This window comes from Adiantum capillus-veneris, chromosome 19 (genome assembly GCF_014529385.1).
Source record: "Adiantum capillus-veneris isolate H3 chromosome 19, ASM1452938v2, whole genome shotgun sequence".
In the NCBI taxonomy this organism is placed as follows: domain Eukaryota; kingdom Viridiplantae; phylum Streptophyta; class Polypodiopsida; order Polypodiales; family Pteridaceae; genus Adiantum; species Adiantum capillus-veneris.
This window is the reverse complement of record NC_140949.1, coordinates 140,200,227-140,344,405: the sequence shown is the minus strand read 5'-3', so window position 1 is coordinate 140,344,405 and position 144,179 is coordinate 140,200,227. Positions and strand designations below refer to the sequence as shown.

At 42.7% G+C, this 144,179-nt stretch overlaps 1 protein-coding gene and 1 pseudogene across 1 annotated transcript; one reads left to right on the top strand and one right to left on the bottom strand.

Annotated features, from left to right (window-relative positions):
• Nucleotides 1–61,998: 61,998 nt before the first annotated feature.
• LOC147434968 (GTP-binding protein BRASSINAZOLE INSENSITIVE PALE GREEN 2, chloroplastic-like) lies at nucleotides 61,999–133,960 on the bottom strand. The gene is made up of 3 exons (XM_086491338.1): nucleotides 132,259–133,960; nucleotides 63,178–63,345; nucleotides 61,999–63,101 (listed from the first exon to the last, which is right to left on the bottom strand). The coding sequence occupies exons 1-3, from the start codon at nucleotides 133,819–133,821 to the stop codon at nucleotides 62,805–62,807; spliced, it is 2,028 nt and encodes a 675-aa protein (XP_086347464.1). The 5' UTR covers nucleotides 133,822–133,960; the 3' UTR covers nucleotides 61,999–62,804.
• On the top strand, nucleotides 107,488–112,711 carry LOC147434969 (secreted RxLR effector protein 161 pseudogene; annotated as a pseudogene).
• Nucleotides 133,961–144,179: the final 10,219 nt, after the last annotated feature.

Below are 144,179 nucleotides of genomic sequence, written 5' to 3'. Positions count from 1 at the left end.
AAGGGCGGCTACACATGGCTGCCTCTCATGAGAGAGGGCAACCCTTTTGGCCTTTAAAAGGAGGCCATTTCTACACACATTTCAGAGTGTAAAGTTGATGCAACAAGGTGGGTGTGAGGTGGTGAGAGTGAAGCAAGGCGGGAGCTCTATTAAGGGTATAATCCCTTTGTCAACTACTTCTTGTTTTGAAGTACTAAAGCCATTGAGTGGCTGCTTTCCCGTGGACGTAGCCCACATTGGGTGAACCACGTATATCGTGTGTACTCTCTCTCTCTACTCTATAATCTCTTGTGTGTCAAATCTATCTCTCTCCATTAAGTAATCTACTCAAATATCTATTTAGCTATGTCATATTTCCTAACAAATGGTATCGGAGCAAGGTTTGCTCGTAGCTAAATTATCTCAAGGAAAGGATTCCTTGAATTGAGTGAGAGTTATGGCGGAGGAAAAGAAGCTCAAGATTGAGAAGTTCAACGGCAAAAACTACCAACATTGGAAGATGCACATTGAAGACTATCTCTACCAAGAGGACCTCTATTTGCCACTAGGCAGTCTTGCGAAGAAGCCCGCAACAATGGCAGATGAAGCATGGATCGTCCTTGATCGAAAGGCACTAGGAACAATTCGGTTAAGCTTAGCGTCAACAGTGGCCTTCAATGTTTCGGAGACGAAGACCATAGAGGACTTGATGAAGTCACTTGACGACTTCTACGAGAAATCATCGGCATCCAATAAGGTATTTCTTATGAAGCGCTTGTTCAATCTAAAGATGGCAGAGAATGGTTCAGTTTTGCAGAACATCTAAATGACTTTAACACAAACATAAGTCAACTTCGATCGGTGAAAATCAATTTTGATGACGAAGTGCGAGCTCTCCTTATACTATCATCTCTACCGGATAGTTGGGACAGCCTTGTGATGGCTGTAAGTAATTCTATTTCTGGCACAAATACTCTTAAGTTTAATGATGTTGTGGGTGTTCTCGTAAGCGAGGAAATACAAAGGAGAAGCACAGGAGAATCATCAAGTGTTGCATTGTCAGTGGAAACAAGAGGAAGGCCTAAGGAGAGGTTCAAAAACCAAAAGGGTCGTGATCACTCAAAACGGAGCAAGTCATGTACAAAGTCAGTTCTTGAATGTTGGAACTGCGGCAACAAGGGCCATGTCAAGAAGGATTGCTGGTCCAAGAAGAAGAAGGAGATAGAGTCTCAAGACAACAAGCCAACATCGGAGGCCAATGTGGCAGGTAAAGTAGAGCAAGATGCTCTAATTCTCTCATTAGACAATGTGTCCAGGAATTAAACAATGTGTCTAATTCCTGGATAATATATTCTGGGGCTTCATTCCATGCGACACCATACAAGACACATTTTCAAGATTACACCAAAGGTAATTTTGGATATGTATACTTGGGAGATGATGAAGCTTGTGAGATTGTCGGCAAAGGTACAGTTTCTGTCAAAACAGCTAACGGAAATGAATGGAAGCTTAAAGATGTTAGGCATGCTCCTTCTCTTCGCAAAAAATTGATCTCTATAGGACAAGGATGATGAAGGTCACAACATTGCATTCGGAAACAAACGGTGGAAGATCTCAAAGGGATCTTTGGTGGTTGCCAAGGGAGAAAAGGTCGGTACACTTTACTTGTGTACTGTTAGCATGCAACCTTCAGCTTGCGCAGCAACTACAGAAGTTGACAGTGCGGTGTGGCACTACCGGCTTGGGCATATGAGTGCCAAAGGAATGCAAATCCTTCAAACAAAGAAGCTTCTACTAGGTTTGAAAGAAGTGGACTTAGAGTTCTATGAAGATTGTGTTTACGGTAAACAAAAGAGGGTAAAATTTCAGAAATCAGAAAATGAAAGAAAAAATAAAAAACTTGAGTTGGTTCATTATGATGTTTGGGGTCCTGCAAGTACACCATCACTTGGTGGCTCATTGTACTATGTAACATTCATAGATGATGCGACTAGATAAACATGGGTTTATGTCATGAAGAATAAGTCTTATGTATTTTCCATATTTCAAATGTGGAAAGCCTTTGTGGAGAATGAAACATGTACCAAGGTTAAATGCCTCAGATCTGACAATGGAGGCAAATGAAAGCTTTTGTGCTAGTAATGGCATTCGGAGGCAAAGGGCAACCCCAAGGACACCTCAACAAAATGGGATTTCGGAAAGGATGAACACGACAATCATGGAGCAAGCACGAAGCATGCGGCTACATGCAGGCCTACCGCTTGAGCTTTGGGCGGAAGCTGTAAGTACTTCTGTGTACTTAATCAAGCGGTCACCCTCAAGGGCATTGGATGGGGGAGTTCCAGAAGAGGCATGGACAGGTAAACCGGTGAATTATGCATTTCTCAAAGTGTTTGGGTGTGAGGCTTTCATGCACATAGATAGAAACCTAAGATCAAAGCTAGATGCAAAGTCCAAAAAGTGTTTCTTCATTGGCTATGGAGAAGGTGACTTTGGGTATCGCCTATGGAATCCTAAAGATGGTAAAATCTTAAGGAGTAGGGATGTAATTTTTAACGAACACAATATGTACAAATATTACTTGGAAAGAAACAAACAAAAGAAACAGGTGATGAGTACATGGAGCTTGAGGACGATGAACACTCAAGGACTGCAAACGGTGACAATGTGCAACAACGTCAACCAAATCAGGAGCCTCAATCTATTCCACGAAGGTCTATAAGAGCAAGTAGATCTCCAGAAAGGTTTGTTCCTTCCTTCAACCATCTCTTGATCTCAGATTCTGGAGAGCCGGAATCATAAGAATAAGTTATGCAACACAAATCCGAAGAAGAATGGACGAAGAGCATGCAAGTGGAAATGGACTCACTACATCGCAACTAAACATGGGAGTTGGTTGAGTTGCCTAAAGGTAAGCGGGCACTTCAAAACAAATGGGTATACAAGCTGAAGGAAGAAGAAGGTGGGAAGAAAAGGTACAAGTCTAGACTTTTGGTAAAAGGGTTTTCTCAAAAGAAAGGTATTGATTTCAATGAAATATTTTCTCCTGTTGTAAAAATGAGTTCAATTAGGCTTGTTTTAAGCATTGTGGCTATTCATGATCTAAATCTTGAGCAAATGGATGTAAATATGCCATTCCCTCGCGCTGACTTAGAGAAGGAAATCTACATGCTTCAACCAAAGGGGTATGAAGTAAAAGGTAAGGAGAAAATGGTTTGCAGATTAAAGAAGAGCTTGTATGGTTTAAAGCAAGCATCAAGACAATGATACTTGAAGTTTGATCGATGAATGTTGGATCATGGATTCACAAGATGCAACTCGGATCACTGCGTCTACACGAAGAATTTGGGAGATGGGAAATTCATCATCCTAATGTTGTATGTTGATGACATGTTGATTGCAAGTGCTAACATGCAGGACATCAAAGACCTAAAAGAGGAGCTGGCTAAATCTTTTTCAATGAAAGATTTAGGTGCTACAAAGAGGAAACTTGGTATGAAAATATCAAGGGACAGGACGAAGAAGACAATAAAGCTATCTCAAGAGGATTACATCAAGAAGGTACTAGCAAGGTTTGCAATGCAAAATGCAAAACCAGTTTCTACACCTTTGGCTGGTCACTTTAAACGGGCTTTAAACTAACCAAGGATATGTGTCCAAAGACACAAGAGGAGATAGCCTATATGTCTAAAGTACCATATGCTACAGCGGTAGGTTCTCTAATGTATACTATGGTCTGGACAAGGCCAGACATTGCACATGCAGTGGGAGTTGTGAGTAGGTTCATGGGCAACCCAGTTAAAGAGCATTGGCAAGCTGTGAAGTGGATACTTAGGTATCTAAAATGGACAACAACAAATGCTTTGTATTTTGGAGGAACTGATATTTTTCTCAAGCGTATGTTGATGCAGATATGGTAGGTGATAAAGATACGCGAAGGAGCACTACTGGCTATGTCTTCACGGGTTGGAGGCACAGCAGTAAGCTGGGCTTGAAAGCTACAGAAAGTGGTTTCACTTTCTACCACGGAAGCAGAGTATGTAGCAATGACGGAGGCAAGCAAAGAAATTCTGTGGCTTCATAGATTTTTAGAAGAGCTTGAATTCAAACAAGGCAATTGTGTCTTGTACAGTGATAGCCAAAGCTCTATCCATCTTACGAAGAACTCAGCTTTTCATTCAAGGACAAAGCACATTGAGGTGAGATATCACTTCATACGCACTCTTTTGGAAGAGAAATAGCTAAAGCTAGGAAAGGTGCATACAAGTGAAAATCTTGCAGACATGTTTACAAAGGTGGTCAACAAGGAGAAGTTGAGCTTTTGCTCATCTTCAATCGGAATTCAAGGATAAGAAGCTAGGATGGAAAGCAGTCATAGGTTTGGTTTGGAGATCAGTCTCCAAGTGGGAGATTGTTAAGTATGGAGCCTGATTTACCCCTTGTAATTTTTTGTGGTAAAAATGCACATTTGTAAGGCCCCCATTATGAGGAAAAGCCATCGTGCGTGAAGGAAAATTACTCACCGGAAACCAAAATTTTCACGGCTAGCCAGAATATTATGGCCAGACGGCGGCCGAAAAGTGATCAGAAAAGGATTGGCCGGTTGGCCGGTTGGCCGGTAGTCAATGGCCAGTGGCTGGTGGTCGAAAGCGACTTCAATGGCCGGTGTGGCCAGTGGCCGAATTCAAAAGTGGACTTGTCTTCTCAAGGGCGGCCACATATGGGCGGATTGGAGGGTTCGATTTGGACTTATCTACACAAGGGTGGCTACACATGGCTGCCTCTCATGAGAGAGGGCAACCCTTTTGGCCTATAAAAGGAGGCCATTTCTACACACATTTCAGAGTGTGAAGTTGATGCAACAAGGTGGGTGTGAGGTGGTGAGAGTGAAGCAAGGCGGGAGCTCTATTAAGGGTATAATCCCTTTGTCAACTACTTCTTGTTTTGAAGTACTAAAGCCATTGAGTGGTTGCTTTCCCGTGGACGTAGCCCACATTGGGTGAACCACGTATATCGTGTGTACTCTCTCTCTCTCTCTCTCTCTCTCTCTCTCTCTCTCTCTCTCTCTCTCTCTCTCTCTCTCTCTCTCTATAATCTCTTGCGTGTGAAATCTATCTCTCTCCATCAAGTAATCTACTCAAATATCTATTTAGCTACATCATATTTCCTAACAGCCCATAGAAGGAATGACCATGCGAGCAAGAGACAGGAAAACCGCAAGCACATCTACCAAAGAGAATGATCAATTTAATAGGAGAAAGTCATTTGGGTTGGTTAGATATTAGATTTTATGACAAGTGACTCGGATGGGGCACAGACACTTTGAGGGTGTCAACCTCAAGAAGTGAACCTAACAAGAAACATATTAAGCCAACAAGCTAACCACTACTCTCTGATTGAAAAATATGCCTATGTCCTCTCTCACCGTTCTAGGTCATCGGCACAAACTTAGATTGTTGCAAAACTTTAAGGGAAGCTATATTTGGTCTAAGGACACTTGTCTACCAAGTATGGTGGTCATCCAACAAGGTACCAAAATCATGATCCATCATGTATCAAGTCATGATAACTATAATAAAACAATATGAACAGGATGCCCTAAGGTCTAATATCACTCTCCTATGGTCAAAATAGAAAAGAATAGTAATTTAAGTACTCAAATATGAAGATAAGACTCACAAACACGTAGTTTCAAACCACAACAAAACTTGAAATGATTATACTTAATTGAAAGAGCAAGAGACAAGGAACACAATGCAATTCTTGAAATCAAATTTGGATTACCAAATCAAGAGAAAGTGAGCTACAAGTTGTAGCTGAGTAGCCGCTTACAATTGTACAACAAAGCTCTTCAAAAAACTCAAAGATAAGGTCTCCCTTTCAAACTAATTCTTTTTTAATATATACCTAGGGCTATTCAAATGGCTAATGGTTGGCTCACACGAATTTGGGCTCATGACAAAATAATACAACTCAGATTGTACAACTTTTGGATCAAAATTACATTGACTCAATTACAAGGCTACTAAAAAGAAAGGATAAAGTACATAAAAAATGGGCTTGGACAAGGTGTGGAGGACTAGGAGGGCTACCATCATCTTCTTTGGTCAAACACCCCCCCCCCTTCCTAGCCATCACACGTCCTTATGCAAGTCGTGGAAGCTTTTAGTAGTCAAATTGCCATTTTTCTAATGTCTTTGCGGTCATGTTAAACTTTGCTGCTCGCGCTATGATGTCGGCTTTAATGGATAGATCTCTGAATGGGTTGTTGAGCAATGTAGTAAGATATGCTACATGCCTTGCCTTTAGATCTTTAGTGAGTGGGATGAAGATGGTAGAGGCCATCTCAAAATCATGTTATGAAGGCTTCTTCAAAAGTTTGCATATAGTGTGAAGTTAGGAACAACAGTCTTGCATACATCCCCATAATGATATTCTTTGAGGGGGATTTTGTCTCCATGTTCCAGTTGATGCCGTCCGTTCCTTCTAGGTTCCCCTCCCAAGGGTGTTTGGCCTTGTCGATGTCCTCGAATGCTTCGATACATGTGAGGATTATCTTAGCAAATTTTGTAGGTCATTTGGCATGTTAGGTCTGGCACATCTCGCATGAAAGTGATTACAACCTTGAGAGTGTGTACCATGTATGCCTCTGTAGCTTTATGTTTATGAGCAGGCTTTGCAATCACTGGATAGTTGAGCATAAATGGCCTCTTGCTCTTCCATGTGTTTAGTACATCTCCCAGGATTTCCTTCTTGGTATCAAGCAATATGTTAGGTCGATCCTTAAATGTTGGGGAGAATTCTTGTATGTTGTCTCATCTTGGGGCCTTTTTTCAAACCATTTTTTCCACTCTAGGATGAGAAACGCCTACTCTAGCGTCAATGGAGCATCTACATAATCTTCTTTGGCATTTGTCTCTAGAGTTGGTAGTAGCTTCTTTTTCCAGAAAGTGAGTGCACACATGTGGTGTGTGTGCGGAGACAGACAAGGAGAGAGAGAGAACATAGGATGTGGCTAGAGCATCTCAACACAATGTGTGTGTGAGAGAGCCCCTTATTCTTCTATCTAGTGAAGAATAAGGTGTGTACAAGTAATGGGTGGTTGGACGTCTCTAGCATGTCCAACTGGGGTAAGAGGCACACCGCCTTTTCTTCAACAATCTCCCACTTAAAGGTGAATGTGTCGATAAGTGGTACTACTATAGGACCTACTAGTATGTACAATAGGTATAGGGAGGAATCTCATCTCAACCAATGACTTCTGACTCTCTCAAAGTGGATGCATGCCACCATGTAGGCTCTAGCGGTGTGCATAAGTGTATATCCCTTTTAAAATCACCATGCATAACGTACAAGTATCCTATAATTACTTGCACTGGTCCATGATACATCATGCTAGTGTCAATCATCACACGACTAACAACCCCAACTACAAACGCTCCCACTATAGCTGTTATATTAGTGTACGCTTTGCCACATGTGTCGGAGGCTGGGAACTAACAACCCCAACTACAAACGCTCCTACTATAGTTGTTATATTAGTGTACGCTTTGCCACATGTGTCGGAGGCTCGGAACTTGAGAAAACACCATGTGCAAGCCACAAATGGCTGCAAGCACACAACTTGATAGTCCTAGCAAGCTCAAAGGGACAATAGCATGTCACTCATCACTCAATGCTTCCGTCGTGAAGGATCTTGTTGAAGAAGAAGGAGCCACCGTTGCCGTAGCACTCAACCACCTCGCTGCCATCGATGCCACCACAATGCTCTCTCTCTCTCTCTCTCTCTCTCTCTCTCTCTCTCTCTCTCTCTCTCTCTCTCTCTCTCTCTCTCTCTCTCTCTCTCTCTCTCTCTCAAGCACACACACACACACATGAGCACACGAAGAAGGAGAAGGCAGAGGTAGAGCAAGAGAACTTCTTAGCTTGCACGTCAAAGAATGAGGATTTTAGATCAAAATAGACCTTTTATAACAATCTGATCCATTCACACATGGGCACCTACAGTGGCCAGTCATAGTACTGAAAATCATGTAAAAATGGAATAAGTGGTGCACCTCTCATCAGCAATCACCTATACACCTATTGGACTGATATGCCCAATCCATGACTCAATCAAATAACGATAAGGCATCCGTCAAAGGTGATATGGTGTCCATAGGTTTAACATGCCCCCCTTTCTGATGTAGATTCCATCCTCAGAAGCTATTGAGATGAAGCCCATTTGTCGAGGTGGAAGAACATCTGAGATTGAATGTCCTTATACTTCTTCAATCACTGCAAAATCAACCAAAATTGGCACAATAAGTGCATTCTCATATATGCAGTGAATAGGCACACAGATTGATTGGTAATAGAATATTAAACAATTTGTCAATAGTAAACATTAAATATAATCAAACGCATAAGCAGTTGTAAAGTTCAAAAAATAAACAAGTCTAGGTTGCTAATTAATGGTCGAGAGGCACTAGAGGTCAACTATTAATACCATGGGCAAGCTTCTCAATTCTCTCTGGTTAATTAAGCTATTTAATCATGAGAGCAAAGTATTTCATGTTCGAGGGCTAACTAGAGGCTATACCTAAAAGATTGTCTAGTTAAGCTATGATAAAAGGAATTACTTATGAAATTATCACACGAATTATTCCCTTTGTTTGACCCCCCAAAGTTTTTCACACTGATTCAATTTTTGATGTGAGTGTTTATTTTGTATGCCTTAGGGTTTTTCAAGGAAAAGCGTCAGCATTGGGAACCTCTAGGGATCTAGTATTATTGGCAATACATGTGAGTGAAGTACCAAATTAAGATTTTACATTCTTGGCACTTTTGTTTATTTTTCATTGCCTTTCAATTTTGTAACTTTGGGGGGTCATATTGACATTGTTACCCTCCCCAGGCTCATCACAATAGTAAACTCCGGTTATAATAGTTAAACTAAAGGTCAAGAGGGATTAAGCCCACTAGAAAGCACTAGTACATTGCACTCAATGCTGTCTAAGGCAGATTAAGAACCTAAAGTAACCATTGACAATTAGGAAGGCATTCCCCATGGAAGAGAAGATCTCTAATGTCTATCTGGGTCAAACTAGCTTAGACAGACTGTTTGATTCTTAAACCTAGACGAGAGATTATGACATAAAATTATATTGACTCTAATGTTTTATACTAACCAAATGTGCTGAATATTATGCTACCAATCATTGTTAAAGCAGACAAACATGGATGCTAAAGAGTAACAAGAGGCAATGATAATGGACAAGAAACACTTGTTCGGGTTAATGATCGCGCTCGATTCGAAGAGTGACTAGACAAAGATTCAAAATCTCAACAACTACAATGCATTCTTGTACACACTAAAAAAACACAAGGAATACCTTTAGGAGGCACATAAGTGGGAAGAGGCACCAACCTTTATTGAACACAATCAAAACAACATAAAGAACCCTAACCTAATCAATTGCACCCCCCTAGAGGGTCAAGGGAACAAGGTATTGAAGAGATGGGAGGGTGGCCCTAAGTTTAAACCCCTATCCTCGTCATCATCAAGAAAAACAAAGTCATAATCCGTGAGACCATACGTGCCATCCGTGTAATCATGTAAAGCTTCCTCATCATTAGAGACACAAATGTTCACTACTACGAATGTCACTAGACGTCTATAGTCACCTTGGTCAAAAGGGTAAGTTTATGCAATCGGAGAGACGTTCTCTACCAAGTAGGGATCATTTATGGTCAAGAGACGTATCAACCATTCTAATTTCTTGAAATTCTTCTCACACACTAGCATTTGTACCAAATATCATTCATAGGCAAGCACCGGGTAGACTATGTGAAACACTTGTGAAAAGTAAAGAGGGTACCTCTCACCCAAGGTAGGAGTGGATGACTCTAGAGTACTAGCCATATCTATACACACATATTGATGATGGTTAGTGTGCAAATATTATAAGGGTCATGTCAAAATGTCGTGTCCTTTTGTGCATAATGTGTTATTATGATTTTTGGGTCCTTTACTAGAACTTGTAGGTTCCCACATTTTTGTTTGGTGGCTTTTGCTCTTTTACTTTTTTATTTTTGTTTTCTTGAGTATAGGGCTATATATATATGTACCCTAAGATTGGGAGACTGAGAGGTTAGGGAGAAAGGTTAAGAGGGGAGCAAGTGAATGATGGATGTCAGCAAACACTCCCCCCTTCCTTGGGTAGATCATACCTTTTGGAACGATGTCGTCACCTTTTGAAACCAATTGTTCCAAGTTGTTATGGGTGAAGACTTTGACCAATAGTTTTTGACCACCTAGCTGCAAGGGTGGTAAGGTACTTTGCCATGATTTTATTTGCAATGTTGTTGTAGGTGATGAACTTACAACAACGTGAGGGGCACATTCTTTCTTGTTTGTATGGATATTTACAATGGTAGGTGGAGGTTGTGTAGAAACTTGTGTTTATGTTGAACAACTACATAAAGAGCAAGAAGCTTCATTTATATTTTCTATAATTGAGCCGAGCAAAACAAGTCGTTCTCGCTTGGGTATCCAAACTAGCTCCCAATGAGGTGTGTAGTGTCATGTGATCTTTCCCTTCCCATGTTGTTTAGGAATCCAACACAATGTTTTCTTACATTTCTTGGAGCGAGTAGGGCGTCTCTTACAAGGATCCTAATGTTTAGCATTAGAAATGGTCATCAAAGAAGCTTTAGGGACCCATTTTTATGTTATCTTTGTTATATTACACTGAGTCATGTGTGTCTCATGTTTTGTTTTAGCAACAGAAGTTGAAGCTCTAGAGGGTTGGGCTATAGTTACATATGGTTCAACCTCTTGGACATGGACTATTTTGGGTTGTATTTTCTTGAGATGTGATATATCACAGACTATCGCTTGAGGCGCAAGGCTAAGAGTTGGTTTCTATGTCGTGACACTCTCAGTCTCCCAATCAATAGTGCATTTGGTTGCTATCATCCATGTGCATCCTAGGTTTATATTACCTTCCATAGTTCCAGCAGGCAGGACCAAAAACTCTTGAGCTACAATCCCATTGTCATAATTGACCGAAGCGTGTCAAGTCTCAAAAACAGTAGTTTTTTTCTTGTTGATACCCTTGACTTGGATGGCTTTTCTAATTGACACCACACTCCATATGATAGAAGGTTATATTTAGTACCCGTGTCCAATAAGGCGTTATATAGCACTTTTTCATAGCCACTTAAATTCAATAGGGTATCATAGAGGTGTGTCAAAGTCCAACAAATCATCCTCTATTTCAATGTGAAATGCGCGTGTAACTCCAAGGTTGGCCTCTCATTGGCGTCTTATACGTTATTGTCGCTCCTTATCCTCAGCTTGAGCTTGTATCGTTTTTTAATTCTGCTTGTGCCTTGGCTGCCTTTTTTTGATGGATGGTACATAGCTCTTTCTGGCTTAAAGGATCCTAGTATCTTTTAAATTTACTCCTATTGAGGAATCCAATGGTTTCAACTCCATCAAGAGTTTCCACACAAATTGTATACCTTGTGGGGTGATTTTGCATACTCTATATGGTCCTTTTCTTGTATATTTCAACTTTTTCTTTTCGAATCGTACCTTGTGTGGTGATTTCACATACTCTATATAGTCATTTTCTTGCATATTTCAACCTTTTCTTTTCGTTCCGTACTCCATACATAAGGACTTTATCCCCAACCTTGATATCTTTGTTCTTTAGATGATGGTCAAACCATTTCTTTCTCCTATCTTTCTCCATAAGTGCATTCTGCACAACCAATTGCCTCTCTTTGTCTAACCTCTCAAGGACATATAAGTGCTCAACTAAAGGGTTACCATCTTAACCTTCTTGTGAAGCTATCCGCAAACTAGGAATTAAAAAAGGCTCCCATGGCATAACTACTTCTTGTCCATATACCATTTTGAATGGTGTACAATAAATGGCCACTTTGTAAGCAAACTTTAGCTTCAAATCTCAATCTGTGCGATGAGCTTCCACTGTTTTGGTCAAGATAGAAATTAAGGTCTTATTAGTGCTCTCAGCTTGGCCATTTTCTTGTGGATAATAAGGCGTGAACTTATGGTGGGCTATCATGAAGTTTATCGTGAGTTCCTTTATCATTCCATTTATAAAATGAGTACCATTGTCACTCACAATTTCAAAGGGACAACCAAATCTTGTAATAATGTTCTCAAAGAGAAAATTAGCAGTTGACCTTGCATCAACCTTGCGTGTCACCTTGGCTTTCGCTCAACTTTGTCACATAACAATAATATATTGAGATTGAGTGTTACAAGCTGCCATACTAGGAGGCATCTTATCCTTTCGTTGTGTGATCACACCCTTTTGCAAAAAGTGATGCATCCTTGAATAAGGTAGGCCACCAATAGCCTGATTGCAACACCTTTCTAGCAGTTAGTTCCCCTAAGAAATGTCCTCCGGCTATATCATTTGGACTTCTTGCAGTATGTATAAATACTCATCCTCACGAGCATAACATCTAAGAATATTGTCCTTCCATAGCTTGTAGAGAGTTCCCGCAATTAGAGAATAAGGTTCACATTCCTTTAACAATTTTTGAGCTATATCCTTACGAATCTCTTTGGGTGGAAAATCATTAAATAAAAATTTCACAATCTTCTCACTCCATTCAGGCACGGTCTTGACTAGGAACATGGATGTATCGGGCATCATCATTGATTCCAGTAGGGGCTTCACCATTGGGTAATCGAGACAAATGATCCGCCATTACATGTCTTTTATCGGGTCTCATCACAACGGTAAAGTCAAACTCAAGAAGAATTAACAACCATCGTGTAATTCTTCTTGTATAAAAAGGTTTATTTACTAGATACAACAATGCTTGATGATCCACATAGAAAACAAATTTGTTGGCAAGAAGGTAGTAGCGAAATTTCTTTATTGCATAAATTATAGTTAAACCTTTCCGCTCTGTAGTGGTTGGGGTAGTCCAATTTATGTTCTCCTGGTTGAGCTAGAACACACCCAATAGCAATGTTCGATGCATCAATATGCACATGGAATTGGACACTCGTATAATTATTAAGGTCTTTTTTAATAACTCATAAGCATGGTCACACTTCACAGTCCAGTGGAACTAGCCCATGAACCTTTAAACTCTTTATAGTTTATAAGCGGTGGAAAATTGGAAATGGCTTTAAGTTTTCTCTCATCGGTGGAAATTCCATTTTTGTACACTTTATGCCCTAAAATGACTCCATGTTTAACCCAATATTGGCATTTGAAAGGGTTTAATGAGATGTGATACAATCTGCACTTTTCAAACACTTTTTGTAAACACGATATATGTTCTTTCCAAGAGGAATAAACACAAAGGTCATCTAAGAAAGCTTCACAAAACTCCCTCAAATATTCCCTAAAAGCAGTGTTTATTAATCTTTGGAAGGCAGTAGGGGCATTGGTTAAGCCAAAATCCATAACACAAAAAGCGAACACTCCAAATTCGGTTATAAAAGCCGTTTTGGCTTGGTCCTCTAGTGCAATTGTGATTTGATTCTAGCCAGAGTACCCATCTAAAAAGCTATAAGGTTCCTTTCCTGCAACTCTTTCAAGAACATGTTTTGAATATGGCAAGGGGTGATGATCTCTCCTAGAGGTGGCATTGACATTCTTGAGATCCACACACACACACACACACAGAGTTTTTCATTCTTTTTTGACACATTAACTATTGGAGACACCCATTTTGAGTGCTCAATAGGGTATATGAATCCGCATTTGACAAGATTTTTAATCTCTCCTTGAACAACTTTGCATACTTAGGATTTATTGGGTAGGGTCCTTGCTGGACGTTTAGCCATGCTATTCATGGGGATTGTGTGTTGCACCATGGAATTTGGAACACCTTTCATATCATGATATGTCCAAGAAAATATATCCTTAAATTCTTTGAGAAGCTCCTTAAGTACATATTCCTTAGTCTTTGTCAGATCTTGGGCAATGAAAACAGGTTTGGACTCTTCTCTTGGGTCTGCTAACTCTATTTCCTTAACTATCACGGGAACATCATAAACTCTAATAATTCCATTGATTGATGTTCTTTGGGCCTTTGTATACACAACCTTACGCTCCTCCGTGGTGTAGGATTTGAAATGCTCAAGTGCAGGATGTAAGTCTGTGGGGTCTTGTTGTTCTATGGACTGTGATTTCTCTTCTGCTCCTTTTTTTTGTTGAGCTTGCTCTCGATTTTGTTGTCTCCTCACAATACGGCTCAACTTTGGCTTCTCTATAGCCTCTAACTGTGCAATGTCAATGGGTTGTGGAATGCACTACATGACGCTTTGAAGGTATTCTCCCCAATTATCTACCAGCTTTTGATGAGCATCACATGTCCACACATAATAAAGCCATTCTGCGATAGATTTCTTTTCATTTATTCTAGCACACATATTTTCTTGATACCATTGCTTCTTATATCTCTTACTCTTCTTGTCCAATTTTTTATTATGGCCGGACTCCAGTGAAGAGTCACTAGATGAATCATTACTCGTGTCTTCTTCTCTCCCGGATAGATTGTCATCTCAGGCACCATTGGGCCCTGAATGGTTTGTCCCCACATTTGCACCAAGATTTAACTCAGATTATTTGTCTCAGAGTCAATTTCAATTGATGATTTTGACTCCGAATTGTGTGGGCTATAGCCTTTTGAGACGCTACTGGTTTCAATGTCAGTCAAGCCGCCATCTTGTAGGTCATAAAAAGCTATGTGTATTGCTCCTATCATATTTAAAGGTACGAGTGGTGGCATTTCATCCCCCTCACATGTTACCCAGGTTGTCCCCCTATTTCCCCAAGTGTCTATGGTTGCTACTAGGTGGACCCAATCCACATTGTCAGACTCAGTCATCCCAGGTAGAACATCCATATAAGGGGAATCTTACCCCACATCAGTGTCCATTTTATACATGTAAAAATATTGCAATGGGGCCGAGTGAATTGTGGTGTCAGATCTATGATCATTTATAAATTTGTTTCCTAGAGGATGTGCCTAACCAGTACAAGATCAACTTGAATGACAGAAACTTGGAACTACAAGTAGACATGGTTTTTAGACCAGTCATGCACCATTTTTTCTTCCCTCATGAAAGGACGTCATTAGATAATCTCAGATGACATAGTGTGCTTGGAAAAATCCATAACAATGAAGGTATTCCTTATTTTGTGTCCAAAGACCTTGATCTTGAGATCCTGTAGCATTACAATAGGTTTAACAATAGTCCCAATGGGCATCTTTACCACTATGTTTGTAGTCCCAAGGTGAGGTCTTTCCATAATTTCCCAGCAATTCTTAGTTACAATGCTAACCCCAACGCCACCATCAAGGATTCCCTTCACAGTTAATCCCTTGGTAGTGATTGGTATGATCACATTGGATTCATCACCTTCAAAGTATTTTCGCAACTTGTTAACAGATATTTCAGCAGCAGAGTTCTTATCTAGGTTGGGTTGTGGATCTAAGTGTTCCTCCTCTATTGGCACCTTCCTAGCTCCATCCATCTGTGAACATTATGGTAGCCCGACTTTCATTTCTCCATTGGGGAAAGCTCGAAGAGCTAAGAATAGCTCGGGGTCTCTATATAGTTTGGACATGATGGTGGTTCTAACTTCTGAAGCCATGAAATCCATCAATTTGGCAATATTTAACGGCACTTTTTGGGCTTTAGTCCCTTGACATGGGGAAGATGGGATCTCCATTTCTTTGACAAGGTCAGGTAATCCCTCTGTAAACATTCTCTCCAACAAGAAGGGAGTACGTCCACTTTCCCATAACTTAAAATCACTTTCTTCTTGGATGGCACTTGGTATGGCTAGAGTTCTATGGAATTTGTGAGCGGTGGATGCATGAATAGGTGGCCCGGTTTTAACCGGTTGAAAGTTTCTTTTGGAGGCTTAAAATTTAGGGGGTATGAAACTGGTGTTATGGGCAAGAATTATTTGAATTAAATATTCGTGTGGAGGATAAAAAATCTTAAAAATCATGTGGAGAATTCAAAAACACGTGTGGAGCCCACGTCAGAATGAATGTTCAGTCGAATGTTTTCATGACTGTGACTTCTCTGTATCTTTGTGCCTTTCTCCTTCTGCACCTTTCTCAACTCGCTCTACAGTCCCCTATGCACGTTGCTTATCCTTCGCTATGGATAGCAACCTAAGAAAGAGCCCAAGGAATGCAGCCCGACAGGTATCCCCCACAAAGACCCGACATTCTCCCACGAAGGTATGTCACCTCTCTCTGTCTCTCTTTGTGTTGTGTACAGCGGACCTGTGTGTAGTAGAGTACTGAGGTGTGGATACATTGAGTAATGAGTATGGATTTATTCCTTTCAGAGACAGAAGTTACAGCCTCCTCCCAAAATCAGCCGCTTTGTTCACCCCAAGGATGTGGAGGTGCCATTAAAGGCATTCTGCATGACAAAGGAGGATTTTCATAGGGAATATGGGTTAAGTCTTGAGGGGAAAGATGTTAGGAAGTTAACAGATGCAGATGTGACCATATCCGACTGGATGAAAGTTTTCACGTGTCTTCCAGTGAAGGAGAAAAAAGTGCCGATAAAAACAGCAAGGCTGGATCACTACAAGGCACTCTACCATCTCTACAAGCAGGTGTACCAATCCAAACCACCAAACTATCTGTCGGGAGTCAACTTTGCACGCGGATATGTTTATTTCGTATGCACAGGTCCGGTAAAGTGGGCTGAGTTTGCATCTGAGGTGGTGAAGAATGTGACCAATGAAGGTCACTTAGATAGGAAAAGAGAACAATGGAAGTTAGAGACTTCCCAAGTATCCACATGTACCCCAAGTGGTTCTGCCATCTTCTTAGTAAATACCCCATCCGGAAGTACACCAGTCGGAAGTGGACTTTTTGCGACCACTCAGTCTGCCTTTAGTGTTGAAGTATCCACTTCCTTGCAAGAACTTCTTGTTGAGGTTAGAAAATCTCATGACAATGTATCAGTCGAGTGTCAGAAGGCTAAGGATTCAGTGGTCAAATCTGTTGCTGATGTGTACCGTTGCGAGGGTTCCCTTGACACCATCGGAATGCACTTCCCTGATGATGCCAATGTACCAACAGGCTTGCTTGACAGCCTCCAAGAAAAATTTGACCAAGCAAAATCCACCCTACAGCAGACACAGGTATGCTTTTAACTCCATCTGATTGTAGTATAATACATGCAAAGTACCATACGGTATGATTTTTCATACGGGTAGGATTATATCATATTCGGTAAGGATAGATGACAATACCGGTAGGATGTTATCATACCGGTAGGATTATACCCTACCGGTATGATTATATCCTACCGGTAGGATGTTATCTTACCGGTAGGATTTAGGAGATAATCCTACCAATATGATAACATCCTACTGGTATGGTTATATCCGACCGGTATGGTTAGATCCAACCAGTATGATAAAATCCAACCGTTTTGATGTTATGCTTTCGGTATACTGTTATCCTATCGGTATGATGTTACCGGATGTTATCCTACCGGTATGATGTTATACTATCCAGTATAATAACATTACCGGTGGGATAACATCATACCAGCAGGATGTAATCATACCCGTATGATAACATCATTATACCGATTTTCAAGCATTCATACCAATTTTATACCTGTTTGACATTGTCTGATAACAGAGGTCTCTTGCCTACAGGAAGAATTATCCAAATGCTTGGACCATGAGGAAACCTTTGGTCTCTGTGTCACGTTTGTGACAGGCATGATTAGTCAACCAATGCTACCTGAAACCATAGTCTTTCCTGCACGAGTAGCAGCTCCTGGACATAGTGTTGTTCTCATTGATGTGTGCAATGCTTGTGGTGTAAGAATTCATGATCACAATCGCTCAAGCCATGTTGTTCTATTGCCTTGTTCACATGCATACCATGCATTCTGCTATGCTCACTTGGCTGAGAAAGGAAAGTGCATGCTTAAGGATTGCCTCGGAGTTATTTCTGCAGAAGACCAATCCCTTCTAAAGAAGAAGCCAGTTGAACCATGCCCAAAAACAGGTGAGAAAATTGTCTCAATGGGTAATCAAGTGGTTGATTTTTGTCTTCTCTGATGTTTTTTCAGGTGGTTGATTTTTGTCTTCTCTGATGTTTTTTCAGAGTCAAGCTACTTCAGAACTACTACCGGTAAAGACACAGGGAACGATGTGGTGACGCCTGCATACAAGACACCTGTGGAGGTATTGCTTGATGAAAATGTCCTTGGTAATGCTGAGAAAACTGTTTCGGAAACAACAGAAGAAGAACAAAACTTTGAGGTAAAGGAGCAGAGTACGATTGGTGCTGAAGAGAAAACCCAGAATGAGGAAGACGATGTGTTGCTAGACAGCGTGCGGGTGACAAGATCAAAGACCCCGAGAAAACGAGGCCAACGTGGCAAGAGTAAGTTTTTTCATTGATGATGGCTCTAATAAGTGATCTCTTGCTGCACAGCTTTCTAAAGTTGATGGTCGTGTAGATGTCAAGCTGGAGGGAAGTCCCGAGGAGACCCTTGCTCAGCATATAAGAAAGGCAAAAAGAAAAAAAATCGAGAAGACTGGAGATGAGAATCCTGAAATGGAGCAAAAAATCAAGGAAGAGGAAGAGACCCAGGGGCAGCCAGAAGAGGAGATGGACATAGAAGACACTAAGGAGATGCAGAATACCGGCACAAGTTCTGACCCTAAACCCAGAGCCTACAAAAGATTATAGTTTGCCCCCCCATGTTTCTTTTTATGTAACCACTTCTGAAATTAATATAACTTTCTTTCCCATTCGACGTCTCTTTCATCTTGTGCCTAATTTTTGAACATTGTGTGTTTTTATTGTATGATTTCAATCTATAGATATGTCCTAATTGCATATTTAAATTTGAGTCTTGTGTAATTTTGCATCTGCAGATATGTTTTCAGTTGAAGAATGGCGCCTTGCAGATAGGTTCAGGGCTGACAAGCAGAATGGCAGGGCTGACATTCGTGCAATATGGAATTGCGTGTTGTCTCCTGCAGTGCTCGTGTTTCCTCTATGGTATAGACTAATTAAAAGAATCCCACTGATATGGCCAAGGCCACCACCTCCGTTGAGCGTCCAGCGTAGGGTTCTCATTTTGGACCTTAATGGATTACTGCTCAAGAAATTTGATGAAAAATATGGTGAAGAATTGCCCCACTGGCTAGAAATGTCGTATGTTGTTGAAGGGGATACACAGTTTTGGGTAAGGCCTGATGCAGAAGTGTTTCTGAATTTTTGTTTCAGATGGTTCGAAGTGTGGATATGGAGCTGCTGCGAGTTTGAGAAGCTCAAACGCACGCTAGCGACAGTGTTCCCTGACCACCACAAAAGATTCAATAGAGTGGTAAGTCAGGCGCAGTGCACAAGGGCCCCTTTTAAATTGGGCGCGACAGATAAACCGGTGTTCCACAAGAATCTCAAAAATTTTCTGACCTACCACCTGACACACTTATCTTTGATGATTCTAGATATAAGCTAATGTTTAATCCATTGGGGTCATTTCTTGGTTGTACTCTAAGGACAAAATTGAGTATACAAAGAGGACTGTAATTTGTGCAGACGAACAGCCTGACGACACCTATGTGCGTCGTTTTTATTGGAAATGGCGGATTGAATTTTTCAAGAAAAAAGGAACAGATTTTTTATATAAAAAGAAAGCTTCATAAAGTCTGTGAAGTGGGCGACTTTTGTCGATGGATGTAAATGGAGAATTACTCACCCAAAAGGCTCAATCAATGTAACAGAATTCATGTATAATACATTTACAATCAAGTTGCACGGAAATACGTTGTATTCTATATTTGAAGTATATTGCAAATAAAAGGAGACAGTGAGAGAGTGTCTGATAACAGTATTATACTGGGCATGATTGGTATGATACTGAGAAGTGAGTGAGAGAGAGAGAGAGAGAGAGAGAGAGAGAGAGACTCGGATACAAAGAAGTGACATGTATGATACCGGTATGATTCTTTCAAGTGACTGGTATGATACAGGTATGATACTAAGAAGTGACCGGTATGATATTGAGAAGTGACACGAGAGAGAGAGAGAGAGAGAGAGAGAGAGAGAGAGAGAGAGAGAGAGAGAGAGAGAGTCTTATACTGAGAAGTGACTGGTATGATACTGTGAAGTGACTAATATGATACATGTATGATACTGAGGAGTGACCGGTATGATACTTAGCAGTGACAGAGAGAGGGAGAGGGACTGGTATGATACCGGTATGATACTGTGGAGTGACCGGTATGATACTGAGACGTTACACACACACACACACAGAGAGAGAAAGACAGAGGAACTTGTATAATACCGGTAGCATACCAGTCACTCCTCAGTATCATACCGGTATGATACTGAGAAATGACTGGTATGATGTTTAGAAATGAGAGAGAGAGAGAGAGAGAGAGAGAGAGAGAGAGAGAGAGAGAGAGAGAGAGAGAGAGAGAGAGAGAGAGAGAGAATGTATGATATGGGTATGATACTGGGAAATGACTGGTATGATATTGTATCATACCGGTATGATACTGGGAATTGACTGGTATGATACCAGTATGATACTGAGAAATGACTGGTATGATACAGAAATGATACTGAGAAGTGACAAAGAGAGAGAGAGAGAGAGAGAGAGAGAGAGAGAGAGAGAGAGAGAGAGAGGGAGAGAGGGAGAGGGAGACAGTTCAGTTTACAGTAATAGGCAGATATACACAAAATTATGCATTATGCATTTCTTAAGATGGTTACAGCTCAAAATGCATACTATTGTAGATAGACTCATTGACATCAAGTGATATTGTATATAGTTTTGAGTTGCTGGGATGGGGTATCATGGGGATTTTGATTGCCCGAACAAGATGTGAATATATGAACACCTCTGGCTTTTTGTCCAAAAGCTCGTAGGTCTGCTCATTTATCATACGATAGTAAAACCCTTTGATAGCATAGGATCCTTGCCCAATGATATTGCCCCAGTCATCTTCAGCGTCTCAATGAAACTCTTGAATAGCTGCAGTGCATTTCACTATATAGAAATCCACGTTTTCTTCATTGTCGTTTGGTGCGGGAACAACAAAATTATCACCAACAATAAGACCTTGACTGAGGGTGTCATAGTGTCCTTCATATGTTGCATCCTCATTAATTTCGTCGTCATCGTCTTCCCCTTCTTCTGTAGGCTCCAAAATAAGGTATGTCCAGAAAGGAACGTGTGACTTGCTCACACATCTCCTCCACTTTTCCTGTTTACATGCACTACAGAAACAAGACAGTGAACGTGTTCTCAAAGCAGTTGTATCATGCTCTGAATATGCAGAAACAGAGTGCATTGAGCAGGTATTTTTTACAGCCTTCACATCCCAAATTTTTCCCCTTTCGACATCTCCCAAATCAATCACCCAAAAAATCCTGCTTACATAACAGGCATGGGATGCATAGGTGGCTGTAGCACCATCTGACAAGGTCCGTCTCAATAATGCCACAACATCTGTAGCACAGTCTATCTTTGGGCAGTTTGGCTGCAATTGGTATTGAGTTAAAGACCTTTTTATCACTGCTCCCGCACCGTCGTGTTCTCCCTTACCATGTCCGGATCCAAAAAAGTTACAAGACATTTTCCATCCCGTAAAAACATTGTATCTGCAATTTATTCAATGGATAGAAGAAGATTAATATACTCTTGGCAAGATAAAATTACCAAAAAAAACACGTATTATAATATTACTGATGCTAGACAAGCATTTTATTACAACTTTAATGCCACTATGATAGGTCTCTATATTAAAACCACCTTCAGATAATGTTTGTTAGAACATGGTATACCTGGCAAGGAAATAGAATGGTCTTCTTGCTTTGTATTGTGAAGCTGCTCCATCAGACCATACCCAATGATGTTTTATATTTAGACCAAATTGCTTTAGCCATTCCGCATGTTTCAGAAAACAGTGTTGAACAAAATGTGTGTCACGTTGCTTGTCATCTGAAATGAAGAAGTGAATTGTCTTGTGGATGTCACCTGCATAATATAAAAATCAAAAATTATTGAAGGCTTAATACAAATGAAATAATATTGATCTAGGGTGATGTCGTTACCTGCAATTCGAAAATATGTTATGTGCACAAAAATAGTTACTTGATCTGAGTACCAGTGCATGGACTGAATCTCATTTTGTTCTTTGAAACTATAATTTTCAACAAAGTCAACAACTAACACAACAACATCTTCTGGAAAGATTTGTATACATTCCTTATATTGTTCTGCTTGCCATCTATACACAAAATTATGCATTATGTATTTCTTAAGATGGTCTTTGAACATGACTGAGAGATCCTAGGATGATATTTCCTTATGCGACAAGACTTTCCTTTTCTTCTTCAGACCGTCACGCGCAGTTCCTACTTCTAGGTCCTCAAAAATCTTCACCACAATCTTTTTAGCAATAAATGCAGCCTCTGCAGCACAAAAGTCTAACTTATCCAGGCCACACCTTTTACATTGACCACTCAAGCACGCAAGGGCATGGAAGGTGGATGTATCTGATTCAGGACACAGTATAGAGTCCAATAAGGCTGTTACACTCTTGATGTGCCTTGCATCCACCATTGTCTTTGCATATGTTGCATTGACAATGGCAAGCTTTTCCATGCAGACCGAATACAGAACTTCGCATGTGATTTATGGCATCCTTTAGGAAGGACATTTGAACATGTGAAATGCAGCAGCAAGTATATCGGTCTCTCAATTTCCGCACAAAATATGGCTTCATGTACTCAAACACCCGCTGCCTTATTACAATTTCAGGGTATTGTTCTTTGAAGTTGAGAAAGAGCTCCACCTACAATGAAAGACATATATGGTTAAAGAACATTGAAGAAAACTGCAGGTTTTGAGGAAAACTGTTACATTACTATAAACCAGTATTTTTATTTCAAACCACTATGTTTTTTCACTTAATTGGTTAGGTAAACCAGTATATATGAACACATGTCCTTGGTACGTACCAGTGGTATATAAGTGTCAACCAGTGCAAATGTTCTTATTGCTGATGTAAACCAGTCTTTTCATTTATAACCGGTATGTTATTTACCTAACCAGTACAAGTGAGCACTTAACCACGATGTATACCAGTGATAAATAAGTGTTAAAAAGAATTAACACATGCCCTTGGTACGTACCAGTGGTATATAAGTGTCAACCAGTTCAAATGTTCTTACTGCTGATGTAAACCAGTTTTTTCATTTAAAACCGGTATGTTATTTACATAACCAGTACATGTGAGCACTTACCCATGATGTGTACCAGTGAAAAATAATGGTTTAAAAAATGAACACATGTCCTTGGTACGTACCAGTGGTATATAAGTGTCAACCAATTCAAATGTTCTGACTGCTGATGTAAACCAGTCTTTTCATTTAAAACCGGTATGTTATTTAACTAACCAGTACATGTGAGCACTTAACCACGATGTATACCAGTGAGAAATAAGTGTTAAAGAAAATGAACACATGTCCTTGGTACGTACCAGTGGTATATAAGTGTCAACCAGTGCAAATGTTCTTACTGCTGATGTAACCCAGTCTTTTCATTTAAAACCGGTATGTTATTTACCTAACCAGTACATGTGAGCACTTACCCATGATGTGTACCAGTGAAAAATAAGGGTTAAAAAAATGAACACATGTCCTTGGTACGTTCCAGTGGTATATAAGTGTCAACCAATGCAAATGTTCTTATTGCTGATGTAAACCAGTCTTTTCATTTAAAACCGGTATGTTATTTACATAACCAGTACATGTGAGCACTTACCCATGATGTGTACCAGTGAAAAATAATGGTTTAAAAAATGAACACATGTCCTTGGTACGTACCAGTGGTATATAAGTGTCAACCAGTTCAAATGTTCTGACTGCTAATGTAAACCAGTCTTTTCATTTAAAACCGGTATGTTATTTAACTAACCAGTACATGTGAGCACTTAACCACGATGTATACCAGTGAGAAATAACTGTTAAAGAAAATGAACACATGTCATTGGTACGTACCAGTGGTATATAAGTGTCAACCAGTGCAAATGTTCTTACTGCTGATGTAACCCAGTCTTTTCATTTAAAACCGGTATGTTATTTACCTAACCAGTACATGTGAGCACTTACCCATGATGTGTACCAGTGAAAAATAAGGGTTAAAAAAATTTACAGGATATGTAAACCACTATTTTCCTTTCAAACAGATATGTTTTTTACCTATCTGACATGACAAACAGTACATGTGAACACTTGACGAGTACATGTGAACACTTAACCACTATGTATACCAGTGAGAAATGGGTGTTAAAAGATTTTTACTAGTTATGTAAACCAGTTTTTTACCTAACCAGTTTAAACATATCATACGCGTGTGAAAGTATGCGTCTGCAAACGTATGTTTCAACAAACATACGCGTATGATAAAAACTATGTTTCCATTTATATTCTCCTTCACATCCAATATTTATCTACTCTTAGTCTAGGACCAAATACAGATTCCCCTTATTTCCATTTGTAACTTCCTTCATATCCGATTTCATATCTACTCTTATCAACCCATTTGTAGAGAATATAGGTCATGAATGCAAATATTAGAAAACAAAAATGGATATAGTGAAGCAAGTTATTACCTGAGATTGTTCAAGAAGATACAGGATGTTTGACATATGAATTTCTTTCAATACGCTTTCTGCACACATCCTTCTTATTGGGTGAAACACGAGTGTTAGACATCCAAAAAGAGAAGATCAACTCTTTCTCATCAGGTGTTATGAAGCCACGATCCATGGGCTGTCGAGCACACAAAGAGATTGGCAAATTGCCATCACCTGCTGCCCTCAACCGATTCTTTGCAGCTATGAAGTTCCTCTTGTGCAAATTTAGCAACTTAGATGCAGCTGAAACATTCACTTTTGAGGTAGATGTACACTCAACATTCATAAGCATTGTGGTGATGAACCTTTTAAGAAAGAGCTCCTGTCCACTCTTGGGTAATTTGATTGCATCTATTGTGTTGCGTATGGCTTCAACGAAGGTTGTTTGTGCCCTGGGCATTTCAAGGTCTCCAAGAGAAGGATGATTGACAAACTTGCACAAAATATCTGAGCGTGATGCAACATCGAGGGCCTTTGTACACCGATTGAAGAGCATAACAAGGTCATTGCAAAGTCTTTGACGCTTTGCATCATCAGCACCATTTTGATCATTATCTTCCTCGCGTGCTACCTGCTCAAGCTTGTTCTTAGCACGCTGCTCCCTCTTTCTCCTAGCATGATATTCCTTGACCGCATCAACAGCATACCTAGCACACAGTTCACAGTGAGGCTGAGAGCAGTCACATACAGTGTGAGATTCTTGCTCCATGCTAAGAGGGAGAGATTGAGCGAGGTGATAGGCCTACAGAGAGCAAGAGCAGTATATGACAACAATAGATGTGTGATAGGCCTACAAAGTAAAACAGCAATCTGTGCTCCTACACAGAGAGTTAGAGAGAGACAGGAAAACGAGAGAGCGGGAAGACAAAGAGCTAGCTGACGTGCATAGTTAAGAGCTACAGAGCCGTCTTCTATAGTTGAAAAAGAGACGTGGAAATAGTAATGGTGTAAAGAGGTGGCTGACGTGCATAGTTAAGAGGTACAGAGCCGTCTTCTATATTTAACAAAAAGCTGTGGAAATTCTATATTTAATTAAAAATCTGTTCAAAAGAATATATCGAATTGAACTAATAGAGATGGTTTTATGTACCGGCTATACAACCTCTGTGCGGGACAAGGTTTTTGGCCCACCTATTCATGCATCCACCTTGAGGTTCCTTTTGCATAGGGAACACTGTGTCCGTAATCTGGATGTGCCTAGGTGCTTGCTCTAGATCCCCTTGGGTCTCTTCTACCAAACTCATTAATTGCTTGACTCGCTTGATCTCCTCTGTAGGGTTTGTGTTAGTTCCTATCTTTTTCTTGGGTCCTGGCCATTGTGGCTCATGACAATCTTTCTGGTTTGTTTCTTTCCTAGTGGTTGTTTTAGTCTCCACGGTTTCACCTGAATCAGAATCCTCTTCAGCGTCGTTCATATATAAAGGGTCATCACCAGTCCCTATGTTTGTCTTTGAATTGGGGTCTGACTTCGTTGCTTTTTGCGATCTCTTTGTTCGTGTTTTCTTCTTCTTCTGAGATTGGGAAATTGATGATGTGTCTCTTTCTTCAAGAATATAATTTTGGTTTTGGAGCATCGATCGTGTGAGTACATGTGCTTGTACCACAAGTGTACTTTGTGAAGGCTCCTCGATAACCTCAATTAAATTGAATGGTGTGATCTTTGGCACATTTGGATTATTAGGACATTGGGAAATCAAATGATCTATGCCACATCGGTTATACATGAGTATCGGCATTGTAGATGTGCTTGCTTGATTGGTTTGCATCGGTGTGGCAATCTTTTGTAATCTAATAGGACACTTGATGTGGACCCTCACACTCTTAGCATTGAAGAGGTGGTCTATTGGCAGTGAAATTGATATTTTGGCCTCTTGCTGCAAGAGCAACTACTTGATAGATAGGTTTGACTTGTCCCCAATAGTCCTCCATGTAGTATTGTGGACTTTCTTCAAGTGCATAAATTCCATAGGCAATATTAGGGTCTATATCTTCCTCAAAGCCTTCCAAACCAACAATAGCTGACTCACAACCCACTTGATTCGCATAAGTGATTCTCGGATGTGGTTGTGGTCCTAGCACTAAAGGTGGTAAGGGTATTTTTTGAACAACATTCTGGGCCCTAGGGACCATGTGTTGTGACGCTTTTTTGAGAGGTGGGGCCGGCATCAATGCAGGCACTCAAGGTGTGTCCGTCCATGCTAAGATTGGTCTATTGGCCATTGCACATTTAAATACTATGCAACCCTTGGCTTGATGACCATACCTCCCACATGCATTGAAATTCCCATTAAATTCTACTCTAAACGTAGGGCATTCACTGGTACTATGTGGACCATAGAAAACTGAGCACCATTATTGCTCCCTTCATGGATACATATGGTTGTTTTGTGGAGCACGATTGTATCTAATACTTTCTTGAATGGCCTTGAAGAGATTTGCTAAAGTCATCTCAGATATCTTTGGCTCTTTAGCAATGGTATTTATGGTCATTGGCTCATGCCTCGATGCTTGCTAGCTAGTAGATTTAGGCTCAACAGACACTCTTTCTGCTTGAATCAATAAGTTCTCCTCCAATTGGATCGCATTGGTGGTGACTGCTTCCCAAGTGGTGATTCCTCTAATGACTAGGCCATTGTAAATATCCTTATGTCAAAATTCCCTAATGAATCTATCGAGCAATTGGTTATTATTGAAGCGCTCATTTGGATTACAATGAGAATTCAATTGCTTCAAGTGACTAATAAAGTCTCTCACAGATTCTACTTTCTCTTGTTGGGCTTTTTGGAGTTGAGATGCTACACCCCAAAGCACTCCCTCTTGTATGTACTCTTTCAAGAACAGTCTCCTAAGAGTAGGGTAAATCATTTTGTCTTCCATCCTTAGGATTCTATACCAATCCCCAGCCTTTCCACTCAAGGTCAAGCTTAAAGTATTACTCTTATGCAGGTCATTGTGTTCTCCTAGGTAATCACATATTTGTTCAAAAAATTTGATATGCTTTCTCACGTCCCCGTCTCCACTAATTTTTTGTGTGAGCTTGGCTATTGTACTGCCTTACTTCTAGGCTCTCTATCAGACGTGTTACGCATATTTTCAGCAATAGATCGATCGATAGCTTGAGAAAATGTTGCCAAGTCACCTAAGTGAGCAAGTATAATGGGGACATGCGCTCTCGAGACTGCATGTGGAATGGGGGTTGGCATTGGGTTTGGCGTATATGCAACCCATGGGTTCCAAGTTCAGTACGATGTTGTGCCATGTGGTGGCCCAAAGTTCATATGTGTGGCCCTAGGCATAGCAGACATCGGATTTACATGCTAATGCTAGATGGTATGGTCCCATTAAAATAAGAGCTTGGATGTTGTGGTTGTGAGCATAAGTTGTTGAAACAATGGGAGAGGTAGGAGCTATATGAGTACGAGGACCTATAGGTGCATATGATTGATACACACTTGTAGGTACCGTTTGCAGACATTGAGCCACCATGTAGCGGTGCTTTACTAATAAATGAGGTCCATGGCGTGTTTTTTGTCATGCCTATCACTGGGGTAGGAATGGTAGCTGTGGTGTCATCAAGAGAAAGATGAGCTAAACTTGGAAAGGTAAAGCTATCACTTGTGGGCTCAGATTGTATTGAGACCCCTTGCAAAACAACATCATCGGGCTTACCGAGGGAGTCTCCTTTTGTGATAAAGTTGGTTGCTTAGCCTTCCCTGTATCCAAGAATCTCATGAGACCCGTTGAAGGCATGTGGATCCCTTTGTTCTGTCTCTCTAGCTCAATAACCCTATCGATGACATCACAAAATCTTTGTTTTTGCTCCTTTACGCTAGTAGAACCCGATGTGGATTATAGGACATCTAACCAACCCACGTGATAGGTGTGACCTGTGTATAGGTAGGTTAAAGTCTCTGTTTGTAGTTCATACTTTCAGTTTTCATTTAGAAATGCTCCATCTAGGATTGAAGTGCTAGGGGTGTCCTTTGAACTAGATGCAATGTGGCTCTCTATGGGTTAACCCTTAGTGGTGCTAATTCAGGAGCACTCGATTGCTCGCCTAACATGGATGTTGACATAGGGGACTTCACCTTTAAATATCTTAGTTGCTCTAGCTTGCGTAGGCTCTTGATTTTATTTTCCCTAGCTGCAATGATGTATTGCTCAACCACTTGCACTTCGGCAAGGCTTCTACCCTCAGGTAATATAACCTCAGAGGGAAATAGCTCTGAAGAGTCAGGGGGTGCAGTGAATGGAGTATTCACATGCACATTCTCTAGGAGCATGGGGTCTACATTGGTCATGAATGGTGAATTTACTTCCCCAACCCCTTCATTCACATCGTTAGCTCCATATTCGGAGTGTGTGGCTGTACTAAAAGTCTCCTTCAAGCAGCTAAGCACGCTCGGCCCTCGGACGTGGGTCCATGGCATGCATGTCTTGGTTTGAACTATCGGGATTGGGCATCGGGTAAGCTTCCATGACATCGTAGTTAGAGGAAGAGTCACTAGATGCAATATTTGGGTCCTGAGTGGTACTACCTTGGGTTCCCGCTGAGAGCTTAGAGCCTAATGTGGAGGAATAATGAGTGCCCGCGTAAACGGAGACACTCTCTATGTGATTGTCCTCTAGCACACAACCAAATCATAGGTGTATGTGACCTCAACACTCTAGAAGTGTTGGTGAGTGTCCGTGAAGGCCACTCACCTATAGGGCATGGAGGCAATCTCTGGGTTGTCAACCCTGAGTTAGACACAAACAACACTCTACAGTCACTAATCCTACCACAACACTACCATAAAGCAAAGAAACAGACAACGCATCCTACGAAACACTATAAGCTCGAAACAGTCTCAAATCATATCAAAATGACTCGAAATCGAAGGGTAAGACTCACAAGGACATATCCTATATGGCCAAACACCTAAACCTTGAAAACCATAACTGTAAGACCTCTAATCGCTGTCGCGATGGACTCAAAACAGTAATTTCCAAAGTGCCCGAAATTGATCTACAAAGACATCAACACGAAGAGCTTCTCGCCCTGATTCTAACGACTACTCGATCATTCAGAACGGATGTCGTTTGAGGTACTTACGACCAAATATAGCTCGTAGCAGGCGGGCTCGCGATGTGGTCCTCGGCTTGCATTGCTTGCGTCGACGCGGAGAGCTCTTTGATGCTAACACGCTCCTACTCTCATATCTGCAATGTGATTAGTGTGCATAGGAGAGAGTTATTAGACTTAGAGTGACCTGTTTGGGTTGTTCTGTTGCAATCTCTATGACTTGGGTCATGATGGATTGTGATCCATGTACCTTGTCAAAATGCTACTAGACTTTTAGACTTGTCTCTTTAGGCCTAGTGAAGCTTCCCCTAAAGTTTCGTGACAATTTGAGTCCGTTTAGTTGACAAAATGGTGTGATGACCGAGAGTGGTGAGAAACAACATACCCAGATTTCCTAATTGTTGAGTGGTGATTTTCTTGTTGAGTTGATGTGTTTGCTTGTTAGGTTCACTTCTTGAGGAGTGACAACCTCAAAGAATCTTCGTGCCCCATTCAAGTCACTTCCTTGAGTATTGACATTATGTTAATGCTAGATAGCTCTGCTACTGACATCCATCACGGCAATCCGGTAACAGTAGCATTTGTGCATTGGAAAATCATCATGATTGGAATGTATCAATTAGACATAAAGACTACATTTGTGAATGGTGATTTTCACGAGGAAGTTTTTGTTTCATAGCCTTGTGGTTTTGTTCAAAAAGGCCAGGAAAAGAAGGTATGCTAGCTTAAGAAGGCATTGTATGGTTTAAAGTAAGCTTCATGTGCTTCATATGAGAAAATTCATGCTTATTTGGCTACACATGGTTTTTAGAATAGGCCATCTAAGAGAGCTTTTTAAGTCAAGTGTGCTACCATATTAAATGTTCTCTTGGATTTGGATTACGATGGTTTCTATGACACATAAGTATCCATTAGGGGTTTGATTTCATGCTTGGTAGCTCATGCATAATTCAACTCAGCAAGAATTAGCCTATAGTGGGAACTTTTTGTTGTGTGGTTGAGTAGAGGATAGCTTTCATAGCTATGGTTAAGTGTGTTTGGCTTAGATGCCTTTTGACTGGGTGTGGTGTTGGACAAAAAACTATGACCACAATCAACATTGACAATCAAAGAGATTTTATAGTTATAAGGAACTCAGTGTTCCATGGTTGTACAAAGCACATTAAGGTGCATTATCATTATGTTAGGGAGAGACTCTCTGCAGCAGAGATCAGCTTGGATTATGTGCCTACACAAGAGAACTTTGTTGATTTTTTCACAAAGGCTTTGCCTTGTAAGAAGTTTGAATATTTTTGTAAAGCTTTGGGCTTACTCCCCTTTGTGTACTAATCAAATAGGTTCTAACACATCCCAATATATGAGGACCACCAACCCATGTTCATTGCATCACTCCTAGGAGGGATTTGTTACCATAATATGGTAGCGATGTGTGTGAACGTACTTAGGACCGCCAAGACACTATTTTTTCTCTTTAGGAGGTTTTTCTCCACGGCTTATATACAAATCAAAGATTAGCCGGCTTTTATATATAAACCTAGGGTTCACCTTATCTTTGTATTTTCATGCTCAACAAAACAACTTCGTGTGGTGTGTGCACTTGAGCTTCTTATTCATCTTCTCCATCTGCATGTGCATGCTTGCAGTCACATTTCCAACATGAAAGAGGATTCAAAATTAAATATTTTTGTGATAAGAATGCTAATATGTTTGTAGATGTTATCCCAAGGGAATTAACCTCTAAAAGAGTGGACGATGATCTTAGAATAGAGCTTCTACCTGATAACTCTCCTTTGAATATACCTCCCGATCATGTCTCTCTAGCTCAACAAGAGGAAGTCATTTCCCAAGTTAATGAGTTTGTAGATTGCTCAAACAATAATCCAATTAAGTATCCATGGACTGCAAGGGATAGAGAAACTTTCTTTTTATGCAAAAAGAAAACTCACATCTCGATAAGTTCTAGTGTTGCCTAACCTCCTAAATCCATTTGAGGCTCATACATCATGTTAGCAACGTCCCATGGATTGACAACTATGTACTTGATTCTTCCTATATCTATAATAAGGTAGAGTGAGGCTTGGCAACCCACTCGACATTTAACACCATTGTTGGGGACAAAATGACATAAACTAGGGAAAACCTCAGAGCTTGGATATCATTGTCCATCACTTCCTCTAGGTTCACATGGATAAAAACATCATTTTTTTAGAAATCGTATAGTTGACGAGTGTCATCTTCAGCTATGTAGAGGTGCGTTCGGAGTAGTTAGCCTGGCTATGTGCTGACCATAGGGCTCCAAACAAGTGGCTACCTCAACCGCTCCTCATTGCATGTGAGTTGGTGTTGCTCAAGGTCCCCTTGCAGCACATTTGCCTCATTCAAATTGACATTCAAATTTCCACCGCTAAAAAGAGGCAATAAATTGTCATAAATGTCATGTGAGCTTACATTATTGTCTCAAGTAAATGACAACAAGGACTGAACAGAATCTTCCATAAACACAACATCTCGTGAGACCAAGATGCGCTTTTTTTGTAGATGGTACAACACGTAACCTTTTCTTTTAGTACTATAACCAAGAAAAATGCATTTAATAGCTTATCATCCATTCTTTTTCATTGCATTTGTGGCACCATAGCATAAGCTAAACAACCAAAAACGTGCATGTGATCAATAGAAGGATTTCTATCATTCCATGCTTCATATGGATTCATATACTACAAAGCTTTTGTAGGACACCTTTTGAGTACATAAGTAGCATACATGATGGCATCAAGCCAAAAAAAATGTGGTAAACCTTGACTCTTAACCATACATCGTGCCAGCTCTATAAGTGACCTATTTGTTCTTTCAGCAACACCATTTTTTTGAGGTGTGTGTGGACTGTAGATTGTTGTTTTATCCCACGACTAGCCAGAAATGCATTAAACTCATGAGATGTATACTCCCTCGGGGGGTTCACTATGTGTAAAACTACCATATCATGTGCATTCAAGACATGTTTGTAAAACCCCTTATCTGTGAATTTTGTTAAGAATATACTGTACCCTTTTCTTTTAAAATCTGTAAGTTTTTTTCAAATTCGAAAAAATAATGCCCTTCTGTATATATATTTATGTAAATTTCAAGAACTTTAAATACCCTTCCGTTGAACTCACGTGATAGGTTACATTTTTATTAGGTGACCTACCCGGGTATACTCCCCCCCTCAATATGAATGAAGGGTGCCCATAGTATATTTAGAGATGGTTTCAGCCATAGCCAAAAATTTCTTGAAGTACATAAACACGTTGGACTTAGCTTTAAGTGGATACACCCATGCATGCCTATTGTAAATCATCAATCAAAGTCACAAAGTAACGATAACTTCCCAAGGAAGGGAGTTTGCTTAGACCCACAAACATAACTATGCACAAGCTTCGACCTGCATGTAGCCCTTACTAAATCATTATTTGGAAACTTTGAACATTGTATCTTACCCAGGATATAGCCTTCACAAATATGCTTCACAGGTGCTTCGAGAGGTGGCAAAGAAGCAACAATATCATATTTCTACAAACATAGCAAACTGGCAAAATTCAGATGCCCAAAACGTGCATACCAAAGTTTTGCATCTGAAGCAGCCTTTGAATCCACAACTGCATTTGAAAAAATTTTCCCAACTTGTCATACAAAGTGAGGTTATATAGCCCACGGTACAAAATGCCAGATGCAACACTTTCATCACCAAAAACTAAGATCATGAATTGTACATCTGTCATCCACAAATTTCAAAACAAGGCCAAGTCTAGCAAGTACAGATACAGAAAAAATATTCTTCTTGATCTTGTGTACATAAAGTGCATCAACAAGTGTGAAAGAACTGTCATTCTCAGCAATCAAGACAATCCTTCCAACTCCTTGTACCGGATAAGAGGCATTGCTAGAACAAGTGATTGTATTCCCATGAGGGACAAGTCACGATGTGATGTAATGTGCTTTGTAGCACCACAATCAAAGTACCACACATGTGATGTGATGAGCTTCTTGGCCCTGCCAAAGTTGGTGGGCATATACTACAATCATTGCATTCCAAGAGACGACATCTTGAACAGGAAGCTCCTAAACAACTTTTTGTGCTTTATGAAGTGCACCACATCTGGCATACATGTCAACCAATTCAATGCCAAACACAATATTTTCTTTCAATAACCCCTAAATTATTTTGCCCATATCAACACCTTGGGTAATGCCACATGCCTTCAAGGTGCAATTGTACATCATTGCATTTGGAGAGATGCCCCCTATCCACATCTCCTAAAAATAGCCTAGAGCTTCCTAAACGCAACCCTTGCCTTCAAGATGCAATCATATGTGACTGCATCTAGAGAGACACCCTCACTTTGCATCTGTCAAAAACAGTCAAGAGCTTCTTGGCCCACATTTGGCATACATGTCGACCAAGGCGATGCCATGCATGACGTTCTCTTTCAACAACCCCTTAATTCTTTTGCGCATATTATCATCTTGTGTAACGCCACATGTGTTCAAGGTGAAAGTGTATGTGATTGCATTTGGAGAGATGCCCTCTCTTTGCATCTGTTGAAAATAGCCCAAAGCTTCCTGAACTCGACCCTTGCCTTCAAGATACAAGCGTATGTGATTGCATCTAGAGATACACCCTCACTTTGCATCCACCAAAAATAGTCCAGAGATTCTTGGCCCTACCTAAGTTGGGAATATCTTGCAATCGGTGCATTCCAAGAGATGATGACATCTCGAAAAGGAAGCTCTTGAAGAACTTTTTGTGATTTATGAAGTGCGCTACATTTGGCATACATGTCGATCAAGGTAGTGACATACATGCATCATGGATGAAAGGATCATAAGAGCGCTCTACACCAAATGCCCACTTTGCATCTACATCACCATCACAATCTCCTTTCACAAAAGATTCCACAATAATTGCACTTGTAGTAGAACTTGTTTCTTTCTTCTTGGCCTCTTTTGCCTTCAATTTAGGACACTTCTTGATCAAGTGATCCCTTAGCTTTGCAATAATGGCAATGCATCTTCTTTTTCCCTTTTTTCCTTTTTTCTTGAATTCCCAGATGAGGTGTTTCCAATAGAATCATTAGGAACACGTGATTTTTCACTCGCTAAAGGACCATGAGAAGTGGCTGCATTGCGATTACCACCTTTTCTTTGAGCACCAATAAAATCATGTTCAACTGCACGCTGTTTAGCCATGTTTTTTCTTGAAAGTGACTCTTGAAACAACAATGTGCATAATGCATCTAGCTTGAAAACATCAGGATTTCCTTGGGTCATAAGTCTCCAAGTACTAGCGAAAGTCTAGTAGGAATCTTGTATACAATGCACAGAGGGGGGAAACCTCCTAAAGTGGAAAAAATACCCCAAAAATCCTAAGTGTGTTCACACACATCACTACCACATCTATATGGTAACAATAAGGACTAAGCAATGCATGTACAACATGTCAATAACGATGGATTGAATTAGAATCACAATGAGGCAAATAAAATGCTTTATGATGCAGATAAAAAGTAGTACCACAAGCTCACTCCCTATGAGGTTGAAATGCTAACCAAGCAAAAGGATCAATTGGAGCTAGAATCTATCTATAGATTGATCATGAAAAATAATGCAGTTTCCCAACCTTCCCGTGGTGGCCAAAAAAAACAAGAACAAGTCAACAAAGTTATCAACGACCATCTCTATTTTCTCAGAAGCCACTTGATGCAATTTAGAGACCTGCAGTGAAGAAGGCACTAGATAAGAGGAAGGGCAAACAAAAAAGATAAAGCCCTCACATTTGAAATTTTTGTTATGATGCAATTCAAGATAGCCAAGGAGGAATATAGAAAGTGGGAACCATCCCTTAGAGAGATGCCTCACATTGCCCTACCTAAAAACTACAGGTTGAGGCCTTCCAAAGTTACCATTAGCAGTGGGTGCCATGTGCAGGCGCAAAGGAATAGCTCCATACAAATGACTCTACATAGTAGTCAAAACCTAGTGTTGACACCTATAAATAGGACCCACTAATCCCATTTTAACTCTCTTGAATTTCTTGAATCCCTTGAGTCACTTTTAGATCTCTTGTTAGTACTTTAGTGCTGAACATTTTGTAATCCATCTGATTTCAGGTCTTCAATCAATGTTGTTCACAGGCTTGTACCAATTCATCTAAACATAATTTTGAATCTAAATCATACTTTGAGTTGCTTTCATTCAGTGTCTAATAATGTGAGTTGGCTATTTCATTTCAATCCAGTCGTTTATCTAACTTCCAAAGTCAAGTTATCTAAACTTTGAGTCTATCATCTAAAAGTCATCTGAATTTTGAGTCTTGGATCTGGTCATCTAAACATATTCAGTTACTTTGCGCCTAGCTCTGGAATAATCTTCAAGGGATATATCACAATCCGTTAATCATTTGAACAAGACGACTCCCTTTATTGCTTCCATAGAGATTTTGGAAGCTCCACAAATTGCAATTTGTTTATTCAAAGTATTTTTAAACTCCATGGATTATCTCAATCTATAATTTCTCACAGAGATCAAATGTCTACATAACATTTTTGGCACCAAGTGTTCGCTAAGTTGAATGTCAATTTTAGTATGAGTAGTAGTGATCATCATGAGATAGATAGTCAGAGCTTAAGGGGAAATGAAGTTTAAAAGATATGTTAAGAGCCTATGTCTCTAACAAACAAACGGACTGGGATACATATCTTCTCTTTGTAAAATTATCTTATAATAGTCATGTACATTGGGATACAGGATTTACACCATTTGAAATGAATTGTGATATGACCCCTCTAGCTCCAAAAAATTTTGATTTTCATATTATCTGCCCTATTGTAGAAAGCTTCCTTACCAAGATATAGCTTAGACATGCTAGCTTTAGCCAAGAAACAGATTCAACAAGCAATTGATAGAGCTAAAATATAAAGAGATATGTTCGGTCTTTTGAAGGAGACAAAAAGTTTCTTCAAGTTCCATCAAAGTCAACTTCTTTCTAGGAAGGTGTCACAAGATTTCTCCAAGGTGTTGCGGTCTTTAGAAGATTATTAAAAAACTTAGTGGTGTAGCCTATTGACTAGATTTATGTCCACAGTGTTGAGTTCATCCAATGTTTCATGTTAGTTATTGAAAGATTCTAAAGGTGATAATATAAGTGAAGGAATTTTTCTTTTATAGGAATCCACAGAGTATGAACATATTTGACATAATATAGTAAATAGGAGAGAGAAAAGGTTGAGAAATGTTATCCTCCAAGAAGTTATATCTGCTTGGAAAGGTCTCCCACTTATGGATGCTACTTGGGAACCCAAGGACTTCATTCATACATATATTCCCACATTGACCATTGAGAACAATGATCTTGATTAAGGGGCCAAGTTTGTTAGGAGACTTCTTATCTGCTTTATGATGCAGATAAAAAGTAGTACCACAAGATCACTCCCTATGAGGTTGAAATGCTAACCAAGAGAAAGAATCAATTGGAGCAAGAAACTATCTACACATTGATCATGAAGGATAATGCAGTTTACCAACCTTCATAGAATCACGTGGTGGCCAGAAACACAAGATTTAGTTAGTAAAGTTATCGACAACCATCTCTATTTTCTCATAAGCCACTTGCTGCAATTTATAGACCTGTAGTGAAGAAGGCACTAGATAAGAGGAAGGACAAACAAAAAAGATAAATCCCTCACATTTGAAATTTTTGTTATGACACAATTCAAGATAGCCAAGGAAGAATGTACAAGGTGGGAACCATCCCTTAGAGAGATGCCTCACATTGGACTCTACATGGTAGTCAAAACCTAGTGTTGACACCTATGAATAGGACCCACTAATCCCATTTTAGCTCTCTTGAATTTCTTGATTCCCTTGAGTCACTTTTAGATCTCTTGTTAGTACTTAGTGTTGAACATTTGTACTCCATCTAATTTCAGGTCTTCAACCACTATTGTTCACAGGCTTGTACCTAAATTGCTTTCATTCAGTGTCTCATAATGTGAATTGTCTATTTCATTTCAATCGAGACGTTTATATGACGTCCAATGTCAAGTTATTTAAACTCTGAGTCTATCATCTAAAGTCATCTAAATTTTGAGTCTTTGATCTGGTCATCTTAACATATTCAGTTACTTTGAGCCTAACTCTAGAATAATTATCAAGCGATATAGCTCATTTTATTAATCATTTGAACAAGACGACTCACTTTATTTCTTCCGTAGAGATTTTGGTAGCTCCACAAATTGCAATTTGTTTATTCAAAGTATTTTTAGACTCCATGGATTATCTCGATCTATAATTTCTCACAGAAATCAAAAATTTATATGACATTTTTGGCACCAAGTGTTCGCTAAGTTGAATGTCAATTTTAGTATGAGTAGTAGTGATCATCATGAGATAGATAGTTAGATAGAAAGGGTGAATCAAGTTTAAAGATACATTAAAAGCCTATGTCTCTAACAGACAAACGGACTGGGATACATATCTTCCCTTTGTAAAATTATCTTATAATAGTCATGCACATTGGGCTATGGGATTTACACCATTTGAAATGAATTATGTTATGACCCCTCTAACTCCAAAAAAATTTGAATTTTCATGCTAGTTGCCCTATTGTAGAAAGCTTTCCTACCAGGATACAGCTTAGACATGCTAAGTTTAGCCGAGAAACAAATTCAACAAGCAATTGATTGAGTTAAAATAAATACATATCAAAAGAGATATGTTCGGTATTTTCAAGGAGACATAAATTTTCTTCAAGTTCCTTCAAAGTTGACTTCTTTCTGGCAAGGTGTCACAAGATTTCTCCAAGGTATTGCAGTCTTTGGAAGATTATTAAAAAACTTAGTGGTTTAGCGTATTGACTAGATTTACCTCCACAGTGTTGAGTTCATCCAATGTTTCATATTAGTTAATTGAAAAGATTCTAAAGGTGATAATATAATTGAAAGAATTTTTCTGTTATAGGAATCCACAGAGTATGACCATATTCGACATAATATACTAAATAGGAGAGAGAAAAGGTTCAGAAATTGTATCCTCCAAGAAGTTATATCCGCTTGGAAAGGTCTCCCACTTATGGATGCTACTTGGGAACCCAAGGACTTCATTCATACACATATTCCCACATTGACCATTGAGGACAATGATCTTGATTAAGGGGGCAAGATTGTTAGATGACGGAGGAGACTGGTAAGTCAAATGCTTTATGATGTAGATAAAAAGAAGTATCACAAGCCCAATCCCTATGAGGTTGAAATGATAACCAAGAGAAAGGATTAATTGGACCAAGAAGCTATTTACAGATTGATCATGAAGGATAATGCAGTTTCCCAACCTTCCCAGAATCATGTGGTAGCCAGAAAAACAAGAACAAGTTAGCAAAGTTATTGATGAACATCTCTATTTTCTCAGAAGGCACCTGATGTAGTTTAAAGATTTGGAGTGAAGAAGGCACTAAATAACAAGAAGGGCAAACAAAAAAGATAAAGCCCTCACAATTGAAACTTTTGTTATGACACTATTCAAGATAGGCAAGAAGGAATATAGATGGTGGGAACATCCCTTAGAGAGATGGCTCACATTGGCCCTACCTAAAGACTACAGGTTGAGGCCTTCCAAAGTTACCATTAGCAGTGGGTGCCATGTGGAGGCGCAACGGAATAGCTCCATACAAATGACTCTACATGGAAGTCAAAACCTAGTGTTGACACCTATAAATAGGACCCACTAATCCAATTTTAGCTCGAGTCTTGAATTTCTTGAATCCCTTGAGTCACTTTTAGATCTCTTGTTAGTACTTTAGTGTTGAACATTTTGTAATCCATCTGATTTCAGGTCTTCAATCAATGTTGTTCATAGGCTTGTACCAATTCATCTAAATATAATTTTGAATCTAAATCATACTTTGAGTTGCTTTCATTTAGTGTCTCATAATGTGAGTTGTCTATTCATTTCAATCGAGTCGTTTATTTGACATCCAATGTCAAGTTATCTAAACTCTGAATATATCATCTGAAAGTCATCCAAATTTTAAGTCTTTGGTCTCTTCATCTAACCATATTCAGTTACTTTGAGCCTAACTCTGGAATAAGTTTCAAGGGATATAGCTCATTCCATTAATCATTTGAACAAGATGACTCACTTTATTGCTTTTGTAGAGATTTTGGTAGCTCTACAAATTGCAATTTGTTTATTCAAAGTATTTTTATACTCCATGGATTATCTCAAATTATAATTTCTCACAGAGATCAAAAGTTTACATGACATATTTGGCACCAAGTGTTCGCTAAGTTGAATGTCAATTTTAGTATGAGTAATAGTGATCATCATGAGATAGATAGTTAGATAGAAAGGGTGAATCAAGTTTAAAGGATAGGTTAAGAGCGTATGTCTCTAACAGACAAATGGACTAGGATACATATCTTCCCTTTGTAAAAATATTTTATAATAATCAAGTACATTGGGCTATGGGATTTACGCCATTTGAAATGAATTATGTTATGACCCCTCTAGCTCCAAAAATTTTGGGTTTTCGTGCTAGTTGCCCTATTGTAGAAAGCTTTCTTACCAAGATACAACTTAGACATTCTAATTTTAGTCAAGAAACAGATTCAACAAGCAATTGATAGAGCTAAAATATATACATATCAAAAGAGATATGTTCGGTCCTTTGAAGGAGACAAAGAGTTTCTTCAAGTTTCTTCAAAGTCGACTTCTTTCTAGGAAGGTGTCACAAGACTTCTCCAAGGTATTGCGGTCTTTGAAAGATTATTAAAAAACTTAGTGGTGTAGCCGATTGACTAGATTTACCTCCAAAGTTGAGTTCATCCATTGTTTCATGTTAGTTAACTGAAAAGATTCTAAAGGTGATAATATAATTGAAGGAAATTTTCATTATTAGGAATCCACAAAGTATGACCATATTTGAGATAATATACTAAATAGGAGATAGAAAAGCTTGAGAAATTGTATCCTCTTGGAAAGATCTCCCACTTATGGATGCTACTTGGGAACCCAAGGACTTCATTCATACACATATTCCCACATTGACCATTGCGAACAATGATCTTGATTAAGGGGGAAAGATTGTTAGATTACGGAGGAGACTAGTAAATAGGGATCCAATTTAGTTGGCCAAGAAGATCCAAAGAAGATCAAGCATGCCAAGGGTGTGTGGAGCTAGCAAGATTGGGAGAGAGAATGGGAAGCTGAGGATGAACCAAGAGGCAGCATAGGAGGAGGGAAGGAGATCCTTCTAGTTATTCTTGCTCAGAGCTAGATCTGAGTCGCCCTCTTCTCCCTTCCACCGAGAGAGAGAGAGAGAGAGAGAGTCTTGATGCCTTCCTTTTCTTCTTCACCACCAAGAGCACGATAAAAAACTTCCCCTTCTTATTCAATTCTCCCTAAGAGAAATCTTCCAAAATACTCCACTCCCCGAAAACATTCTGTAATTCCCAAAAACCATCGTAGACTGCCAAAATAATTCCCTCTTTCTTTCTAACTCATGAAAGGGCAAGGGGACTGGAACATGCTCATCACCACCTAGCCATGCCCCATATAGGCCCTTGGCCTTCTAATATAGGGACCCCCTTGACTGCATGTTTGTCTTGGCCCTTGGTCGTGCCTGGTCCTACCATTGTCCTGACATTACTCCCCCCTTGGAGAAGCGTTTTTGTCTGCAAAAACACAAGTGACGGTATCTTCATAAGAACACCAATGTTTTCTACCGTAACATCCCTCATGGATCCAATGGTTCATTTGAGCGAAACTCGGTTCAGTAGGAGGTTCAATGAAACCAAGAGTAACATCTTGATTTTCTACATTGTTGTCCATTTGTAACCATCTGATGGTACCGATTCCTATCCAAACATAGTGTGTAGACTCCATTTAGAACGCTCATGAGCATGGTAAACGAGTTTATCACAACAAAGATGTACCAAAAAGAGTACCTCTTGTCACTTTCCATAAAAGTAACTTGCTGACATAACTCATTAGCCAAGTTTAAGTCCTTGACTTGTTCCCAATTTTCATCATCAATAAACAACCCCACCCTAACAAGTGTTCAAGGTTGAGAACCTGAGTCATACATGAAGAGACTACACCTAGTCGCAAACATGCTTTAACTTATAATAACCAAACTCTAAGTAGAGCAATAAATGCTTACTGATTGGATCGCTTGGTGCTAACGTACGCACTTTGCATATCCTTCAGCACTAGATTACACTTTGTAATCTGCCTATCCCCTTGGATAACTGATAGTACTGAGGTGTGTTCCCTCACACTTTGTAATTTGCCTATCCCCTTGGATAACTGACAGTAATGAGGTGTGTTTTCCCTCACGGTTTACAGACAGTCTTCCCAGATGGCCAGTAAATGGGAATCACAATATCGTGTAACATTGTTGAAGAATCAACAATGTCAAGAATAACCATCGTCGTTAACTTGAGAAATCCACAAACACCCAAACCGAGTCATGACCTCTATTGGGGATTAGTAGACCCAAAAGTAATCTCATAGAGATACTGCACATAGAGTGCAAAATGCTTCGTAAGCAACAACTTGAGGAATATGCATGCCGTTCCAAATCAGCCTTTGCTAAACACTAGGGCCCATAACACCTAATGTGCATGCATTTAGCAAAAAAAAGATCCGAACCTGTATATCCATGGTGATCCTTGCCAATACTTATGGCCAATGTGATGCGCCTAGCACACATTAAAAAGGAATGTAAATAGTTCTGAAAAGAAACTAAATAGTTTCAAATGCAATCTTTTGCAAGCCTTGCTGAAATGTCTAAACCATAATAGAAGGTGAAAAATTGATCACTTGTAGGTACAAACAATGAAAATTTTTCATTAACAACTTAGAGCCTTGCTATATGTATAAACAACCATCTGTAATGTTGTTTAGCAGGACTTGTACCTGAACAAGTCATTCTAAGTATTCGACAATTTTTTACCACAGAAATTGCTCCTGATACGTCATGCTGAAGATGGTCTGGAAAACAGATTTGACCAGCACCTAGGGACTTTGTCATGACACATATTTGAAATAATGGGCGCCAATGTCAGTCCAGAGACTCGTATTCTCCACATGTGGAATATGTCTCATGTAAGGATGTTTAAAAAAAGAACATCCTGCAAGTACAAGGTATACTTGTGTGTGGAGGTAACTCTAAACACTCCGTGACAAGAGTGAGAGGGACCCTCATTCATTGCTCCACACTGGCTAAACCGAACTCCTTGAGTTCCTAGACCATGTTGTATCCCATGTGACAACATGTGCCAAATCAAATCCTACAAGTGGATTCATAACAGCATAATGTACTTTGGACACTACGGCCCAAAATACTTGTTTCGACATGCACTTGGCATGGCCCTGGGGATTGAACTGAAAGTTCAATTACCCGTATTCAAATGCACAGGAGTACATTTCCCCCCTGTGAAAAAGCCAAGCAACACTGCACTAGAAACCCTGGGTGTTGCCTTCGCAATCCAAACCCGTTTGGTAGAATCTACGTAGTCAAACCCCTTGGTAAGACCCTTTGTAGAAACTGCTCAACTAGTAGGTAACGATGACCAACCTAGTTAATTGTGTACAGAATGATGAGAATCAACTTGAAAAGTTGAATTTCTTCGCTACTACTGCAGTACTGTCAGTTATCCAAGGAATACCAACAATTGGTTCTTACCCTAGATTTAACAATGGCTCTTAGCCAGCATGTGTGGCTCATAGCCCTCATGGAAATTAGTGTTCAATCATCTAACCGATGAAGACTAATGTGGATGGCATCTTTCCCAATTTCTAGCTGAGAGTTAGAGCACCTTGGCTCAGGAGGACTCACTAGCGAAACATGTAGCAAAAGCTTCTTAGAAAGGGTGCATTATTCTTCGAGAGAAATAAGAGAGAGAGAGAGAGAGAGAGAGAGCATGCTAGGTTGAGGAACTTTCCTTAAGTTACTACCTTGTATGTACTGCGCCCATGCTTGTGTGCATCTTATGCGTAGCGTGCAGCTTATCCTATAAGCCTGCAACAATCTGACTCGATAACGCTCTCATCGAGAGAGGTAACACAAGTCACATCTTGCCTCACCTATCATGTAGGGGATTGTGACTGTACCAAAATGATTTAACAATGGCTCGTTGCCTGTGAATGAAATCTTAAGTCTTAGATTTGGATTCCTTGTAGTGTTTTTGTGTGTTGACAACAACCAAAAAGCATGTTGAAACTTAGAAAGCATGTTGAAATAATCCAGAAGTTTCCTCGTCCTTGACAGAGTGTTTGGTGTTATAGCGGAAGCGTAATTTATGAGGCAGTGGAGTTCAGTCCACTTGACCAACATGCCTTGCATGCGTAATTGGAAGCCCTTGGCTACTATGATGGCCTCAAGCGTGAGAGCCGAAGCCATAAGTGCCTTGCACAGTCTACATTTGTAGTGATGCATCATAACTATGTCACCACACAGAAAAGGGGAACAAATTTCTAGTCGTAACAGTTCCCCAAACTGGCATGCCAATGCCCTTGATACCAAATCAATAGGCAGTAGCGTGGCACGCGTGAGAAGCCTTGCTTCATGCAAAATTTTCAAAGCACTTTGCTTTACACAATCAACAATATTTTCCGAATGAAGGTGTAAACATGGAAAAATAAACAAAACTGAATATGGTCTAACTTGATCATCCTGTTGTAACCAGTTTCCTGAAGATGTCGGAAGAAAAGCTCTCTCAAATGTAGATCATAACCCTCTCTCTATTCCGCGAGAGAAATTTGCCCTGAAATTTCCTGCAAGCATATGGAGAAATTCCCCAAGGGCGTGTGCTCATAGCATACCCCAAACGGGAAAAATGTTAATGTAAGAGTTGTAAATTGAAGCCTTGCTTCACATAAATATGTTTGTGTTGATAGCCAATGGATGTGGCTATAGATATCATGACAAAAATAATCGACCGTGTCAAGAAATTTCAATTGAAATTAACCAGTACCGTGTGGTAAGCATCCTCCGTCAGCGTGTAGAAACCGTGACAAGGAGTCGACCATGCCGAGCAACTTGCTTCCTTCAACAAGTGTAGTAAAAGGCCATGCATGTCTCCCTAAGATTCCAAAACATTACAATTTTGCTATGATGTTGCATCAAAATTGAATCACTGAGAAGCCGTGCTGCAAAGCAAGGTGGTTGGTACTCAAGCCATGCTTGATTCCAATCTTTGGTGCTTACAGTAATTTTCACAAGCCATGCTTGTGTTGTGCATGCCTAAAGTGTATGCACGTATATTGCATATCATAGCTATCAAGCAGATGCTCCATAAACAAAAATGAACTGCGTACCTTATTAAGTACACCTACCGACAAGTCTTGCTAACCCAAAAATCGAATGTGGTACTGAGCAGAAACTCAAGTTCCATACAGCCTTGCTTCTCCACCACCATGCCCTGCATGGATTCTGCAAAAATCCCGTACTTGTCGTCGATCGTACGTCAAAGTATTTGCTTGCTTATGATAGTCCCGTGATTTCTTAGAAAACTCGTCAAACCACGTATGCCGACAATGAGTGGGTCATATCCATGTCAAAGTGCGACATGGGCAGATAAGTCACCTCGTAGCCATGCCCTAAAAAAACTGCTTGACATCTTCATGCAAGTATAGTTAATGGTTGACCGTACCAAGTTCCTTGACCATACAAGTCACAAGTTTACTGGCTACGCCCCAAGCCTTGCATGTACGTGCATATCGCTAAACAATCGTGTCTTCACTTGTTGTTGGCTATATGCACACCTTGACAAACATCCCGTGGAAACATCTCCCCTTCAGACATGGTCTTGAAGTGTTCTTTTACTTCCATCAAAAACAACTATATCAAGAAACTCCGTCAAATATGAGGGATTGTCGTGAAGTTCATGGCTTCACATCGATAGCTAGGGTGGATAACCGAAAGCCGTGCTTCCCTGGAATCCATTATTGGGTTGAAATCAATGGATCAATAACCACTGCCAGTCCATGTTCTCGGGGACCCCTTCCATGCCTTGCATGAATTCAAGTCTATGACCATCGTCTTGGCCAAGATTCTTTACCTTGAGTTTACCTAAAGAAGCCCATGATCCACCACCGAAAATTATATCTCTCGTGTCTTGTTTGGTATTGCTGCAGCTTCCCTTTGCAGCTTTTCTACTGCAAATCGGCAATTTAATATGGCCATGTGGCTTTGCATGGCAGTGCATGGCCACCTGGTAGTGTGACGGGACCCTTGGGTGGCCCATGGGCACCCTAGGGCTCCCAATAGAGTGTGAAAAAAAAAACATTTGCTTGAATTTCCTGGCTATGGCAGGACTGCCTTTTCTGAAAGGAGACAGTCGCCGAGAACGCGAGCTGAGGTGAGCGTGACGCTGCCCTCCTGTGACGTGTTCCCCTCCTTAGCCCTGGGTGCACCCAATGAGCTCCAGCTTGCTGCAGATGCTGCTCGGCGCCATGCTCCTCTTGGATCATGCAAGGGGCGGTTCATGCACCCCAACTTTGCCCCCAAGCAGCCACTCCCACGGCCCTGCCCTGTCGGCTTCTCTTCCCGCCTTCCTTGCTGTGGAGGAGTCCTTCCCATGGCCTGAGCGAGAGAGAGTGCCCTTAAAACACCATGCTTCATGCTGAAGTCGATCGAGAGAGAGAGAGAGAGAGAGAGAGAGAGAGAGAGAGAGAGAGAGAGAGAGAGAGAGAGAGAGAGAGAGAGAGAGAGTCCATGAAGGCATGAAAAGCCATGCCTCGCTATGCTCTCCGTTGCTTCTCCTCCATCACTCCCCTCTCCCCTGAGCTCTGATACCAGTGAAGGGCAAGGGGACTGGAACATGCTCATCACCACCTAGCCATGCCCTATATAGGCCCTTGGCCTTCTAAATATAGGGACCCCCTTGACTGCATGTCCGTCCTGGCCCTTGTCCGTGCCTGGTCCTACCATTGTCCTGACACTCATGGTTCCCAAAATAGCACCCAAAAAAATAACCCCTTTTTCCCATTTTTAGCAAGCCAATCTTCAACCAATTATTCTCATGCAACACCCACTTAGGGTTGTCACAATGCCATGACAACCCACTGCTTGTGAATTTCGCCTTGCATAAGGGTGGCCCATAGGCACGCTCACCCACAATGTGAAACCACTCGAAGACCTACCATCAATAAACAATCAAAGTTGCATAGTAGCACGACCAACAATGACAAGACACCCACTACCTACAAAAGACGTGAGGAAGGAGAGAATGATGCCAAAGCCAATAAAGTGAGAGCTCTCCCAAGGGGAGTCTCTCCCATGTGATACCAATAAGGGCATCTTCTTATATTTATACCAAGTGGATCTTCAATCAAGCTCCATACAGGATTATCTCCCTACCATGTGGCACTTCATAGTAAATGCCCCCTTTGAAACCTCCATAAAGCTTGCAAAAAGTGACCACCAATGTGATTTTTTTATCACAAAAGTCACTTTTTGAGCCCATATGAGGCCTTGAAAACCTTGGAAAACTCCCAAACTTGTCAATCACAATGCAAGCATCAATTTTGGTCCATAAATTTGTATATCTCTCAATTATCGCATTGAATTGGCTCGCATTGATAGTTGTCTGAAAATTGTAAAACCCACAATGCCAATAACATCCTTCTCTTAGATCAAATGGCATAGACATCAATTGATATAGATCATAAGCAGTATAATCCACTTGGATCATATGGCACAAGAGAAATTATACATAGCACACTATGAACATGAGTTCTTCCTTGGTCCAAGAAATGTGAAGAACCACTAGGATCAAATGGTAAAGTTCACCCAAAGCCTCCTAAAATCATGTTATGATAGTTTTCAACTCCCTCTAGATTATAGGGCAGCAACAAGTTCCCCATCAGAGCTAAAGACACTGGAGAATCAACATCATCCCTGTTTTTATCAGCACCCTCAGTATGCATCAATGGATCAAAAAGCTCCCTAGATTTTATTGCTACATTTGGTACCTAGAACAATGCATGTATATCATCCTTGATAGGCATGAAATCATCTAAAACCTCATCCAACATCTATATAAGCTCTAAATAATTCTCATCACCTTGATTCTAAAGGTCACATCTCACGTCATGTTGTAGTCACCCCTATATATGGAAATCAAAACTTCCAAAGTATCATCTAGAAGTTCTAGTAATGTATCATCATCTACCTAACTACCAAAAAAATCCTTTAATTTACATGTATTATGTTGTAAGGAAATATTTTCACTCATAGCATGTATAAGATATATATATTCTTGAAATTGTGTCTCATCCTTCTCAACTATTAGAAAGCAACCATATACCTATTCATAGAAATATTTATATGTCACAGTGAGCATCAATTTCCCTTTCCATGTCATTAATATTCCATGCACAAAATAGTAATGGTAAGTGCTTTCATATCACCCATCACCCCCTCCAAATAGGCAATTTCTTTATTAGAATCTTCATGAGATACCAACCATGTGAGACAAAATATAAACAAAAAATTTCTCACATGACCCTAATTTTTGCATTGTGAAATTATCCATATCATGCTATAAGTCATCACGCATCTTCTTATCAATATCTTGAATATCCTGCAACACAAGGTTAGAATCCACTATTTGGTTTAGAAACTCATTGCATAAATGCAAACAATCCATAAGCACGGTATCCTTTACACCACTCTTTGTAGAGCAAACATAATTATCTGCGTTATTACATGGACTAGGAATAGCATATGTACCACAAATTGTCTTTGACAATTCATTGCCACCTTGAACATTAGCCTCGGATGAACCTCTAGCTTGTATAACATCCCAAAAAGCATTACCCTTTGGTAGAAGTTTTGTGAGACCCAATTTAGTATGAACCGCTTCAACTATATCTTCATTTTTATCAAAGTTGCTTATCTTCATCAAACATGCATTGATCGTAGCTTCTAACTTGGCATTGATAGATTTTTGAACACTCGCATAACTTGGTACCTACTCTAGCAAAGGTTCTTCATCAAACATGCATTGATCATAGCTTCTAACTTGGCACTACTAGATTTTTGCATAACTTGGTATCTACTCTGGTACTTCTAGAGCATTTTCATCTCGAGAAAAAGAGTACTCTATTTCCAAATCCAAACATTGCACACTTAGTTGTAAAATAATTTCTTCAAAAACCTCCCAATAGTTTTCATATGCTTCAAAAAGCACCAAAATTTTCTCATTCAGATTTTAACTCACCCGATTTGCTCAAATCCTATGATCATACAATAATCCATTACATCTTTGAATTTTATCTCTAATGTGTAGCATGTAAGATATTCTTCTGCATCATTTCCATCAAGAATACCCTTTGCAGGATATACCACAACTAGTGTGGTTTCTATTGCTTCGTCCTGATGTTCCTATTATTCTTCCTTTACTTATTCAACAATTGAAAGATCATTAATCAGCTGCATTGATTTAGAAAAAAATCATCTTTTGAACCTCTTCAAAGAAGTATCAGTGTTGAGCTAATTGTTAAAATTTTCTTGTATAAACTACATATCTTCATACAAGTCCATTTGCACTCTCTCACTCCAATCAGTTTTTAATCGGGTTCACGAAAAAATATGTTGGAGTGTCATTCTTCAAGGAAGTCCGGGTAGGGGTAGAGCCTCTAGTTGTGTAAAATGTGAGAAAACAGAAGAAACAGAGGGAAGATCCTTTAAATTTAGGTAATCGAGTACTAGTCGCATAAAATTATAAATATTTAAGATAATTTGTTGAGACATCAAAAAGAATTGAATCCTGCTACCAATAAAGAATTCCAAATTATGATTCTTGATATACAAATAGCACATTTCAACCATATACGCAGTTGTCAATGTATACATCGATTATGTAAGCCCAAAATAAAAATCAATGCCTAAATCAATTGATAAGCATTAAACCCAATCAGAATTAATGCCTAAATCAATTGATAATAACTAAACACAATCAAAATCAATCCCATCCAAACCTAATAGCTTGCACAAAAACTAACTAATGAAATAGCAGTTTGTGGAAAGAGTACATGAACTCCCATTTTTCCTCACCTTTGAGTTCCTAGTTCCTCAAGAAAGAGCTCACTCCACCAAAAACCTATCAAATTTCATCATATTCAGACTTCATCTTGAAGAGTGTAGTGCACGGAATGCATGCATGCGGTGCAACGTGTGCGTGTGGTAAGGGGAGAAGGAGAGAGGGCAAGGTGTTGTGTGGGTGGAGCAAGTCTCAAAGTGAGTTGCCCCTTATTCTTTGTATATGTACAATAATAAGGTCAGTGGGTGGCCAGACACTGGATGTCCGGCCCGAAAAAAGGTACAATTCCTTTAACCCCAACAACCTCCCACTTAAAGGTGATGCACCGATAAGTGAGTGCTACGAGCTAAACTACTAGTATGTACAAGGAAATGGTTGAGAGACTCTCTCAACCTACACCCACTGGCTTACTCAATTGATTCACATGTGACCATATTGGCTCTGGGGATAGGCAAGCCTGCGTACCCATGCTAGCCTACATGTAAATTCTACATATAGTTATATATGGTCCACTATACATCATGCTAGTGTCAATCATCGTACAACTGACAATCCATATTGCAAATTCTCCCATTGCAACTGCTAGGTCGGGGCTCGATACTAGTAGGTCATACGTGAGATGCCCAAATGCTGACAAAATCTACGCAAACCTGGTTTTCCTAGCCCTCCTTAGCTATCTGCATGTACTGCATCATCAAGACTACCCATTGCGTATGGATGTGTCATTGTTGACACTAGGATGGCTATGTTCCTGTCACCCATAAGCAGAATTGTGTGTCCTGACATCAACTCATTAGAAGAAATATGTTATAGAAACTGAGAGGTCTACTTTCCAAGTTACAATATGAAGTTGGCACTGCTGAAGGGACATATTGAGTCCTTCAAATATATTATTGATCAACTTATTGATGTTGGTGATCCTATTCCACACAAAAAATTGATTACACTTCTCTTGATATGGTGAAGGACTCTTCCTATGATAACATTGTCGCCATTCTTTCTAAAAAGGACAGTCTGGATTTTGATCAAACTTGCATAACTTTAATCGAATACTCTCAATGTCAAGAACAACGTAATATTGATCATGATGCAGCTATGATTTCACAAGAGGATACTGAGCCACAACAATTGGAATGAGCTTGATTACACTTCTCCTTGATACGATGAAGGACTCTTTCTATTATAATATTGTTACCATTATTTTCTAACAAGGACTGTCTGGATTTTGATTAAACAAGCATATCTTTAATTGAATACACTCAAGGTAAGGAACGACGTAATACTGGTCATGATGCAGCTATGATTTCACAAGAGGAGACTGAGTCACAACAATTGGAACGAGCTTTTTATGTTTGAAGGCATCCATTTCAACGAAGAAACAGTAGAGGTGATCGTCCCGATAATAGTTTCTCTCGTCTCAAATTCCCTAGCAAGAAATGTTCTTACTGCAATAGAAATGGCCATACTGAAGATGATTGTTGGACACACCAATATGATAAAGAACACAATATTACCACTAAACAACCACGTTTATCTAGAGACTCTATTTCTTCTTGTGATTACTATGGACGATCTGATCATTCCACCTACATGTGCTTTAAACGTCGATTCAATACAAATTGCAATAAAGCATATGTTGAAGAACATTATAATAATACTGTATCATAAAAAAGATGTTTTTTATGCTCGGTTCCTCCAGACGGAATACTTCATGTACGTGATGGTTCACTACTTTTTATTATCGACTTTGGTGCTACAGGAAACATGACATTTCAATCAAGGTACTATCATCCACTACCTGTACAGCATGTATTTTACCTTGCTAATGATATGACTTGTCAAGTAAAGAGTATCAGAGATTTATATCTTGATACCTTATCTTCTTCCACTCGAGTTTTGCGAGGGGTACTACATGCTCTAGATCTTCAATGTATCTTCTTTCAGTTGCCAAGGCTTGTGACCTTGGTCTGTTTGTTGGATTTGATCATACCAAATATCGTATTGAGAAAGATGGACACACCCAATTGCGGTTTTTTTTCAAAACGATAACCTATTTGAACTCTCTCTCTCTGATGATGGATCAAATATTGCCACTATTCCAGGTGATCATGATTGCAAGGTCTGGCATCCGCGCTTTGTTCGCATCCGCGCTTTGTTCATGCTGATTTCTCAAAACTCCTTGATCTTCATCGTTGTGATCTTGTTCATGGCATGGATCTTAAAGCTCATTCTCAGATGGGAATTTGTGAGTTTTGTACTCTTGGAAAATAAAATTATAAACCCTTTCCTCTCTCAAATACAGCTCATTCTCATCATATATTAGATCTTGTTTATACTGATATATGTGGACCTCTACCTTCATCAAGATCACAACATCGTTACTTCATTACATTTGTTGATGATTACACACGGTATATATTTTTTTTTACTTAGATAAAAATCTAAGGCCTTTGTTGTTTTCAAACAATTTCATAATGATACAAAACTTAAAATTGGTCATCAGCTCAAGAAACTTCGTAGTGATAATGGAGGCAAATATGTTTTTTGATAGTTTGTGAGTTATTGTGTTGACATTAAAATTCACTATTCCATATTCACCTCAGTAGAACGGTGTTGCTGAACGAAAGAATCACACTATTTTCAACATTGTAAGATATATGCCGATTCATTCTGGGCTATCCCGTGTTTTTTGGGCTGAAGCTACTTTGACAACAATATTTGTTTAGAATCATCTTCCTGCTACTACTCCTTCTATTAATATATACATCATAGCATGTACAGGAAAAATTCATTTTGTATCTCAATTTTGAACTTTTGGATGTATTGCTTATATTCATGTTCCCAAAGAGACACAAACAAAGCTTGATGCTCCTGGTCTTAAGGTTATCCTCTTTGGATATTCTGACACTTCTAAAGGCTACAAATTCTATGACTCCTTCTCCAAGAAAGTAATCGTGAATTGTGATGCTACATTCGATGCACAGCTTATGGGAGGCTCATGGTGCATGGATAATGTTGATGATATTAAATCTTTCCTTGAGGCTTTACCATTTCTTTTAGATGATGAACCTCTTCGTAAAGAGCAGCTTCCATGTTCACAACCAACAATTTCGCATGTTACTAATAATGATCTTGACATTTTTGTTGATCTATCTATTGATTTCAAACATGGTGGTCATGTTTATGATGATGATATTGTTGATAATGTTTTCTCTATTTTTGAAGATCCATTCACATATATTGAAGCTATCTCTTGTCTACAAAAGGATCAATGGCAGGAGGATATGGAAGCAAAGCATGATTCTCTTATCTCTAAAGGTACATGGATACTAACAAAATTGCCTCTTGGTCGTGCAGCTATCAAGTGTAAGTGGGTGTATAAGACAAAGGTAAAAGAAGATGGACCTTTTGAAAAAATTCAATGCACATTTAATTGCCAAAGGTTATTCTCAAGTTGCTAGTGTTGATCATCAAGAGACCTTTTCACCAGTTGTTTGCATTACAAGTGTTCGAGTCTTATTGGCATTTGTTGTTCAATTCAATTCAAAAGACTCACCAAATGGACATGCAAATTTCTTTTTTGAATGGTGATTTGAATGAGAAAATTTATATAGAGAGCCAAAAGGGTTTGTTATTCCAGGTAAGGAAGATCTTGTTGCTCAGCTTCGTAAGACATTATATAATCTCAAACAAGCTTCTCGGCCATGGTATATAAAGTTTGATCTTTTCTCACCTCCAAAGGATTTATCTCTTGCTCTTCAGACCCCAACTTATATATATAATATCAAAGTGGTAGATTTGTGATTCTTGCTCTTTATGTGGATGATACCATCCTTGTTTCCAATGATTTGGAATTTCTTCAACAAGTCAAGAAGTTGTTATCTTCAACATTTGATATGGTAAATCTTGGAGAGCTTCACTCATGCCTTGGTATTTAGATTCAAAGAAAACGCACGAAAGTATTTTGTTACTTCAACAATCAAAGTTTATTATAGATACTATTCAAAAATTTGGTTTGGACTTTGCACATTCGGTCAATACTCCTTGTCTTGCGAGTTCTACAAAAAACACTTCGAAAAGTTGTGGTCAGGTTGTCACAAATCAACCTTATGCTAACTTGATTAGATTTCTTCAGTTTGTTGGCATGAACACTCGCCTTGATACTCATTTTTTGCTAATTATCTTGGACAACATCTTTCACGTCCTTCTCTTTAAGCATTGGTCTGCAAAAAAACATGTGTTGAAATACTTAAAAGGCACTACAAAGTTTGGTTTGGTTTATCGATGATAATTGAGATTGGACTCTCTCTTTTGGGTTACACAGATGCAGATTGGGAAAGCTCGCATTTATCCATGCAATCTACTAGCGGCAATTGCTTGTTCATTAATGCCTGTCTTATTTCTTGGACCAGTAAGAAACAATGTCGTGTTGCAGTTTCTACGACAGAGTCTGAATCTGTTGCCGCATCACTTGCAGCTCATGAGCTGATCTGGCTTCAAGAAATGCCGATTGATATTGGTCATTCTCCTCTTTCTAACACACCCTTGCGATGTAATAGTCACAGTGCTATTAGTTTTGCAAAAGACTATGTTCAACGTAACCAGTCAAAGCATATTGTTGTGCTTTACCATTATGTTCGATATGAAGTACGCAAAGGCACTATCATGATTGAACATTATCCAAGTGACCAGATGATTGCAGATATTCTTACCAAAAGCCCAAATGAGTCACGCTTCATCCTCTTGCAATTGAAGCTTGGAGTTGCTTCAGCCTCACTCTTTCTAGATTAGCATCTATGCTATTATGGTAGCTTTGTATATATGACATCGTAATCATATCGGTACCATGCACTATGCACGCTCCGTATTTGCATATTGTGACCTCTTGGTCACTTGTATATTTGTACATAGATACACAAAGCACTTTCGCATCATTATTAGTTTATATTTTCACATTTGTATAGGGACTTGGGTTTTTCCCTTGTACTCCCCAAGGGTTTTTTTGTCCAAAGCTAGAGACCTTTGTTTGAGTGGGGTGATGGGGTTGTATATGGCTCACTCTACTCAACTTGGTCTCACCTATGTAAATGTATCTTGTCTTCAATATTATCGGTCTTTGAGAGCGTACATGGTCTCTCTCTCTCTCTCTCTCTCTCTCTCTCTCTCTCTCTCTCTCTCTCTCTCTCTCTCTCAACAGTCGGGGTGCTAGGGGATGTCGGTCAGAGAAAAATGCTCTGTAATGGGGCATGGAAGGCGAGTTGATGGCATAGATACACTAGAGCTGAGCCAAATTGCTCTCGCTGTGTCAAAGTCGAGAAAAACGCTCGATGTCAACTTCCGTTGCAAGAGGGAAGTACGCTAGCCGAATAGCCACCAAATCGCTCGGGGCCAATGTTGAGCCTCCAATGCAAAGCCGAAAACACTAAATTATCAAAGGCCGAGTCATTGTCGAGAAGAAGCGAAGTTATCTGGGAGAAACTCTCTCAACCGAGATATCCTAGCTCTTCGATGTTGAGAGCTGCCACGAATCGTCGATGAAGAAGGCCAAGAAGAAATAATGCGCATAGCCGATCCACTCCAAATACACCAAGAGATGTTCAAATCTCCCTAATGCACCAAGAGCCAAGGGAAAAATTGGGGGAGAGCGCCTATGCTACCCTCTCGCTTGCTCATTGGCATCGGTGGGAACACACCCTTTTTTAAAAAATTAAAAAATTAGCTCAATGTTTTCTTAATTTTCTGCTTTCTTCCGTGTCGACCCCGTGTGTGTAGATTTACAAAACAAAAAAATGTTTGTGTGAGCACACCACACATAACACCTCCCAATTACCAGCGCTTTCAGCCAAAGAGTGTATATGTGTCTCAAGCTCCTTTGCCAAAAATAGTCCAACGTTGTTAATGCTTGATTCCCTGTTACAAAGTTTTGCAGCTATTCAATTTTTCCTTTGCTTGCTGACCACAGTGCTTCTGAATGCCCTTCAATTTTGCGGCCTTGCCCGTGAGCTGTTGCAAAGCTTTCTGTGCTCGATTCTCCCATGTGTTAACCAGCGTTGCAAAGCTAGTTGGATTTCCAACTCCAGTGTCCACACAACTCTCTAATGAAAAATTTGTTGCTATGTGCAATTTTCTGCTCAATTGCCACTGCCCGTGAGCAGCTCACAAGAGCATACGCAATCCAATGCCCCCAAGTGTCCTTGATCATTGCAGTTGAATCTCTAGCTTAATTCTCCTTACCTTGTCGGTGCTCTACATTAATGCTCTTGAGCTGTCGTTTCTCCCCTTTGCTCACGTTGTGTCGGCTTCTCCTGCAGCTACTCGATCCGAACTCCAATCTCGTCGGTCCTTCCTTGCTTGAGGAGCTGCCTCAACTGCTTGCTACCAGCTTGATGTGCCCCAAATTGTGCAGAGCTTTGGCTCCTCCTCAGATCCTGCAAATACGTTTTTCCAAGCTCGAGAGGGGCTGCTGCACACACTGGTGGTCCGAGATCCGAGATCTCGCCCCGTCCTTGCCGAGTCCTCACTGAAACGCTCTCGTTCGGTTCTGTCGTGCCAGATCTCGTGCTGCCAAACTCATGTTCGAGCTCCAAGCTCCACCATAGCCGACGAGCTCCGTGGCTTCCGAGCCGATTGTCGGGAAGCTTCGCACGCATCCCGATCGTCATCGTGGCTCTGATACCAATTCATGGGAATAACCGTGCTGTTTTCGACAAAATGGAGCACTACCTTGGCTTTGGAAGGTTGTCATGACCACGAAATCAAGAGATAGGCATGTTACTTATTTTTCAAAATTGGAATGGGTTCTTAGCTTGAAGCTCATGTAAGGATTTTTTAAAATTCACACATATAACATATAAGTATTGAATTTTTTCCAAAACCCTTAAAGGACACTTTTAAGTCCTAGTAGGCCCTGCCAATTTTGCTTTCAGGTTGATTTGAGGGAATCTTAAGAGATGCTAGTGTGGCTTTGAGGGAAAAAGGGAGGGGGATGGCACGTGGAGAGAGAGAGGGGGGAGATAGAGAGAGACATGCCAGCTGTGATCGTGAATGGGGACGGTTTTTTTCAATGGTGATGACATTGGTCCCTTCCACTTGCAGGCTCCTTGTACTGTGAGAGGCGCAAGGCTTGGCGCAGATGGCCCTAGAGGGCAACAATATGTTGTCTAGTGTAGGCAAGACTGTGTAGCCAAAAAGAGCTGGAGTGAAACGATTGTAGGGCTGCGTAGGCAGGCAAGGGCAAGCCGAGTAGGATTGTGCAGGAGAATTCGGGGGTGAGGAAGATAGAGGTTTTCTTGTGTGTGTTTTCTCTGAGACAGTTCGCCGATCTGCACAATGGTATTGTAGGGAGTTTTGTTGCTGCCTCTTGGGGTGCGGGTTGCAAGTCGGTGCTCCCTTCCTAGGGTAGGGTTGAAGTTTGGTGGTGAAGTGAGAGAGAGGAGAGAGAGACAGTCAGGGTGTGTGTCACTGCCCCCTGCCTAGGGATCCCATGCCCAAGCTAAGGTGCAACAACACATAGATAAAGACAGAGATGGCCGGCTGTGCAATCGTGGCCAGTAGGACACAAACTGAGTAGGCGGATGCACTTTTTATCTTCTCTTTTCCAGGCATCACGATTATGAGGCAAGAGGACAGAGAGGTCGCAGAAAACCTGAGGAGGCGTTAACTACACGCTGGTGCGAGGAGATGGGGTGCAGTGAGTTGTCAAGCGGGGAGATAGAGCGACTGGCGGGGTCAAAACTCCTGCATGGTCTCAACTCTCAAAGAGAGAGAGAGAGAGAGAGAGAGAGAGAGAGACTTGGGTGGAGGCACAAAGTATCTCTTGCTTAGTGGTGTGTCTACACGCATGTGATGGTGATGAGGTGTTGTTCAAGAGTGGCGCATGAACAAGGGCATAGTGGCTTTTCCTTTTAGATCTGGAAGCCTGGTTGGAATCTAGAGGCTTAATTAATTGATGGAATGAGAGTAGACCCAGTAGGTTACCAAACTAATGCTAATCACGGAGAGTTGAAGAATAAGGGGAAGTTTTTGCTCGTGGTCTTGGTGGTGAAGAAGAAGAGGAAGGTATCAAGAATTCTCTCTCTCTCTCTCTCTCTCTCTCTCTCTCTCTCTCTCTATATATATATATATATATATATATATAATATATATATATGAAGAGGGAAGGCTCTCTATGAAGAGGGAAGGGAGGTTTTCTTACCTCAATGAAGAAGACAAGAGGGGAAATTTGCCTCTCTCCTTTTCTCTCTCAAGGAAAGAAGAAGTATAAGGAGGCTTTGGACGAGCTCTTTCTATGGAGGGTTGAAGGAGATTCACGATTATGGTGGACAGCTTTTGAAGAGCCCTCTCATTGAGAGAAGGAAAAGGAAATTGGGGCTCAAATGGGAATGTCTCTTTCTCGTTCTCTCTTAATTTTTAAAAAAAGGTAGACAAGAATATACTTTTTTAAAGTGCTTTCAATGGAGAGTGAAAGAAGGACCTTGAACAAGTTTGGGTGCTTTTGAAGGGGAAGAAGAAGAAGAAGGGAATTGGTAGCTCTTGTGCTGCTAGAAGTTGAAAATATTCTTTGAACGTAATGACCAATATAGAGCATAATACATTTCTTATTCAAAATGAATGTGATTTAGGTAAAGCGAAATTTTCTTTCCCACTTTGTATTTTTAGCACTTTGGGGTATTACGTTCCCCAAAACTCATTAAAAAAACCTTACATAGTTATGAGACTATAGGCACAATCAAAACTACCTTTGTATAGCATAAACATATACAAAATTTTCATAAAAGTGTAAATTTTTTTCTTGAATCTGCATGGCAATTTTCTTATAATCAAGCAATAACTTTGAATATATACGCTTGTCATGCCTTAAAAACATTAGAATTTTTTTAGAGTGGCAAAGACTAATTATGTAGCACCCTAGAAGCCAATTAGAGGCGTTATAGGGTGGTCTATGGCCAATTTTATGAAAAATGGTAAGAAACAGCACATATTTTTTGGGATAGTTTAGGTTGGAAAATCCTTGTCGAACACAATGTTACAGCCAAAATCAATAGCCCAAAAAAATTCCAAGTTTTTTTCAGCTCATAAGCTATCTTTGTGAATATCCAACATTCAAAAACCGATGTTAAAGCTCATAAGTTATATTTGTGAATATCCAACATTCAAAAACCAAATTAACATCTATAATAATTCTAAGAAATTGCTTGGTTAACAGCACATAAAAGTGTCTTGTTTTACCAATCTAGTGCTAAGAGAGCTCTTCAAAGAAACTCCACTCCCCAAAAACTTCTTATAGTAACCAAAAATAGCCCTCCCAAAAACTGTCATAGAGCACCAAAATAACCCCCTCTTTCTTTCTAACTTGTGGTCCCCAAAATAATACCAATTAGAGCCCCTTTCTACCATTTTTAGAAAGTCAATCTTCAACCACTTATTCTAATACTTGGGGTTGTGACGACCCACTACACCCTCACTTCATGTGAAGCCCACCTTGCATAAGAGAGACACATAGGCCCACCTGCCAATAGCGCAGCACATGCCGTCAATGAGAAAATAGAGTGCTATAGCTGCCATCCATGAGGAGTGCAACCAACAATGATAAACCCACCCTATGCTCAACACGCAAGAAAGGAGAGAATGCCACCATAGCACAAAATGAGAGCTCCCCCAAGGGGAGACTCTCGTGAGTGATACCACTAGTAAGGGCCTCTTGTAATATTTATACAAAGACGATCTTCAATTAAGCTTTGCATACGGGATTATCTCTCCACCACGTGGAAATTCATAATGAATCCCTCTTTTGAAACCTCCATAAAGCTCACAAAAAGTGACTATTAATGTGGTTTTTTGGTCAAAAAGTCACTTCCTCAGCCCAAATGAGGCCCTAAAAAGCCCAAAAACCTCTTGAACACATTGGCCACAATTCAAGCATCAATTTTGGTCCACAAATTGGTAAATCCCATAATCATTTCATTGAATTGACTCCAATCAATACTCGAAATTATAAAACCCACATAATGAGAGCAAAGTTGTTTGTATCAGCCATGTTTTGGACCCAATTGGAGCCCAAAAAATGATCTCAAAATTAGATCTTAGCTATTTGGAATTCTTTTCAGCATTAAAAAACGCTTACCCGCTATCGCACACACTTCAAGCACCATACTATACCAACTCAACAAAAAATGCTTAACTGTCGTCTAACTACATACATGCCATCCAACATGGCTAGAGGGAGTCCACTCATACATCCACCGAGCGGAGGCTCCACAAATGGTTAAGAGTCATATTAAGACATAGCCCATATCCAACACAATCAATCTTAGCTATCTCTTACACAAGTGGGTGGCAAAAATTTCCCTTTTAAAGTTTAGGTACCTATCATGGTTTGGCAAAGTGCCACATTTGATTCCACAAGTGCCACACATATATTGTGTTTTTCATGTGATTGGCTACATATTTTATCAACCTTATGTACTAGGCAAATCGACAATGAGAGATTCAAACCAGCATAAGTGGCAAAATTCCAATCCTTGGATGAACTCGGTTAATGCAAGGGATAAGGTATATTATGGTATACATCATTTGTTCAAAGTAAAAAGGTAATTAAAAATCAAGCTTTGAGGAATAAGAAGGTTAAAACATCATAGTTTTACTCATACTCCTCTTTCTTAGCACTCAAAAATGTAATGCTCTTTGCCGCCCTTCAAACGCCCATCAGTGATGATCAAATCACAAAACCAGGCTTTATTGACAATTGGCACATTTTACATTGCAATAGAGACATGAAAGTGTTTCATATCTTTACCATATCAATCTCTCTTCAAGGTGTGGCATTGATTGCAAGGCTATTTGATGAGCATGTACAAATTTGTGCAAGCAACCAAAAGGTCTTTTCCTTGCATTAAGACAAATTGATAAGATGACTTTGGAAATTTTAGATTACCAGAAAGGTCAAGCAATGCTACAACCTTGCCAAAAAAGCTAGACTCAGGAGACCAGAAGAATCATTGTGCAAAGAGTTACACTAAGAATCCCAAGAGTGCAAGTCTCTAACACTAATGGAAGGGCCATTGAGATGGCACTATTTCCTATACCAATAATAAGGTGATCAAATCTGCCTTCCAACTTTAGAATTTTGGTGCAACTGCTGAACACAACGGGGAACTACAAAGCTCAATGAAGCAGCCACAGATGCCAGAAAGCATTACACATAGGTTCCCAAATTGAGGACAATTTTCAAGTATTACAAATTCTGTAGGTGAAGGATGTATCCAAGGTCATCAGGTCCCGTATACAAAAGAAGATAGATGCACCATGAACCACAACAGTCACATAAAGTCACAGCCTCAGGTCAGATACTCTTGCCGTAGAGAAAATATTCCATATCTGCTCATTAAACATAGGCTTTACAAGGGACGATCGCATGATCTTAGAGCTGGACTTACAAGACCACCAGATGAAGACTTGACCACACACACTGTAAAGAGGAGAACATATGGGGCATGGATTTGGACCCTCATAATCTCCGGAAGCCAGAAGAGCGAGGTAAAAAGTCACAATGGCCTACATAATTGGGTAAGAAAGAGTGGTGGTGACCCACTGAAATAGGAAAACAAATGTCAACTCTCTCTCTCACACACACACACAAAGGCCTACATATGAAGAACCAATGCTAACCTAAAGCCTCTTACAAGAAAAAGGGAGAAAAAAAAAGCTTGCTATCATTAACTTGCCATAAATCTGCAACCTTTATCCAGCAGTCAACAATTGCTGCCATGAGTTCGATGCTTTACTAAGGCCGTATGTAGGCCAAAAAATGCCATATAAGCATGTAGAGCAAGTGAGCCCCTGACATCCAAACATGTGTGCATATACCTGCCCACATCCAAGCACAAGAGTTCTTGTAGTCGACTTTAACACACGCATAACTTTGAAAACTCTCAAGTCACACAAAAGGGCTTTCATGACAAGATTAAAAGTCTCATGAGTTAACCAAAACAATGGGCACATATTCAACCCATGGTCTATACATATAGGATGCTCTTGGCATGCCAGCACTGAAGCAGAAGTTATAAAACACCAAAACTCCAAGCAAGCTGACAAATCAACAGCCTCTCACTGGCATTCAAAGAAGCTTACGTAGCTCAATTGTAAAATAAAATCGACCGGCAGGTCCAAAAAAACTTACCTCTTAAACAACAAAAGACAGCACAATCCATTTGAGTGTCTTGCCCACAATGGCCACAAGTAAACAGGAAAGAAAATGTGTAGCAGAATGACGTGCACCTTCTTGTATCACCAAAAATGAAGTGATCTCTCTCTCTCTCTCTCTCTCTCTCTGCCTCCATGACCTAGCCGTTACAAGGGCAACAAGGAGGGCCCAGGACTGATGAAGTCCATCAAGAAAAGTTAGTAATGGAGATATCCCCTAGAAAACATACATCTTACTTCGCTAGTCGCCACATTTTATGGATACAGAGAATTCTTGCAATAAAGCAATGTTCCGAGCTCAGTTGAATTGTTCTTCTGTGACAGCCTTTTTGCTTCTTGACATAGCCTTTACAAATACAATATGGTTAAAGCTAAGAATGCAAAATTTCATATCAGTAGATGGTAATATTGAACATAGCTTTGCTAGCCTCAATATAGGGTGCTGGTTCTATAAATAGCACCCAATTTCAATGAGTAACAAAGCGGGTAGAGAGCCGCTCTGAAGCTTTGGCCAAGAGGTATGTATACAGGAGAGGTAAGCACTTAATTTACCATTTTCCTTTGTACTGCATTCCCAACTCTTCTTAATTCCATCTTTGAAAGCATGATAGCTCAAAAAGTTCCACATTGACTACATTGCTCTTGAAACAAAAGCCACTGGGAAAACACATCATACGAAGATGCTTCCTATGCAAGGCCAGCCGACTCTTCTTTGAGGGAAAGAGATTTTAGCTAGGTGGACCATCCACTTCTGGCGATCAATAATTAAGGACCTGCATTCGCATTTGATTTTGGCTTTGCAGAACCTCCTTTTATGACTGTAAAGCCTGCCTTTTCAAAATATTGGGCCATGTCTGGGACTAGAGCACTGCGTGTGGTGATTCCAACATCTTCATAAGTCCATAAGCTCAACTCCGCAGTGCCTTTTATCCCTATTCCAAACCACCCAAGTCCAGCAATTGCAATATCAGTAGAGCTTTTGTCCCATGTATCTCCTGTAACAATAATTGGAGTTTCGACCCAAGGTCCTAGCTCTTCTATTCTTTCCTTAGTTAAAGGGGGCTGCAAGAAACGAGCACAAGTCGTTAGCAGTAAGACAGTAAAATTTTGAAAGTGAGACTCACAGTAAGAGCATTACCTGCAGCTTAACACCAACGTGTTTCTCAAAAGTTTCGCCTGCTTTGTGAGTTTTAGCAAAATGGCAAGTCAGAAATATTGAACCCCAGATTGTGATGTACATGCTGCTGGTAGAGATGTTCTTAACATCCAGCCGAGCAAGTCCACCTACATGAATCGTATCGCCAACCTACATGTATGAAGAAAACAGATGAGGCGAAGATGAGTGGGACGTCTGTAAAACAAAACCAAGTAAAATTACTAAACCCAAAGAAAACCTTACTGAAATGGTGAGCCCTACAAGAGAAAATTGTTTTCATTTGCATTTCTTATCTCTTAATAGCAGTTAGCCTGCATTTCTGAATGTGAGCGGCATCTTGTAGTTGCTTATGTAGCAGCTCAATTGTACAGTAGTCCCCAGCTGACATTTCAGATACTGACTCTGTTTGTAGCCTCCATTTATAATTTATATCACTAGTAGTGTTGCCCCTATGGTTTGCAATTCTTGAATATCTAAGTGGTCTTTCCATTTGACCTTTTGGTTTCATCCTTTGCCCTTGAGCTTTCAGTATATATGATGGTTGTCAAGGCACATTCAAATCTCAGATTTGGTGTTGATTTGTGGTGCGATCTAATCCTGAGCGGGTACCCAAACGTGCTCAAGTCTATCCTCTTCACACAACCAGTTCACTTCTGGTTGGTAGTTCATCACAGAGTTCTTCACAGAACAGTTGTATCACTGCAGTAACTCCAAACTCGGTGAACATACCTACTTTTCCGACATATCCCCTTTGAGCGACACTTCGATGGTACCAACTAAAACATTTGGCCAATTCTGACGGTGGCAGTGCTTCACCCGTCATTGCCAAAAGAGGGGGCGAATGTCAATGCTTGCATTTGGTCCTCCATTTTAAATTGTACTCCACAAAACTTGCAGCATTTGAAGACAATTGATAAGGAAATTGAGATCAGTTGCTGTCACAAATTGCTGACGTGTCAAGCCATTGAAGAACCGAGCCAACCTGCAGATCCCGCCCGAAGGCCTAAACCCTTAGAAGAAGAAGCAGAAGCAGCCGAAGCAGCAAAAGAAGTTTTACTGACAAAGTCTTGCCAAGTAGCCTATTTTAAAGAAGAGTTTACACCAACTTATGGGACCCCATCCAATGGGGCCCAAGTGACATAAAAGGCATTAAAATAAAGCAAGCCCACACACACAAAGCAAGCCCACACACGCACGCACGGAGAGAGCATGATGACGTGGCAGCTGTACGGATTTCCGCAAAACGCGCTGGCACCTTTGGGCACTAATGCTTTTTAAAGACCAGATGCTTTTTGAGTTTATTGCTTTTGGAATATATGACCATCAGAGCATCAGGAGTGTCCTCTCAAAGCATACCGGTCCTACCAAAGAGCACACAGAACGAACGGGCGCTTCCAAACTCTACTGGAATTTTATTTGAAGAATCTTCGTGCCCTGACCCCGTACTTACGACCCCATACTTATTAGCCACTCCCACCCTTACTTCATCACGCATCGGGCACGCTCCCGTCTTCACCGCTCTGTCTTACAGGGCATAAGCCATAAAGAACCCAAGACATGGCGTTCATGGATTGAGCAGAATACTTGCAGTTTCTCCTCGATGCGCTTCACGACATTCTTTCGCGGCATCCTCAACAAAATCTTTCGATGGTGCAAAGTTTTCGACGGTTTTTAAATTACATGTTACCTCCTCTGATGCCCTAGGTGGTACCTCCTCCTCCGGCCGCACCAGAAAGTACGAGAGCTTCCAACCGGCAACCTTCCCAGCAATCTGTTCCGATCGGGGGAGTCTTCAAGAATATGGTGCAACCATCTGACCCTAACCCTGTGCGACCGCCTTTACCACCACCGTTGCCCCCATCACCACCACCACCACGCTACAATGGTTGGAGCCCATATGGATACCCTTATTATCCGTACCCGGGATACACGCCTAACCAGATTTCAAGGATGGCAGCACGACAATCAAATTTTTCACTTTTTCCAAGGTGAAAGATCAAAAGAAAGCATTGCAGTTCCTACAGCAATTCGACAACCTCTATGATTTGGAAAACTATACAGAAGAATCCAAGATTTCTCGAGCAGTGTAATTTCTTAAAGATAATGTGATGCAGTTGTGAGATTCAATCGCCACACAACCGCATGCTCCAAGGACCTAGCAAGCTTTCAAGACAGTCTTTGTACGCAGTTATATGACTTCTCTCTTTGAAGTCCGGATTTTGGGAGGGTGGGACAACTTAAAAATGCTTAAATGCTTCCCACCAAAACCATGGACGACTATAACCAAAGGTTTCTCAACGTGTACCTTCCGGTGTCCTTATTTAGGTTCGTTCCCTTAGAGGCCCAATGCGAGCGATACACCATTGGACTACCATCACCATTGCAGGAATATTGTCTCTCCAAGCAAGTCTCCACCATGCAAAAGCTTATGAACCATGCCACCAACGGCTACAAACTAATGAAGGGAAAGCTAGAGTTTACCACGGAGGAACCTACAACCACTAAGCACAACTCTCGGCAACAACGAACAAATTCCCGAGAGCCTCGTGAAAGTCAACTGCAAAGGCCTCGTTTGACACCTCACAACGAGACACCTTACTACAAGAAGGCCAATGCTTAGGATGCTTTCAAACAGGGCATAAAATTCTAGTTGTCCCCATCACACTGATAGACCAGCGAAGCCGACGCTCGCACCGACGCTCGACAAAACCCCAACGCCACCTCCAGCTAAGAGAGCTAGACTTGCTATTGGACTAGCACTTGATATCTATGGCACATGTAACAGACTTGGACACTCCAAGTCGAGATTCTACCGCGACACCACAAGAAATCACTTCAAAACAATTCACAGTTCACAATTGATTCGACACTGGCCCGCCGGCGGAGTTCCGTGCCTAGAGATATTGGCCCCAAAGACTGGCGCCCCTTTCGGTATTTCTTTTTGTATTAATATGTTGCAGAAGTACAAGTGAGTGGTAGGCTCTCACTCTCAGACTCTGCGTCCAGATGCACTGAGAAGTGGGAAGCATGCCCACTTATTTAAAGGTTTACAAGGGATGCCAAAAGCAGAGCCCAAAAGCTTCAAAATCAAAAGCTGTCCCAAAATAAAGCACTTTCAATTTTTCCTCTCACAAGCCCTCATTAGGGAATTAAAGCAATACCCAAAAGCTTCTAAAGCTTTGCGTAGGATTTCTCCTTGCGTAGACAAAACTATCGTACACTGCTGCCACGTCATCAAGCAGTAAGGTCTTCCGCAGAATGCCCCGCAAAACGCTGGCGTTCGTACAGCAGGCGACATCAACATTTCTCGAATACGTACAGAGCAGCCACGTCATCAAGGACTATTCCATGCCAAGTGGGCGTGTGCGTGCGTGTACTGGGCAGCCACGTCACCAGCTTGTGACATACCCCCCTCTTAAAAGCATTGTAATCGCCCTCGATTACGCCTACAAAACAGACAGAAGCCATAAACTATCTTAGCAAACACTGACTGTTAGTACCGACGCACTAGCAACACACATCTAGCACAAATCACATTCAACATTCGTTCGAATCTCAAACCATGATTTATTGGCAATGCAATTAGAAATCGAATCTAGATCCACTCAGGACCTCAGAGATCCCCGATTGACTAATCCCTATTGCAACCATGTCTATCGAGATCATTCACACCAAAAAGCTGCAGTCATTTCGTCTATCAATTCTTGCACTTAAACAAGTCAAGAACAAATTAGTATCATATTATCGAGAATTCCAATTCATAAAGTCATACAGCAGAATACTGTCAGCTCTCAATATCCCTGAAGCTCAAAGAGACATCAGTGACTCTAGTATCAAAAAAATCAAGGCATCTGTTGACAAAGGAGAGGAGTAACTCCCCTCTTGTGCATACCCACTGCACCAGATATCCGGCCAAGCTGAATTCAGGGTTCCATTTGGAATAGACTACGCTAAACCAAAAGCTTCAAGATAAAGTTTCACAATCTAAGGAGTATCTGCTAGGTCCTCCTCCTCCATCCACTTCGCATCCAATGCAGGATAGTTCTTGAATTTAACCAAGAACCGCCTTCTCACTTTACCCTTAATCTTTTTGTCCTTATGTGCCAATATCTCTTCTGAAACAAGGATCTACTAGTTTTCTTCCACTTTGGGTTGCTCATCAGGCTCCCCATCTTCGGGCACATCGCCTTTAAAAGGCTTCAAGAGACTCACATGAAAAGCATAGTGAATCCTCCAAGTGTTGAGCAGCTTCAATCAAAAGGAGACATCATTTATCTTTTCAAAGATCTAAAAGGTCCGAAGTATCGCATACTAAGCTTTGGAAAAAGACCCTCCTTTCCCTTCTTCTTTCTCAGGCGTGCCTTCTCAAAACGTAAGAGCACCCAATCGTTCTCCTTCAATTTCAAATCGCGTCGATGGCGATCTCCTGCCTTTTTCAGTCTTTCTTGAGATTTTTGCAAAGCCTCACGGACCTTGACAAAAGCCGTGTCCAAGTCTCGCATGTACTCATCGGCTTCAAAAATCTTATCTTTCATGCTTAAGAAGGATGGAACCTTCGGAGCACCTTCAATAATCTCAAATGGCGTCTTCCCCGTCGAAGAGTGTATCGTGTTGTTATAGGCAAATTCCACCAAAGGTAAATACTTTTTCCATTGAGTCTTTTGATCCGAGATATAAGACTTCAATAAATCTAGTACCATTGAATTGGCAATTTCAGATTGTCCGTCAGTCTGTGGGTGGAAAGATGACGAGAACTGCAACTGCGTGCCAATGTTCTCCCAAATAACCTTCCAAAACAAACTCGTGAATCTGGGGTCCCCATCGGAGACAATCGTCTCGGCCATGCCATGTAATCTGAAGATCTGGACCACAAACAGTCTTGTTAAGTGATCCGGCTTGACTGTTTTCTTCACGGGAATGAAATGAGCTTGCTTGCTAAATCTGTCAATAACAGTCCAGATACCATCGTGACCACTTTGTGTTATCGGGAGATCAAAAATGAAATCCATTGCAATACTTTCCCAGGGGCGGGTGGATATAGACAAAGGCTGTAACAATCCCTGTGCTTTATGCATGTCAAACTTGACCTTCTGGCATACCAAGCAACTACGCACAAACTCCTACACATCCTTCTGGAGTCTCGGCCAAAAGAAGTATCTCTCTACCCCTTTCAAGGTGGTAGCAATGCCGCGGTTACCCGTAAAAGGTAGGCAATGGCATTCGGTCATAACCTTTTCCCTCAACGGCTATGTAATGCACAACATGGTTTTTCTCGTCAAGTAGCCATCCCGAATGGAATATCGCGCTACTGTCTCCCCATCCTGTATCCGTGTAAAAAGGTCTGCAAAATCTGTATTTGTGGCATACTGATCGACGATATCTTCTAAGCTCCTATGATGTATCGCGGAAATGGCCAGAACCAACGGCTTTCGAGACAAAGCATCTGCCACCAAGTTCTTCTGTCCTTGAACATGGACAATCTCGAAGTGATAATGTGACAAGATGTTCGCCCACTGCATCTGCTTTTCCGATAGCTGCTTCTATGACAAGAAGTAGCGTAAACTCTGATGGTCTGTGAAGCCAGTAAAATCCGCTCTGAGTAGATAATGTCGCCACTGAGTAAGAGCATGGATAACCGCCAAAAGATGCCAATTCTGGTGAGATGAAATTTGCACAAGCTCCTGGATCAAAGAAAACCAACACTGTCTGGTCTCTAAGTTTGCCCCAAGCTCTGAACAGTTCCGTGGCATCTATGTTTGGCTGGTCTCCAACCAAATCTGGGACAAGTCCTACACTCAGCTTTGGCTTCTTCCCTTTATGGTCTGACTTGTCATCCTTATCCTGTGACTTCTTCTGTGGGCATTCATTTGCAAAATGTCCTTCCTCTTCACAAATGTAGCATTTCTTGGCCTCCCTAAGAGCTTTCCTTTCTTCAAAGGTTTCGCCAGAAAAATGCCTTTTTTTGTCCTTGTCCTCGTCCCGAAGAAGATTTAGACTGCTTCTTGGATGTGTCAGCTTCTTCATTGGAGGGCTTCTTTGTGGGAGGCACAGAAGGCTTTGCTGCAACATTGCCCTTGGCTGAAAACTGTTTGCCCTGAGACCCTTTCTTGTGGCTATTAAATCCATCGGAATCTCCCTTCGACCAGTTGTTGGCCACTTTTGCATTCTCGATCAACTAAAACATATTCATGACAGTACTCTTTGTGCAGTAGTCCCTGATTTTCTTGGGCAATCCGCAACAGTACTTATCAATCTGTTCTGACAATGGCACAAACCTGTAAGAGGTGACTAGCAACAGTAACTCGTGCCATACTCTCATCACATCCACTTCAAAAGTGTTTGTCAGCCATGCAAGCGCAAAAAGCTGTTTGAATTGGACCCACGTTGTTGGGGCTTGACCCTAGTTCAACAATGCGGTCCACCATTAAAGCGCATTCCAAAACTCGCATCACCTGTTTTACCTGTCATATCTGCATTTTGGGCATATGGCTGTGAAAAACCAACCATACCAAATTGTGTTCCAAGCACTCTAAATTGACCATAGGCACCCTAAAATCCTGGTTGGACACCCATGTTCACGTACATAGGGTTACCCATGCCTGTTTGCATTGTCCCAAACACATTCCCTGGCATATAACCTGTGCAAGGTCCAACCATTGCTCGAAACATTGAACCACCTCCAAAATAACCAAGATAAGTAATAGGTAATGGAAGGGTCTGACGCATAGCCTGTTCATTACACCTTGACCATTCACAAACAGTTCATGTCCAGCTAAAGCAAGTGGCTTTGGATCATTGGACACCGCTAGTTGCTCAACCACATAGGCTTTTCCTCGAGCATCACGAGTGCTCTGCACATTCGAAATCTCCTTTTCTTGCAACGGCTCAGTCATGCCTTGTGTAGGAGGCTGAAAACCCTGTGTGTTGGAGCCTATAAAACCTCCTACATCCTTGGGTTGCTAGCCAACTGCTGAAACATGTCGATACAGCAACGCAGTTGAGCTCTCAACAACCTGTCCTCTTCTTGAAGAGATGAAGGAACTTTCTCTGTGCCATGTGAGGAAGATCCCTCTTCAGGTACTTGGTCTCTCTTCTCTGCCATAATGACAAGCTCTGTGTTGCTTTCAACCACAGCAATCCACGCTGTACTTTTTGAAGAAAAAGTGACTATTCCGTCGATGCAACCATTTAACCGTCTTGTACAACGTAGAGGGCGGTACTATTTCAATTACCTGTTAACTTTACACAGAGCATTGAGAAGGAAAGAGAACACAGAAGCATCCAGCGACTAGAAAGTCATTGCGCACACGAGACCGACACCCTCTAGGCCCCAAAGACTGGCGCCCCTTTCGGTATTTCTTTATTCGATTTAAGGTAGACGATCCGACCACTTAGTACAAGCTTTCACAAAGCTGTCCAAACCTGGCAGGGCTGAAAACGCAGGTTTCCAACTTGATTTCGGTAGCATAACAACGCAAAAACCCCTGAAGGTCAAAAGTACCTATCTAGGGCGGATTCCCTCGCTTTCTGGTGAGCTATCACAGGAATTCAGTGTACTGTAATTTTCTGTTTTTCACTGTCGGGTGCCCAAAAGCCTGTACACGCATCCCAAGGCTCTCACGAGGCTCCCCTAGTGTTTCCTTGCAGCTTAGGTGGGAAACCTAAACCTGCAGAAAAACACAGCAGGCTGTAATTCCCTGTTTCGGATCGTTTTTAGCGGAGCGAACACGCCTACGCGTGTCCCAAGGGCTCCCGCACGCAATGGGATAGTCCCCATGTGAATTGGACGAGTTTTCACACGAGAAAACTCTGCAAACTCGCAATCTTTCGTGATGGAACTGTGCGTACCTGTGGGGGATTAGCAATTAGCTAATCTGGCTCCTTTTCAGAAGGCTCTTGCCTTGGCAAACGCGCATAAACCCCCAAAACTATGCATATTCATTTGAGTAGCCCAACTAGTGGGGCATTACCATATGTGCCAAAGGGGAGAGGTCATCGCGCTACATGAGACAGAGGAGAAGGCAAGCTTTTCATTAAAGCTGTAGACCTGCACTCACTACTCACACACACACTGTAGGTCGCTATGGGTAAAAATCAACCTCTTCTCTCAAATTGGGCTCTTCATGCTGGAAGTGGCAAAACCACCTAGAGCCGCCATGTATCCAGTTTGCCCCTTTTGAGTTAATTCCCTAGTTCCCACTGACTTATAAACTTATAAGTGACTTTCCGAGTGGCCAAGCCTTCATTTGGCGCACACACGCTTCCATGCTCATCAGAATTCAGTGCTAATTGGCCCGACCAGTCCCAAAGTGACCGACCTAGACTCCCGATGTGAGAAACCTGTTCAGCCCCGCAGCCGTTTCACACTGCCCATGCAATGTCCACTTGCACCCCACGACCATATAAAATGAAAGGTCACTTAATAAATTAAGTGAGCACTCAAGAGGTGGTTCACACGCGGTAAATGCCTATCCTATATGTTGAAATGCGGTATTGTGCAAGAGAGGGTATGCAACTATGGCCGGCTTGGATATGCACGTCTTGCTAGAGGCTCACAAAGTGCCAGGCTAGGTCCTAACCTAAGACAGACGCGAGAGTGTAGTAGATGCATGTCCACGTAGCGCAATTGTAGTGCGCACATGACAGACAACGAGCCCCTTATAGTTCAGGATCCGTTTTCATAGTCGATGTGAAAGGCTTCAACGGATTGCGTAGTTTATCCTCATCTTCTTCTGTCACGTGCACTTCTAATCCTATGTGTACGTGGACAAGCTACTTCATGACAAGGGTTCAGTTCGGTTCAGTTAGCCTAGCTTCGGAACTATTCTGGCACTTTTGTGAGTGTGTTCGCAGACCGTGCATGTCCAGGCACTTAGATTAGATGCATATCCTCTGGTTGCACACATCATCATCATCATCATCATCAGCACTACCATCAGAAGCCATCAAGACCAGTTTACAGTGCAGAAAACCTATTTTCCCTATTTTAGCCATTTCTCACTTATTATTAATAAGTGACTTTGCTGGGGAACTGGGTAGGGCAATTTGGACAAGTGACTATATAAGAAAACCTAGCGCTAGCACTTTCTGCCAGAAGAGGCAACAGGGACCCCCCGGGCGGAACTCCTAGCGTTTTCAGCCAACAGACCAAAGAAGCCAGCGTTTTTGCAGTCCCTGAAATTGCGTTTTTCAGCCTGCTGTAATTGCGTTTCACAGCCTACTGAAATTGCGTTTTTCAGCCTACTGTAATTGCGTTTTTCACCTTCACTATAGGAGCGTTTTTCAGCCTGCTGAAATTGTGGTTTTCAGACCTGCTGTCCAACATTTCCAGCAGACAAAACCAGAGTTTGTTCAGCAGATGGAACCCGCGTTTTCAGCCATGCACACCAACGTTTTCAACACTTGAAACCAGCATTTTCAGCCAGCCGTCATCCTCATCGTCGCCACGCTCATCGTCGCCGTCGTCTCCGACTTAGAACCTCATTGCATCGTAGCGTCAAGAACTTGCATCAGACTTGTGCAATCAATAGCATAGGCTTCTCTCACATTCGAGAGAGGGGCCCTTGGAGGAGGGTCTGACAACTTGACTGGTGTCGTATTCTTCTCTCTCTATCTCTCCGTCTCAATACTTTCATTCACAGTGTTTATCCACTTTGTTTGTGATTATTGCACTCTCTCACTAAAGGAACGGAAGACTCTCCCTTCCGCAAGAAAAAGGAACCTTGAGCACAGTTCGGAGCACTCATCTTGAGCAAAGTTCAACATTCACTTCCGATGTACCTTACATTGGTATCAAAGCTTTGGCAGTGTTCTGTATCACCTAAGGAAAGAACCACAAGAATTTATTTTGCTTGTTGCGGTCGCTCATAACCCAAGTCCACTTGGGCGTGTCGATTCCTAATCGTGTTTTTGAAGAGTGACAGGAAACCCAAGAAAGAAGGGCTTGTCCAGCCTCCCCTTGTACCTCTTTTCACTCATTGAGAGCGGACCGTGCACTTAGCAGCCAACCAAACGACCGGAGGTGGGAAAAAGCAACCTTGGTGTGAGCACAAGGCCGCCAAGTGGTGCACCCGCGAAAAGGAGTAGAGCTCACGTAAGAGAAGATCCTTCTCTAACACGGATTGCAAGCGAAAGAAGAACCTCAAGAACTCAAGACCCTCACGAACCCAAGAACCCAAGAACCACGAGAACCCGAGTTCCTCGTGAACTTAAGAACCCAAGACTTGAGTGTATGGTCATTACCCGAAGCGGAATGGATACTTCGCATGGAGGTGATGAGCATGGCAATGGCGAAGAAGAATTTTCCCCACCAGTAGGTTTTTCCCCCTTTCCCATCTACGCAAAGGATTGCACCAAATCCTATGGAGGCTTTGGTCAAGTCGATGATGCACATGATGTTACACCAAGAAGCGCAACGCATTACATTGGAGCGTGAGCGCCAAGAAAGACAAACATCCTTGGATCGCGAGCATGAACAAGCGCGCTTGGCGACCGAGGAACGAAAAGAAAGAAAAGTAGAAAGAAAGGCGGCTATTGAGCGTGAGCGTGAGCATGCGCGCTTGGCAGCTGAAGAAAGACGAGTGGCCTTGTAGGCCGAGCGTGGGGCGCAAAGAGACTTGTGCATGCAAGAGTTGGTATGACAGGTTCTCACCTTGAAACCCGAACCGGCCAAAGATGTTGGTGGTTCATCAATTGGCGCAAGCCGAGATTCGGACTCCAACAACCCCATCGCAAAGAAGATTACATTCAGTAAGTATGATGGTAAGATGGATGCTAGTGTTATTCATTCTTGGTTGCATCAATTTAATGCTTATTTTGCGACAACTAAGAAGACAGGAAACAGCAAGGTTTTGACGGCAGCTATGTACCTTGCCGGTGATGCCATTAATTGGTACCACGCATGGCAAGAGGCACAGTTGACAGCGCACCTAGAGGAAGCCGAGAAAGACGCGCCCCTTTCTTTCAATTGGACCGACTTCCAAGACAAGCTCAAGGCGTGGTTTATGCCACCACAGTACCTAGCGCGGTTGAAAGAGGATTGGCGCAACCTCAACAACCAATTACGCAAATCAGATGATGAGCGCAAAGAGGCTTTCCTTTTTGGGTTGGACGAATATATCAAGTTTGATGTAGAAGTCTTCGACCCCACGGATCTCAACAAGGCGGTAGCCATTGCTCTCTCCTAAGAGATGAAGCACAACAAGGGAAAGCCCAAGGAAAACAAGACTTCTCCAAGTATCACACAGACTTCTCAGAACCCTAAGAACGGTAAGAATGGTAAGAATGATAACACTTCTAACCCTCTCTGAAAAGAACTCTCCAAATGAATCTAAGGGTAAAGCTAACACAATCGTTAAACCTAAGCTCACCCCGGATCACCCCGGATGAAAAGACAGAACAAGGAATTTTAGGAGGATACATCACGTCAGAAGAACAAAGCATTTATTATAAGGAAGGTCGATGTTATCATTGTCACATCAAGGGTCACATAAAAAGAACATGTCCTAAGCTTGACTCTACTGACTCTAAAGAACCCACTGAACCCACTTCCTCTGTCAATGCAATAAATGAGAACAAGAGTGTGACCCAAGTTTCTCATGATCCTCCCATTGATGAGTCTCTCATTAAGTGTTATGTTCATGTGAAGGGTCAGCGTTTTGTCATATTGTTTGACCCTGGCAAGATGCATGATTTGATTAGTGACTCTCTTGTCGAAAGAGCCCGCTTGGAGGTTAGCAAGACATCTCCTTTCGAGGTGTCAGGCTTCTCTCCCGGTATGGACTCTCTCAATCACGCAAGAGTGCCTCGATGTTTTGTTCATTGTTCAACAAGCGTCCTTCCGCAGAAAATTTGTAGTCTCTTCTCTTTCAGGATGTGATATGCTTTTGGACATTCGATGGTTTCGTGAGCATAACCCTCTCATTGATTGGGCGGAAAATACGTTCACTTTCAATGCCAAAAGTGACTCTCCCATTGTCATTCGTGGAGAGCAAGTTGTTCATTCTTCATCTCTCATTTCTAATGTGCAGGCAAACTATAGAAAAGAATCAGGAGAAGCAGACTCTCTCAGTCTCTTCTATTCCAAAGCACAGCACACATGATTTGCATGATAATGATAAGCGAGATGATAAGCATGATGATTCGCATGATCAAGATCTGATTATTCACGAGCATAATGATTTGCAGGAAGAAGCTATGATTGTTCATAAGGATGATGGTTTAGTTGATACTTTGTCTAGTGACACTAACCTCATTGCAGATTCGATCGATCACGAGGAACCGATCTCGGCTCTCCAGTCGACATCCAAAGAACCCCCACAGGAAGTATTATGTGTTCGAATGATTAATCAGCACGCAATGTTCGAGTGTTTCATTCGTGATGCTTTCTTGTATTTTAGTCACCATCCTTATGTGATCCCTTTTCATAGGCATGCCATATTGTACGATGAACACGATTCACTCATGAATGAGCACGGATGTATGCGGATTACTCATGAAAAGATGAAATGTTTTCAACCAAGGTATTCACATTCCATGTCTCTTCCTTGGCATGACACAGTATCAAAAAGAGCACAAGAAGGATTGAGCATCAAGCATGGGCATTTCAATTGTGATTTGCCACAGTTGATAGATTTAGATCAGAAAGACAAGTTTCGATTCCATTGTTTGCGTGTGTTTGATGAACGGTTTGGCACTCCGTCTCTATGTTCATCTACATTGCATGCACAGTCTTTAAGAAGACTAGAATTTTTCCCATCAATTTACATGGAATGGGTATGTTCATGTTTTTGTGTTGGAAGTGGTTTCAGATTTTTGAAGAAGATAGACGCATGACTATACCCGAAGCTTGAAGCATTGAAGCAGCCACAGATGACTTTGTGTCGCTTTTGACGCGGCCCAAAGAAGCAAGCGTTGCAGACCTTTATGAAGTTCAAGTATCGCATGACCCACGTATCAAAGTGCACCGACGAAGAGTCCTTTTCAGAATTCCAGACGCTGTTGACGATCTCCCTCGACACCATAAAGTTCGTGAAGGTGCCACGGGAGGCGTGTGCGAGTGCAAGTGCGAGAGAGAGAGAGAGAGAGAGAGAGAGAGAGAGAGAGAGAGAGAGAGAGAGAGAGAGACTTGCTTTGGGTGGAGCGCACAGCAACGTTATCCTGTTGCAGCTCCTTATTCTGTTATATTAAAGAATAAGTGTATGTAGGTTAAGTTAGAAGATGGGTTAGTAGTAAGTGGGATGTCCGGCCAGTTGGCATGAATCCCAACAAACTCCCACTTGAAGGCCAACGCAGCCCAAGTGACCTGGTATGTACAACCATGAAGCAACCTAGTGGCTTCAACCTATACCCATCAACTCACTGCAATGTGTAAACCGCTCCATAGCTAAGCCTTTCGTCAAAGCATCTGCTGGGTTGTCGTCAGTGTCTACCTTGACCAAATCAATGAGCTCTTTGGCCAAGAAATCTCTCACGAGATGATACCTGACTTCAATGTGTTTCGATTTGGAGTGAAACACGGGATTCCTTGCCAATGCAAGAGCACTCTGACTATCACAATATATCACTGCAGTCTCATCAATGCCAAGATTTCTGACTAAGTGAGATAGCCATACAGCCTCTTTACTTGCATCCGACAATGCAACGTACTTTGCTTCCGTAGTGGAAGACGATGTACAATCTTGAAGACATGACCTCCAAGATACTGCTGCTCCAGCAAATATGAAGACATAGCCAGATGTCGACACAACCCGTATAGTCTGCATCCGCATAACCCACGATGGCTGCATCACTGTTCCCCAAGCGTAAACACCTACCGACCGTACCTTTCCAGTACCTAAGAATATGCTTCACTGCTTCCCAATGCTCGTTGCCAAGATTTGCCATATATCCGCTCACCACTCCCACTACAAAAGCAATGTCTGGCCTTGTGCCTACCATAGCATACATGAGATTGCCCACTGCCGAACAATATGGTACCTTAGCCATATCTGCTCTCTCAGCATCAGATTTGGGTGAATCTTCCTTGCTGAGTTTCAAGAATGTCTACATTGGGGTACTCAATGCTTTCCCCTTCTGCATATTGAAACGCTGCAAAACTTTCTCAATGTATGTTTCTTGAGATAACTCAAGAATACGACGTTTGCGATCTCTTTTGATACGCATGCCAAGAAAGTGTGTAGCATCCCCCAAATCTTTCATTGCAAAATTATTGCTAAGTGTTTTCTTCAAGTTGGCAATTTCCGCAATGGATTTCTCAGCTATAAGCATGTCATCAACATACAAAACTAGAATGATCATCGAGCCATCATCTAGCTTTCTTGTGTACAGGCAGTGATCCTCTTCGCTCCTTTTATATCTTTGAGACCTCATACATGCATCAAGTTTATAATACCACTGCCTTGAACCCTGGTTTAGGCCATAAAGTGCCTTTTTGAGCTTACATACTAGCTCCTCACGAGATGCGTTCTCCTGAACAAACCCTTCAGGCTGCTGCATGTAAACATCCTCATCGAGATCCCCGTGAAGAAATGATGTCTTCACATCCATTTGGACAAGTTCCATGTCCTCAATCGCTACAAGATCAAGTACGGTTCTAAGCGTTGTCATCTTGACCACAGGCGATAAGATTTCATCAAAATCGACTCGCTTTTGCTGTTTGAACCCTTTGGCTACAAGTCTAGCCTTGTACTTTGGATTTGGATCACCTCAGGTAAATTTCTTCTTGTAAACCCATTTGCAAGGTAAAGCTTTCGCATCATTTGGCAGTTCTACCAAGTCCCAAGTGTCATTAGCCAGAATCGAGTTATCAAATCAGATTCCATAGCCTGCTCCCACTTCACCACATCATCCGTCATCATGGCTTCTTGGTAGCAGCTTCGCTCACCGCAATCGGTCAACATGATGTAATCAACACCTGGCTTGAAACGCGCAGGTGGACGAGAGACTCTAGTAGACCGTCTCACTCCTTGACCATTGCTATCCGCTCCCTCTGGAGCATTGCTAGTGGAAGGTACATCACTAGCCCGCTGAGTTGATTTCACTGTCTCTGAGGCAACATCCTCAAAAGTGACTCTTCGAATTTCTATTTCCTTGATAGGTTGTTTATGCATCTTCGAGTCATTGAAGATTACATCTGAACTACGGATGACTCGACGAGATTCCGGGTGCCAAAGACAATATCCATCTCTCCATTTGCACCATATCCACTAAAAATACATACATTTGTGTGACTTTGCCTCTAACTTCTGTCCAAGTTGTTTAGGCACGTGAGTATAAGCTTCACAACCAAAAACACGTAGATGGTCATAGTGGGGCTTACGTTTAGACCATAACTCTTCTGAAATCTCATAATTCAATGGCTTTTGACCCAATGGTAAGTGAACGGGCCTAGTCTGTTTGCCATAGATACAGTGCTCACAAACAGGAAAGTCAACATAAGACAAGACAGGTAAGTAGCCAAAATGAGTCACAGTTCTCATTCCTTTTTGGCTAATATGACCTAGCCGGCAATGCCACAACTCAGTAGACAGCAGCTCGGCTATAGATATGTAATCATGACCAACATCTGACACATGCATGGAATACAAGAAACCATGCTTCTGACCTCTTAGTACAACAAGATTACCTTTGCATACTATCCACAAACCATTGCCAAATGTGGTGTTGTAGCCCAAATCATCAAACTGGCCAACAGAAATCAAGCTTTTAGTCAACTTGGACACATGTCTGACATTACATAAAGTAAAGTGCGTGTCATTCCTTAGATGCAATTTGATGTTTCCGACACCCTCAATGTCTAGTTCATAAGCATCACCAAGTCTCACTTTGCCACAAGAGTGAGAATAAGTAGAGAACCACTCTCTATGTGGTGTCACATCTATTATCCAACTTTGTACATACTGCGCATCTTCTGTAACAAGAGCCTCGACAGGTAGATATGCTGTGAAGACCAATACGTCAGACATAAGTGGCATAACAACGCTTGGAAGAGTCTCTACAATAGGAGCATTTGAAGACTCTAGCACATTGATCTCCTCTAACTTTGCTTTGCCCTTGTTTGATTCAACAGACTTAGAAGTGTCACCGGATTGTTTATCCTTCTTTCTTTGCTGCCATTTCCTGCAATCCTTCTTCACATGCCCTTTTTTATGACGGTGATAGCACTCGACATTACGCATTGAACCCCGAGACTTACTGCGTGAGCCCCCACGTTCCTTGCTTTTGGCACGACTTTGAGTACGATCCCTCTGTCTATCACTAGCAATATACGCATCACCATCCTTCTTGCCTTCGAGAGATTTCTTGCGAATCTCCTCAGTAAACAGACTCCCAAGAACACTAGACCGGTACCAAGTGCTGAGTTGGTAATCGCAGTACAGAACGTATCCCAAGACGAGAGTAAACTGCATAGCAAGAATATACATTTGAATTCCTCATCGAAGACCAAACCTAGCTCTCTCTAAACATGTCCTACGACGAGGCCACGAAAAAGAGGTACTCCAACAACCTCTATCACCGAAAGGATCTCAACATTCGAGGATCCCCCAGCTCAAGAAAACCTCACGCTATCGACCCTCACAAAAGGTTATGCAGACAAGAAACCACTCCAGTCTCAGAAAGGGCCTCCGAACCGAGTCTGCGAAACGGTGCGGACTGCCAGAAACAAGACAAATCGGCTCCACAAAAGGTACATATGGCAGTTTACGCAACTCAACGTACATCCATTGTCAACAATACTGCAAGGTGCAGTATACGCGCTCAAACAGACGCCAAACGAAATGTGCAAGCAGTAAACAAATCCCTGCGGGAAGTAAAACCGCTCTCAAAAGAACTCAAGCACTATCAAAAGTGCGAAAACAAAGCATATGCGCATCAAGTACTCCCACTGAAATCTGTGTTGATGCAAAACACTGCAACCTGTAAAAAACCTGGATGTCCTGTTTGTATGCAAGAACCTGTGAGGAGATGGATGCATGAAAAACCCGAGACAATGTCGATGCCGAAAAGTGCTCCTCATCAACCCATAAACACCATCTTAATAACACACAATAGCCATAAAACGGCTATATACCATCACAAAATAGTGTCTGGACGCAAAAACAGTAAGCACAAACCCTGCTCTGATACCAGTTGAAGGTGCCACGAGAAGCGTGTGCGAGTGAGAGAGAGAGAGAGAGAGAGAGAGAGAGACCTGCTTTGGGTGGAGCGTACAGCAACGTTATCCTATTGCAGCTCCTTATTCTGTTATATTAAAGAATAAGTGTATGTAGGTTAAGTTAGTAGATGGGTTAGTAGTAAGTGGGATGTCCGGCTAGTTGGCCTAAATCCCAACAATTCGGTACCAATACCTCACTTTAAAAGGAGGGGATGTCACGTGCACATCTAACCCTATGTGTACGTGGACAAGCTACTTCATGACAAGGGTTCAGTTTAGTTCAGTAAGCATAGCTTAGGAAGTGTTCTAGCACTTTTGTGAGTCTATTCGTAGACCGTGCATGTCCAGGCACTTAGAGTAGATGCGTATCTTCTGGTTGCACACAACATGATCATCAACACCACCATCAGAAGCCATCAGGAGCAGTTTACACTGCAGAAAACCTATTTTCCCTATTTTAGCCATTTTTCACTTATTATTAATAAGTGACTTTGTTGGGAAATTGGGTAGGGCAATCTAGCCAAGTGACTATATAAGAAAACCTAGCGTTAGCACTTTCTGGCAGAAGAGGCAACAGGGACCAAGTATCCAACAGGGTACCTTCTCAGCAAGACCCCCCCTCCCCGACAGAACTCCTAGCGTTTTCAGCCAACAGACCAAAGAAGCCACCGTTTTTGCAATCGCTGAAATTGCGTTTTTCAGCCTGCTGTAATTGCATTTTTCAGCCTCAGTATAGCAGCATTTTCAGCCTACTGAAATTGCGTTTTTCAGCCTTGCTGTCCAGCGTTTCCACCAGACAAAACCAGCGTTTGTTCATCGCATGGAACCCGCGTTTTCAGCCATGCACACCAGCGTTTTCAACGCTGGATGACTTTATAAAAGAAGTACTTCGAAATGAGATTACCCGGAAATGATTACTCGCACACGACAGTGCTTGAGTGGAATAATTGACCAAATGACTGCAATATTTTGGTCTTGAAAATATCTATAGACATGATCGCAATAAGGATTAGTTAATTCTACATTAGTGAGGTCCGAGATGGATCTAGATGCGATTACTAAATACATTGCTAGCAGTCATGGTCTGAGATTTGGAATGAATTTTTCTGTGATTGATTTGATATGTATGTGATGTGATGTGACGTGACTGTCGTCTTTGTACAAGTGTTGGATTTGTGTCGTCTAGTGCGTCGTTACCTAGAGTCAGTGTCTACTGAACTGGTTTATGGTTTATGTCTGATTTTGCAGGCGTAATCGAGGGCAATTACAATTCTTTCAAGAGGGGGTATGTCACAAAATGGTGACGTGGCATGACCACTTGTTGCAGTGGACAAACAATACGGACATATGACGTGGCAGTTGTACGGACGCCTGAGATTTGCGTTGACATGCCACGTGGACCAATAGTACGGATTTCCGCTTTTCGTGTTGACATGCTAACGTGGCATACTATACGGAATTCCAAAAATCATGTTGGCTGCTCTTAGCAGTTTTTGAGGACCATTTGCTTTTAGGACAGTTTGCTTTTGACTTTAACTCCTTTTGGGGCTTTGCTTTTGGCATCCCTTGTAAAAGGACCCTAGGGGCCTCACTCTTCAGGGCATCTCGACGCAGAGTCTGAGAGCTGAGGATCTTTTTGGGAACTGTACTTTGCTTAAAGATAAATATAAAAGAAATACCGAAATGGGCGCCAATCTTTGGGGCCAATCTCTCTGGGCATGGAACTATGCCAGGGAAGTGAATGTTGAACTTTGCTCAAGATGAGTGCTCCGAACTGTGCTCAAGGGTTCCTTTTACTTACGGAAGGGAGAGCCTTCCGTTCCTTTAGTGAGAGTGAAAATGATCACAAACAAAGTGGTAAAACATTGTGAATGAAGGTGCTGAGACCGAGAGATAGAGAGAGAAGAATACGACACCAGAATGTTGTCAAACCCTCCTCCAAGGGCCCCACTCTCTATGGCGAGAGAGGTCTATGCTATTGATTGCACAAATCTGGTGCAATGGTCTAGATGTAATGGACTTGCCGATGATGTCGACGACGAGACGGGCTGAAAACTTAAAAAGGGGCTGAAATCTGCAAATCTTGTATCTATTGAATTCAGACTCTATGTCGGTGACGACGGCGATGATGACGACGCGACGACGATGCGCTGAAAACGTAGATGCTGAAATCTGCGAATAGAGGGCTGAATCTGCAAACGCTGGCTAATTTGACCATGCGGCGAGGATTTGCTGCGGGAAGGTAAGATCTACGAGGTTTGGGGACTGCGATACGGAGTCCAATGCTTAAAATGCAAAACGTTGATGCTCTATGCTGATCGGTCGCCGGGAATCTGCAAAACGCTAGCTTGGGCTGCAATCTGCAAAAACGCCAGGCTGTCCTGTGCTCTGCTACAAAAACGCTAGACTTGCTGCTGTGAATCTACTAACGCCAGGTTGTCTTGCAGTCTGCAAAACGCTGGGGCTGATCTACAGTTACTGAAAACGCTAGGTTGTCTTGGTGGCTGAAAAACGCTAGGAGTTTTTGCCGGGTCTTGCTGAGAAGGTGCACAGTCAGACACTCGGTCTCTGCTGTCTCTTCTGCCAAAAAGTGCTAGCGCTACCTTTCTTATATATTAACTTGCCAAAGTTGCCCTACCCAATTTCCCAACAAAGTCACTTAATAATAATATGTGAAAAATGGCTAAAATAGGAAAAATGGGTTCTGTGCACTGTAAAATGCTCATGATGGCCACTGATTGTAATGTTGAGGATCATGTTGTGTGCAACCAGAGGAAATGCAACTACTCTAAGTGTTTGGACATGCACGGTCTGCGAAGAGACTCACAAAGGTGCCAGAACACTTCCTAAGTAGCTTGTCCACATGCACATAGGGTTAGATGTGCACGTGACATCCCTTGGAAGAATAAAAGGACTCTAAGGGCCTCACTCTTCAGGGCATCTGGACGCAGAGTCTGAGAGCAGAGGACACTTTGGGAACTGTACTTTACTCAAGGATTAATATAAAAGAAATACCGAAAGGGGCGCCAATCTTTGGGACCAATCTCTCTAGGCATGGAGCTACGCCAGGCCGTGTCGACCAAAATTGAACTGTGATTTGAAATTTGTGAAGTATTTAAGTGATTCTCTCGTGTGTCGTGTTGGATTCTCGTCTTGGAGGTGACCAAGATTGTGGCATTCTACCCCAAGAGAGCACTGACCCCAAACCTTGGCGCCCCTTTCGGTATTTCTTTATGTTGCTTTAACTCAATACAAGCCGGTACTCCTCGCTCCGCACCTTCACTCCGAAGCGTGCCAAAGAATGAGCCCATCGCACAAATTTAAAGTCCCTTGGCCTATGAAAAGGAGTTACATGAAAAGCTTCAAACTCAATAGCATTTGGTCCCAAAAATTGGCGTGAAAAGTTGCTAGCACAAATTATGGAAATCCGTACAGTTGCCACGTCATCAGTGTAAAACGTAGAAATGCGTACATGTGCCATGCCACCATGTCAACGCGTTTTGCGGACTGTCCATACAACTACCACGTCATCAATGTCTACGCTTTGTGTGTGTGTGTGTGTGTGTGTGTGTGTGTGTGTGTGTGTGTGTGTGTGTGTGTGTGTGTGTGTGTGTGTGTGTGTGTGTGTGTGTGTGTGTGTGTTGGTCCGGCTCTAGTTTTAATGCCTTTATGTCCCTTGGGCCCCATCGGACAAGATCCCCTAAGTTGGTAGGACTTCTTCTTCTGCTACTGATTCTTAGGATTTAGGCCCCTTCCCCGGGATCTGCAGGTTGGCTCCGTTCTTCAGTGGCTTGACACGTCAACAGTTTGTGACATCCCCCCTTCTTGAAAGAAAGTATCGTCTACGATTACCATATCTCTGCAAAACAACTCAAGTTAGCTCAAAAAATTTCGAGTCATTCGAAGGGACAATCAGTTTTCTCATTCCAGTTTGAAGCTCTTGATATCCTAGGTTGTTAGCTTCCCAGAAAAATCTCATCCAATAAGGAGTCTCAATCCATATTGGAGCTCTTGATATCCTGGGTCATTGGTTTCCTAGAAAAATCTCATCCAATAAGGAGTATTTAATGGTTGGCAGGCACATCACAATGCAACAAAAATGCTCACATATGCATGTTACAAGACATAGAAATATAAAGTCGCGAATGAAAACTCCCCCCACAAATAACCATCCAGGTCGGGGCCATGAGCTGTTCAACGACTCCCTCATCACTCCTCCCGCATAACTTAAAACACTGCGGATCGAAAGCAGAGAGAGAGAGAGAGAGAGAGAGAGAGAGAGAGAGAGAGAGAGAGAGCTTGTACGATTTTTAGGAAACCCACGTTAGTGGTTTTTGTGGCCTCTCACTTTTATTATAAGTGACTTTAACAAATGTGTCCAAGTTCAATGTGAGCGTAGACAAAGTATAAAAATATAGATAAAGGGGATCGGTTAGGGTCTTTAACCCACCAACCTCCCACTTTAAGGCATAAATGACGCCTTTAAGCTAGCCAATTCCCACCAACTGTATGCAATACTCATGTTGAGCCTTAGCAAGACGCTTGGTGAGAACATCTGCAGGGTTATCCTGTGTATTGATCTTAGTCAAGCTGTCTAGACCATCCTCCAATACCTGACGTATGAAGTGGTACCGCATATCTATGTGTTTGGTACACGCATGAAACATGGCATTTTTTGCTAAATAGACAGCACTCTGGCTATCACATCCCAAGACTGGAACCAATGCTTCTGCGACATTTAACCATGATGGACAAGATTTTTGGAGAGTACAAACTATTTGTTGGCACTTTCTTTGACGACATCATTGTTTTCTCCAAGGATGAGGCAGAACATAGAGAACATCCGCTTCAGGTCTTTCACGCATTACAAGATCACAAGTTGGTGATTAATGCGAAGAAAAGTGAATTTTTCCTACCAGAGATACACTTTTTGGGACACATTGTCTCAACAGCAACAGGAGTGCAGATGGACCCGGCCAAGATCGAGACTATCCGTGATTGGCCCGATTCGAAGAATGTCCATGAAGTTAGAAGATTCTTGGGCTTGTGTTCGTACTACAAGCAGTTCATTAGAAAGTTTGCAAAGGTTGCTTCCCCTTTGCATATCTTGACACAGAAAGGAGTCCCTTTCTCGTGGGGACCCACATAGGTGACTACCTTTCAGACACTGAAAGAGAAATTGACTACAAGACCAGTTTTGACTTTGCCAAACTTGCAGAAGTCATTTGAAGTATATTGTGATGCTTGTGGTCGTAGTCTGGGTGCGGTCTTGATGCAAAAAGGCCATGTCATTGCCTATGAGAGCCGATTGTTCTCAAGGCCAGAATTGAGAGCACAGATCAAGCATTCGTGCAGAGGAGATGGGTATGACAAGGAAAGCAGCTTTGGCATGCCTAGGTCATTCAATTTTTCAAAGCCTGTTACTCCCATTTTGGGGAAACTCGTCTACACATTCAAAGCTATGTCAGTGCGGAAGAATTTCATATTATGCCACTTAAGGCCTGTGATGTGTTACTGGGTTTCCCATGGTGTTACAAGTTGCATGCTATGGTGGATACTTAGAACAAAAAATTACCCTTGTACATAGAGGAAAGATTTCATGTCCTTGAGTGTTCCAATTGTTTCTGCTTCTGCTATTTCATCTATAATAAAGAATCATCTTTCTGCGTACTTGATCTTTGCAAAAGAAGTACCTGAAGTTGTATCTAATTTGTCTACCTTAGATAAAGACAGGTCAACCTTCTTGAGTGGTTTCAGTTATTTTTTTCGGACTCTTTGCCAGGGGAGTTACCTCCTGAGAGACCTGAGGATCATACCATAGATCTTGTGCCAGGTTCTAGTTCACCGAATAGACCACCATACAAGATTAGTCCAGCCCAACAGAAAGAGATTATGAGTCAAGTCAACGAGCTATTAGAGAAGGGGCTGATTCAGCCCAGTTCATCCCCTTTTTGTTCGCCTACACTCCTAGTGCAAAAGAAGGATGGTTCATGGTGCATGTGCATTGACTATCGGGCCTTGAATAAGAACACCATCAAGAACAGGTTCCCCATACCGAGGATAGATGACATTCTTGATCGGCTTGAGGGAGCGTCATTGTTTACAAGGATAGACCTAAAGAGTGGGTACCATCAGATACGCATTTGGCCAGAAGATGTCCATAAGACTGCGTTCAGGACAACATTTGGTCTATGTGAGTTTCTTGTCATGCCATTTGGTCTCACAAATGCTCCTGCCACGTTTAATAGAATGATGGACATAATTTTTAGACCACATAGAAACTTCGTGGGTACCTTCTTTGATGACATGATTGTCTACTCAAAGTCTGAAGAGGAGCATAGGGATCACTTGACCGCAGTTTTCAATGAGCTACGTAGAACAGGCTACTCATTAATGCGAAGAAGAGTGAATTCTTTTTGAAAGAGATTCACTTCCTTGGGCACATTGTTTCAAAGGATGGGGTACGCATGATCCTGCCAAAGTGGAAGCAATTAGGTCATGGCCAGACTTGAAGTCCGTACATGACATTCGAAGCTTTCTAGGCTTATGTTCCTACTACAGGACGTTCATCCAAAATTTTGTTGAGATTGCTTCTCCACTCCATGCACTGCAAGAAAAAGGAGTTACTTTCAAGTGGACAGCCAAGGAAATTTTAGCCTTCAAACACTTAAAGGCAGCTGACTTCAGATCCGATAATCATTTTGTCAGATTTTTCAAAACCTTTTGTGGTTCAATATGATGCGTGTGGCCATAGTCTTGGTGCAATTCTAATGCAGAATGGTCGAGTAGTCGCATATGAGAGCAGAATTCTTTTGAAGACCGAAAGGAACTTGCAAGTCTATGAGAAAGAATTGTTGGCAGTAATTCACGCTCTCACTAGTTGGAAACACTATCTGCTAGGGCTGATTTTGTTCTCCAAACAGACCATCAAACCTTGCGATATTTTCTCACACAAACGAAGTTGTCTAAGAAGCACATGCGATGGGCAAACATCTTGTCAATGTTCCATTTTCAGATTGTGTATGTGCAAGGGAAAAAGAACGTGGTGGCTAATGCGTTGTCACAAAAGCTCCAAATTTCAACAGTGTCAATTCCGTATCATTGTGAACTAGACGAAATGAAGACACAATATGCTGAAGATTCAGATTTCGCAAGGATCTATGACCAGCTTGTTGATGAGCAACATCATGAGCACTATATGCTTAAGAATGACTTTCTCATGATGCATGGAAAGTTATGCCTTACTAAACAGTTACGGCCAAAGATTTTGATGGAAAGTCATGCTCCACCTTATGCTAGGCATTGTGGAATTGATGCAACAGTGAAAGGGGTTGAGGCATTCTTCTATTGGCCAGCTTTGCGTCAAGATGTTGACACATTTGTAAGATCATGCTTAGTTTGCCAAAAAGTCAAATTTGACGAGCAAAAGCAACCGGGATTGTTGCAACCATTGCCGATCCCTGATAGGCCATGGGAAAGCATAGCGATGGACTTTATCTTTGATCTTCCAAGGACGCAAACAAGCAATGATGGGATTTGGACTATCATTTGTAGGTTCAATAAGCAGGCCCATTTGTCACCCCTCAATAGAAAAGAACTTGTATCCTTTTTCTATTGATCTTAAATTCTACAAGTGTGTTTTCCTTTTGTAAAACAAGATAGCTAGAACAGTGCATCGTAGTATGATCACCAATGAGTAGTCACAGATTAAGGTGGACCCCCACAGTGGGTTAGAACATAGATAGTGCACACTCCCACCTAGATAACCCAATAGGGCACCTGTGACTTGTAATTCATGCATATCGGGATCATACTTGTGTTGGGTTAAAGGCCTAAATGTTAGGTGCAACGGAATGAATGTTTGAACTTTGCTCAAGATGAGTGCTCCGAACTGTGCTCAAGGTTCCTTTTGTTCTTAGGGAAGGGAGAGCCTTCCGTTCTTAATGAGAGAGTGCAATGGATACGAACAAAGTGAATGGACACTGTGCGTGAAAGTGTATGAGACTGAGAGATAGAGAGAGAAGAGAATACGACACCAGACACGTTGTAAAACCCTCCTCCGAAGGCCCCACTCTCGTCGGCGAGAGTGGTCTACTATTGATTGCACAAACCGGTACAATGGGGATGCATGTGACAGATGCAAGTCTAGGCTATGGCGGCGATGACGACGGGGATGGCGAAACCGACCTAAGGGCTGAAATCTGCAATCTTTTATCTGTTGTCCAAAAACGCTATGGGCTGAAATCTGCTGTTGCCGAAAACGCTAAGGAAAACGCTGTTTTTGCTGGTCTTTAGGGCTGAAAATCTGCATCTACTGAAGGCTGAAAACTGAAGTTCTTTGGGCTGAATCTGCTGGTCTTTGGGGCTGAATCTACTGTTGTTTCATTGCTGAAAAACGCAGGCTGAAATATGTCAAAACACTACTGTAGCAAAACGCTAGGCCTGGGAATCTGCTGGCGATGAGGGACATCTGGAAACGCCAAGTCCTATGATGGCTATGCGGTGAAGACCTGCTGGAAACGCTAGGTATCTGTGAAGCTAGGGCGATTTGATGAAAAATGCTAGGATGGGAAGTCACTTATAATAAAAGTGAAAAAACCCAAAACTCACTTATTGAGTTTTCCCCAAAAACGTGAGCTCTCTCTCTCCCTGCTTCAATCCCTAGCGCTTCCTCTGCTGCTCTGTGCCTCCTGCTTCTTGCCCCAATCCTGCAATATATTACGACGCGCACCTACCGGTACCTTCTGCTTCGTGCTTGCAACTGGTATTAGAGTCCTAGGGTTTCAAAACAGCCCTGCGCAGACTGCTGGACAACGAGTTAAATTTGCTCTCCCGCGTTCAATTTCGCTTCCACCGCGAAGCTCCTTACTTCCAGGGTCGAAAAGATCACCAAAACTGCCAAAATAGCCCAAAACAAACTGTTTTTAGGTCAAAAGAGGTGATTTACAGGTTATTATAGGTCAAAACAACAATACGCAGGTCTACCAAAGTTGTGGGATTGTTTGTCACGACAAATTGAGTGAAAAGCTCAGTACAGGTGCTTAGAATTGCACATTTGAGCTGAAATTTCATATTTGGACAGTTTCATGTGAGAAATTGTGGTCTATCTATCGTATGCAAAGTCTTGTGGTTGCTACTATTTGCTGAAATTTTCAGCCTATTGCATCTCTCTTGTACACACTTGTGGTTGAATTAAGATGGCTTCCTCCTCTTCCGCATCTGACACTAAAAGTTTGATGGAAATCAAATGGTTCGATGGTGAAGGCATCGATCTTTGGTAAGAACGCGGGCAAGGTATCCTTTTCTTAAAGGATTGTGAAAATGCATTGGAGCAGAATAAGCCACCAGGTTTGTCTGACGAAGAGTGGGCCAGGTTAAATAAGAAGGCTATGGCCTACATCAAAATGGCTATCAATGATGACATTTTGACGGACATCAAGCGTTTGGACTCTGCTTATGCAATATGGCAAAAGCTAAAGTCCAATTATGAAAACACCACGCTTGTGAACCAGGTGCATTTGATGCGAAAGTTGGTGAATATGCAGCTTGATGACTCGAAGTCAGCTTCTGAGCATTTGAGTGCTTTTACAGGTGTATTGAGTCAGTTGCAAGACAGTGGGCTTCAACAATTCGATGATAAGCTGAAAGCTATTTTCTTGCTTATGACATTGCCAGATACTTAGAAAACTTTGATTGTCTCCTTAAGCAACAGTCCCACCCTCACTTATGACGGTGTGAGAAGGTCTATTCTCAATGAAGAGATTAGACGCAAGTCTAGTGGGGAAGGTGGCAAATCTGCCTACAATGTAAGAGGTAGAAATCAAAAGCGTGATACGGGCAACAGTACTCAAAATAGAAGTTAGAGCAAGACAAAAGATAAGAATGTCACTTGTTATCAATGTGGCAGAAAGGGTCACAAGAAACCCGATTGCAAGTATTTCAAGAAAGCGCAAGAAAGGAAGAAGGAAACGCAAGATAAGAAGAAGAAGGGGAAAAATCAGCAGGTGATTCCTACAGGGCTGCTGAGAATGCAAATGTATCCTCTAGTGTGGTCATTGAGGAGCTGTCAAACGTTGAGGAAATCTTGGTTGCAGCTTCAGGCCCCTCAGATTTGGTCGTAGCTAATGCAGAAGACATGCTTATCTCGACGAAAGATGTCATTGATGCATTGCTCAATGCTAATGATAGCCTATCCCAGTCATGGATAGTGGACTCTGGTGCTTCTTTTCATGTGACTCCATCTTTGGAGTGTTTTGCTACATATGCTGCAGGCAATTATGGCAAGGTGTACCTTGGTGATAATTTTGCTTGCAACATTGAGGGAATGGGTACCATGCGTTTAGCTCTTAACAATGGTCAAGAGCTTGTGTTGAATAATGTCAGGTTTGTACAAGGCATTAAGAAAAGTTTGCTATCTGTTCGCCAGTTAGATGCACATGGTTATACTACCATCTTTGTTGGGGGTTCATGGAAGTTGCTTTAGGGCTCTATGCTTGTTGCAAAAGGGTCTAAAAGAGGTACTTTGTACTATCTTCGATGCAAAGCTTTGCCTAGCAAGTTTCTTGTTATTGCTGAAGTTGCTTCACACATGGAATTGTGGCATAAGGGATTTGGCCATATGAGCCAAAAGGGTACTGATGTGCTTTCCTCTCTAAAGAGGATTGATGTAAAAGGCAAAAACTTGGATTTTTGTAACGATTGTCTTTATGGAAAGCAAAAGAAATCTTCTTATTACTCTGGTGTCTCGCAAAGCTAATCCTCTTGATCTTATTCACTCTGATGTATGCACTATGCCTGTGAAGTCTTTTGGTGGTGCATTGTATTTTGTTACATTCATTGATGACTGTACTAGGAAATAATGGGTACATTTGTTGAAAAGTAAGAGTGAGACTTTTAATGCTCTTAAGAAGTTTCCCCTGCTTTTGTCACTACTCAAACGAGTGCTAAGATTAAATGTCAACGTTTTTGTGATGAAAATGGGATTAAAAGGGAGTTGACAGCCCTTTATAATCCGTATTCTAATGGTGTGGCAGAGATGTAGAATCGTACTTTATGCGAGAGAGTGCGTTACATGTTGTCCACTGCTAATCTTTCCCAAGAGTTTTGGGGGCAAGCATTGAAAACTACAGTTCATATTTGCAATCGCTCTCCCAATAGTACACTGAAAAATGACATTCCAGAGGAGGTTTGGTCTGGCAAACCTGCCTCTTATGATCATTTGAGAGTATTTGGCTGCGAAGCTTTTGTTCATGTACGCAATGACTTGAGAACAAAGCTTGATATAAAGTCCATTAAGGGAGTTTTCCTAGGTTATGGGAAAGAAGGTGAAATGGGCTATAGTGTGTCGTTACCACAGTTTAGAAAGGTAATACGCAACCGAGATGTAGTGTTCAATGAGGCAAAATTGCTTAAGAATACTACAAAATCTGATGCTGACAAGAAAACGGTAAAATTTCAGCCTTGCAACTCATTGATGTTGAAAAAGAGCCTCATGATGCATTACCGCAAGCTGAAATTGATAATCAGCCTGTTAACCTTGAGCCAGAAGAGGTAGGACATGATTTTGATGCTCCTAATGAGGATGGACAGCCACTGAATTGGCTGAAAATGATTTTCAACAGCATGATAGAGTTGAAAATGAGTTGCCTTATGATGTAGAACCGTTGCCTGAGAATGTAGATCATTGGGTACGCAGGTCAACTCGTTTGAGAAGGCAACCGCAGAGATTTAATCCCTCTTTGCATCATGTAGTGTTGATAGATGAGGGTGAACCTCTTACTTATAAAGAGGCTAAGTCATGTGAGTCAAGCAGTAAGTGGGAGCTTGCAATGCAAGAGGAAATGAAATCCTTGTATGCAAATGATACTTGGGATCTTGTGCCATTGCCTAAAGGGAGAAAGGCTCTTCCTAACAAATGGGTATACAAGATTAAGATTGTGGATAAAAAACCCAAGTACAAGGCAAGATTGGTTGCAAAAGGATATGCACAGAAAGAAGGAATTGATTTTTTTTCCTGTTGTAAAGCTTACAACTTTACGTATCCTTTTTACTCTCGTTGCGGTGCTTGATTTGGAATCGAATCAAATGGATGTAAAGACAGCGTTTTTGCATGGTGACGTTGAAGAGGACATATACATGAAACAACCTGAAGGTTTTGTAGTTCTTACACGCGAGGAACTTGTATGCCAACTGAAAAGGGCTTTGTATGGTTTGAGACAATCATCATGCCAATGGTATAAGAAGTTTGACACTTTTATGTTGTCTCAAGGCTTTAAACGCAACCATGCAGATCATTGTTTGTATACGTGAAAAGGGATGAAGATGGTAGTCCCATCATTCTTGTTCTCTATGTTGATGACATGCTGCTTGCCGGGAAACATAAGACTAGTCTTGATGCTCTGAAACGTAAGCTAAATTCAGCATTTGCTATGAAGGATTTGGGTGATGCAGAGAATATTTTGAACATGCGTATTAAAAGAGATAGAAAGCTGAAATTGTTGTTTTTATCTCAAGAAAGGTTCGTTGCAAAAAGTACTTGACAGATTTAATATGGGTGATGCTAAGCCTCTTGGAGTACCTTTACCTCCATACACTAAGCAAGGCAAATTGCCCAAAGGATGAGGTGGCATTGAAAGCAATGAAGGGAATCCCTTATGTATCAGCTTGTGGTTCTCTTATGTATGCTATGGTTGCCACTCGTATCGACATTGCTTATGCAGTGGGAGTTGTTAGTCGATACATGTCGAACGCTGGCAAAGCGCATTGGGAAGCTGTCAAATGCATTTTGAGATATTTCAAAGGTACACAATCAAATTGTATTTGTTATGGCAAAAGTGACTTAGAGTTGCAGGGATACTGTGATGCAGACATGGCTGGTGACATGGATACCAGGAAATCTACCAGTGGATATGTATTTGTCATTGTTGGTGGTGCAGTCTCTTGGTGTTCTAGGTTGCAGAAAATTGTGGCATTGAGTACTACTGAGACGGAATACATTTCAGCCACAGAGGCTTCAAAGGAGGCCATTTGGTTGGCAGACTTGTAAAAGAACTTGGCATGCCTGCTCATACACCCGTGTTGGGTTGTGATAGCCAGAGTGCTCTCTATTTAGCCAAAAATGCCATGAGTCATGCGCATACCAAACACATAGATGTGCGGTATCACTTCATACGACAGGTATTGGAGGATGGTCTAGTCACCTTGACTAAGATCCATACACAGGATAACCCTTCTCACCAAGAGTCTTGCTAAGGCTCAACATGAGCATTGCATACAACTGGTGGGAGTTGATTGACTTAAAGGCGTCATTTATGCCTTTAAGTGGGAGGTTGTTGGGTTAAAGGCCTAAATAACCCCTTTTTGTACATTTTTATACTTTGTACAATCTGGACACATTTTTTTAAAATCACTTATAATAAAAGTGGGAAAACCCAAAACTCACTTATTGAGTTTTCCCCAAAAACGTGAGCTCTCTCTCTCTCCCTGCTTCGATCCCTAGCACTTCCTCTCTGCTGCTCTGTGCCTCCTGCTTCTTGCCCCAATCTTGCACTACATCGCGACGCGCACCTACCGGTACCTTCTGCTTCGCGCTTTCAACTTGCACATAGAAAGGGTTAATGCCTTGGAGTGTGGCTGCCTGAAAAGACACTTACAATCAACAAGATGGCATGATCATGAAGATTGCTCATTATGTATTTGTAGGCTGAATGCATTGAATGCTTTATCTCCTCATAGAGATGTTAAATCCATATTTTGAAGCCAAAACCGTATTGTACTTAGAAAGAGCTTTCAATGGATACCCATATTAATGTGTGTTTTAAGCAGTTCCAAGATGGAAGCTTCTAGAAGATTCTAGAAGGGAGATTCTAAAAGGAAGGTTCCAAAAGGAGGACATGTGGCGAGACACTTGTCACAAACTTTCCAAAAGATGAGACACTTGTCAAAAAGCTTTCAAAGGAAGAGACAAGTGTGTGGATACTTGTCAAAAAGCTTTTAAAGGAAGAAACAAGTGTGCGGACACTTGTCGTGCCAACTTTATCTTTTACTAAACTTTATCTTTATCCTCTTCAACTTTTCTCTTTTTCTCTTGAAGCAACTTCTCTATAAATAAAGCCTCTTTCCCTCTCATTTCCTGTCACGTGACACATCCAACCCTATGTATTCGTGGACAAGCTACAACATGACCAGGGTTCAGTTCCGTCAAGTCAGTCTAGAATAGGAAGTGTTCTGGCACTTTTGTGAGTCTGTTCGCAGACCGTGCATGCCCAAGCACTTAGAGTAGATGCATATCCTCTGGTTGCACACAACATGATCATCAACATTACCATCAGAATCCATCAAGGGAATTTTCCAGTGCATTAAACCTATTTTCCCTATTTTTTACATTTTACACTTATTTATTAAGTGACTTTTGTTGGAAAGTAGGTGGGGCAATTTTGCTAAGTTTGTATATAAGCAAACCTAGCGCTAGCACTTTCCGGCAGAAGAGGCAGCAGGAGCACCTTGCTCAACAGGCAACTTCTCAGCAGGACCAGAACAGCATGGCCTAGCGTTTTTGCAATAGCAGATCAAGTTAGCGTTTATGCAAGACAGATCAGCCTTGGCGTTTTTGCATTGCAAAGCAGCTTCGGCATTAGCAGACACAGCAGATCCACCTGACGACACAGATCAGCCCTAGCGTTAGTGGATTTTCTCCAACAGCAGATTTCCAGCCCTAACGTTTTTGCATCAGCATCACACTTCAGCGTTTTGCAGATTCACCGCGACGGAACATCAAGAAACACCAGCGTTTTCAGTTTTCAGCCTTTAGACACAGCAGAACAAATCCCAAACCTCGCAGATCTCACCTTCCCGCAGCCATTCCTCGCCGCACGGTGGGATCCATCGAAGTTTACAGTTTCAGCCCGAAAAACACAGATTTCAGCATCTGCGTTTTCAGCGCATCGTCGTCGCATCGTCGTCATCGACATCGTCACCGACATAGAGTCAAAATTCAACAAATAAAGATTTGCAGATTTCAGCCCTTAGCATTTTCAGATTTCACCCGTCTCGTCGTCGCCCTCATCATCGTCGACATCGTCGCCAAGTCCAAGCATTGTAGAGATTTGTGCAATCAATAGTAGACCGCTCTCGCCATAGAGAGTGGGGCCCTTGGAGGAGGGTTTGACAACTTGTCTGGTGCCGTATTCTTCTACCTCTATCTCTCAGTCTTAGGCACCTTCATTCACAATGTTCATCCACTTTGTTTGTGTCTGTAACAAACTTGGACACTCCAAGTCAAGAATCAACCGCGACAGCACCAAATAACCACTTTAAAACAATTCACAGATCACAATAGATTTGCACTGGCCCGGCGGAGTTCCGTGCCTAGAGATATTGGCCCCAAAGACTGGCGCACCTTTCGGTATTTCTTTTTGTATTAATCAATTCAAAGTACAAGAGAGTGGGTCGGGATTCACTCTCAAACTCTGCGTCCAGATGCCCTGAGAAGTGAGGCCCTCACCACTAATTTAAAGATTACAAGGGATGCCCAAAAGCAGAGCCCCAAAAGCTTTTAAAATCAAAAGCATCAGTCCTCTCTCTCTTTAGAGAGTCTTTTCTTTTTTTATATAAAAAAAAGCAAAATTCGCGTCGCTCGTCATTTCAATTTTTATTTTTATTTTTTTATATATTTTTTATGGCCTCTGCGATTACCGAAAATTAGGGTTTTTGGCAGAAATTAGGGTTTGCAAGAATTGTAGAGTTTCTGGCAGAAATTAGGGTTTCTGTTGTCTGCCACGTCATCACTTTGTGACATACCCCCCTCTTGAAAGCATTGTAATCGACCGCGATTACGCCAGCAAAACCGACAAAAGCCATAAACCGTCTTAGCAGACACTGACTGTTAGTACCTACGTACTAGGAACACACATCTAGCACATGTACAAAATCGACAGTCACATCACACGACATCACAGGACATCACTAGACATCACATGACATCCAACATTCATTCGGATCTTAGACCATGATTTATCGGCAATGTAGCTAGCAATCACATCTAGGTCCAATCGGGACCTCATCGATGTCCGATTGACTAACCCCTATTGCAACCATGTCTATTCGAGATCAATCACACCAAAATGCTATAGTCATTTCGGCTATCAGTTCCTGCACTCACAAGAAGTCAAGAACAAATCAGTATCATAATCAAGAATTCCATTTCATAAAGTCATCCAGCAGAATACTGTCAACTCTCAGTATCCCTGAAGCTCAAAGAGACATCAGTGACTTTAGTATCAAAATCGAGGCATCTGTTGACAAAGGAGCGGAGTAACTCCCCTCTTGTGCATCCCACTGCACCAGATCTTCGGCCAAGCTGAGTTTCTGGGTTCCGTTTGGAGTAGACTATGCTAAACCAAAACATCGAGGTAAAGTTTCACAATCCGAGGAGCATCTGCTAGGTCCTCCTCCTCCATCCACTTCGCATCAAATGCAGGAAAGTTCTTGAACTTAACCAAGAACCCGCCTTCGGACTTTACCTTTCTTCGTATCGTTATGTGCCAAAATCTGTTCAGGAACAAGGACTTCCTCGTTTTCTTCCACTTCGGGTTGCTCATCAGGCTCCCCATCATCAAGCACATCACCCTTAACAGGGTTCAAGAGACTCACATGCAATGCATTATGAATCCTCCAAGTATCTGGCAGTTTCAATCGGAAGGAGACATCATTTATCTTGTCAGTGATCTGGAAAGGTCCGTAGTATCACATACTAAGCTTTGGAAAAAGCATCTCCTTTCCCTTTTTCTTTCTTAGGCTGCCTTCTCAAAAGTAAGAGCACCCAATCATCCTCCTTCAGTTTCAAGTCGCGACGATGGCGATCCGCTGCCTTTTTCTATCGTTCTTGAGACTCCTGCAAAGTCTCGCGAACCTTGGCAAAAGCCGTATCCAAATCTCGTGAATATTCATCCGCTTCCAATATCTAATCTTTCGTGCTCAGGAAGGATGGAACCTTCGCAGCACTTTCAACAATCTCACATGGCGTCTTCCCCGTCGAAGAGTGTATCGTGTTATTGTAGGCAAATTCCACCAAAGGTAAGTTCTTTTCCCATTGAGTCTTCTGATCCGAGATACAAGACTTCAATAAATCTAAAATCACTCAATTGGCAATCTCAAATTGCCCGTCAGTCTGCAAGTGGAACGATGACCAGAACTGCAACTGCGTGCCAATGTTCTCCCAAATTGCCTTCCAAAACCAACTCATAAATCTGGGGTCTCTGTCAGAGAGAATCGTCTTAGACGTGCCATGTAATCGGAAAATCATCGTGATCATTCTGTGTACTCGGGAGATCAAAAAAATGAAATCCATTTCAATATTTTCCTAGGGGCGGGTGGGTATGGGTAAAGGCTGTAACAATCCCTGTGCCTTATGCCTGTCAAACTTGACCTTCTGGCATACCAAGCAACTGCGCACAAACTCTTCCACATCCTTCTTGAGTCTCCGCCAAAAGAAATATCTCTCTACCCCTTTCACGGTGGTAGCAATGCCGCGGTGACCCGTCAAAGGTGGACAGTGGTATTCAGTCATAACCTTTTCCCTCAACGGCTGTGTAACGCACAACATAGTCTTTTTCATCGAGTAGCCTTCCCGAAGGGAGTATCCAGCTATTGTTTCCCCATCCCGTATCCGTGTTAAAATTTTTGCAAAATTTGTATCTGTGGCACACTGATCGACCATATCCTCGAAGCTCCTATGATGTATCGCGGAAATAGCCAGAACCAACGGTTTCCGAGACAAAGCATCTACCACCACATTCTTCTGTCCCTGCACATGGACAATCTTGAAGGGGAATTGTGACAAGATGTTCACCCACCGCATCTGCTTTTCCGAAAGCTGCTTCTGTGACAAGAAGTAGCGCAAACTCTGATGGTCTGTAAAGACAGTAAAATCCGCTCCGAGTAGGTAATGCCGCCACTGAGTAAGAGCATGGATAACCACCAAAAGCTCTTTCTCATAGATCTGTGCTGTCATCTCCGGCCTAGAGAACAAACGGCTCTCGTAAGCTATGACATGGCCTTCTTGCATCAAGACCACACCCAGACTACAACCACAAGCATCACAATATACTTCGAATGACTTCTGCAAGTCCGGCAAAGTCAAAATAGGTCCCGTAGTCAATTTCTCTTTCAATGTCTGAAAGGCAGTCACCTCTGTGGGTCCCCACGAAAAAGGTACTCCTTTCTGTGTCAAGATATGCAAAGGGGAAGCAACCTCTGCAAACTTTCGTATGAACAGCCTGTAGTACGAGTCCCAAGAAGCTTCTAACTTCATGGACATTCTTCAAGTCGGGCCAATCACGGATAGTCACTATCTTGGCCAGATCCATTTGCACTCCTGCTGCTGACACAATGTGTCCCAAAAAGTGTACCTCTGGTAGGAAAAATTCACTTTTCTTTGCATTAATCACTAACTTGTGATCTCGCAATGCTTGAAAGACCTGAAGCAGATGATCTCTGTGTTCTGCCTCATTCTTGGAGAAAACAATGATGTCGTCAAAGAAAGTGCCAACAAATAGCCTGTACTCTCGAAAAATCCTATCCATCATCCGGTTAAATGTCGCAGGAGCATTGGTTAAGGCATCACCAAAAACTCAAATAACCCAAAAGTCGTCCCAAAAGCTGTCTTGTAGACGTCTCCTGGTGCTATTCTAATCTGATGATATCCACTCTTCAAGTCAATCCTGCTAACGCACGAGGATCCTTGTAACATGTCGAGTATATCATCGATCCTAGGAATCAAAAATCTGTTCTTGATGGTGATTTTGTTGAGAGCTCTATAATCGATGCACATTCTCCAAGATCTGTCTTTCTTCAAAACCAACAACACTGGAGAGCAATACGGTGAAGTACTAGGCTGGACAAGACCCTTTTCCAAGAGGTCTTTCACTTGGTTCATAATCTCTTCATTCTGTACTCGGCTCACACGGTAAGGTGGCCGATTCGGTGGCATGCTTCCAAGTATCATATCAATGGTTTGATCTTCAGGCCCTCTGAAAAGCAATCGGCATGAGTGTGGAGAAATATCTTGGCGTTCTTTTCTTCAGGTCAAAACATATTCAACCTTTATCCATCGTTCAGTTCTCCCAAAAGAATGAGTAAGAAAACTGAAGTTCATCAAGTACAATCTCTAAGCCCTTCATTTATCAAAGTCGCTTTCTCAGCCCGGTAGTCAACCACGGCGTAGTTCTTGTGGTACCAAGAGATCCCGAGTAGAACGTCACTCGCGTGCCCTGAACACCCTTGTCATTGCAAACGAAGTTTGCCAATGCTCGGTGTAATGGCAACATCCCGTCCGGGTGCCAGTCGAACTACCTCCGCCTGTGGCGTCAGTCTGTCGGACGTAGTTCCAAATCGAGCCGCCAATTCCAAGTGAAAAGAAGTTGGCCTTGGTTCCTTCAAAAGAGCTTCCTGATCCTTCACTTTGCCCCAAGAGCGGCAAAGTTTGTACTTTCATTCATTAGATTCGGTGCAGGTCCCACGCCATGTGGTACCAGTTCTGCTTTTCTATTTGCCTTTTCTGCCACATTCCTTAGCTGCTCTCGAACTCTCAGACCTGTCGTCGTCTTTATCATTCTGTTCTTTTTGTGCCTTATTAGGGCACTTGGCGGAGATATGTCCATGTTCCCCGCATCCAAAGCACTTCCCCTCTCTGATGAAGCGAGCTCTCTCCTCAGGAGTAAGCTTCGGTTGTACATCCTTTTTCTCTGGGTTGCTCTTTTTCTTTCTACTTTCATTCCCAGAAGTCTGTTCGGCTCGTTGTGTCATGGCCTTATCTGCGGGGTAGGTCAAACTGCCAGAGTGAATGGCAAAGCCCCGCTTCGCATGACTCATCAACTCCTGAATAGAAGCTGACTTCTGTTCCAAGCAGTGATCTCTGATCTCTGTAGGTAGACCCAAGGTAAACCGCTCAATCTGTTCTCTGAACGAGATCTTCTTGAATGAAGAGGCGGGTAGAAAAGAGTTCCAGAATCTTTCACAGTAAGAATTCACTTTATCGCTCTTGGTCATCCGGAGATGGTTCCAAGCAACTCGTATATCTCGCTCAAACTCTTGAGTCAACCAAGAAGAAATAAAAAGCCTCTTGAATTTCAACCATGTAACTGGCACAGTCTTGCTTAATAGAAGCATGGACCACCAAGTGCGAGCATTCCCCTTAAAATAAGAGGCAGCTCTCCGAATCTTGGAGTGCTCTGAATAGAGTCCTCCCGCGAAAGCGATGTCAAACTGTTGTATAAAAGACAAAGCCTTCGATGCATATGAGTATCTTGAAAAGTATCAAACTTGATCGAGTGGCCACCTTCCTTAAACTCTCGGACTTTCTTGCTTTTATCTTCGAGAAAGTCATCTTGGTTGGCTTTGTAAAAATTCTTCTTGTTCGCATAAAACTTTCCGTCATCAGAATCTGAGCTATCTGTAGACGAGTCCTCAGTAGAACTGTCAGTCTCTAGGCGAGATGTAGCCTTCTTTGCCTTTTTCGTGCCCTTTCCGAAGCTTTGTTTCTTGCTTCGCTTTTTACCTTTTCTGTCTTCTTCGCTCGAATCCGAGGAGCTAGAAGAACTATCAGAAGAAGAAGAAGAAGAACTGGGTAGATCTTCAAACTTGACGCGCTTCTTCAATTTCTTTGCCTTGTCAAATGTCGACCGACAACCCAAAAATCCCGGGAAGTCAGTGCTTTTCTTCTGCTTTTTGCCGTGCTTTTTGGCTTTCTTTTGCGCGTCAAAAAGCTGAGCAATCCGTGCATCAACCACGTTCTCCAGTTCCTTCTCTGTATATTTCTTGGAGCCAGAAGGTTTCTTGAGAGCGGGTTTCGGGAGTGGTGTTGTGGTTCTCTGCCACTCCATCTGTACCTCTTCCAAAGAGGTATGGTTCATATATTTTGCCATCTTTGGGTCCTTGGCAAAATTGAGCATCATCTTTGTTGCATCGCCGATCAATTGACGACGCGTCATCTCTCTTTGCTCCGCCTGAGTAGGCCGAGGCGGGCCATACTCTCTGCCAAAATCTTCGTTGTGATCCCAACCCGCATCTCCAGATGCAGAGGGAGTCGACTGATCATTGCCTGAAGCCATAGGTGCCGCGGAAAAAAAAAATTTGGGGATCGGATTTCTCGTAGAAGAGAAATCAGTTGTGCTCCGATACCACTGTAACAAACTTGGACACTCCAAGTCAAGAATCAACCGCGACAGCACCAAATAACCACTTCAAAACAATTCACAGATCACAATAGATTTGCACTGGCCCGGCGAAGTTCCGTGCCTAGAGATATTGGCTCCAAAGACTGGCGCCCCTTTCGGTATTTCTTTTTGTATTAATCAATTCAAAGTACAAGAGAGTAGGTCGGGATTCACTCTCAGACTCTGTGTCCAGATGCCCTGAGAAGTGAGGCCCTCACCACTAATTTAAAGATTACAAGGGATGCCCAAAAGCAGAGCCCCAAAAGCTTTTAAAATCAAAAGCATTAGTCCTCTGTCTCTTTAGAGTCTCTTCTTTTTTTATTAAAAAAAAAAAGCAAAATTCGCGTCGCTCATCATTTCAAATTTTTTTTTTTATAGCCTCCGCGATTTCCGGAAATTAGGGTTTTTGGCAGAAATTAGGGTTTGCAAGAATTTTAGGGTTTCTGGCAGAAATTAGGGTTTCTGTTGTCCGCCACGTCATCACTTTGTGACAGTGTCCATTGCACTCTCTCACTAAAGGAACGGAAGGCTCTCCCTTCCGTAAGTAAACGGAACCCTTGAGCACAGTTCGGAGCACTCATCTTGAGCAAAGTTCAACCTTCATTCCGCTGCACCTTACATTTCCCCATCTCCTAGTTGCTAAATTTTCCTCTACCATCAGCCCAAGAAACCCCCTTCATTACCATCACCATCTCTCTCTATGCTTACTATTCCTTCATTCTCAAGAAGCCATATCTCTCTCTCTAGCTTGCAGTTTTTCAGGACAGCACACCTATAAATCTGAAAATTCTGTTGTTTCCAGAGTTACCAAGGAAAGCGGCCTAGGGACCTTGGAACGTTGGAACGGCGTTCCGACCGATCGAAAAATCCAGGAACGCCCCGAAACGGACAGACGTTCCAGCGGGCAGCTTGTGACCGGAACGGGATGGTCGGAACACGAGGAACGGGCCACAACGTCCGGAACGGCCGAAACGTCTCCAACGGCCCGAACAATCATTTTTTAACTTTAAAAAAACGGCTATTTTTTGGCAGCCAACGGCCAGCATGAGCTTTTTAAGCCTTATATATTCCCCCATTCTTCACAAATGCTTCAAGTCAAGGTTCTGTGCCCACTCTCCCTTGCTCTCAACTCTCAAGCCATAGGGCCTCGAGGCTCAAGCTCTCAACCTCTCTCTCTTGGGCTAACCCTCAAGGCTCAAGCTCTCTCTCTCTCTCTCTCTCTCTCTCTCTCTCTCTCTCTCTCTCTCTCTCTCTCTCTCTCTCTCTCTCTCTCGGTCTCAAATTTCAAGAGGTGAAGCCTCTCTCTCAAGCTCTCACGAAATCAAGCCTCTCTCTCTCTCTCAAGCCCTCTCTCAAGCTCTCTCTCTCTCTCTCTCTCTCTCTCTCTCTCTCTCTCTCTCTCTCTCTCAAACCCTCAAAGATCAAGCTCTCTCTCTTTCACAAATAATCCATGGCCTCTTCTTCTCGTACAACCCCCTCCGTTCATGCGGGCAACACTCAAAAGGCGAAGGAATGATCGTGGTGGGATGAAGTGACCTCGAAGGGCACCTTGTTGGCGGCGGGAGGTTCTCGTGCATAGGCATACAAGCTATGCTCTTACACGCAGAAAGGGGGGCATGACAAAGTGAGGGCACACTTTCTTCGAGTGCCGGGACATGAGGTGAGATTTTGCACCAACGTAACCATCGAGAAGAGAAAGGAGCTCAAAGAAAAGGACCTGCAATTCAACCATAAAGCCAAGCCCACACGCAAAGGTATCGATCCAAAGACCTTCATTTTCCCTTCTTCCTCTCTACCCGGTTTAGGTGTCGGTGCATCTTCATCGGGTCGAGCCAAAGGACCCTTGCCACCTCTTGGGACCCAAAGAAGAAGTAAGAGGTGGATGCGGCCGTGGCCCGATTCTTCTATCATGACCATATCCCATTTGTCGCGGCAAGGTATGTTTTATGATTTATCAATCTTCTCCCTCATTTATGATTTATCAACCTGCCTGCCTGTTTAATCCAAAAAGGGCAGTAGACCTTAGACTTAAACCTCATTTGCTTTCACCCATTTAATTTGTCGCCCACTTTACCTGTACTTTCAAACACAACAAAGGGGAAAGCGATACAGGCTGCTAGATTGCACCTGTATGAGTAGGCGCCCTTTTCGGTATTTCTTTATTGTTTAAAAGAGGGAATAAACGTTGTGGTTCCCTACAAGCTGCCCCGCACAAGCTTCGCTGAATTTCAACTGTTCCGACCCGATTTCGGCAACATAACTGTACTAGGACCCTTCACAGTCAGTATTCCCACGCATTGAATGACTTTCCCGACGCATACGGGCACTTTGCAAAACCTGGCGAGAATCTGCAGCACGCTGAATTCTCTGTTTTCAGCCCCGAAAATGCGCCAGATTACCTGTACAACGGTCCCTTCGCGTCCCCGAACCTCCTGGGGGTATTAGGGTCCGTTTAGGGCCAAAACCCTAAACCTGCAAAAAATACACAGCAAGCTGTAATTTACTGTTTCGGGCTCCGTGCGTGCCGGTCGCATCCGTAGCAAACCCTCGAGCTCCCGCACCTGTAGGGCTACTTGCCCTTTGAATCGGACGAGATTTCTGACGTGAAACCTCTCTGAATTCACCTGTACCTGCAGGGGATTAGCCGCTAACTAATCCAGTACATGTGCAAGAGGCTCTTGCCTCGGCAATCGCACATGAACCCACACAACTGTACATTGGTCAATTGAAAAGCCCACTAGAGGGGCATAACATACTGCCATAGAGGAGAGAGACGGCAGTGCGTAGCGTGCAGGGCATCACTCCTGGCACCGCACTGTACATAGGAGGGAAAGGAAGCACTCCATAGCTCTTAACCGTTAACAGGAACTTGCAAAATGAGCCTCCCAGCTATAAATTCAGCGCCACTTCTTCTTGCATGAGGAAAGTGCACAGAAATGTGCCAAGTGGCACATTTACAAGCTATTTCTCGTTTCGGGGTTGCCGCCTAAAAATCTCCCGACCGGTTGCCCAATTGACTTCACGGCAGAGTAATAAAATGTTCCCCTTGTCATTCCGGAGGTAATGACGCGCACACATTTTCAGGTCCCAAAATAGCAATTCCCTAAATTTTAGGAGATGCTGCCATTGTATCTTTCTAGGTCATCCGACCCCCTTTGTACACTGCAACCACACCCAGAATTGAAATGTAGCCTCTGTAGCAAAGGATTCCACTCTGGCTAGTCAATGACCCCACTTTGGCTAACCATAGTCCTTGTCCAACCTTAGTGCTCTCTTGCCCTCAAGCCTGGACTCCCTCTGGACAGTTCCACACTAGCTATGCAATGCAGGGCAATTAGATTTCCCGAGGGGAGTTTCCAAAAAGTGAAAGTAAATAAATAATAAGAAAGAAATCAACAAAAAGGATAGATAGTAGTCACACGCTGGTGACAGCATACATGGTGGATCCAAAGTTCCAAGGTGCAGGGCAAGAGACAAATAGAGAAGTCATGAACCAATTTACAGAGATCTTAAACAAGATGGTTCTAGATAGAGATGGGCGACGCATTGTCAGAGATCAGTTGAGACAGTACAGAGAGATGCAGGGGTCATTTGGCAGTCCAGATGCTCAAATTGATCACAGGAAGATAGGTTCAGTGCTATGGTGGGAGGACTATCGCTATGATGGCCTTGAGCTTCAGAGATTGGCGATCCGTATTCTCAGCCAGTCAATTAGTACCTCATGCTTGCAGCAATTGTGGAGTACCTTTAGCCACATTGCTTCCAAGAAGAGAAATCGGCTTGGAGTGGAGAAGGCTAATGATCTTGTCTTTGTCAACGCAAATTTGAAAATGCTTTGCAAGAGTTTAGACAAACAGACAGATCCTTTTACACAGTGGGAGATGGAGCAAGAGGCTCCTCAGGCAGGTGGAGATGCACATCCACCAACACCAGGTACTTCATCCGTGGCTGAGATCAAGCCGGGCCTAGAGCTCGATGATAAGGAATGGGAGGATGTGCATGATTTACAGCCGGCTACTACGAATTGGGAGGCCTCTCAAGCTAGTGGCACTTGAGCTTCAGTCTTGAGGCTCGAGCGTTGCGACTTTAGGACTTTCATTATCCTTTATGGTATTTGTCACCTTCAGTCTTTTGGTATTGTGGTCACTGGTTTGGCCCCCTTGTAGTCTCGACTCTCATTATGGTATGTCAACTTTGGTTTTTCTGTAGCGCCTTGGCGGGCCTTGTTAGCCATAATTAAGCGAAAAGTGTTATCTTTGACTTCTACTCTTGCAATTATCTAAGAGCTCTAATCTGTAATTACATATGTTATTGACAATTGTGTATGGGCATTGTGTTTGTTCAATGTTGTGTATGTGCTATGTACTATGGGCGCCACACATCCCAATCAAGTCATAATTGTTGGGTTAAAGGCCCAAATGACTCCTTTTATGTATATATTTAAAGGTTACTAACCTTTGGCCAAGTTCACATTGAACTTGGCCACTAACTTAAAATTGGTCCTATACTTTTAATAAAGGGCATGAGAGCCCAAACTCACACTCTTAATATTCCCCTTCAAGATATCGAGCGCTCTCTCTCTCTCTGCTACTTCGATCCCTAGCGCCCCACTTCTGCATATCAGTGCCTCCTCTCCAAGGCACAAGTCCTGCACATCTCCTCGAGCTCTATCACTTGCACACACTGCTGCGCGATCATCAACTGGGATCAGAGCCAAATTAGGATTTGCTCCCAAACCTGCAAACGCTGATTTTCAACCAAGGAGGTCAACTTTCACACGAGATTTTGCATGGAGCTGTAGTGCACACTTCTGTGAGGCTATACTCCGGTTTTGGTGCATTTCGCCCAAAAATTCAACGTATTAGCCCTCTTATTCATGCAACTATGGCCTCATCTTCTTCGGATGTGAACAATCTCTTCGAGATTAGGAGGTTCGATGGAACAGGTTTCGACCTTTAAAAAGACAAGATCCAGGGAATCCTATTTCTTAAGGATTGTGAAGGGGCACTTGAACAGGTAAAGCCACAGAATATGTCGGATGAAGCATGGGTTAGCCTGAACAAGAAGGCAGTTACATACATCAAGATGGCCATGACCGATGAGACAGTCATTGATTTGAAAGGTCTCACAAATGCTTTTGATGTGTGGGAGAAGTTAAAGGCGATGTATGAGAATACGCCGCTTGTCAACCAAGTGCATTTGATGCGAAAACTTGTTGGGATGCAGCTAGATGAGTCCAAGAGCGCTGCAGAGCACTTGTCGTTGTTTACAGGTACTTTGTCGCAGTTACAGAATTCAGGTTTGCCTCCTTTTGATGATAAGCTGAAAGCTATCTTCTTGCTTATGACCTTACCTGATTCATGGGAAACATTGGTGGTTTCATTGTCGAATAACCCCTTTGGACGGTGTTAGGGATTCTATCTTGAATGAGGAAATCAGGAGGAAAGCAGGTGGAGAGGGAGGCCGCTCTACCAACATGGTTAGAGGCAAGACACAGAAGAAGAATGTCTATGCACAAAGGAGTAAGAGTAAGAGTAAGGAAAGGGGAAATGCCAGCAAAGGCAAGAGTGATGTGACTTGCTATCAGTGTGGCAAGAAAGGTCACAAGAAACCCAATTGCAGGTACTACAAAGCCGAGTTAGAACGGAAAAAGAATGGCGGAGACAAAAAGAAAGAGAAGGAAGCCAAGACAGATACACAGGACAGCTCAAAGGACAAAGAGAAGGCCAATGTGGCTTCTAGTGTTGTGATTGAGGAGCTGTCAGATGTAGAGGACATCTTGTGTGCCACTCTGTCAGATGATGATGCTTATGACCTTGATGCCTCTCTTAATGTTCATACACAGGACATGTAGATATGTTGATAGCTGCAAAGAAAAGAAGCATTGTTGATGCTCTTAAAGGGCAGCTGAAATCTGCATTTTCAATGAAAGACCTTGGGGCAACTGAACATATAATTGGAGTAAGGGTTAGAAGGCAAAGGGACCAGAGCATATTGTATTTGTCGCAAGAAAAGTACATTGAAAAGGTGCTAGACAGATTTAACATGGCTGAAGCAAAGCCTCTTGGCGTGCCATTACAGCCACATGTCAAAATCTCGAAGGATGATTGCCCCAAGTCAAAGGAAGAAGCCAATGATATGCAAAGTGTACCTTACGCTTCAGCCTGTGGTTCACTTATGTATGCTATGGTTGCTACTAGGCCTGACATAGCCCATGAAGTGGGAGTTGTGAGCCGGTTTATGGCTAATCCAGGCAGGTTGCATTGGGATGCAGTGAAGTCCATTATGAGGTACTTGAAAGGGACTAAAAACAAATGCCTCTGCTTGGTAAAGGACCATTGGAGTTGAAGGGATTTTGTGACTCTGACATGGCCGGTGATGTGGATACACGAAAATCCACAAGTGGTTATGTGTTCACTTTTGCAAGAGGTCTTGTTTCATGGCGTTCTAGATTGCAAAAGATCGTTGCATTGTCTACTACAGAGGCTGAATATATTTCGACCACTGAGGCTTCAAAAGAATCCATTTGGTTAGCACGCCTATGCAGTGATTTTGGTTTGCCTAACAAGGCACCTATGCTTGGTTGTGATAGCCAGAGTGCCATATGTCTGGCAAAGAATGCCATGTTTCATGCACGCACAAAGCATATTGATGTGCGTTATCACTTCATTCGAGAAGTGCTTGAGGATGGCCGTATTACATTGGTTAAGGTCCATACATCACAAAATCCAGCTAAAGCTCTCACTAAGTGCTTACCCAAAGCAAAACATCAACTATGCATACAGATGGTGGGAGTCACGTAGCTTAAAGGCGCCATTTATGCCTTTAAGTGGGAGGTTGTTGGGTTAAAGGCCCAAATGACTCCCTTTATGTACATTTTTCAAGGTTACTAACCTTTGGCCAAGATCACATTGAACTTGGCCACTAACTTAAAATTGGTCCTATACTTTTAATAAAGGGAATGAGAGCCCAAACTCACACACTCTTAATATTCCCCTTCAAAATATCGAGCGCTCTCTCTCTCTCTTTGCTACTTCGATCCCTAGCGCCCCACTTCTGCATATCAGTGCCTCCTCGCCAAGGCACAAGTCCTGCACATCTCCTCGAGCTCTATCACTTGCACACACTGCTGCGCGCTCATCAATAATAAGGTTGAATGGTCTCCGAATCGTGTTTTTTGTGGGTATTAGAGTCAAAAGACTCTAGTACTACTTGTATTCAAACACATAACGCTTAAAAAAAACAATATTTGGGTGTTTTTTTAGCCTCCCATTCCGCGCCGTTCCCGTTCCGAATCCGTTCCCGTTCCCCCGTTCCGCAGGGAGGCCCGTCGTCGTTCCCGTTCCGCGTTCCGGGTAACTTTGGTTGTTTCCCTTTGCTATTCTATTCATCCTACAAGCAACCAAGACACTAGATCTCTTCTCTAACAAACGCAGCAGCTAAATTTTATCTTTGTACATATGTTTGAGAAGTCTACTTATGTTTACTTTTAAGCATGTGCACACGGCATCTTGCATGATCTACGAGTGTGAGTCTACTTAAACTCACTCTCAGGTTTATTGTAACTGAACTCAATCCTAAAGTAATTGGGTTGAGTAGAAATCTATTTCCTTCGCTGGGGGTTGCCCATCTTCAACCCTCATTCTGCCTCTTGTCTTTTTGAAGTGTTGTCTATTAATATTTTGTCAAGTTCTTTAAGCATTAAGCACTCTTAGTTGTACAAGCTCTTACACCATTTCTTTCATGTTAGGAAGAAGATAAGGCCTGAACACATGGTCAAGATATTCATGAGCAATATCTTTAAATATCACGGGATGCCTCAGTCAATTGTCAGTGTGACAGGGATCCACGTACGACGAGTCTTTTCTGGAAGGCATTGTTTGAGAATATGGGCATACGCTAAAATTCTCATCTTCGTTTCATCCGCAAACTAATGGACAATCAGAAGAGGCAAATTCTATTGTCCTAGATCTACTCAAATGTTATGTGTCAGAGCACAAGGCAACTTGGGAACAACATCTTCCATTGGTTAAATATGCTTACAATAACATTGTGCATACGTCAACAGGTAAGGCTCCATTTGAGATAGTGAAAGGAGGGAAGAAAGTCCCGCCCATTTTGCAGACTAAGGACAAGATATTTGAGGCAGACAAGTATGTGCAAGATATGGATGAAACATACAGGAAGATAAAGATTGCTCTTGAGAAGACTCAAGTTGCTGATCGTCAACGTCGTGAACTTGTATTTTCACTTGGTGATTGGGTGCTTTTGTGCCTTGAAAAGGTCAGGTTAAGGAAAAGGAAAGGCAAGGAACATTAGTTTCCTAAGCTCAGTATGCGATATTATGGTCCTTTTCAGATTTCACAAAAGATCAGCGACATAGCTTACAGGTTGAAGCTATCAGAAGGCTGAAAAATACATCATGCTTTTCATGTCAACCTTCTAAGACCTTTTATTGGTGACGTGCCAGAGAATATGCTTGATGAGGAACAGCCCAAAGTGGAAGAATTAAATGAGATTCTTGTTCATGAACAGATATTGGCACATAACGAAAGAAAGGTTAGAGGAAAGGTTGCAAGACGCTATTTGGTGAAGTTCAAGAACTATCCATTGTTGGATGCCAAATGGATGGAAGAGTCTCAATTGGTTGATTCACCTCAGCTATTGCAATTGTATCTTGAAGCCTTTCAGATGGAACCCACAGTGACTTGATGTAGCCTTTTTGGAGCAAGCCAAGAGCATGGTTCATGATACTCAAGAGAGTAGTTAAGCAATTGTATCTACTCTTTCCATACACAATTAGCTAGAGAAGTTTGTGCTTGAGAGTACACTAAAAGACTTCTATGCTTGATATATGTGTCGTAGTCAGGTTGTTTAATCGTCCAACACTACATTTCCGGAAGCATGTATATCTTGGATTCCCATCATAGAATATATGTAATATTAGGAGATACGCATGTATTATTGGCATGCAAGCGCGGTCGCTTGCAGTATTTCAAGGGTGGGTTGTGTCACCAGGAGGTGTATTTTTCCTGTTGCCTTCCGTAAATAAGTACTAGATATTTTTATTTATTTTTATTTTTACTTGTTTTCCTCGAAACCTTGCAAAGGTGCAAGTGGACATTGCATGGCCAGTGTGAAACGGTTGCGTCCGAACAAGTTTCTCACATCGGGAGTCTAGGTCGGTCAGTCTGGGACTGGTTGGGCCAGTTAGCACTTAATTCTGATGAGCATGGAAACCTGTGTGCGCCAAATGAAGTCTGGGCCACTCGGAAAGTCACATATAACTTTATAAGACAGTGGGAACTAGGGAATTAACTCAAAAGGGACAAACTGGACACATGGCGGCTCCAGGCAGTTTTGCCACCTCCAGCATGCAGAGGGGGCGCCCAGTTTGAGAGGAGGCTGATTTTTACACATAAGTGACCTACAGTGTGTGTGAGTAGTGGGTGCAGGTCTACAGCTATAATGGAAAGCTTTCCTTCTCCTCTGTCTCATGTAGCGCGATGACTTGCTCTCATGCATCTCTCTCCCTCCTTTGGCACATATGGTAATGCCCCACTGGTTGGGCTACTCAGATGAATATGTACAGTTCAGGGGGTTTATGCGTGTTTGCCAAGACAAGAGCCTTCTGAACAAGAACCGGATTAGCTAATTGCTAATCCCCCACAGGTACGCACAGTTCCATCGCGAAAGATTGCGAGTTTGGAGAGTTTTCTCGCGTGAAAACTCGTCCAATTCACAGGGGAACTATCCCATTGCGTGCAGGAGCCCTTGGGACACGCGTAGGCGTGTTCGCTTTGCTAAAAACGATCCGAAATAGGGAATTACAGCCTGTGTGTTTTCCTGCAGGTTTAGGGTTTCCCACCTAAATTGCAAGGGAACACCAAGTAGCCTCGTGAGAGCCTTGGGATGCATGTACAGGCTTTTGAGCACCCGGCAGTGAAAAACACAGAATTACAGCATGGTGAATTTCTGTGACAGCTCACCAGAAAGCTTCCAAATAGCGAGGGAATCCGCCCTAGACAGGTACTTTTGACCTATAGGGGTTTTTGCGCTGTTATGCTGCCGAAATCAGGTCGGAAACCTGTGTTTACAGCCCTCGCCAGGTTTGGACAGCTTTGTGAAAGCCTGTACTAAGTGGTCGGATCGTCTACCTTAAATCGAATAAAGGAATACCGAAAGGGGCGCCAGTCTTTGGGGCCTACAAGATGTCGGTCTCGTGTGCGCAGTGACATTCTAGTCGCTGGACGCATCTGTGTTCTCTTTCCTTCTCAGTGCTCTGTGTAAAGTTAACAGGTAATTGAAATAGTACCGCCCTTCTACGTTGTATAGGCCGGTTATACCGGCAGTACCAAGTACCAAAAACCCACAGTACCAAGCACCAAGTCAGTATCCTTCAATATCTCAATAGTACCAAGCCTCTGCATCAAGTACCCATTAGCATCTCAACATTTAGCATCATTGTATCAGCATTGTGCAAGAAATAAAGAAAGTACTTGCTCTGGCAACAGAGCAAGAGGGCCGCCTATTAGATTTACACCACTCTGCTGCTTCACACGTCTAAGGCATACGTGTACGGCTAGTATGTCTCCGGGCTGGCCACCCATAGTCTAGGTTGTACCTAGTCTGGCCGCCCGAGTTTGGGCCGATCACCCACTTTTGTCAGGGCGCCCACATAGATATTTCCATATATCATTTTTCTGTTGGGTCGTGGGGATTATTATCAGGCCTTGCCCTACCTCCCCTTGGGCACCTATTTATGGGGGCATGGGGGTACCCACTTCCACATCTCTGACTACCTCATCTCACAGAGATCACACATCTGATTGTATAGGGTCTTCTGCTCATGGTAGTCATGGGGGGCTGATCGCCCCCCATGAGTGTCTACTGTCTCTCTCTCTCCTCTCACGCTTCCCCACACGCACACTCTCACATGGTATCAGCAGCTTTAGGCTCTGCCTATTCTAAGGCACTACATCGCTTCAGGTTCTTCTCCCAAGGGTTGGATCAGCCAGGGTTTTTGCAAATGGAGCCAGATCTTCCAGAGTTTTACATCAGCCAAGCAAGCGCAGAAATGGGAGCCATTTCTGTCTCGGAGGACCTTATCTCAACCTGCGTTTTTCGCAAGAAACATCAGATCTACTGATTTCCCTGCTAGCGCTACACTTCTGGGACAGTTTTGTCGCTGGAAATGCCCCTCCTCCATTTGCGTTTTTGACCTTCATCTGCGTTTTTGAGTTTTCAGCCCATTTTCGGCGGTTTTATTGGTCACTTTGTGTCATTACACCTTCCACAAGTTGCTGGGCACCTAGGGTACCCATCAAGCTTTTGTTTTTCCAACAGACAGAAGGTTTTCGGTGCCAAAAAAGTGCAGCAAAAGTGGGCTGCAAATTGACCTTCGTTTTTGCAACAGGAGGGCAACGCTCAGCTTCTGGAAGCCGGATCTCGCTACCAACTACCCGGCTTTGCATCTGGTGCATTGCCGGCGAGTATCTTCTCCGTCTTCATCAGATTTCAGCCATTTCCCTTGCTATTTTCTCTGTTTTCAGCTCTCCGACGGCTGTGCACACAAAGAGTAACCTTCCCTACACTTGCACCGCTCCGGACCCTGCCGGGAGCGTACGAGCACGCTGAAAATCGCTGGACAGCAGCGTTTTCATCACCTTGCAGTTGTGTTTTTTGGTGGACAGCAACCACATGGCTTGTATTTTTCATAGAGGATGAAGTTACCTCCTGCCAGGACACCATCTGATGGTGGTCTGCGCGGTCTCTCAATGACTGCAGCAGTACATGGTATCTCCGACGTCGGCTTGATCATCTACGGGCATACGATCCCTGGGAGATCCATTCATTCCAGCCATCATTCGGCGGTTGCGCACTCCAGAGGGGGTGGTGAGTTGTGGTTTGCTATGGACACACTTATGCACTCATCGGAGGAGTTCACACGAGATATGGCCATGCTCATGGCATATGGGATTCCGACATTCCCAGAGAAGACACCACCATCTTGGGTGGACAGACACTTACCACTTGACCTCGACACGTCAGATCACTTGCTTACACAAGAGCATCTACATGGACTTAGGGAGAGGTTCTTGGATCTCTTCTTGGACAGGTTCATTGCTTGGATCTACAGACTAGAGTGGGACTTCAGTGCTTTGGACTCTCTTGGAGAGTTTACCCGCGAGATGCGGGAGATCAAGCATTACGCGACTACATCCGGACTCACCCGGAGCTTGGCTTGGATGGTAGTGCAGTTGCTCTTCTACTCTCCTGCTCATTTGAATTGCTACCTTCAGAGTTGCTTACACTCACCCTCGCTAACCTTACAACAGACTCATCCCCCGACCTGGGCAGTAGGCCACTCCTAGCTCATTCACATTGAGAGCCACACCGAGATGCGGTTTGGTGGCGTTGTTGGCGTGGATTCTGTTTTGGTTGACACCAGAGGATTGGAGGCAGGAGATACAGGCAAGACGGCGCACACAGATTGGTCTGGCCTTTCCTCTTCTCAAAGGATCTTCACAGCGCAAACTTCTCGATCTGGCTTCCCTACTTCTACAGGATGATTACAGTGCAAACAGCTTGGTCTGACCACACCTCTTCTCAGACGCCCTTGCCCTTGACAGCACAGACTATTGAGTCTGGCTTTCCCCTCATCTTGGATTAGCCTACCTACTGACAGAACACCATCCGGTGGTGGTTGTCACGAGGACATGGCAGTTGTTAACTATGTCACGAGGATGTGGCAACTGCTAACTTTAATTGTTGGTTTCTTTCCAATGGGTTTTGTTTTATTTTTAAGACCCTCTTTTTGAAGTAGCAAACAGTCGGACATTGTATGGCCAATGTGAACGATAGTTTCACCCGCAGACGGGAAGTGGTCGGCACTGGAATTCGTATAGTAAGAGGATGTCTACGCTCATGGCAAGATCATATAGGTCACCCCGTCGCACTTAGCAAGTTGGTGGATACTAGGAAGTGAACTCAATAAAGGCCTAAAGTCAAGGTGTGACTACCAATAGAAAGTATCCGACAGTTGGGCCACATTGCACTTTTGGATGCGGTCCCAATGAGGATAGATGGTCAGATGACCAGTGGGAGCCCAATGGAAGCATCTCCTAAAAATTAGGGAACTGCTATTTTGGGCCGTGAAATGTGTACGCGTCATTACCTTCGGTATGACCAGGGGAACATCTTATTACTCTGCTGCAAAGTCAACTGATGCACCAGTTGAGCGATTTTTAAGCAGGAAGCCCGATGCGCGGAAATTGCATGTATGAGTGCCAAGAGGCACTTTTTGGTCAATTTACCAAGTTTGGGAGAAGAGAACTCGCAACTGACTTTTCAGAGCAGTTTTGGAGGCTGATAACTGTGATTTTCAGCCATTTCTCTCCATTTTTGAGCTTCCCATGACTTTACCTTGGACCAAGGAGCTCATTTTCAACATTAGAAGGCAACAGGGCTGTTTTGCTGCGTTTTCAGCGATACGCAAGTTTTGGCAGTGTAAGGATTCTAGTCGCTAATCCTTAATTAAGTACTTAAACTCATGATTAAGACTTAAGAAACTGAAACTGAACTCCGAACAAGACTTAGAAGACTCTGTGTTTGATTGATTGAAAGTGTGATACAAGGGTTCCTTTTATAGGAATTGAATAGTCATCAGTGAAGAGGCATGTCTCTTTGTGAAGAGACATGACTTTAGGCGAGAAGACACATCCTTTCGGCGAAGAGCTGTAACCATTGGGTGAAGAGTCGCATCCGTAAGGTGAAGGGGTGTGACCAGTCGTCGAAGGAGTGTGGCTTTTGGCAAAGAGGTATGTCTTTTGGGCGAATGGGTGTGACCATTCGAGAACAGGAGTCCTCCTGGGTTAGTCACACTTCGCATCTGCATCTGTAATGAATCAAGAAGAGTGTAACTAGTCACAATCGTGACATTCCCTCCCATTTACATTAAAACCCCGTGTTCAGATGAAAGTCTTCCGCTTTTCAAAGAATTCTTGAAGGAGGTTTGGGTACTGCTGCATATCTTCATCTGTCTGCCAAGTTGAGTCTGACTCATCAAGATCCATCCACTTGACAAGAAATTCTGTTGTGATCTTTCGTCTTGTTTCTTTTTGTCTTACATCAAGAATCTTTTCTGGAACAAGAATTATGTGTTCATCTTCAATTTCTGGCACATAAGAAGATAAGTCTAGAATTGGCAAATCTCCTTGTATGTATTGTTTGAGCCAAGAAATGTGGAAAGTTGAATGAAGTTTTTCCCATGAGAGTGGAAGTTCCAACTTGTAACTGACAACTGAGTACTTCTTGATTATTTTGAAAGGTCCATAGAAGCGAGGGCACAGCTTTGGAAAGACCGATTTCACCGTTTTGTAGCGATGAGGTGCTACATATAATAAAACCAAATCTCCCTCTTGGAAATCTGCATGTCGTCGATGCTTATTGGCTTGTTTCTGGTACTTTTGTTGGACATGAACCAACTTGTCACGTACTTGAATAAGTACATCTTGCATTTCTTGAACCAACTGATCTGCTAGAGCTACTTTGTGTTGAAGAACAAAGTTTGTCGGTATAAGAGGAGTATGCCCATAAGCTGCTTGGAATGGAGTCATGTCAGTTACTGAATGGATAGAGTTATTGTATGCGAACTCTACAAGTGGCAAATACTCTTCCCATGATCCAATCGAATTTGTATGTAACGCCGAAGCATTTCTTCCAAAATTTGATTCACTCTTTCTGTCTGCCCATCAGTTTGAGGATGGTATGCTGAGCTGAATAACAAATTTGTACCAAGGGATTTGAAAAGGGATGTCCAAAAATATCCTGTGAATTTTGGATCTCTGTCTGAAACAATAGACTTTGGTAATCCATGTAATCTGAAAATGTGTTGCACAAATAATTGCATAACGTCTGGTGCCGAGGCAACTTTCTTGCAAGGAATAAAGTATGCCATCTTTGAAAACCGATCCACCACTACGAGAATCTGTGCATTGCCTTTTTGAGAACGAGGCAATGTAGTGATAAAATCCATGCTGACACTTTCCCATCTTTCTTGAGGTACGGGCAAAGGATGAAGTAACCCTTGAGGAAGTTGTCGAGAGGCCTTCATTGTTTGACAGGAATGACAAGCTTTGACAAACTTAATAACATCTTGCTGCATTTGTGGCCAAAAATATGTTGCAGATAACAATCTGTATGTCTTGTTGATGCCTGGATGAGCAGCAAAAGGGACTTCATGATGTTCTTGGATCAAAATTTTCCGCAATGGTGTATTGTGTGGAACACAAATGCGATCGATGTAATACAGCAAGTCATTGACAATGGTGTAAGCTGCGAACATATTCATCTCTGCAGGAGTCGGAGTAGAGGATTTAAGGGCTTGAAATGCATCCCCAAAATCTCGATCTGTCAAATACTCATGCTTGAAACAAGCAGGTATTTCCATCTGCACACCGGAAATGGCAAAGTTGATGGGTCGAGGAAGACGGCTTAAGGCATCTACAACTGCATTTGCGAGGCCTGGCACGTATTGAATAATCATATGAAAATTTGCCAAGAACTCAACCCATCGTCCTTGACGAGGATTCATCACCGGTTGAGTAAAAATGTATGTCAATGATTGATGATCTGTCTGCACCACGAAATCTGCGCCAAGAAGATAATGTTTCCAAGTGCGGTAAGCATGAACAATGGCTAAAAATTCCTTGTCATAAACTGGGTATCTCATTTGTATGGCTGAAAATTTGCGGCTGTCAAAAGCAATGACACGCTCATTCTGCATAAGAACACCTCCAGAAGCACGATCTGACACATCGATCATGACCTGAAAAGGTTGAGTAGAATCTGCAATAGCCAAAACTGGAGTTGTCGTCAAGGCATGTTTAAGGGCTTTGAATGACTGTTTTGCTTCTTCAGTCCATTGAAGTTTATCCTGCTTGGTAAGCTCAGTCAAAGGAGCTGCAATGTTGGAGAATTTGTGGACCTTGGTATGATAAAAGTTTGCAAGTCCCAAAAAGGAGCGCACATCTGAGATGGTGAGCGGTAAAGGCCAATCCACTATGACCTGTATTTTCTTGGGATCGACTGCAACGCCACTGGCAGAAATAATGTGACCAAGGTATTCCAGCTGATTCTTGAAGAAATCACTTTTCTTCTTATTGATGTATAGCACATTGGTTCGCAAAACTTGGAAGACAAGCTTCAAATGTTCCTTGTGATCAGCCATCGTTCGACTGAAAACTAAAATGTCATCCAAATACACGATCACGAACTTGTCCAAGTATGGTCCGAATATTTCGTTCATCAACGTCATGAAAGAGGCCGGGGCATTGGTTAACCCGAATGGTAATACCAGAAATTCATAGTGACCATACTTTGTGCGAAAAGCTGTTTTGTACTCATCACCAATGCGAATGCGAATTTGGTGATACCCTGATTTTAGATCAATTTTGGAGTAGATTTTTGCTCCCAATAACTGATCAAATAACTCGTCAATGCGAGGCAGGGGAAACTTGTTTTTAATCGTCAACTTATTCAAAGCACGATAGTCGATGCAAAGACGCATAGATCCATCCTTCTTTTTGACCAACAGAACAGGAGCTCCAAAGGGACTTTTGCTTGGGCGAATATGACCTTTATCCAACAAATCTTCTAGCTGCCGCTGTATCTCTTGAGACTCTGAGTATGAAACTCGATAAGGGGCTCGAATTGGTGGAGGTTGGCCGGGGATCAAATCAATGGGATGATCCACAGGACGCCAGGGAGGCAAAGTTGTTGGTAGCTCGTCGGGAAACAAGTCCAAATGTGGTTGAAAGAAGGGTTGTTGCAAATAGGCAATTTTTGAGGAGGATTTAACTTCTGCTTCTTCTGCATCGGGTTTAACATCTCTTAACATGATTAAGGCAATAGCACAATCACGTTTTCGAACCAGCCGTTTGACTTGTAAGCAGAAACCAATATAATGGGTTTGGCACTGAAAAGGCCACGAAGCTCTATTTCCTGTTGCTTGTGAAAGAGCCGAATTGAGTGATCTCTGAAGCTGATTATTGGATCATACTGAAATAACCAAGATTGGCCAAGGATCAAGTCGTAATGTGACAAGGACATAACTGAAAAACCAAGCTTATCTTGGTAATCCTGTATCTGAAAATCTAGCTTTTCAATTCTTTTGTTGCACTCGAGGAAGGAACCATCAGCAAGTTCTACTTGGTAAGCTGCCTCACTAGGTTGAGTTTGAAGGCGCAATTTAGTAATCAAAGATGTGCTGACGAAATTAGTAGAACACCCACTGTCCACAAGAACGTTGATTGGCTGCTTGCCAACAAAGCCAAGGAGGCTGAGAACCTGATTCGAAAGATCCACTGGAGCAGTAACGTGATTCCGAGCACTCATCATTAAGGCACTTACAACCTTGGAAACTCGAACACACCGTACTGCCTGTTTGCCTTTGTCTGGGACAGGAGGTTGGTTGTGGATAGGTTCTGCAATTGTGGTCTCCATGTGAGAATTCTGGCGAGGATTTGAAGGATTTGGCTTCTTGGGGCATTCATACCATCTGTGATCTCCATGACAAATTGTAGGAGTTGGAGGTTGAAGGAGCTGATGAAGAGGATTGCTGTCCAGAGGATGTATTCGGCCGAAAATCACGACGACCATTCCTTCTCTGATTGGGACGATTGTTTCGTCAATTCTGATTATTTGCCGAAGAGGAGGCTCTGGAAATGGCTGCTTGTCCAGAAGATTGGGGTCGGAAAGAAGTTTGTCCAGCAGAGTATTGTCTCGAAGAGTGAGCTCCTGAGAAAGAACGCTGATTCTGACCACCTTGTCCTTGGTAATTACGTTGTGAAGAGCTTGCAGAATTGGAAACTCGATCACCAGGAAGGAAACTTCTGAGTGGGCGCCGATTGTCACCAAGACGCTCAACATAAGCGATTGCAGCATCCAATGTGACAGGGTTAAATTTACGGACATCATCTCGCAGAGGCTCAAGTCCGTCAACAAAACTGTGGAGTTTGTCGGAAGGACTAAGTGTCTCTATCTCAAGAGTTAATTTCTGAAACTCTGAGATGTACGCGGCCAAGGAGCCAGTTTGGCTCAGGCGGCGGAGAGAAGACTAGGCGTGGAAATCGGCATTTGCAGGCTCAAAAGCCTTGCAAAGAACGCGCCGGAATTTGTCCCAAGTAGCGGTGATTTTTCCATCTTTGATGCGGCGACGCCACCAAAGGAATGCAGTATCCTTCAGTAGAGAACTAGCCAAAGCAACTTTCTTGCTTTCAATGAGATCAGTATTTGAAAAGTAAACCTCCATTTTGAAAAGCCAATGGTCCAGCACGCGCTTATCGCCGCGACCGTTGTATGGCTCGGGCAACTTTGCATCTATCTTCTTTTTTTGTGCTGTGTTTATTATCTTAAAAAGATATTTCAATTCAGGATTGTCTACCTCTGGTTCCGGAGCGTCGACTCGTTCAGGAATTGACTCTGCTACTGAAGAAACTGAATGGGTAGCTGGCTGTGTCCTCGAAGAAGAAAAGGCCTGCAGGACATCCAAACGTGCGGTCATCGATGCAAGACCGGTGGAGAGGGCCTCCTGGAGGACGAACATCTGTTCTCTGAGTATGGCTATCGGATCGTCTGGTGCAGCACTGCCTGTCTCTGACATTCTGACGGCTCAGAGGGAATATCTCGAAGAAGCTGGAGAGGTGTGGTTGCCGTAAAAAGGTGAAGCTGCTGCTGATGCTGCGTCCCACTCCTCTAAGAAATCTGGTCCAAGATCCGAATCCTCGATATCCTCCACCTCGTCGATAGGAGGTGTGTCGTCTGGCGTCAAAGGCGTGTAGTCCGGAAGCTGTAACTCGTTGTGAACCCGAACTAAAGGCTGCTGGGAAATGATGTCGTTTACTGAATCCACGCGACACTCCGTCAGAGAATAAGCCAAGTGAGGGTACCGGCTCAGTATGTGCTCGTAGTGTGGCAAATGAAGAGGCTCGCATGTAACGATGATATGCCACACCACCCAGCCCTGTGAGCGCGAGGCATGCCGATGAGTGACATAAACCAGGTAATTTTGGGGCAACACTGCTGGCTGTAATGCAGGTACAGGAACAGGCTCGGGTGCCGGAATGAAGTCGGGAACCTGTCTTTCCTCTGGAACTGGAACTGGAGACGGGGAATCCGAAATGAGAATGACTTCCGGTTCGAATGCGGGTTCCGGTTCGGGTACGGGTTCTACCTCGGGGGTATCTGGTATAATTATCACTTCGGGAGCCGGAGGAGGATTTTCTGGCAATATTTCTTCGGGTACATCGTCTATGTACGAGAGAAAATTGACGGGAACATTGAAGGCATCGTCGTCCATGACTCTGAACAAGCCCGCGTGCACGTCTGTTGATGGCCAGAATTGGTGGCGCGGGAAGTTAGCAGAAGAGGGTGCGCTGAATTTTTCTCCTCATGGCAATGTCTTGCCATTTGCGCTGGCTGCCGCTGGCCTCTTGGCATTTTTTTTTAACTTTTTTTTTCCACAAAGGGGTGCCCAAGGGTGCCCACTTACAATTAAGTTGGGCGGCTGGCCTAAATTTTATAAAGTGAACTTGTGGCCTTGGTTAATAAACTTCAGCGCTGGTTTTTTTTAAATGAAACGCTGCGCTGCAGGTTTTAAAAAACGTAAGCTGATGCCTCTTCGTAAACAGCCAGCGCTTCCTTGTGTAGGCTGCCGTGAGCAAGTTGCCGGGTGAAGGGTCGGCCTGGAGGCTTGGGCTCGTGGCTGATGCGCAAGGAAGAACCACGCGAAGCGTCACCTACTGTTGGAGATTCTTACTCCAGAAGTGCAATTGGTATGCCACAACACTCACGCTTTCTGCCATCTTCTGCTTAGCTTTGTGTATGTGTTTGAGAAAAAAGTTACCTCATGCTGACATGGGTCCTGACCATCTTTCTTCTGCTTCCCTACAACTCCGGGAAGGGGGAGAGTAGCGGTGAGGGTGAGAGGCTCACAACCTTCGGGTCCCGGGAAAAATTTGCTCTGATACCACTGTAAGGATTCTAGTCGCTAATCCTTAATTAAGTACTTAAACTCATGATTAAGACTTAAGAAACTGAAACTGAACTCCGAACAAGACTTAGAAGACTCTGTGTTTGATTGATTGAAAGTGTGATACAAGGGTTCCTTTTATAGGAATTGAATAGTCATCAGTGAAGAGGCATGTCTCTTTGTGAAGAGACGTGACTTTAGGCGAAAAGACATCCTTTCGGCGAAGAGCTGTAACCATTGGGTGAAGAGTCGCATCCGTAAGGTGAAGGGGTGTGACCAGTCGTCGAAGGAGTGTGGCTTTTGGCGAAGAGGTATGTTTTTTGGGCGAAGGGGTGTGACCATTCGAGAACAGGAGTCCTCCTAGGTTAGTCACACTTCGCATTTGCATCTGTAATGAATCAAGAAGAGTGTAACTAGTCACAATCGTGACAGGCAGCCATGAAGATCTTTCCCTTTTTGCATCTATTTGTTCACAGATGCATTACAGGTCAAGGGCAGAAGAGGGGACGCTAGGGGGATGCTTCATTGAGAACCAGTCACACAGGTTAAGAGCTATGGAGTGCTTTCTTTCCCTCTTATGTACAGTGTGGTGCCAGGAGTGATGCCCTACACGCTACACACTGCTCTCTCCCCCCCCTACGTGCAGTTATGTGATGCCCCACAAGAGGGCTCTTGTCACCAGCGTGTGACTACTATCTATCCTTTTTGTTGATTTCTTTCTTATTATCTATTTACTTTCACTTTTTGGAAACACCCCTCGGGAAATCTAACTGCCCTGCATTGCATAGCTAGTGTGGAACTGTCCAGAGGGAGTCCAAGCCTGAGGGCAAGACAGCACTAAGGTTGGACAAGGACTATGGTTAGCCAAGTGGGGTCATTGACTAGCCAAAGTGGAATCCTTTGCTACAGAGGCTACATTTCAGTTCTGGATGTGGCCGCAGTGTACAAAGAGGGTCGGATGACCTAGAGAGATACAATGGCAGCATCTCCTAAAATTTAGGGAACTGCTATTTTGGGACCTGAAAATGTCTTCGCGTCATTACGTGCAGTTTGACATGGGGATCATTTTGTTACTCTGTGGCCAAGTCAACAGAGGCTGCAGGTGAGATATTTTTAGACCCGAGGGTCTAAAGCGGGAAAATGCACAAATGAGTGACACTTGGCACTTTGAGGCCAGTTTACTACTTATAGAGAAGGCAAAAACGTGATTTATAGTTGGGAGGCTCATTTTGCAAGTCTCTGTCACAGGTTAAGAGCTATGGAGTGCTTGCTTTCCCTCTTATGCACAGTGCGGTGCCAGGAGTGATGCCCTGCACGCTACGCACTGCCCTCTCTCTCCCCTTTGGCAGTATGTTATGCCCCTCTAGTGGGCTTTTCATTTGACCAATGTACAGTTGTGTGGGTTCATGCGCGATTGCCGAGGCAAGAGCCTCTTGCACAGGTACTGGATTAGCTAGCGGCTAATCCCCCCGCAGGTACAGGTGAATTCGGAGAGGTTTCACGCCAGAAATCTCGTCCGATTCAAAGGGCAAGTAGCCCTACAGGTGCGGGAGCTCGAGGACTTGCTAGGGATGCGACCGGCACGCGAAACAGAGCCCGAAACAGTGAATTACAGCCTGCTGTGTATTTTTGCAGGTTTAGGGTTTTGGCCCTAAACGGACCCTAATACCCCCAGGAGGTTCGGGGACGCAAGGGGACCGCTGTACAGGCGATCTGGCGCATTTTCAGGGCTGAAAACAGAGAATTCAGCGTGCTGCAGATTCTCGCCAGGTTTTGCAAAGTGCCCGTATGCGTCGGGAAAGTCGGTCAATGCGTGGGAATACTGACCGTGAAGGGTTCTAGTACAGTTATGCTGCCGAAATCGGGCTGGAACAGAGGAAATTCAGCCGAGTTTGTGCGGGGCAGCTTGTAGGAACCACAGCGTTTATTCCCTCTTTTGAACAATAAAGAAATACCGAAAGGGGCGCCTAAGTTAGGGGCCAATCTGGTGTCTGTCTACTCATACAGGTGCAATCTAGCAGCCTGTATCCCTCTCCCCTTTGTTGTGTCTTGAAATTACAGGTAAAATAGACGACTAATAATGGGTGAAAGCTAAATCAAGGTTTAAAGTAAAGTTTACCGCCCTTTTTGGATTGAACAGGCCGGTTTCATGGTTCCATCGACGGGATTAAATCACTTTTTCCCATAGAAGTGAGCCTTGGTCAGTTTTGGGCTTGAAGACACAGGGGATCATGGATGCCTACAACAAAAAGATCACTATACAGAGCAGGGGAAAGACTCACATTCTGGATGTAAAGCTTAAAGGGGAGTCTATTCCTACTATATCAGCTTCTGCTATTACTTCTGTAATGAAAAAGCATCTTTCTGCGTACTTGGTTTTTGCACGTGAAGTGTCAGATTGTGATGAATCAAATTTATCTGTGCTAGATAAAGAAAGGTCAATGTTTTTACAACAGTATAGTGACTGTTTTTCCGATTCATTACCGTCTCAATTACCGCCAGAGAGACCCGAGGACCATGCGATAGATTTGGTGCCAGGCAGTAGCCCACCAAATAAGCCTCCGTACAGGGTTAGTGCGGCTCAGCAGAAAGAGATAATGGGCCAAGTACAGGAGTTGTTAGAAAAGGGGCTGATTCAGCCCAGTTCATCTCCATTCTGTTCTCCAGTGTTGTTGGTGCAGAAAAAGGATGGCTCATGGCGTATGTGCATCGACTACCGTGCACTAAACAAGAATACCATCAAGAATAGGTTTCCTATACCTAGAATTGATGATATTATGGACAAATTAGAAGGAGCAGCCATGTTTAGCAGGATAGATCTAAAGAGTGGGTATCATCAGATCCGCATTAGATCAGAGGATGTGCACAAGACTGCTTTTAGAACGACGTTTGGCCTTTACGAATTTTTAGTGATGCCCTTTGGTCTCACAAATGCTCCTGCTACGTTCAATAGGATGATGGACAGAATTTTCCGTCCACACCAGCAGTTTGTTGGTACATTCTTTGATGACATGATAGTCTATTCAAAGAATGAAGAGGAGCATAGGCATCACTTGGCCATTGTGTTCAAAGAGCTACGCAGTCATAGGTTGCTCATCAATGCAAAGAAAAGTGAGTTTTTTCTGGAAGAGATTCACTTTCTGGGACACATTGTCTCAAAGGATGGTGTCAGAATGGATCCTGCAAAAGTCGAAGCGATCAAGTCATGGCCAAATTTGAAGACGGTGCATGATGTCCGAAGCTTTTTGGGACTATGCTCCTATTACAGAAGGTTTATCCGAAATTTCGCTGAGATTGCTTCACCTTTACATGCTCTTCAAAAGAAGGCAGTCACCTTTAGATGGACACAAAAAGAGATTTCAGCTTTTAATCTCTTAAAGGAAAAGATGACTTCAGATCCAGTCATTGTGTTGCCAGATCTTAGGAAGTCATTTGTGGTCCAGTGTGATGCCTGCGGTAGTAGCATTGGTGCAGTGCTAATGCAAGATGGCAAGGTAGTAGCCTATGAGAGCAGAATTTTGCAAGGGCCAGAGATGACCATGCAGGTCTATGAGAAAGAATTACTGGCTGTGATTCATGCGCTCTTAAGTTGGAAACACTACCTGCTAGGTGCAGACTTTGTTGTCCAAACGGACCATCAGACCTTGCGATACTTCTTGACACAGACAAAGTTATCTGAGAAGCATATGCGATGGGCAAATATCTTGTCCATGTTCCATTTTCAGATTGTGCATGTGGAAGGCAAGAAGAACGTTGTGGCTGATGCCTTGTCAAGGAAGCCACAAATTTCAGCTGTGTCGATTCCTTATCATCATGAACTTGATGATATGAGAGAACAGTATGCAAATGATGAAGATTTTGCAAGGGTCTTCGAGCAACTAATGGATGGACAACGTCATGAACACTATCTTCTTAAAGACGGGTTCATGATGATGCATGGCAGATTGTGTGTCACAAAGCCATTGCGACGCAAAGTTATGGAAGAGAGTCATGTCCCACCGTATGCAGGGCATCGTGGTATCGATGCTACAGTTAAAGCGGTTGAGACATTCTTCTATTGGCCTACATTGAGAAGAGATGTGGATGCCTTTGTGCGAGAATGCCTAATATGCCAAAAGGTCAAGTTTGACAGGCAAAAGGCACCAGGGTTATTGCAACCACTACCTATTCCAGATAAACCATGGGAAAGTATTGCTATGGATTTTATCTTTGATCTTCCGAGAACGCAGACAGGAAACGATGGTATTTGGACCATTATTTGCAGATTCAGCAAACAGACTCATTTTATTCCTGTCAGGAAGAAGATAAAGCCAGATCAGATGGCACGCTTGTTTATGAGCAATATTTTCAAGTATCATGGCATGCCACAGTCGATTATTAGTGACCGTGATCCACGCATGACTAGTTTGTTCTGGAGAGGCTTGTTTGAGAATATGGGTACCACGCTCAAATTCTCTTCGTCATTTCATCCTCAAACAGATGGGCAGTCAGAAGAGGCAAATTCTACTGTCCTAGATCTGCTGAAGTGCTATGTGTCAGAGCATAAAGGAAGGTGGGAGCAGTATTTGCCATTGGTGGAGTATGCATACAATAATACAGTGCATTCATCAACTGGCAAGGCACCCTTTGAGATAGTTGAAGGTGGCAAGAAAGTTCCTCCCATACTGCATACAAAGGACAAGATATTTGAAGCAGATAAGTATGTTCAAGACATGGATGAAATGTACAAGAAGGTCAAAGTGGCCTTAGAAAGGACTCAGGCAAAGCAAAAGAAAGCAGCTGATCGTCACCGTCGTGAAGTGGTATATTCACTTGGTGATTGGGTGCTTCTACGGTTTGAAAAGGCAAGGTTAAAGAAGATGAAGGGCAAGGAAAGACTGTTTCCAAAGCTCAGCATGCGTTACTATGGGCCTTTTCAAGTGTGCGACATAATCAGTGATGTTGCATATAGGCTGAAATTGCCTGACAGTTGGAAGATTCACAATGCGTTTCATGTGAGTCTTCTCAGACCCTATGTGGGTGATGTGCCAGAAGATATGCCAGCTGAAGATCAGCCGGAAGTCGAGGAACTTGACGAGATCTTGGTCCCTGAACAGATTTTGGCACACAAAGAAAGGAAAGTAAAAGGCAAGGTTGCTAGGCGTTACTTGGTAAAGTTCAGAAACTATCCACCAATGGATGCTAAGTGGATGGAAGAAGGTGAACTTGCAGAGTCACCAACTGTGTTATCACTTTACCTGGAAGCCTTCGATTTGCAACCTACCTTGACCCCTTGAGTTTCAAAGCTACATGGATTGTCAGTGTGACAATGGCTTCTGAAACAAATGATGTACATGGTATTTAAAGTGAGCTCAAATCAAATACCTGTTACATGAATGTTAGAGCTGTACAGATTGTCAGTTTGGCAATTGCTCTTATGGAATGTCCAAAAGTTTGGTTAGTGCTATAGAAGTGAGTATTTCTTGTCAGTTTGTCAAGGATACAGTGATTGCTTCTATTGAAGAGTACATGTGTAACTGCATTCTTAAACTGTCGGTTTGGATATGCTCGAAAGTGTTACGGGATCCAACGTGTACTATAAGACAGTGGCAAAATGTGCAGCTACCATTTTGTCATTGGAAAGTTAGTGACTCAAAGCAATGGCAGAGTGCGAAGCTACCACTATGTCATTGGGACAGGGTTCACACGCAGGCAATACATGAGTCGACGAGGTGTTGAATACACCAGGGTTGACAATGAGCATGTATGTGTCGTATATGTGTCGACAGGTGTTGACAGTAAGCATGTACGACATAGATGCAAACGAGGACGTTTGAGATTTCAGGAGGGGGGTATGTCACCAGCGTGTGACTACTATCTATCCTTTTTGTTGATTTCTTTCTTATTATCTATTTACTTTCACTTTTTGGAAACACCCCTCGGGAAATCTAACTGCCCTGCATTGCATAGCTAGTGTGGAACTGTCCAGAGGGAGTCCAAGCCTGAGGGCAAGACAGCACTAAGGTTGGACAAGGACTATGGTTAGCCAAGTGGGGTCATTGACTAGCCAAAGTGGAATCCTTTGCTACAGAGGCTACATTTCAGTTCTGGATGTGGCCGCAGTGTACAAAGAGGGTCGGATGACCTAGAAAGATACAATGGCAGCATCTCCTAAAATTTAGGGAACTGCTATTTTGGGACCTGAAAATGTCTTCGCGTCATTACGTGCAGTTTGACATGGGGATCATTTTGTTACTCTGTGGCCAAGTCAACAGAGGCTGCAGGTGAGATATTTTTAGACCCGAGGGTCTAAAGCGGGAAAATGCACAAATGAGTGACACTTGGCACTTTGAGGCCAGTTTACTACTTATAGAGAAGGCAAAAACGTGATTTATAGTTGGGAGGCTCATTTTGCAAGTCTCTGTCACAGGTTAAGAGCTATGGAGTGCTTGCTTTCCCTCTTATGCACAGTGCGGTGCCAGGAGTGATGCCCTGCACGCTACGCACTGCCCTCTCTCTCCCCTTTGGCAGTATGTTATGCCCCTCTAGTGGGCTTTTCATTTGACCAATGTACAGTTGTGTGGGTTCATGCGCGATTGCCGAGGCAAGAGCCTCTTGCACAGGTACTGGATTAGCTAGCGGCTAATCCCCCCGCAGGTACAGGTGAATTCGGAGAGGTTTCACGCCAGAAATCTCGTCCGATTCAAAGGGCAAGTAGCCCTACAGGTGCGGGAGCTCGAGGACTTGCTAGGGATGCGACCGGCACGCGAAACAGAGCCCGAAACAGTGAATTACAGCCTGCTGTGTATTTTTGCAGGTTTAGGGTTTTGGCCCTAAACGGACCCTAATACCCCCAGGAGGTTCGGGGACGCAAGGGGACCGCTGTACAGGCGATCTGGCGCATTTTCAGGGCTGAAAACAGAGAATTCAGCGTGCTGCAGATTCTCGCCAGGTTTTGCAAAGTGCCCGTATGCGTCGGGAAAGTCGGTCAATGCGTGGGAATACTGACCGTGAAGGGTTCTAGTACAGTTATGCTGCCGAAATCGGGCTGGAACAGAGGAAATTCAGCCGAGTTTGTGCGGGGCAGCTTGTAGGAACCACAGCGTTTATTCCCTCTTTTGAACAATAAAGAAATACCGAAAGGGGCGCCTAAGTTAGGGGCCAATCTGGTGTCTGTCTACTCATACAGGTGCAATCTAGCAGCCTGTATCCCTCTCCCCTTTGTTGTGTCTTGAAATTACAGGTAAAATAGACGACTAATAATGGGTGAAAGCTAAATCAAGGTTTAAAGTAAAGTCTACCGCCCTTTTTGGATTGAACAGGCCGGTTTCAGCTCTTCATCTGACTGATGTACAGCTGTGTGGTTTCATGCTTTTGTGCTGAGGCAAGAGCCTCCTTGAGCAGGAACAGGGGTAGCTAACTGCTACTCCAAAGCACGCACCGGTGAGGGTCGTAACCTCACCGTACAGGTGCGTTTTCAAATTGACTGTTTTTCAGCCATACGGATGCCAGAACCATTGGGAATAGTGCCCCACTGGCAGAGGACAGTTAGGGGAATGTTTGAGGCTGAAAACTGGGCAAAAACCAGTAAATACAGCGTGCTGAATTTACTGTTTTTGGGCAGGAATCAGAGGGTTTATGCCAGTGGAAGTGAGTTCCAGCAGGGGAATTGGTTTCGCGCAAGTTTTGGGACTGTTATGCTGCCGAAATTTGGCCAAATCAAGTGGTATCTAGTTGGATATAGACAAAGGATTCCCAGGACTCTACTTTGTAAATTTACCCTCTCAAAGTATAAAGAAATACCGAAAGGGGCGCCAATTTTGGGGCCTATAAGTTGTAGACATCTGCTCGGGGCATTCTAGCTTCCGAGCCGTGTGTATTCAAGTGTTAATTCCCGTCACAGGTTCTTTTTGCAAAGTGCTCTGTGTGTGTGTCATTTGCTCTCTGTCACAGGTTAAGAGCTATGGAGTGCTTCCTTTCCCCCTTATGTACAGTGCGGTGCCAGGAGTGATGCCCTGCACGCTACGCACTGCTCTCTCTCCCCCCTATGTGGGCTGTTCATTTGACCAATGTACAGTTATGTGGGTTCATGCGCGATTGCCGAGGCAAGAGCCTCTTGCACAGGTATTGGATTAGCTAGCAGCTAAACCCCCGCAGGTACAGGTGAATTCGGAGAGGTTTCACGTGAGAAATCTCGTCCGATTCAAAGGGCAAGTAGCCCTACAGGTGCGGGAGCTCGAGGTCTTGCTACAGATGCGACCTGCACGCGAAACGGAGCCCAAAACAGGGAATTACAGCCTGCTGTGTATTTTTGCAGGTTTAGAGTTTCGGCCCTAAACGGTCCCTAATACCCCGAGGAGGTTCGCGGACGCGAGGGGACCGCTGTACAGGTGATATGGCGCATTTTCGGGGCAGAAAACAGAGAATTCAGCGTGCTGCAGATTCTCGCCAGGTTTTGCAAAGTGTCCGTATGCGTCGGGAAAGTCATCTAGTGCGTGGGGATACTGACTGTGAAGGGTCCTAGTACAGTTATGCTGCCGAAATCGAGCCAAAACAGATGGAATTCAGCCCAAATTGTGCGGGGCAGCTTGTAGGGAATCACAGGTTTTATTCCCTTTGTTAAAGAATAAAGAAATACCGAAAGGGGCGCCAACCTTTGGGGCCTACAAGTGTCACTGTCTGCTTGGAAGCATTCTAGCTTCCTAGCCGTGCTATTTGTCTTGAAGTGTAATTCAGTCTCAGTTACAGGTTCCTTTTAAGTCATTGCTTTGTGTCGTAAAGTCAAGTGTTGAAGAATCAGTTGAAAGCTAACGCCTACCGCCCCACGGGCCGGTTTCAATGGTCCATGCGGTCTCTCGGTGACTGCTGCAGCTTATGGTAGCTTCTACAGTGCAGATTGTTTAAGTCTACCTTTCCTTGTTTCGGAGGACGTTACAGCGCAGATTACTACATCTTGCCTTCCTGTAGTTTTACACAGTTTAGCCACCTAGCCACACCTTGGGTTGCAGGTTCATGCATCGACAGGCTTCCGATCAGTCTCATGACAATTCCTAGGCTTCTCCATTTTCTCCAGACGGTTTGACTACAGACACCATAGATCCTATTGGGCGGGACACTTGCAGGTCTATTGGCACTCCTTTCACGACAAGGAGTTGTTTTCACACTCAGTTCGGGACATTCTCGCCGTATCTTCACCCTGTATCAGCGGAGTACAGCAGTTTGTTACACTCCTCGTGAGGGCACTTTACCATGGAGATTTCTTGGCGGTCAGGACACCCCAGACTGCTGCTACACTCACAGAGTTCGCCAGAGTATTGTCCTTCAGGGGGCATCGCAACAGACATCTTCATCATTTGCCTCACATCTTCTTCGGCTTCATGCGGTTTGTTCAACATCAGGTGCTAAGAGGGGGTGTTAGATTTACACCACTCTGCAGCTCCACAGGTCTAGGGCATACTTGTATGGCTAGTATGTCTCCAGGCGCCACCCATAGTCTAGGTTGTACCTGGTCCACGGCCGCCCGAGTTTGGGGCCGGCCGCCCACTTTTGTCCGGGCGTCCATATATCATTTTTTCGTTGGGTCGTATCAGGCCTTGCCCTACCTCCCCTTGGGCACCTATTTGGGGGCCAAGGAGGTACCCACTTCCACACCTCTCGCTATCTCATCTCACAAAGATCACACATCTGATTGTATAGGGTCTTCTGCTCATGGTAGTCATGGGGGGCTGATCGCCCCCTCTTCACCAAATCCAACATTTGTGTCTATTCTCTCTCTCTCTCTCTCTCTCTCTCTCTCTCTCTCTCTCTCTCTCTCTCTCTCTCTCTCTCTCTCTCTCTCTCTCAAGCCCTTGAGGGTGGCGTGGTGTCGTCTCTCTTTTCCCTCTCTGTCTCTCTCGTTCATTGTGTTCAGTTCAGTTCTCTTTTCAAACGAAGTAAAGTAACCTTTTGTTTGTGCGGAGCACTAGGTCCGACCTAAATCCTTACTTCCGCTGCACTTGACATTTTCCTGTGCTACTAAAGACATCAAGGCTATAATGGAGCTCAATAAGTCTCAACTTTTTGCAACCATCGAGACTGCCTCAGAGACTGTCATAGTACCCAAAACATGCCAATCCAGTGGAAAGTATGTAGTTGTAGGCTGTAGCATCTCGCAAAGTTTCCAGCAGCCACCTCGTCCAACTGCTAGTGTGCGCATGCATATGAGTTGCATAGATTACGACGCTAAAAGTATCTTCTATCTCTTTATTTGCCAGAGATTTTGGGATTTTTGTGCTATTAACCTTAACCGATGCATGGAGTGCAGCAATAGCATTGCAAAAGCTAGATATAGAACTAGTGCCATTTGATAAGTACAGATTGTACTTATGGAATGCTCCAACCTAGATATAGTACTTCGAAAGGCCAATGCCACTTGATAAGCACAGACTATACATATGGAATGCTCCAACTTTAATCTACAAAAGGTCCCAACTTTTAAACGGTGCCATGATACCTATTTTGCCTTCAAAACTGTAAACACACATTTCTACTTGGACTTTAAGAGTATAAATTACAAAACTATGAAAAAATAGCAATTATACAATGATTGAGATACAGTGAACATAGTTGCCTTTACAGTAGATAGAAAGCAACCATACAAAGTAAGTTATGTCTTCAAAATGACTAACAAAAGAGAGAAACCTTACCATAACTCGGTATGTTCGTGGCCTCAACTCCTTACGGACTTGCACAAGCTTTTGCTCTTCCCTGTTTAACCTTACAGTAATTTGGTGAGGGTGTAAGAGTCCAGGTGTATCAAATAGCTTAGCATTGGCTGGCAATATACCCCCTAGCCTCACCAACCCGAGTGTAGTGCCAGGAAGGGGTGCCTCTGTCAATTGAGTAGGTGGTGCCCCCTCTTCAACTTTTGCTAATGCATTTATTAATGATGATTTTCCTGCATTTTGTGCCCCAACTACCCAAACTTCACCCCTTGGACCTGCCATTTTCTTGATGGATTCCAACACAGCCTTCACCCCCCAACTCTTTATACAGCTCACAAGGAACAATCCACTGAGGTTGGGTGCACCACCATCTCTAGCCCGTCTTCTAATCCAAGCATCTAATCGAGAAGGAGAGATCTGCTTTGGAAGAAGATCAATTTTGTTTGCAACAAGTATGAGACGTGGAACATTACCCGATCTATTATCCTTCCAGGATTCAGCTTGTGTCTCTATAAGCTCAGATAGGAGAGCAGCTGCTCGTCGAGGAAAGGAACCATCAAAATCAGAGGTGTCAACGACCATAACCACGACAGTCCTTGCTGCATGTGTTCTTGATAAACGGGCACCAACTGTGCGCTCAAAATCAAAATCAGGAAGTAAACTTTCCTTAGTTGGGTCTTTCACCTTACCATAATTGCGCAGCTCATGGCACCGAGCACAAACAACAAGCTTCTCAGTATCTGCTTTTGCCTTGTCTTCTTTTTTAATTTTCTTTTTCCGGCCGAATTGCAAGACAGGGCCCCCAACCTGATTCCAGCCATCTTCAGTAACAGAGCCAAAACCAGGTCCTGCAGGACCAAAACCCTGTAGGCTTTTCTCCCATTTCTCTTCTGCTTTGAACTCCTCTTCTATTGCAGCCTCATCCAGCTCTCCATCAAGCTCAGGAAGAGTGTCACCCCTTGCATCCACTTTTACCCATGTCCATCCCGCCATGATCTTGGATTTGTCTACTTCCTCTTGGTCTGAGTCTCCAGCTTCACTTATACCATCATCATCATCATCCCCTTCCTCTTCATCATCATCCTCATCAGTATACACTTCCTCATCCAACATAGCTGAAGCAGCACTCTGTTCATCAGTTGCTGCTTCTTCTTCTTCGATAAGTCTCCGAGGTTTCGTGAAGAACCCAGCAGCATTTGGGTCTTTTTCCTGCATACGAACCCCACATCCAGGGCATGTATGTGCAGTTTTTGAAGAAGCCGAATTTTTTTTTCCTTTAAGAGCCGGCTTCTGCTGCTTAGAGGATGTGGCAGACTGTCTTGCAGGGGTGTTAGACATCGCAGTAGCGCCAGCAGAAGCTACGGAGGAAGACGAGAAGAACTTCTTAGTGAAGGGCAAGCGGTCGAAGGTAATGACAGGCAGTTTTAATGCTGTGTAGCGAGCCTCCGGAAGCGTCGCGATGGCTGTCGGAAGTGGGCAAGGAGAGAAAGAAGCCGCCATAGCCAGCGGTTGTAGAAGGAGTCGAGGTGGCCCCAATCCCCTCATTTGTCACATCTTCCTCCCTGCAAAACTCAAAATCTTCTCTTCCTGGCGCTCCAGCAAAACCCAAAACCTCACTCCTTAGGGTGGGTTCAGACTGAGCGGCGGAAGAGAGAGGGAAAGGGCCGTGCATATGGATTGCATCTTCCGGACCCAACCCGGACGCCTCTAAAAGAAGCAACCAGCTCCCCAGCAACGCACAGGTCCTCCGCACTTTGAAGGTGGTGTTTTGCCGCTCAGTATGAACCCACCCTCAGGAGCAAGAGTTCAGACGACGCGACAGCAGAGAAAAAGAAAGGCGTGTGTGTCCAAGTTGGCACGTTTCTACTTGGGCAAAAGGAAGAACCACATTTCTAGGCCCGCCAAGATTGTCGAGTCCCCAGGGGGATTCACAATGTAAATCCTTTCAAAACATCTCAAGTGCATAAGTGAATGGTGAGTTTAAGAAATGAAAAGACACATGAAGGTGGAAAGTCAAAAGACTTTTCATGGCCATATAAAGAGAGGTAGTAGAGTGCACATTACTACATTTGTGTTTCATTTAGAGTGTCTTTGCAATGTGTAGGTAGTGAATAACTTTTTTTGTAAGCCATTAGGAATAAGCATATACAATAGGGGTAACCCCCACTTATTTCATCATGTCTACCGTAGAGGGGGGGGGCGGGGGGGGGGGGGGGGGGGGGGGGGGGGCGCCTTCAAATCTCAAAAATTTATAGAATACCTCTCAAATTTGGCAAAGTTAAAATACCCTAAAACTTTTTAAAATTTTTCAAAACAAGGATGTTCCTTGTGGGTGTATATCCACAGAAATTGTTGATGCTTTACTAGCCTTAAATCTCAAGGGGGGCTTCCTTGTAACTACTAAGATGTGAAAAGCGTGCGAACCAAAAAACTTGGAGTAGTTCTTTACTTTAGGAAATTGAAGAGCTTATTGTTGCAAAAACTTAACAATACAAACTAGATATCCACGAAAAGTGTTGTGGGGTAAGAAGTACGAAATGCATCTTATGGGTTATGTAGCTAAGTTGGCTTCAAACAAGCCGATGAAAGAACTCTTTTACTTTACTGCCGCGCTGCTCATGTATATCCACAAGAAGTGGAGACAACAGTAGAGAGGGTGGGTGCTCACATGGTCAAGGTTGCGGTGCAATGATTTTGATTTGTGGAGCGTGAGCTCGACTCCTACGTGGCATGCATTCTATAGCGTTTAAAGATGACACTTTTCTCTTCCGAGGGGGGAAGGTTTGGGAAAAAATGGACGGGTGGTAGAGTTTTGGATGAGTGGCATGTAGACGAGTGGATTCCATTCAGCTTTTGTGATTTTTGCAACTCCGAGTGCCACCACACAAAGGAGCTCCAGCCTCCGCTCGGCATTGCTGAAGGGGTGCCCTATAGTCTTGCACGATTGAGCACATTGCATAGCTAGCCATGAAGTGTGAGGTAGTGAAGAGTCCATTGCTAGCTGGAGCAAAAAGCAGCTAGCCAAAAAGTTATTGATGAGCGCGCAGCTTGGAAGGGATGCAAGGGCTAAGAGATTAGGGTTGAGAGAGAGACAGAGATGAGAGAGAGAGAGAGTTTTCGATGGAGCTTCTTCTCACACTATATGTGAGCTCCTCAATGTTCTATATTATCAATAACAAATAATGAGATTAGGGTTACTGGAGCGATTAGCATGTGATGGTATTGGCCTAATGGCATTTATCCCCAACAACCTCCCACTTAAAGGCCAATGTGCCAATAAGCGGAGAAAGGGGTAAGTAAAGTATGATGGCTCTACCCAATACCCAACAATTCACAACAATATGCAAAACATTCTGTTGGGGTTAAGGCCTATGTGCCTTGACCGGTCGCCCAGGTCATGGGCGCCCGCCCACTGTTACCCTATACTTATAGTGAGTATACTGTATAGGGGGAGCTGCCACTGTTACCCTATACTTATAGTGAGTATACTGTATAGGGGGAGCTGCCACTTCACAGTCTCCCCACCCACATCGTGTGTGTGTCTCCTTCTCTCTCTCTCACTCTCCGTCTGTGGTGCTCCCCGATCCCCTTCAATTGGTATCAGAGCGTAGGTGTGGAGGGAGCGCGTGTGTGCACAGTCACGACGACAACGGAGAGACAACAAGCAATAGAAGATTGAGTTCGAAATTCTGTGCAGAAGACTTGCTGTGAGAATGTGGAAGAGAGGTCGACTAGGTGTATCTCTGCTTACGAGATGGGGATTAATAAAATAAAACAACAAGCAAATCAAAGCCTGCATAATAAGCTAGCGCTATCTCAAGTCTGTAGAGGCCGCTTGAGGAATTAAACAAGGCAGCGCTATTAAGCTCTTCAGCCAAGCACGAGAGAGCTTCAACAACAAGTAGGTGCTGTGAGTTTGAGGAGAGACCAAAATCGTTGCCTGCAGGAGCAGCACAATGGATTTTGGTGGAATCTGGTATTCTCCACAGCTACAGGTGCATAGAGAGTGACTCTCTTCATTGGTGGTGCACACATACTTCGGCTTCGGCTAGTGGATCTGTGGAGGAAGCTGTCCTCTTTGCAAGAGAGCCAGTCATCTCTTTGAAGGGAGGGGAGTGCGCAGGAGATTGACGACGCTCCTCCAGATTCAAGCCAAGAGACGAAGTAAAGGTACAGGGTTTGCACTACAGATTGCTCTAGGTGCCGGGTTGGCATAGAGCGTGTTTTGTGCTTTGCCAGGCTATGTATGACATTGTGGAGAGTTGTTACGCTCTAGTCTCCTGGATTTCAGTTCCAGAGGTGTTGCAGTGTCCTGTTTACTGGCTTTGGTACCTTGCTTTGCCACAGGTGTACATGTGACTTCTCTTGAGATGGGAGATGTACTGCAGTGACTCGATGTCATGCATGGCAGTGTCTTGTTAGCCGGTTTGTGCTCATATATGTACACTACGGGAGCTCTTTGTATGCTCAATGATCTAGTTGAGCTACTCCCAGATTGTTTGCCATAGGATTTGGCATCTTATTTCCTTTGTTGTTTTGGGTGTGACTTAGTCCCCGTACAAATAAGACTCTGTCCGATTTGTGCCAGGAGTTTTATGCATGTTGTGACACTGTTCGTAAGATATTAGTCATGCATTGACTTGTTGCTTGCGGATAGGTTTTCCGCTTATGCGCTCACGGGTGGTCACTCTAATTGCATTGTTGGCCGGTTTTATGACAGAGGTTTGTAGCACAGGTTTTGTGCAGGCAATTTGATGCACAGATTTGCAGGGATTTGATCACGCATGTTGAGTGTTGATTGATTGCACGTTGGCTCTTGTTGAGCGGTTGATCGACTTATGGTTATTTTGGGTTAGATAGCCATTTTACGTCGAAACTCTGGCGAAATTTTCCCGGTATTTTGAGACATAATGTGCATGTTTCTTGCTTAGCTTGGCTTGATTTTGGCACTCAGTTTTTGGCTTTGAGAGTGTTGGTTACACTCAGAGTTTGCGTGCGGTATTCTCTGCAGGTGGGAGATTTGTGCGTGTGTATGCATCGATATCGCACAGTGTGGGCTTGGTGATTAGCTCACAGATGTATGCTCTATAACGGCGTGTGTGCAGGTGATCTTCAGACCGAACAAGTCATAACTTCTTGGAGAAGTTTTGGGCTGATTCTTGATGCTACGATTGGTAGTGTGGGGCTGAATTACGAACTGTTTTTGGCCATGCAAGAGGGCTGAGAATTTTGTAATTTTGGGCTGAATTTCAGGGCTGATTCGGTGAAGATTATGCACATGGTTATGGTCGTCATGAATGCGTCTTGTAAGTAGTGCGTTTGATTGCAGCGTGATACTAGAGCAGGCGAGGCTTGTATTGACATTGCGGGAGCTCTATTTTGGAGTGTGTCTCATAGGTTTTACATTGTGTTTCTAGCCATATTTGTAGACAGTTTCCAGGTATTGTTGGTGAGGTGGTTTTGCTATCTAGATTGCTACTTGTGCTCATGGCAAAGACAGGTGATCGATCAGATTGTGACCTCTCACAGATGCGCGTGTTTGATGGGTCAGACTTTGCGGCATGGAGAGATTGTATGCTTGATGCACTGACACAGCGAGGGTTGCATCGACCATTGAGTGGTGATGCAGGTAGACCTTCAAACATGTCTGACGATCAGTGGCAGGAGCTAGAGGAGATTTCATTATCTACGCTCTCTTTGCACATTGCAGAATCTGTATATGCTCTTGTTATGTATGAGACTACTTCGAGAGCACTTTGGCGCAGATTACATGATATGTATGATAGATCTGAGTCATCAAGGACTCGTGTGAGACATGTACATTCACGACTACGCCGACAGGTGATATGTTGGTATTGTGGTCATTTTGGACACGTTAGACGGCGCTGTTTTCGTCGTATGTGACATCGTAGGAGACATGGCAGTCTCAGAGATGTATGGAGTGATGCCATGGACTCAGTTGCTTTGACAGTTGAGGCAGACCTAGTGTCGGAGTATACTAGTGACGGGGATGTCACTTTTACCTTGAGCTATGCACGAGATGCTATACATGTGGATAGTGCACTCCCTTCGCAATGGTTGCTAGACGCAGATGCTATGTTTCATGTCACGTCGCATCATGAATGGTTTTGTAGCTATTCTAGCGGGATGCTTGGCAGTGTATGTTTGACCAATGGATCGGTGCATGCGATAGCATGTGCAGGAGATGTGAAACTGTCATTACCGAGTGGTGCATCTTACTTGTTACGACATGTGCGCTATGTACCAGATTTGACAGTGAGTTTGATCTCGATTGGTCAGCTTAGAGATCGTGGATGTCAGATTTCGCTTCGAGAGCGATATTTTGTGATGTATTTGGGTTCACTAGTGATTGCAAGAGGTGCCAGGAGTGGTCCAAGTTACCCATTGCATGTGGATCATGGGAGAGACGGTGTTGTCTCTGTGATCATGCAGGCAGGTAGACAGCGAGAGAGCAAGCGAGTCTCTTTTGCTTGTGGGTTGCAGGATGCTTTGCATGGAGTGCAGAGCAGTGACCTTGTTGTGCAGGTTGCATCTACGGATGCACAGGTAGAGCGGGACAGCTCTAGTGAGTCACAATAGGATGAGTCATCAAAGGTGATGACAGAGATGACTTACATGGATGCTGAGATGTCGGCTATTGTGGAGTCATTTCTTGATATGCTTATGCCAGAGCTTGATGCAGATTCAGGACAGATGGATACTCTGGGTACACATGTGATATGCGGTGGGCACGAGGAGTCACTCCACAGCTCGGAGTCAGAGTGCCATGGTCTCTATGATAGGGGACAGGATTGCCATGAGTTGAGTTCTGAGTTGGAGGTGGCAGAGATTGCCAGGGTTGCATCAACGTTTGGTGTCCTCATGTACGAGATGCTGATCTCGAGGCCCGATATAGCAGCTGTAGTGGGAGCATTTGCAGCAAGGTTGATTAGTTGTTCGATGACTGATCTCGGCATAGCGCATAGAGGAGGTTTGCAAGTATTGGACCGATACTTGCAGGAGTGCATGAGCTCTTGTAGACTCTTTGCAGAGCTTGGAGCTAGCTCTGTGTGGCTTCCGCCAGCGGGATGTTTGTCTATCAGTAGAGCCGGATGCACTAGCTCATCGAGAGTCAGTGGGCATAGGTTGAGAGAATCTCTCACCTTCTATTAGTTGTACACTAGTAGATCTTGCTTAAAGGCACATTGGCCTTTTAGTGGGAGGTTGTTGGGGTTAAGGCCTATGTGCCTTGACTGGTCGCCCAGGTCATGGGCGCCCGCCCACTGTTACCCTATACTTATAGTGAGTATACTGTATAGGGGGAGCTGCCACTTCACAGTCTCCCCAGCCACATCGTGTGTGTGTGTCTCCTTCTCTCTCTCTCACTCTCCGTCTGTGGTGCTCCCCGATCCCCTTCACATTCCGGAGGTAAACCCTTCGTGAGAAGGTCGGCAGGGTTGTCATGTGTGTGTACCTTGACAAGCTCGATGCACTTGTCCTCAAGCATCTCTCAAATGAAACGATACTTGATCTCAATGTGCTTTGTCTTCGCATGAAACACAGGATTTCGTGCTAGTTGAATAGCACTTTGATTGTCACAATGCAACATCGGAATCTCAGCATTAACGCCCAAATCTCCCGCTAGACAAGCAAGCCAACTAGCTTCTTTGCAAGCTTCAGAGGTGGCCACATATTCTACCTTAGTGGTTGTTTGAGCAATGCAATCTTGCAAACGAGATCTCCATGATATTGCACCCTCAGCAAATGTGAAAACACTCGTGGACCTTCTCTTGTCCACATTCCCTGCATAATTAGCATCCGTGTATCCTTTTACATGTGCCTCCTTGCTCCCAAAGCATAAGCATTTGTCCTTTGTAACGCTCAAATATTTGATCACTCCTTTCACTGCCTCCCAATGCTTCTTACCAGGATTAGACATGTATCTGCTAACTACTCCCACTGCAAATGCAATGTCTAGACATGTAGCAATCATGGCGTACATCAAGCTACCAACAGCAGATGCATAAGGAACTTTGGTCATTTCAATCTTTTCTTCCTCTGATTTAGGACAATCAATTTGGCTAAGTTTTACATATGGAGGTTATGGGTTATTGGATACCTTCCCACTCTCCAATTTAAATGTTGAAGTACCTTGGAAATGTACTCAGTCTGAGATAAGTAAATGACTTTCTTGCTCCTATCTTTGACGATCCGCATACCAAGAAAGCGATTGGCTTCTCCTAAATCCTTCATATCAGAGTTCTTATGCAACTTTGATTTCAATGCATCTATCTCACTAGTACTTTTCTCGACGATAAGCATGCCGTCTACACACAAGATCAATATCAAAAGACTACCATCGATAGCCTTTCTAGTGTAGAGGCAATGATCTTCGTCACTCCTTCTAAAACCTTGAGACCGCATAGAAGCATCAAACTTATTGTACCATTGACGGGATCCTTGTTTTGTCCCATATAGAGCCTTTTTAAGTTTGCAAACCATCCTTTTCTTTCCTTCAATAACAAACCTTTGTGGTTGTTGCATATAAACGTCTTCATGAAGATCCCCATGTAAGAATATTGTTTTGATATCCACTTGAACAAGTTCCATATCTTCAATGGCTACCACTGCAAGCACTAAGTGAAGAGTAGTCATCTTCACAACTGGTGAAAAGATTTCATCAAATCAACACCCTTTTGTTGGTTTAAACCCTTGGCAACCAGTCTAGCCTTGTACTTTGGCTGATCATCAATGGAAGCAATCTTAATTTTGTAGACCCATTTGCAAGGAAGGACACCAAGTCCAAGTGTCATTCTTCTTCAAAGAATTCATCTCAGATTGCATAGCCAATTGCCACGTAAGCTTATCATCATCAGACATAGCTTCATCATAGCATGAAGGCTCACCACAATCTGTCAACATCACATAGTCAAGAGCAATGCTTTTTTTTTTTTTTTGGCTAAAAATCGTCAATTTGGCGAATCTTGAAAATTTTGAGCTTTTTTAAGGATCTCATTCGTGTAGACCTTAAGATGTTTTTTCGCCAGACTTTGCTATAAGGTTTTGTATTTTAGGGTAGCTAGTCGCAAAAGATATGTCCACTGAAGAACTTGATGGTAGAGAGATTGAGGGCCAAGTAGGTTTGATTGACTAGATTTTATGTAGGAGGGATGAGATCTTCACACTTCCTCATTTGGTTTTCATCTAGACCCTACTCAACAAGATGTTGTCTCCTAGCAAAACCCTAGTACAAATAAGGTGTGTTGTGACATTGATACTTATTTGAAAAGTTTAGGTGGCACTACTTAAATCACTTCTTTCTATTATATAAAAAGTTGTAAGAGATGTTCCTTTTATCCTTACATGTGATATTGGAAAAAATGACCAATTAAGGTCTAAATGAATTTTTTTGTTGAAAAAATGATAAATTTAATTTTAAAATATTTTGCTCGCCAAATTCATAAAATTAGATCCATAAATCTTAAAGTCATAAATATTTTGCTCACCAAGTCCAAGTGTCATTCTTCTTCAAAGAATTCATCTCAGATTGCATAGCCAATTGCCACGTAAGCTTATCATCATCAAACATAGCTTCATCATAGCATGAAGGCTTGCCACAATCTATCAACATCACATAGTCTAGAGATGGAAAAAAATGTTAAGGAGGACGAGAAATCCGAGTAGATTTCCTTAACTCAGGCACATTAGGTTGTTCCACCCTTTGTTCTAATTCAGGAGGGTGGTTTTTCACTTTGTGGTGGTTGTTGTGCACATATATTACGCACTCTGTTATGCACTATCCCATCCTCTTGAATCATCACACATCAAACTTCAACAGTAGGTATAGGTTTCTTATTCATCTTTTGCTCATTGAAGTGCACATCATTATTTCGAACAATCTTTTTGGCTTCGGGATCCCAAAGACGATATCCCATTTCACCAGACTCACAATTACCCAAGAATATACATCTCCTTGACTTAGGGTCAACCTTGCTATGCATATGCTTAGGAACGTGGCAAAATGATTCACAGCCAAAAACTCGAAGATGTTCATAAGAATTAACCTTCTTAGACCAAAGCATCTCTAGAACTTGCTCATGTAGCACTCGATCAGGTGACCTATTGATGAGGTGAACTGCATTAGCAACTACTTCTGCCCAAAACCCTTTGGGTAGATTGGCATTAGACAACATAGATCTGACTTTCTCTAGTATTTCTCTGTTCATCCCCTCTGCAACACCATTTTGTGGAGGATTGTAAGGAGCAGTCAACTCGGGTTTGATTCCTTTTGAATTACAAAAGTCTTGAAAAGACTTTGCAACATACTCCCCACCATTGTCAGCGCGTAACTTTCTTTCCAATCTGTTCTCAACTAATGAGACAAAACTTTTTGAATGCATCAAGCACTTGTCCCTTGTACTTCAAAGAATAAAACCAAACTTTGCGAGAAACGTGGAAAAATAAGAAGCACCCCCTAATGAGACACCAGGCATAGGACCACAAATGTCACTATGTATCAACTCTAAGCGCTCACTTTTTCTATAGCCACTTGCTTTGTGAGGACTTTGTGTTTTGGTTACCATACAAACAATGCTCACACACCTTAAAAGTAGAATAATCAAGACCCGATAAATAACCCAAACGAGACAATGTTCTCATTCCCTTTTCACTCATATGACCTAGCCGGCAATGCCACAAAGAGGTATTTGGCTGCTCGACTATACATATAACATTATTCTTAACACCAGCAACAAGTAGAGTGTAGAGAGTTCCATGTTTGAAACCCTTTGCCACAATCAAAGAACCCTTTGACAACTTCCAAGAAGCATCTCCAAAAGAGGTATGATAACCCTCATCATCAAGTTGCCCAGTGCTAATCAAAATTTTTGCCAACTTTGGAACATGTCTCACATTCCTAACAGTGAAGGTGACAACCATTAGCAAACCACAACTGCACATCACCAGTGCCGACTATGTCACACGCATAATTGTTTCCAAGATGGACTACACCTTTCCTTCAAGCACATAGGTAGAAAACCATTCTCTATATGGAGTAACATTAATTGATGCACCATAATCAATGATCCAGTTTTGGAAGGTAGTAGTGGAACTTGCAACTAAAATATCATAGTCAAGAGATGATAAGAACAACACATCTCCATGTGATTCCATTGTGTTTGCTTCTTCAATCTTCCTAGACGAAGCTTGTGGTTCACCTTTGTCTTGAACTTGCTTATCTTTAGCTTTCCTTTGCTCTCTCTTCCATCTAAAACAATCCTTTTGTATATAACCTGGCTTATTGCAATGGTAACATTTTATGTCATGGCGAGAACAAGATTTGCTCTTGATTTTCCTCTATCTACAGATTCTTTTCTTGATTGTGATCTACCACGAACATTTAGAAGAGCAGTAGAACCTTTCCCACTGTCATCGTGTCAGTATCTCAGCAGTACTAAGTATCAACATCAAGTACCCATTAGCATCTCATCATTTTTCATCATTGTATCAGCATTTGTGCAAGTAATAAAGCAAGTACTTTCTCTGGCATCAGAGCAAAGGGGCTCTTGAGGGTGGTTGGGACCCGACATACTGTGTCGTTTCTCTTCTCTCTCTTTCATTGTGTTTAGTTCATTTTCTCTTTCGAGTGAAGTAAAGTAACCTTGTGTTTGAATGGAGTACTAGATCCAAGCTAAATCCTTAATCACTTCTATAGCACACCTGACATCGGTATTAGAGCTCTGTGTGCGTTGCACGTGACATTGGTATCAGAGCTCTGTGCGTACTTCGGCTTCACGAACTCAAGGGAAGAACCACCAAGACAGTAGTCTCAGCAAGTGGGAACCGTCCCCTGGAAACCCGAATAGTGGAGCAGTCAGTAATTACCACAGCAGTTACCACATTAA

Excerpts from the sequence above, each read along its gene's own strand:
- LOC147434968 (XM_086491338.1), bottom strand. The coding sequence starts at position 133,821 with ATGAGGGGATTGGGGCCACCTCGACTCCTTCTACAACCGCTGGCTATG. Across the intron at positions 63,346-132,258 it reads CACGAACATACCGAGTTATG|GTTGGCGATACGATTCATGT; the intron begins GTAAGGTTTCTC and ends TCATACATGTAG. Across the intron at positions 63,102-63,177 it reads ACGTTGGTGTTAAGCTGCAG|CCCCCTTTAACTAAGGAAAG; the intron begins GTAATGCTCTTA and ends CGTTTCTTGCAG.